The sequence below is a fragment of the Oculina patagonica genome, chromosome 10 (genome assembly GCF_052425735.1).
Source record: "Oculina patagonica isolate OP01 chromosome 10, crgOcupat, whole genome shotgun sequence".
NCBI classification, from domain to species: Eukaryota; Metazoa; Cnidaria; class Anthozoa; order Scleractinia; family Oculinidae; genus Oculina; species Oculina patagonica.
In genome coordinates, this window is record NC_135767.1 from 1,560,593 (window position 1) to 1,704,771 (window position 144,179).

A 144,179-nucleotide genomic window follows, 5' to 3' on the forward strand; every position below is an offset into this window, starting at 1 on the left:
CTGAGCCTGCGGTCTCCTGGTCAGCACCTGAGGATAAAAAATGCAATTTTGCTCAAGCAAATATTGTTGTTCTTGTCAATATTTGAATTTTTCTTGCCTTGACTTGATGTCCACACATTGCTGATGCAACAGTGAAACAAAAAGACCAAAAATCAACATTCGTGGCTAATCCAGGACGGTCTTTTGAATTCTTAGACAAATCAAGTGACATACTAATGACGTCAGGACGGAAATGACGTCATGATATCGATATCGATATCGAGAAAAAAGGCAAATATCGTATCGATATCGTATCGTTTTGAAAAACCTGTATCGGCCCATCCTTACCTCTCACAAGGTATCACACAGTATCTCCACAGTATCACAAATGTCTGATAACAAGTGGTACTAGGTGATGAAAGCGCACAATGCCGTACATGGAGATTTTGCAAAATTGTGATAATGTGACCCTATCACAAATTACATGCGATCGTTCAGTTGTCCCCGGATCGTGCATTGAATTAGAACGAGTGCGAACTCCTGTGGGTCATGGAGTCTGTGGACAGACGTTACGTTATTTGGAAGGTCACGCAACCATTCGACGCATCCCTATTTGGTATGTCACTCTCTCGTTACTAACATAACATCACACCGGAAGTTGATAGTTATGCAACTTGGCACGCGTTTCTGCAAGTGTTTCATAATCTGACATTTAACCAGCAATCACAACGCTATGCTGATGCTTGTACGAATTACAATCAGAAATAATGAAAAGAAATGTTTCTAATGCAGTGAACTGAAGACCTTTCGACCACACAAAGGAAGAGACGTGAAATGGCCCAAGGACACATCGAGGACGTCCTTGTATTAACAGAGGAAGAAGAAAATACGCCATTGTTTGTCAGACCAGGGTCTCGACGCGCTGTTCAGGTGAGATATATTTCGTTTACAAAGAAACGAAGGAGCTAGAGTTTGAAAGGACGACAAAATCAGCTATTAACATTGAGTTTTGTTTAGCTTTAAATGAAAGTCATCGCTTCCACTTCACAATCTAGAATATAAAGTATTCGACATCATTATTCGGACAGACGGACTAAATAATAGGCTAATAATATTTCTGGGGGCGGTTCTGGAGGACGAATTCATCATATAAACATGATCAGGCCCGTACATTTTTTTTCACAGTTTACCTTGCCCTATTGTCTCCCCTTACAAATCTTTAAGGCGAAGTAATGAGCGTTCAGACATCGTCTTTATACCGTCAGACGAAAATTAAAAATAGCGCGTGCCTTAAAATAACACGCTTGATGTTACATGCAATATCATGTGGCTGTTGTGTTATTTTTAGCTAGTTTTGCTTCTAAAGAATGGCTCCCATTCACAAACGCTTTATAAGAGAGTCGATATTTCGCAAACGTATTGTTCTAAATTGTTGTGTAAATAACCTGAGATCATGCATGCTAGGGCCCACGTTATTAGTTAATTAACCGGGCAGAGACTGGGCCGGCCCGGTTCATAAATCGCCCGGAATTTTGTCGTTGTCGTGTCGGTAAATCGTTCCAGACCCGCTCGGCCGCTTCCTTGGCCAGGATTCAAATCACGCACTTTTGATATTTATTCGGCAGGAGCTATTAAACCCGGCTATTAAATCACTCTTCTATTTTAAATTTTATCTAAAACCCTGATTTCTGTTAAGCGTGAAATATATATTTTTGTGTTATTCAAGCGTTTGGATTGCGAAACCGGTTATTGTTTTGACAGATCCAAACCGCAACGTCAGTCACGCAATGTTTTTGCAGCAAGCTTTACGCATAACTGCTTTAAAAAAAACGGCTGGTAGCCAGAGCATTTTTGAGCCGGAATACTTTGAAGATGCTTTCCTTTTAATAGGAAGAATTATGTCCATTTTCATCCGTGCACAGTTGAGCTGGCAAAAGTCGCGTATCAGAGACGATTGAATGTTTGCACAGCAAAATAATCTTATTTTGGTTCTTTGATGTAAAAGCTTTACTTACACACTTCCCAAGTCTTCAGTAAACAAAATGGTAATGTATAGTATTTCTACGAACTATGATGGTATTTGTGAAGGGATCCGTAAAGCCAGCAAGTAAAACAAATGGTCTGCAAAATGAAAATGAAATCTTGGCGCGGGTAATTTAATATTTGTAATTAAATTCTACCACGGCATGCAAAATTTCACGGTTTTGAAATTTTCTAAATCTTTTTGCCTTTTAAAGTGTTTCTTGACCCCATCTTGAATAAAAATTCATCTAAAACTTTTTTCATGTTTCCTTTATTTTTTCACGTTTGTATTAGTTGCCTTTTTAGGCTTTTGAAACGAACGCGGCATCTATTTATAGATTAAGGCACCGTGTGATGTTTTTTTAATACACATATTTGCGTTATTTGTCGTCGTAGTTCACTCGGCCGCTTTCTTGGCCAGGATTCAGATCCCGCACTTTTGATATTTACTCAGCAGGAGCAATTAAAATTTTTTCTAATACCCCGATTTCTGTTAAACGTAAAAGATATATTTTTGTGTTTTTATTCAAGCGTTCGACTCAAGCGAGTACTGGAGTCCGAAACCGGTGATTGTTTCGACAGGTCGAAGCTTCTTTTACATCAGTCACGCAATGTTTTTGCAGCAAGCTCCTGCATTTAAAAACGGCTGGTAGCCAAAGCATTTTTGGTCCAGACTCTACTTTGAAGATGTTTTTCATTTAGCAAGAATTCTGTCCATTTTGTCCATTTCCATCCGTGTACAGTTGGGCCGACAAAGTCGTGTGTCACAGACGAATTGAATGTTTACACAACAAAAGAACCTTATTTTGTTCTTGATGTAAAAACTTTACTTGCACACTTTTCAAGAACTCAGAAAAAAAAAATGGAAATGCAAAGTAATAATATAATAATTTCTTCAAACTAGAATGGAATTTAAATCGGTAAAGCCATCGTGTGAAATAATAGACGGCAAAAATGAAAACTTGCCCTTTGGCGCGGATAATTAATTAAATTTTAATGCAATTCAATGTTTCTTCGCCTCATCTTGAATCTTTTTTTCACATTTAGTTGGGATTTTTAACAGTATCTGTTATCTAATACGTGTGATCTAATGCATGCCCTTTTTAGTCTTTTTATTTTCTTTTGTAATTTTGTTGAGAAGTTTTTCTGTTATTCTTGATATTTGACTCGTTTTATACGGTTTTTTATTATTTATGTGACTCGTTTTATTCGAGCAGGAGCCAATACTGTAATTTTCTGGTTACTCCGCTCTTTTTAGCGAGAAATATAAAATATTTATTTTTTGTTTTTCATTCACGGGTTTTGAGTTTCAGTCGGAATCGAACGGCGATGGAGAAATGACCTGCAATGAATCACGCAATCAAGAACTCGCGTTTGCGTGACTGCTTCCCAAAGTTGACGTGAAGAGCTTGCATGTTTGAAAGCTAAAAAGCTTTCTTATCTTGTTCTTAGTCCCATTTTTTTGGTGTGGTACATTTTTAAAAATGTTTAAAAACGCTTCTTAGTTTTTAACGAAATCTTTCTAATTGTTTGTTTGTTTTGGTCGGAGATCATTTGTACTGCCATTTAACTGGTTTGAGTTCATTTATTCAAGATTGCACACAAAACGTTTTCAATACATGTACCTAGGTTATTCAGTATTCAGAAAAAAATAAAAATTTGAAAGCCTAAGCAGGAATTTGTCCAAGCATGGACAAACAATCCACAGACTTGCGTGTTACTCAGTTAAATGGTATTTTAAAAGTTTTTGCTGTACTTGCCCATTCAAGTAGTTAAACATTAACCGCCCGGTTTTAAGCATTAAGCTTTAGGCGTCTTGTTATCAATGCAAAGTTGATGGAGGTTAATAAACCGCCGTAGTGGATTTGGAAGCTGACGTTTCGAGCGTCGGCCCTTCCTCAGAGCATTTTAATTTTTTTTTTTTCAGAGCTGGCACAAACAAGCCTCATGAACAAAGCAATCAAAATCTTTAACCCCGATCAAGTCTTTGATATTAAAACCGCATTCATCCATCGCCGGGCCGGGGTCGCAGGCAAATATCACTACTGACCTAACACAACTTGGACTGGATAGCTATGTTTTTCTTCTGCTCTTGTCTATTTTTTGAGGGGAAATTACAAAGGAAATCAAATCCTGGGTTAATTTTAAGTGTTCGATGATCAGTTATCTTTCCGAAACGTGACCATGCGAATCTTTCGGCTTGATAAACGTAAAAACAAACCGGTGGCATTTTTCCGGCAATGTGAGGTATATTACCTTTTTTGGATTTTCCCGGCACGTTTCAACCTTGGATAACGGAAATATCCTGGACTGATTGTTTTACATAGGAAGGATCGTTCAACATAACGCACTGAAAATAAAAGACTTTTGAAGTTATAGTCACGTTTGCCGTAATCCGTGTAACACCCATGTATGTTTACGTTTCATTTTCTTGTGACTTCTACATGTTCTACGTGACCTGAAAGAACGCGCCGCAATTTTCTATCAACTTCAATCAACCTCTGCTAATCTTTGAAATATCAAGGGCGTTTCTAAGAGCTGCTATTCCTACTGTAAAAATCGTGGTCTTTTTTATTCAAAAAGCTTTTGCGTGGACCTCTTTGGGCAGGGATAATTGACTGAGGGTACTTTGCGTTTCAAAAATGGTTGTGATAAAATTTGGCAAAAATCTTCTTCTGAAATAAATCTTCTTCTGCATAAGTTGCATATGAAAAGCGTTTTTGGCGCGCGCTGATTGGCTTGTTCTTTGGGAGAAATAAACTAGTCAAAAATCATCCTTTCGGGCTATATTATCTCACTGTTTTAGTATATATTTAAACAGCTATTCGCCTCAGTGTTGGTGGCCGCGAACGCGGAGCGGTAAATATCCACCACTAGCCACCTCCACTTTGGTGACTACCGTAGTTGTTAGGGTTGAAGGTGCTATTTAGGATTGGGGGGTCGATGGGTTTGGGCGTGGTCTTAAAAATTAAGGTTAGCAGAATTGGACAAAGTAAGCAAAGAAAACTAAATTTATTTTTATTCCCTGTTTTTATCAGATATTTCCAGGCCGTGAAGGGACACAATGGAAGATCACCAGAGTGTTATTTTCCTTCCTTTATCCGATATCTCACGTGACCATTGTTATTTCACTGGCGTCGTTCTTTGTCACGGCTTTCAGCTTCGCCATAAACTGTGCGCTGGAAATGACCTTCGAAATGTTTTCACCTTTGGGGGACTCCGAGAACAATCAGAACTTTTACACGTGCTGCATGTTGATTCTCCTCTGCTGCACAATGTTTTTAGTGTGTTTTGTGTTCTCGCTGTTCTGGGAAATCATAAAAGTCGCTGTGGTGAAGAGGTCGCTCAAGTTCAGAGTAGTAAAAGTCATGATTTTTCTCGCTATCTTATTTAGCTCGATCATCCACGCTGGGTGCGCGGATAAGAACTTTGGTCTCATGACATTTGTCCGCAGTTGTCTGATAGTTTGTTGGTTTGCAGCCTTCATAGTAGCAGTAATTGGCTTAGTTGGTTTGCTAGTGTTCTGTTACACGGAACAAAGCCATGAAGCATACGCCATAGTACTTATTCCAATGTGTGTCCCTTTTGTCTTGTTCTCGATTTTCTCGCCCGTGTCCTTCTCACTCGTCGATGCATCAACAGGAGCCGTTTGTTTCGCGTTTTTCTACCCGTTTCTCACAGCCTGCCTTATTTTATACGTCTGCTTTCGAGGCTGCAGGAGACCAAATGGGGAATACTTTGTTATAAAGAAACGCTTTGCCGTCATGTTCTTCGCCGCTTATCTCGCTGTGTTGATCTTGGTTGGTACGTCCCGCGCATATTGTGAAAAACATTGTAGTTTCCCTCCACTAAACCACACGAAAACAAGCGATTTCTCTGTTACAGAAAACAACGCACCCAAGTACCCCATCTGTGGTAAAACGTGGACTCCTTTGCGTTTAAACATCGCAGATGTGGCATATCTCTCATATATCGCCTACGACAAGAACTGGAACAAGCAAGATCTTACCCAGTCAATCAACAGTTATTTTCTTGATCGAGGAGGCAAGTGGAATATAAGTTACATATCAGAGGGAAATCCTAGGTTTTATCACCTGCTTGAGGAAACTAAACAAGTTCATATCATCGGTATACGAGGGACCGCATCAGCAAGTGAATGGTTTGAAAACCTCAAGTTGTGGAGTGAGATCATCAGTTACCAGGTCACCTCCGTGGCTCTCCCTGTGCAAAATTTCCCATTAGACTTTGTGACGTCATACGTCTCCGCGACATCGTTTCTTGAAAGACTGCTGCATCACAATCGCCTCGACTTTGTCTTTTCTTCAATCGAGTCATACGTTCAGAAGATAAATCGGACGAAAGGAAGCAGTGTTCTTCTCACCGGTCATTCCATAGGGGGAGGCCTGGCTAAGATTGTAGGAAGCCGACAGAAGGTAGAAGCTGTGTCGTTTTCGAGCCCAGGGGAGGTGTACATCCGAGACAAATTGAATTTTACGTTACGTGACTTACAGCGTTACACCACCTCAGTCGTGTCACGCGACGATATGGTCACGTGGGTTGATATTCACGGCGGATTAGTCCAGTATATTGATTGTAACGCCAGCGGGTATGTTCAGTGTCACAGTATTGTTAACACGTACTGCGAACTCAAGAGAAGTTGTGGTTTCCAAACTCCCGTCATGTGTTGAACTGACTCGGTTAGTGTTATCCAATTTACTCCCAAGAGTGTTTCAGCTAACAATTTGGAAACTGAAAAATCTTAATGTGTTTTGAGACTGAACACAAAATTGAACCACACAAAACTCAATAGCTTACATTTAAATGGTCAGGCACATCATTCACAGACTTGAACGTGACAGCATGATAAACAGTACTACATGAAAGTACTGCTCAACAGCTTTCATTTGGATGGTCACATTTTCAGGTCCAACTTTTAAATAAAACCACAGTGTTAAAAAAATGACGTTAAGCAATCAACTTCAACTTATTTCAACCGCAGTAACGCCTTGATTTTAACTGTAGGTTCCTATATACCACCAATAAAAGTGCGTTGTAGAAATTAATCGGAGAGTCATATAAAAAATAAACCCCCTTCTGGCTTGCTGGCAGATTGGAGGATAATGCCCTTGGCTGAAAGATTGTCCTCAATATTTCACAGTTGCCCTTGAAGCTTCGCTTCTCGGCCAACTGTTCATTTTTCGGACAATCTTTCAGCCTCGGGCATTATCCTCCAAAATAACAGCCGCCTAAAGGGGTTTATTTACTAATTAGTTCCCATGTGCTAAGATAGTTTACCTTCCTGACGAAGTCTGTAGTTATCAGACTAAACCGTGCCGAGTAATAATAAATAGTTTAAAACAAGATTTGTCGCTGTGTACTGATTACAAATGACGTAAAAGCTCTGTTAAGCACCCCCCCCCCCCCCCCAAGGACACAACGCAGCGCCCTCGGAGTCGAGCGCGCTAGGCTTTAGGCCACCGCGCCTCACGCACACGACCGATGGAAGAACCTGTCCAAATTAATCGCTCTTACATGCTAGCTATGGTCACTTCGCAAGGTTTACAAGCACTGAAAAATGTTTTAAATCTCGCGAAAAAAATAAACAATGAAAAATAAAATAAACTCGACGGACTTATAACGGGCAGAATTATTTTCGACTGTCGACCCGCTGCTACTCGTCGAATCGTCAATTCTCGAAAGTTGGATTTGCTTATCGCTAGCTAGATTTGCAAAGAAAAGAAAAACAATAAGCTTGAAACGCATAATGTCTAGCTGAAAAAAAAAAATTTAACATTTGTCTGGTTAATAATAAGAATCAAGAATCAGCGACAGGTTTAAGAATTTCGCATTGACAAACGCAGAAGTTACTAAAGAAAGTCCAGAAAACAAAATTAATAATGTGAAAGCTATATATTGCCGTTGTCAACGGAGAAAAAGGAAAGGGTTTTCGTACCTGACCCTTCGGCTAAAAGAAGAGCAGAAGTTACCATTTCAATGCAATAAATTACCACATTCGCATAGGCTGTTGATGAGACTTCGACTTAGTACTCGATGAAATTGAAATGATAACTTCTGCTCTTCTTTAGCCGAAGGGTGTACGAAGACCCTTTCCTTTTTTTTCTGTTGACAACGGCGATAGCTTTCACATTATTTCCTGATATTTGTTTTGTTTTCTTCACTTTCATTAGTAACCGCTGCGTTTGTCAATGCAAAATTCTGAACCTGTCGTTGATCCTTGATTCTTAAGTTTGATCCGATGAAATTATCAACCAAGCCAAAGCCTTCTGCTCTCCTTTTTGCCAAAGGCTAAAAGAAGAGCAGAAGTTACCATTTCTATTTCATCGAGTACTAAATCGAAGTCTCATCAACAACCAATACTGAAAAAGAACCACATTTTCAGCAATTGGCTTTCTTATTTTAGTCCAGGCTGTAATAACCAAATGACCGCTGTTAAATTCTTGTAAAGGCAATCGCCGTTTATATCAACGACGAGGAAGAGTTTTTGTACAGTGGTCGCTGATGGCAGTTCAGTTCGAGTTGGTAATTTATTGCATTGAAATGGTAACTTCTGCTCTTCTTTTAGCCGAAGGGTCAGGTACGAAAACCCTTTCCTTTTTCTCCGTTGACAACGGCAATATATAGCTTTCACATTATTAGTTTTGTTTTCTGGACTTTCTTTAGTAACTTCTGCGTTTGTCAATGCGAAATTCTAAACCTGTCGTTGATTCTTGATTCTTAAGTTTGGTCCGATGAGATTATTAACCAAGCCGAAGCCTTCTGCTCTCCTTTTTGCCAAAGGCTAAAAGAAAAGCAGAAGTTATCATTTCAATTTCATCGAGCACTAAGTCGAAGTCTCATCAACAACCAATACTGAGAAAGAACCGCATTTTCAGCAATTGGCTTTCTTATTTTAGTTCAGGCTGTAATAACCAAATGACCGCTGTTAAATTCTTGTAAAGGCAATCGCCGTTTATATCAACGATGAGGAAGAGTTTTTGTGCAGTGGTTGCTGATGACAGTTCTAGTTGGTAATTTATTGCATTGAAATGGTAACTTCTGCTCTTCTTTTAGCCGAAGGGTCGGGTACGAAAACCCTTTTCTTCTTCTCCGTTGACAACGGCAATATATAGCTTTCACATTATTTCCTTATATTAGTTTTGTTTTCTTCACTTTCTTTAGTAACTTCTGCGTTTGTCAATGCGAAATTCTGAACCTGTCGTTGATTCTTGATTCTTAAGTTTGGTCCGATGAGATTATTCTTCTTTTTTCTTCTTTTTGCCAAAGGCTAAAAGAAGAGCAGAAGTTACCATTTTAATGTCATCAATCACCAATTCGAAGTGTCATCATCAACCAATAGAAAGACCACGTTTTCAGCGTATCTACACCTCAATTGGCTTTCTTATTTTAGTTCAGGCTGTATGTTTATCAGAGAAAGTCAGGTAAGATAAGCTTGAGACTTAGTAGTTTTTCAAATTTGTTTCATTGTACTATAAAAAGAAATATTGCAACTAAAATCCGACCGTTTGTTGATTTTCTGCAGGTTTTGATCACTTGAGAACGGACAAAAAATTATTCAAGGAATTATCCACGGTAGGTAAGATCTCAGCAGTCCCGGTAGATATAGACCATCGTTCATGGTTAAAGTTTCTTTAGAAACTCTGAAACCTTGGTGAACTTAGTAGTTTACAGGAAAGCTATGTAGCTTTTTTACTCCATCGTGTCTAAATAAAGGTTTTGATTGATTGATTGAAGAACACGCGTGCTTCTTTTCAGAAAGCACTTGTTCTGTACTGCGTAGTTGACGGTAGAGTGCATTCAATTTGCCGGCGAGGGCGCGCGTTTGTGAAAAAAAATCTCCTCTGTATGTATGGAGTAGCCGCTCGTTGGACTTCGAGGGAATAACAGATTGAAAACAAACAAACGTAATGATTTCTGTGCGCCAGTCGCATAACGATAAAAACAGAAAATCAGTACAAACAATGATTTGGAACACTTTGCTTTGAATTGCCTCGACCGAAGCGCACTTACTTACCACGAAAGCGCGCGTGAACAAAACCAAGGACAGTTACACTGATAAGGCACACTGAATAAAGCGAGCCAAATTCAACAGCAAGGTGTATTTGATGTGATGGTTATGAGTAACAACAAGCGCTGTTAGTTCTTACAAATCTGATTAATAGGAACACATCGTGCAAACTATATATGTTGTTTCATTAAGAAATAAAAACGTTACTCTGGTTAAAGATTGTTGTAAAATGTTCGTAAAATACGGTATACGCAATGTCCCAACGTTTCGGCTTAAACTAAAGCCTTCATCAGGGGAAAGTGATAAGTGAATAACAAAAAGCACGTTCTTATATAATATGCAAATCGAGAGCTAATGTTTGTCCCTAAAGGCTAAATTTAGAAATTCGTGCGGTAAAAGCATGCCGTCATCGCGATTTAGCGGATTCTTGCAAGTGTTAATTTCCCAAGCCTCCAAAATACGTCTTTTGCGCCAATTTGTGCTTGTACGTAGGATCTTTGACGATTCCCACGAGATGGTGTGGCCAGAATGAAAACAATGTTCCGCTAAAGCTGACTTGTGTGAGTGTTTGTTTTCAACTGCTTTTTGATGCTCTTTGAGTCGGGTGGAAAATTTTCGTTTCGTTTCTCCGATGTAGCTTTTGTCACAAACTTGGCAGGGAATCGAATAAATTGCGCCACGAGTCTGATCTTTTGGCACTGGATCTTTTGGTTTGGGAAACAAATTGCCGATGGTTTGGTGTGGTTTTCAAGCAACTTTGATATTATAATTGCTTAAAATTCGCTTGATTGGTTCCGTAGTACCCTTGATGTACGGCAAAATGCAGAAACCTTTTTTGTCATCAGGTGCAGTTGCAGGCGTTTGTTGAGAAGGTCGTTTCGGTTTGCTAACATCAATCACAAAGCGCTTCGGGTAGCCATTCGCCCTGAGTGCCGCGGTCACATGTTGTATTTCCTTTGACTGTTGATCAACAGAAGATGGAATAGTTTTTGCACGATCAGTCAAAGACTTGACCACAGCCCTTTTGTGAGCAGCCGGATGGTGGGAGTCAAACGAGAGATATCTTTCTGTGTGTGTCGGTTTGCGATAGACTTTAGTGGAGAGTTGGCCATTGTCTTGTCGACAGACAGTGACGTCAAGAAAGGATATTTTCCGTTCTGTTTCTCTTTCAACCGTAAATTGGATAGATGGCTCGATATTGTTCAAATGATTCTGTAAGGTTAGCACCAGGTTGGATTTAACAGCGGCACATACATCATCTACATATCGTTTCCAAAAACACGGCTGGGAAAGGGAGGTGGATAGTGCTCGTTTTTCAAGGTCTTCCATGACCAGATTTGCCATAACAGCTGACACTGGAGAGCCCATGGCGGTTCCGAAGATCTGTTGGTAGTGATTGTTGTTGTACTTGAAGTTTGTTGTCGACAAACAAAAATCCAACAGGTCAACAATGTCATTAACAGGTATGGTGGATCTATCCTGCAAGGTGACATCATTGGAAAGCAAATCTTTAGCAACATGAATGGCGAGTTCCACCGGAATAGATGTAAATAAAGAAACAACGTCAAACGACACCAGCTCTTCATCTTCTTTGAGTGAGACATTTTTCATCTGTTCACAAAATTCCACACTGTTCTTGACCGTGAAATCTGTGTTGCCCATCAGAGGACTCAGGATCTGCGCCAAATGTTTCGATAACATGTAAGTTGGAGAGTCTATGAACGAAACAATAGGTCTTAAGGGGAAACCAGGCTTATGAATCTTTGGTAGACCATAAAAGCGAGGAGGCAGTCCGTCAGAACTGCGGAGTTTCTTGTAAAGGCTGTCACTGATCTTGTTCTCTCGTTTAAGGTTGGCCAATTTTTCATTGAGCTTCCTCTCCGTTCGCTGTGTAGGGTCTTTATCTAACACCTTGTAGGTTCTTTGGTCATTGAGCATTTGCTGCACCTTGTCGTCGTAATCCTTGCGATCCATGACAACGGTACAGTTACCCTTATCCGCAGGGATAACGAGTCGGTCTTGGTCTTTACGGAGATCGTGTAAAGCTCTGAGCTCGGCTTGTGGCAAGTTAGGAGGTGGTACAGTGGCTCTTTGTAAAACCTGCGAAACTTGGGACCTTAACGCAAGTTTATCGCCTTCCGGTAATCCAGAAATACCGTCTTCAATAGCAGCTACAATTTCCGCTGTTGGTATTTTCTTTGGAGCCAAGGCGAAGTTCGTGCCCTTCTGAAGTGCAGTCGTTTCGGTGTTGTTCAACGGCTTGCTAGAGATGTTTAGCACCCACTTGTCGCGATTAACTGTTGCATCGGGCAATGAGATATTTGACTTTGAGGTTAGGACTTGAAGTTTCTTCGAATGCACAGATCTAATCCTGCTATACTCCTCCTCCTGTTGTTCATAAACTAAGGTCTCGAGGTGTTCAAGGTCCGGGGTGGTTAAACGTGACCGTAAGAAATCCAAAGCAAGTTCCTTTTCTCGAGTCAGTGTGCGGATCTTCTTGTGTGTATCTTCGATTCGCAATTTCAGAAACTGGAAGCCCACGTTCTTCGACAACTTCCAGCCTTTAGGAGTCCGAACCGGTGGTTTAATTTTCAAGCTCGGTGGAAGAACTTGAAGGTCTTTGCATCGATGGCTAAAATGTAGGTGTCGGCGATGCCTTGCTGTCTTCAGCATAATTTTGTTGAACGTACGCGCTTTCTGTAAAGTGTCCTTATCGTATAGGACACGATAAGGACACTTTACAGGAAGCTCAATGAAAAATTGGCCAACCTTAAACGAGAGAACAAGATCAGTGACAGCCTTTACAAGAAACTCCGCAGTTCTGACGGACTGCCTCCTCGCTTTTATGGTCTACCAAAGATTCATAAGCCTGGTTTCCCCTTAAGACCTATTGTTTCGTTCATAGACTCTCCAACTTACATGTTATCGAAACATTTGGCGCAGATCCTGAGTCCTCTGATGGGCAACACAGATTTCACGGTCAAGAACAGTGTGGAATTTTGTGAACAGATGAAAAATGTCTCACTCAAAGAAGATGAAGAGCTGGTGTCGTTTGACGTTGTTTCTTTATTTACATCTATTCCGGTGGAACTCGCCATTCATGTTGCTAAAGATTTGCTTTCCAATGATGTCACCTTGCAGGATAGATCCACCATACCTGTTAATGACATTGTTGACCTGTTGGATTTTTGTTTGTCGACAACAAACTTCAAGTACAACAACAATCACTACCAACAGATCTTCGGAACCGCCATGGGCTCTCCAGTGTCAGCTGTTATGGCAAATCTGGTCATGGAAGACCTTGAAAAACGAGCACTATCCACCTCCCTTTCCCAGCCGTGTTTTTGGAAACGATATGTAGATGATGTATGTGCCGCTGTTAAATCCAACCTGGTGCTAACCTTACAGAATCATTTGAACAATATCGAGCCATCTATCCAATTTACGGTTGAAAGAGAAACAGAACGGAAAATATCCTTTCTTGACGTCACTGTCTGTCGACAAGACAATGGCCAACTCTCCACTAAAGTCTATCGCAAACCGACACACACAGAAAGATATCTCTCGTTTGACTCCCACCATCCGGCTGCTCACAAAAGGGCTGTGGTCAAGTCTTTGACTGATCGTGCAAAAACTATTCCATCTTCTGTTGATCAACAGTCAAAGGAAATACAACATGTGACCGCGGCACTCAGGGCGAATGGCTACCCGAAGCGCTTTGTGATTGATGTTAGCAAACCGAAACGACCTTCTCAACAAACGCCTGCAACTGCACCTGATGACAAAAAAGGTTTCTGCATTTTGCCGTACATCAAGGGTACTACGGAACCAATCAAGCGAATTTTAAGCAATTATAATATCAAAGTTGCTTGAAAACCACACCAAACCATCGGCAATTTGTTTCCCAAAGCCTCCAAAAATGGAAGCATGTAAACAAGTAAATTGTAACTAAGTATTTTTATATCTTATTTATACATGTACATTTTGTTTTTGTTATTTTGTACTCTTATAGTTGATGTGATGTCTTACGATGTTATCAACTTAATAAATGTAGATGTAGAAAAGATCCAGTGCCAAAAGATCAGACTCGTGGCGCAATTTATTCGATTCCCTGCCAAGTTTGTGACAAAAGCTACATCGGAGAAACGAAACGAAAATTTTCCACCCGACTCAAAGAGCATCAAAAAGCAGTTGAAAACAAACACTCACACAAGTCAGCTTTAGCGGAACATTGTTTTCATTCTGGCCACACCATCTCGTGGGAATCGTCAAAGATCCTACGTACAAGCACAAATTGGCGCAAAAGACGTATTTTGGAGGCTTGGGAAATTAACACTTGCAAGAATCCGCTAAATCGCGATGACGGCATGCTTTTACCGCACGAATTTCTAAATTTAGCCTTTAGGGACAAACATTAGCTCTCGATTTGCATATTATATAAGAACGTGCTTTTTGTTATTCACTTATCACTTTCCCCTGATGAAGGCTTTAGTTTAAGCCGAAACGTTGGGACATTGCGTATACCGTATTTTACGAACATTTTACAACAATCTTTAACCAGAGTAACGTTTTTATTTCTTAATGAATCAACCACCTGGTTACAGGTCTATTTTTATATATGTTGTTGTTCGATATTAATTTTATATGTAAAATTTCCGTTGGATGGCGTTATAAATTCCATTATTCTTAGTTTTTCAGTGGCTATCAGTCTTATTTCGATCTAACCAAAACCGCATGATAAAAAGCAATAAACACCCTTCGAAAGACAAAGGCTGGCCTGGGCTTTAGACGAAAAGTAAAAGGCATAGCTTAAATCACTCAGGCAAAATTTAATCAAAGTAGCGGAATCCCAATACATCTAGACCTAATACAGTAAAATGGTATGACACTTTTCAGTTTTAATCATTATTATCATTAATATTAGCGGCTACAATTTTGGTACTTTTTCTCATCTTACAAGAAAAGTAATGCTTAGTTAAAGACGCTCATTAGAAAACAGGTGGACATAATATGTCATCTTAAATGACGAAAAGATTGCAAAACCAATTCAGTCTTCTAGATCTGAAAGTTTGTTCTCGTTAAAATTCGAGAAATTTTTCATCGTTCGAGAATTTTCCGGTTGAGAACTGTATGTCAGCCCGGAAAGAGTTTTATCGGTCGAAAGCTGGTAGCAAATAAAACAGTTTTCACTGCCTTATCAAAATGCACAAGAAACTCCTGCTTTGTGCATTAGGTTACTCATCTCGTTTTCAATTAGTTGAGAAAGTAAAACAGTTTTTAATGCCTTATTCATGATGAATTCCTAAAAAACTCCTGCCCTGTGTATCTAAGTTACTCACTTCGTTTTCAATTGGTTGAGAACATTAAAAACAGTTTTCACAACCTCATTGAAAATGCACGCAAAACTCCTGCTTTGTGTTCAAGTTGCTCACGGCGTCGTTTTTAACTGGTCGAGGAAAAAAACAGTTTTAACTGCCTTATTTAAATGCACGAGAAAGTCGTATCTTAACATGCTGATCATTATTCAATGATGAAAAAATGGCGATCAGCAAGGTCGTTTTTAAGCGATGGGATGGCGTGACATCGCTTTATGCCATCGCACGATTGGTTCTTTTTGTCTGTTTCAACCGATCGAACAGAAATCAAGTTTAACTTAACAAGAAATCGCCGCGTAAAACACAAAAGCAAAATACTTCCGTGCAGTTAGAATGGAACACTACAATATATAAACGAAAGAGACTAATTATATATGATGGGATCTATTAGATTTAGTAGACAGAATTTTCGTATTCTTACAATATAAAGGGCCGCTGAAAGCAAGAGACTGTTTGACCTTTTTCGTAGCTTAAAAGCTTGCTCCCGCGTATCGTGTGTCGTTTATCCGTGATATCACACTACAGTATAACGCAATCTTTGTTGAGACAACATAGGGAAATCTAAAAAAAATATATAAAAATATAAAATGAAATATTACTGTTGTTTAATTGAGCAAATCTACTAAGAAAATGTATTATTTGCATCCTTGGTCTGTGAATTCATAACAACTGTGTTTATTTGAATTCCATCAGATCCTCAGGCTATGCTATTTACACAATCACAAACAAGCTTCGTATGTTTAAGAAATGTAATCTGCAGTTAGATAACAGTCTTTTTCATCACACACAAGGTGTCAGCTACTTTTATTTACTTTCAGTTTTTTCCTCAAAATTATGTAAGACCCCTTGTTAAAGGTCATCGCTTCTGTATGCATCGCGTGCCATTTATTTAGTTATAAGCACCCAAAGCTAAAATTAAGGATGTTTTTAACAAGTTATACTGTTACTATAGTAATCTGTTATGTCGTGTAAATAATAATTACAACTTGTTCAGCAATGACTATTGTAGCATCAACTGATTAAGAGTTGTGATACTGACCCATCGAAGTATAAGTGCAACCTCGTTCCCAGGGTCTCTCTCTCCCCGCCCCCAAGAGAGAGGGGCGGGGAGAGAGAGACCCTGGGAACGAGGTTGAGTATAAGTGTTGGAAAGTACTGGAAACTGTTGCCAGCCACCTTGAGTGACTCGCGTCTATCTGTCGCTGGACGAAATTCCCACTACTACACCTAGACTGACTTCTAACATATATTTCTTCTTTTTCTTTCTCGTCAGAAACGTTGCGTTGGTCCTATCATCATTGCTGCAAACATGAAGACTGCTATTTGTATATTGATTGTCGCACTGCTCATCATATCTGTGACGTCATGGTCAAAGAAGAAGAGATCGAGACGTCGATGTAAGTGAGTCAAAGATAAAGACCGCTGGTCTAAGTAAACAGACACCACCAGAAAAATTACATTCACAGGTTAAATCCAATGTGTGCTCTGTAGAACCCGGTTACGTAACATTGTGAATCATTAAAAACGAACATGGTACAAAATGTGGTGCCAGAAAAGAAAGGAACATGAAAATTAATAACACTGCCAAGCCAAAAACAAGGCCTCTGCAGAAAGGGCCTATGAGAAACAAGGCATTAATCTTTGAAGAGCTATAGCTAAGTCGTAATAAAATAACGAAAATTTAAAACATAACATCAAACAGACTACGCGATTATCAATTATTGCCTTCAAATCCCAGTTTTAAATCCTTACCTTTCCTTTAATTAGCATCGGGAATTTGAAGCCCTTTTCAAATGTTTAAGCGAACTGAAGCAGTCACTGGGTAGGGTCTGGAAATGTGGTATTGATTTTTGACACAGGCCTGAAAAAAGGGTATAAGGAAGATCGCATATTTTGGTCCTAAACAGAATAAGGATTTCAGAAAATACGCCATACATCTTTACCCAGATTTTCGGCGAGTACCCCCGGGGTGGCAGATTTACAACAGAACACGAGTAGATGAGTGTTTGTGCTAAAAGCGAATTTCTCACTTCTCGTTTAGATCTCACTTCTCGTGCTACTACAAACGTACGTTACCACGAAGATGAACCGGCCAAGACACAGTTCCGCAGAGACGCAGAGGGACTGGTACCGGCACAGCACCGCAGAGATCCGTGTGATGATGCATGTCTTTCCTACTGCGGTGGCATTGAAAATGATGATTGCTACTTTGAATGCTGTGAGGACTTTTGAACCAAGGATAATGTGGTAAGGAATAAGGAAGCCGCGTTGTCCAATACAGAAAATAAGCCAAAAAGGAGGACTTAACCTACGGCGTTCCAAAACCCCGAAATTCAAACTCTAGATCTGCCCTCTATCCACACAAACGAGCATTCACTTTCAACATTCAAACATGCAAACCTTTAATTGAAAATTCATGTCAGGCATCCAAATTCACTAACGACATTTAAAATACACTCCTAACTTGCGAATATTCAATTTAAACGTTCAATCAAGGCAAGCATTCGAAATTCACTGACAACATTTGAACTTTCACTTCAAACAAACATACGTTTAGACAATGTACCGGGAGAAAAGACCTTACTGTATTAAACACACATAACTGTTCAAATTATTGTGTATACAGGTAGTCTGTTAACTATTTTTACTTTTAAACACATTGAGTTCTTTTCATCAATGTAGTTTTTATTTTTTATTTTTACATGATGCGTTATAGGTAATTTTCAACATTTTTTGACATACACAAACTTCCACATTTTTTAATTACAAACTATAACTTTCGGCACAGTATGCACAGTTAGTTTCTTTTTTAGCTAAATAATCAAGCACAAATAAGGTTATTCATTCAAATAACAGTACGCATTATATTTTTAGGAGCTTAAGTCCAAAGTCCAAGGCTGAGAAATCAAGCTAACAGCGTGGGCAAGAGAAAAGTAATAATAATAAGGGTGTGGTGTAATCATTTCAAGGGTTTAAAATAAAAATGTTACAAGACAACTGTCGTGTTTGTGTTTTTTCTGCCGTCGCTAGGATATTCTGTTGACTAGCAATCTCGCTGACCACGAAAGGACAACACGGGCTCAGCTGTTCTGCAGCGACTCCTTTGTTGCACGTTTTGCATCTCATTCAGATGACGTTTTATTAATTATGTATCCAAATAGCATATTATTATCTCCTTTTGCTTAAGGTCGGCACACACGAGGGGACTTGACGCAAGGGCTTGTTACAGAAACTAGTCCCTGCGACTAGTCACACACACACTACACACGAAGGAACTAGTCACGCCTAAGCGTGCGACTAGTTGCAGGAATAAGTTCCCTATAGTGTTTCATCCATAGATAGACTTATACAAAAAAGTTAGAACCGCCTTGACCAGCATAATAACTAGCCTGAATTTCAGACCTCCCTCCCCCCTCTCTGGCCGCAATTGCCTGCAGATTTTCTGCACTAGTTGCAGATTTTCTGCAGTTACCTGCAGATCTTCTGCACTTGCTGCAGATTTTCTGCACTACTTGCAGATTTTCTGCACTACTTGCAGATTTTCTGCACTACCTGCAGATTTTCTGCACTACTTGCAGATTTTCTGCACTAACACTGCAGAAAATGTGCAGTTCAGTCAAGTGCAGTCCATTATATGTATTGCCGTGGTGTTGAATGGTGCTCAGTTTGTTTTTTTTGCCTGGAGTGGGGACATAACGTTGCATCACTGTCGTTATTGTCACAAGCCATTCACTCGCAACGGAAGTAAAACAATCTGAAGCAAGAAGAAAGAAGAGCACCGTGAATCGTAGTAGCAATGAAAATTGTATTTTAAGTCCAAGCAAAACAGTAATTTATCCTCACTGCATATCTATTGTCGCGATCACGAAGAACTAAGTTATGGGAGAAATCCGCGACAGCCGAGGCAAGAGATATGCAGCAAGGCTAGGTAAGAGGTGGTCACCGCCACCAGGGGTGGGGGCGGATTTTGTCGTCTACGTGCGAGAAAAAATAGACCTCGAAAAGTATATCGCCTTACGTGAAAATAAACTCGGTCATTTTAATTTTAAGTGGAAAGATTTTTTGCATAGTTAAAAAACTTATCTCATCATCGGTAGCGTGACAGCATAGTGTGACAGCCTGTAGTTTGTAGTATGTAAGTAAGTAACGTAGCGTGAATAGTGTTTTGTATTGCAAGCTATAAGTATTAATGTAATTAGCATAATTCAGTGTTGTATTGTGAGTAAGAATTGTAGTTTAGAAGTAGTTATAATTAGTTATCCTTTTAAGTAACAATTATTTTTTCCTTTTGAAAGTGTTGTTTTGAAAAGTATGTATTTTTTGTAAATGTAGTAGTACCTATGTAATTAGCATTGTGTGTAATAATAAAGTTGCATTCAATAAAAAAAAAAATAAAATAAAAAAAAACCAGGGGAGGTGGGAGGGGCGCAAAGTGCCTTCCAAGGCAATCTCGTCAAACTGCGAGATCTCGTGCCGCGCAGCCAGATTTTATACCTGAACGGCCACAAAGGATCATAGGAGACGCTACCAACCCGGACCCTTGGGATTAAAGGAATGAGGCGTGCTTACATGACGCGCTAATTATATATGCAGTAAGAATAGTCACTTAAGGTCGCGCGGGACCCTTGCTCATTAATATATTCATTAGCCAAATTTCTTGACGGAGTGCTATCTTGTAAAGCTTTAATTCACTACATTTTGAACATCGATTCCTCTAAAATTTAACAAGGATATTCGGGGATGATGGAATTACATCATGATTGTCCTTTTACTGAGAGATGACCTTTGTCTGTGATGTTACAAGCCCTTAAAAGTTTAACTGCAGATAATGCGATTTTGTGTCCAAGTTTTCAGCTAGAACAGCGCACCAAATGAAATGATTATATAGCCTAGTGATAAATCTTAACCTCTTTTGTGCTATGGCTAGAACGAAATTTTTGATTTCAAAAACTGCTACAAGTTAATGGCTTCTAAGAGAGCAAAAATGTGAAATCTAAACTTTGAAACGTGCTATCTTCATTTTGAGAAGGAAATTTAAAAATTCGCTCTAGTCATAGCACAATAGAGTACACCAAGTTTATGTTCCTCACGAATCAACTCTTGAAATTCTATATCGGCGGAGAAAACTTGGACACAAAATTGCAGGTTTTAAGGCTTCCGAAGACCTTCCGAGGAAATGTTTACAACAACGTGTGATATATTCAAAGCTGTGAATCTAATTATGATAATTCCCTATGTTCCAGCGCACGTGGCACAAAGCTGAGAACAATTACTAGTAATTACTTGTACAAAAGAGTTTGAAAACAAACATTCTCATGAATATATCGTTTGTTGTCGGCTTCAGTCGTCCGGCAGTTCGTGCATACTCTTTAAATAAATACATACTAATGATTGCAAGGGTCCTGCGCGACCTTAAACACGGAGCGAGCCTATAAATAGCCCCCCCTCTAGCACTTAATTGGCTTCTTTTTCTTCAGCAATGGCGGCCGATGGCGGCCAAAGTAACCGTCGCACAACAGAAGCGGGCACCAGGAGAAATAGCGTTGTTTTATAAATTTTAAGTTCCCACTTTTTTATTTTGCTAAACTCTAGGTCAAACATTGCTTCAGATCGCTCCATTTTTTTCCCCAGGCACATGCGTAGGTTGAATAATGGGCAGCGAGGGGAGAGGGGTAGGCAAAATAGGCAAAATTTTTAATTCTCAGGAGTAATAAAAATCTAATTTTTCTCCAGAGTCAATACAGCAACAGGCGAGGAGAAAACAAAAAATCACCTTATAGGGAGTATTGTCTTAATGTGGCACCAAATTCTGGAAACTATCTGAAATTTAAATGATGGCTATATCACATTGTTTATGACTTAATATTGCGTTAAATGACGTCACAAACTCAAATATCCGCCATCTTGGATCTGCCTATAGGTAGCTCAACATTTTTATTCCTAATACTCTGAAATCGTTAAAATTGAATAAAATAAATGGATGCTAACGGAGTGAAAATGCTAAAGAAACGTTTTTAAAGTCTCGCGCAAAGCCAACACCCTTGGGGTAAAATAACTAAAAATTTGGAAATTGTAGGTAGAATACAGTGGGATGTCCAAGTTTTTAAAATTTATAATGAAAATGCAATCAAATAATTTAAGGTTTCCTCGCCTTTTTGAGTTTGATTTATGACATTCTTTGCTGGGGTGGTTGGGGTGGTGGCTGGGGAGTTGTGGAGTGGGAGTGGGGTAGAGGGATGGGGGTGAGTTTGTTTCACATTCACATTATTATTGGAGTACCGAACTTCCTCTTAATATCGTTACCACCGGCACACTCTTGTCCAGTAAAAGAGAAGCAAGATCTTTTCATTGTTGCAGGGCCGTAACCAGCAAGAGGTAAGACGAGGCACTTGCCTCGTCTTGATTTAACCCAAAATTAAAAAAAAAAATACGTTCAGGTAGGAAAATAATCCCCAATTGAACCTGATTGATTTTTCTGAAGAACTATCTCATGAAAAATGCTAAAAGTAGCGTCTCAGAGATTCTAGATTTCAAAATTTTCTTTCCAGACCTTGCTAAGGCCTCGTGCCTTCGACATTTGCAACGTTTGCCTCGTCTTTGTTAAAAGTCTGGCTACGGCACTGTGTTGCCATAGATAATGAGTTATAGGCTTCAGAAATGCTATGTTACGGTTATATACAGTATAAGGCTTTTTAACTTCCCGCTATTTTTTACTGTTCCGTCGCATGAAATTCGTGTTAATATATAATAAGGTAGTCTTTCTCTAACTCCATATGGTTTAATAATTCCAGATATTTGGTATACGTCCTCTGACGTAATGTAACTCTGAAAATTCCATGAGTTCGTTTGTTTTCTACTTTTTGTGCAACTTAAGCACAATGCTAATCTGCATTTCTGTTAGACGTTCTAAATAAAGAACTGATAGATTATTACCTTTTTCCGCTTTCTCGTTTGCATTATCGAATTTTGACCATTTTACCTCCACCCTCCTCCCCCGTCCTTCAATAGGCTATAGAGTTCACCGGGTCTGTGAAAAAGGAAAAAAATGGCTATCCAAAGTTCAGGGCAATTTATGGAAGATTTTGACATTTTTTGGAATTCCTGAGTAAGTAAAACTTAAAAAAAATGAAGAGATTTTAAAGCCAATATATCGATTTCATATCTTGGGCGATGTTACAGATAAGGAAGACTTGTCCTGTATGATGACACAGCCGCTGTTTCATGCATTTGCAAGGATACGTTTAAGATTATCATTCTAGAAAGCCGATTCTAAGTTACAATATATTCTATCCATACGAAACGTTAATAACCAACGAGTACAGGTATCTATTTCTCAAAGTGGAAATTTCGAGATGAAGTGAATCTACAGTTTGAACGTGCGTACCTCATGTATGCACGAAATGTTATTTGGCGCGGAGTGAGGCGATAAAAAGTGCAATTCATATTATCGATCCACATATTTGCACCATTGACTTTGTTCACGATCTTGTTAGGCGAACAATACTTCAAAATTCTGACAGTAGGGTCCCTTTTTCGGAAATTGAAATTGTACATGTGATGGATCCATGTGATGTTGAATTCTTAAATAATGTTCTTCTTATATACTTCTGAAAACCTGTTACAACATTCCCGCTTGATATTTCTACCAGAGTTATTATCTTATTTAAAACCCACTGTAGTGTATATATATAGATTCAGCTTCAAGGTTTTTTTTTAGTGTTTTGAAAGTAGAATCCTTGTATGACACCTTCCTCTCTCTAGAACAAAAAAAATCCTTCATCCCCAGAGTTATAGTCGCCCTCTTCAATGATTGGCATAACTGTTTAAAAAATTAATATTTTTTTGTTAATCGCAGAGAGAAAAATAAATGCGTTAGAAGAATTGACTTACTCAAACTTTTTTATGACGATATCTAAGCACCACCATATAGTGCCCCTAGAGATAGTCAGCTCCCGGCTATAGTTCCCCCACGGGTACCGCAGATAGTGCTCGTGGAATATCCGTAGGACTAATTATACGACAAAGTGCACTCAGGTAATTTGAATTGACTTTTACACTTAAAAGGTACCATACTTGAATAAACCAACCTTTGTGAAATCAATTTAAGTAAGCACTTATGTTACTGACGGATTGTCAAATGTCTTTCATTTTATTGGCTGAATAAACCAATAAAGCATACGGCCGCCGTTGTACCATTCCATTAGTTCGAGCACACCCTGCGGCGATAAAGGTAAGTTGAAAGTATAAGTTTTTTGAGATCAGTTTGGTAGAATTTCATCCCAATGAAGAATTTTATTTTAGCAGTCTTATGGGCTTTAAGGTGGTGAATCATTGGTTTTACTGACTAGTAGCATTAAAAACTGTCCTTCGAAATAGCAAGAGAAATTTTAGTCTTAAAAATCAGTTTCAACAGACGCGAGGCTTTACAATCTGTACAATCAATCCAGGAAAAAAATTATAACCATTATAAAAGTGTTACATACAACTTCGCTAGCTTTCAGTACCACAATAGACGTGGTAAACATATTTGGCACCAAAGCCTTTGAGGAATAAATTTTAAAAAACCTATTTACTTGCTTCGTAAAAGCATTTTTATCATATGGGTGTGTCACTTGTCACAAAATCAGTAGTGCATATATCGCGTACGCGTATTAAACGCAGTCAAACGTCTCGCAGGCAGTGTAATTCTTGTATTTCAGAGAATTTCGTTCATGTTGAAGTGGAAGTATGAGCAAGGGCGTATAAAACAGTTGCTGCGAGTAAATATATGTCCTTTCCCTCAAATAAACGAGAGTTTTTAACTTTTAAATGCTTCCGGCATTGTAGAACCAAATTGCTGACAAATTGATTCGACAAATGGCGTCGACAAGTCCTCATTTTCCTTTTTTTGAACACGTAGAACTGTTTTAGTAAAGCTCCAAAAAATTAGTAAATCATCAGGATAATGGTAAAGTATCGAACTTTGAACAGTGAATATCATAACCCTATCTTTGAAGTACCTTTTTTTTTTCAAATTTTTGTCGTTTGACCGCGATTGACCGATATCACGTATAATCAGCCCTATTCAGTTTCGTGCCCAAAAAACATGCGTTATGATTTTAGCGAATTCTGTGACTTTAATCGGTCTTAAGCTCGCCATTGTTTTAGTTTCTGTTTTTTGTATTCTTTAAAACATTTTCTTTATCCGTCATTGTTTGCGTTTTAGGTTCAATTATTTTTTCTCCGTTTATTTTATAGTTGTTTCTTCCCATTACAAGTCGGATATCAGTTTTATACTGATAAATACAGGTCTCCGATACAATCTTTATACAGTTATCTACAAGATCATTCCGGTTAATTTAAACTGAAACACTTAAAATGCCCAAGAGGTCCAGATGCAGTGAAGTGTTTTTCTAGCTGGCTAATGCAGCAAAATGCACGAAATTTGTAATATACTTTAATTGCACAATGACCCAGATAAACCTCATGCGAGGAGCATGTCGATGTAACATACTCATATCAAATCAATCTCATTATTCGCTGGAATAAATATCAATGATATAACAGTAGTTTACTGAAGTCTTCTTGCGTTTTGTTTTACCACGAAGCGAATATACGTGGAGATTCATGGCGTAGAATGCCTTTTGTTCTCGGGACATTTACTTACAGTTGGAAAAAGTGTATAGGTCTGTCACGACGCTTGTTAATATTCATCGATGCTCCGAACGAGCTGTTTTCATTGGTTGCTATGAATGCGCGACAATACTCATTACTTCATGATGAGGCGGTAAACTAAACAATGAACTCGCCGCCTATTGTTTCTTTCTTTGTTTCAATGAGCTCAACGCGCTTTTGTTATTCAAATATCGAAAAAAACTCACCGCACGCGTGTGTGTTTTTGAACAACAACAATGAACAACTCTTGTGTGGTTAATATTGCTCATTCTAGTGGCGGATCCAGACCTTCAGGTAAGTGGGGGACCCGATCATCCAGATCCTAGAATAAGAGGGGGACAGCTCTCGAAAGTAATTGTTCTTGGCCGTGCAGGCCTCGATTTGGCCTAAAAATAAGGCGGGGCCCCAGGCCCCCCAGGCCCCCCAGGCCCCTCTCCTAGATCCGCCATATTGTATCTCTTTAGTAGTCTTATGCTATTAAAACCAAATTGATTGCAAGGCTGGTACAACGGCAGGAGGGCAAGATTTATTGGCCAATATTTCAACTAGCAGAGCTAGTCTTCTTCAGGGCCAGTACTATAATATAATGAAAATAACGGCTCTAAAATTTGAATTTGGATAATACAGTGTGGGTTAATGTTTAACTAATACAAGCTATATAAAGATATACGGTGACAAGATATATAAACATGTACAACGCGGAAAACAGTAATAATAATAAAATTGAAAAAACAAAAATAATGAAATTGTCAATGTTCATTTCTACGGTTAACACCATTAGGCGCAAGTGTTTGGCCTCTGTGTATCAGGTAGGCCTCTCTAGCCTTTCTGCGGGATGCATTATTTGTCGGTTGGAGTTCCAGAGGAATGAGTGTCATGTCTTGGATAGAGTGATCAGGTAGATTAAAATGCGTAGGTACTGCTGCTGAAGCGGTAGCGTGTCTGGGATTGTTCGTGGCTTGTCTATGTTCAGCGAATCTTTCACGGATACTACGTTTAGTTTAAAACCTCGCTTTCATGTTGCATATATAATGAGGGACGACATCATTATTATGACTGGTATTCATCATAATAGATTGTCATAGCAATCGTGGCCGGAAGTGAAAAAACCGGAAGTGACCTAATTTGCCTAAAGGGGAGCCTCATTTTGGTGTTCATAGGGACTGAGCCTCGTTTTGGTGTTATACTTTTTTACAACTGACCGCGCCCGACTTATATAAAAATAAGTACATTGTGTGGGGGAGGGAGCAAGGGCCCAGAAACCAAAACGACGAACGGGGGATAGAGTGTTCAAAATATTTATTTTTCCTAAAATGTATTCACTGCGGGACGTGAGCCTCTAGTCCTAGTGACCGGCGCCCGACTTACAACACAAGTTTTGGTTACCGTATCTTTTGTGGAGGGATTACAAATCTATCAACAGTTCGCACATATCTTCGTCTTGTTGAGACCGTGTTTCTCATTGTTGCTTTTTCATTGTTATTTCGAGTAATTATAGAAATCGAGCTTGATTGTAGAAGAAAATGTTAACTGGTTTATAAGGAGAGAGCAATTTCGTGCAAAATGCTTTCGGCGATGTCTACAACGCCTTCAAGGGATAATCATAAACTGGCGCTTTACAGTCTACCAAACACAAAAAAAAGAATTTTAAACACTACTGAGAAGTCGTCATTCTTTCTCAAATTTACGCCCACTTGTATTTACGAGCCAAAATTCCTGAGAAAATCACTGAACCCAATCAACCACTCTTAGAATTTTTCCTTCTGGGATTGCCTCATATCTAAAAAATGGTACAGTAAGTTATTCGCGTCGTTTTTAATCGGTCGAAGAATTGAAACAGATTTAACTTCTCTATTAAAATGCCTCAAAAACTTCTGTTCTGTGCACTAACGAAGTTATTCATAATTATAATCGTTAAGCATTTGACGAAATTCGTCATTAGTCTCCACTGCTAGCCTGCGTAGCAGGCGCCTTGTAGAGTTTTATGGGAATTGCGAAGGGCGCGCGTGGCCGTCTCGCACCTTTCGCGTTTCCATGCGCGCGCTCGAAACTACACAGGCTACTCCACTGCAAGCTAGATCCAGTCCAAACTCGAGAACACGTCAAGCAAATACGTCACGAAGTGTCCAACGAATCAGCTTGATGCACACACGTATTCGGTTCGCTGCTTACAAAGAATATGGACTGCTAACTCATAACGGATTTGTGGTTTTTCTTTCTCATCAGAAACGTTGCGTTGGTCCTATCATCATTGCTGCAAACATGAAGACTGCTATTTGTATGTTCATTGTTGCACTGCTCATCATATCTGTGACGTCACGCCCTCATGCCGGACCTGAACGTGAGTGAACAGATTAAGACCGCTGGCCTTTGTAAACAGCCGGTCTTTTTTAAAATTCCATTTTAATGACGTAGCGCTAAAGCGATCCATGAAGTGTCGCTGATTGGTTTGTAATGACGTCACAGGCGCAAGTAACAAGCGATCTGAGACACTACATGGGCCTGTGAAGGGTGGAACATTTCGTTTTTATCTCGAAAATCTCTTGGGGGGGGGGGGGGGTCAAAATTGGGCCAAAATGGGAGTAAATATGGATAAAAAGATATACACCACCATACTATTAGTTTCAATTTAAAAATTCTAAATTTAACATAGGCCAAAATTGAGAAGATGATTTTTTAAGGGCAACATGCATGTGCATGATCGGGGCCTGTCGGTGAATAAAACGAAACGACAGGAGAACCAATTGTTATCGTCTATTTACAATAGATTCTGTCGAGTGTCTGCTAAAAGTCATTGTTTTCTTTCTTCGATTACTTTAGACGAGATTTTGAGAAGTGTTAAAATACCTTACGAGGCAGATAAACCATGGCCAGCCACGATGAAAGGCCAAAGGAAACAGTTCCGCAGAATGTTTTGTGACGATCACTGTGTTGAAGATTGTATTATAGAACTAGATCTAGGGATGCTTGATTGCGAATGGGAATGCGGCTGCGCATGAGGGTGTTTGAACCAAGGCTAATATGGTAAGTATAAAGTCCCCCTGTTGTTGGGGTTGTTTCATGTCATGACACTTATTCATTTCACGATTTTAACAGACGTTTGAACAGCCGAAGCTTAACAATTGCTATATGAGAGCACTGAAACTGTTAAAAAGCGTCTTTGCCTGCGGATGGGTTGGATGGAAATGGATTGCAACTTGAAAAATTAAGGCTAAACTTTTCAAGTTGTTTCTGCGCACCTTGAAAAAATAAATATTTATAGCCGAAGTTGATTTCTGTCCGCAAATCAAGGTTATATCTTCCTTTAGATGTGAAAAGATAATGTTTTTTATGGGATAAGTTGCCTTCCATTATTTTCACAACAGTTTAGACCAATAATCTGCGAAAACACCGCGACGTAGCTCCTTTAACTGATAGTTTTTATTTCAGAATTTGTTTTGAGTTTCTTTTGGCCTTTTTCCCTGTATTCACACAAGACCACACTTTAAAAAATCTTCCTTTTCCTTTTTTACAACTTTAGGTACGGTTTCACATGCAAAGCTTAACATTTAAATAACAACACGCACATATTTGTTTTTTTTTTCAGAAACTTGAGTCCAAAGTCCAAGGCTTAGAAATCAGGCAACAACAAGTGTTTCACAAGTGTGGTGCAAAATAATCTAAGGGTGTGCTGTAATCATTTTGTTAAGGGCTCAAAATAAAACAACTAAAGAAAATTGCAATGCTTGTAATGTGTTTTTCTTGCCGTCTCTCGCTTCAACTGTTGCGCATGTTAAGCAGTCCCACTGACCACAAAAGAACAACACGGGCTCAGTTATTCTAAAACAAAAGGTGACAACTACAGCTGTAGGATCTATATTATCAGGATCAAGTGTAAATACCGTTGGAAGAACTTAACAACGAGCAAGGATACTACAACCAGCAAAAGTCGAGTTACTAAACAGGTTTTACTAGTCGAGGATCATGTGGGCAAGAACAATGGCCAATTCCCTTTACAAGATACGTCTACGGGGAATCATGGTAGTTGTATTGTATTCAGCCTTGCCAGGACTTCGCACATGTTTTGCTGAATACAACTACCATGATTCCCTGCCGACACGTCTCATAGTTTCCCTCCAATTTTGAATTGTTTAATACCCGACGACAGTTTTGCAGCCATACCCTGTCTAGGACGGGTTCATACCATGATAAGAACAAACGAGATTAACATAATATACCCTGTTCAGGGCAGGAGGGGTCAAAAACCATACCCTATCCAGCGGCATGTCCCCGTGAGAGGGTACCCCCCCCCCCTCCCGGAGCAGATAGCAGATCAGCCTTACGTCCATAGCAGAGAAAGGAGACTCCTTGTATTGGCACATCAGCGCTTTTGCCACCCAGAAATTTTGCAGTTTTTGAAAGCTAATATCTACTTCAATAAGTTGTAGCAAAAAGAGAGCTGAAATTCTCGCCGATTTTAAGCTCTTAAAGCATCTGAAGATGTAACAGGGGCTTCTTCGGGGATTTAGTTCTATGGTTGAGCGAGAAGTGCTCTGCTACCTTCTGGGATCTTTTATATCAAGTGGACCAAAACATCATCAAGGAACACTCCTTAAGAGCAGTTGCAAAAGCACCTATACAACTAGCTTTACGATAACAGAAGATTGTGTTATTTCAAAATCTGCCTTTTTACCGAAAAATGCTCCGAAACAGAGTCAGTTCGTATATACCTGATTGAAGAAATGTTGACCCGTGAAAAGCTCAAACCATGAACGATACGACCGAATGGAATTTTGGGTAGATAGCATTGGTAAGCCTAATACTATTCCATTTATTTATAATTATGGCAATATTTTCTTTGAGAGCTTCAAGAGCACGATTTATGCAACCTGTCGTATGATAAATAGAGGATAATACATGGTTGCGCGGAGATATGAAATTTATCTTCGAGTGTTCAAATCGATATCCCACGAGTGAGCGCAGCCAACGAGTGAGATATCGATTTGAACACGACGCAAATATCGCAAATAAATTGCCCAATAACCCATACACTGTATTGAGTTCTTTTTGAACTCACCCGTCCCCCGAATCACACGCCGCCACATCACGTGCTTCGGAAGACAATCACGGTTACAATCCTGCTGTATCGGTTCTAGTCGTGTTGGTGTCTCGCAAAGTCTACTTATCACGCAGTATGATCAGCCTTGCTTGCAGTCTTGTTTGTTATATAATAATGTTCATTCTGTCACAGAAGACGATTACTTTTTCCTATTTCCCAGTAAACATTTGGGTAACATCGTTTATCTTTTTGGCTTTTCACGGGTCAACGTTTCTTCAATCAGGTATTCGTTAAGTCTTCTCTACGCAAAGTCGTATGCTAATGAGGCAAAATGTAAACAATGACGTCAGCAAGGATTCCTCTATTGGAAATGAGAGTAAATGATGTGGGGATTGCCTCATATCTAAAAAATATTTCATTGTAGAAATTATAACGTCTTAAGATCAAAATGTAGCTATAGACATTTGTTTTTACATACAGCAACAACTTTTTGTTTTCTGTACCTGCCGTTTTAAAATAGCTCATTATAGTTTCAAGGGAAACTCGAAGTTGGTGCGTTTCCTTGACAACTTGATGATTTTTGCCTGAAAAGAAACCCCTCTTACATACTCGGGTAAATGTCAGAGCATAATTTCCAATAGTTTTGGCCAGTGTACTCACTCTGCCACAAATCTTCAGTTAAATCAACCAGTCATCGTTTTTGTGTGAGAGCATAATCTCCAACTGAGCTTCAGTCAGAGCTCACTCTTGCTCATGCGTGGTACGATTGATTGACAACTTAATGATTCTGCTTGGAGCAACTGAAATGATCAGTTTCATTATCGTTATACCTCCACAGTAGCGACAGCACACACAAAAAAACTTTAAACGAGACTAATTCTTTACTTGAAACTTCAGTCACAAGTGAGGTAGGTTCCTGTCTTTTGGATCATCTTATGTGTAAAAACACTGATATACTACAAAATCGCAGATATTAGATTCATAAAAATTAATGATTCATCGCACGAAATCACCTTTGCTATGTGACCAACTGAGTTGGGCGTTTGCTGAGCCATAAAGTTAAATTATTGTTTTTTTTTTAATCGAACCGACGATTTCTGCTTGCCATATCTTCACAGCGGATAAATCGTTCACAGTAAAATGTTACGAAACTTCAACTACACATTACGTTTCTCTACTGAATTTGTTGGCGTCTTGACTAAAAAAAATCATAACAAGGTTAAGTGACAATTTCGTATTTTTTGCGTCCTGCATTTGCTCTCTGTTCAGCTAAGTCATTTGCGTCTTTTTCAATCGGCTAAGAAATTAAAACAGACTTTACTGCCTTATTTAAATGCCTGAGAAACTCCTGCTCTGCATACTTACTGTAAAATTCCAAAAAAATCTACGATCGTTACTTTTAGATTTTAAAGCAGCCTTTTCCTGGCGCTACTTAAGGAGGGTTCAACTCTCGGAGGGTTAAGTGGGCCGATCCATAGTAATTGTTTTTTGAACAATTAAAAGTTCGGGAAAGAAATTGGCCTCTGTTTTTTCACATGTATGTATACAGAATAATGGAAAACATCAGAACAGAGTGACATACCTTTGACATGAAGTGTCATTTAACACAAACATCAAATCAATTCAAGGCAGCTTGTTGAATCTGTAAGTTTCATTGTTTTGAATTCTTTTTTACTAAGAAGTCAAGTTTCGTTTGAGGTTGCTATTGGTGTTGTTACTTTCGGAGCTTTTATTGAGGGTAAGTCATTTACGTCGTTTTTAATCGGTTAAAGAATTAAAACAACCTTAACTGACTTATTAAAATGTTTCAAAAACTCCTGGTTTGTGTACTTAAGTTATTCATATCAATCGTTTTGCATTTGACAAGATTCCTCATTTACCTTCGCTGCAAGCTAAATCGAGTCCAATCTCGAGAAGAAGTCAAGAAAATGCGTCACGAAATGTCCAATGAAACAGGCTTATGCGCGAGTTTTCGTCCCGGGATGAATTCATCTCAGTGTGGACGATTTCATCCCTGTCCTAAGCACCGGGATGAAACGTGACGAAAAACGCCATGTAAACAGTCTTTCCGGGATGAAATGTAATGTAATGTAAGCACGGGCGAGATGAATTCAACGCAGGCGGGACGACTTATAGTTCCCGGGCATCCCGGGATGAACACGCTCATATAAAATAAAATAAAAATTTATCCCGGGACGAAACTCATCTCAGCTCTCATGTAAAAAGGCCCTAACAAAGAACAGATTAACCTAACTCAACTTATTTTTGCATATTCTTTCTCATTAGAAACTTCGCGTTGATCCTATCATCATTGCTTTAAACATGAAGACTGCTATTTGTATGTTCGTGGTCGCATTGCTCATCATATCTGTGATGTCACGCCATCATCCCGGACTTGAACGTGAGTGAATAGATAAAATTCCCTGGGCTAAGTAAACAGTCGTCTCCAATCAGAAACACTACATCGTCCTCTAAAGCGGTACGTCATCGGAATATTTCAGGTTTTTTCTCGGACATCTCTTGTGCGAGCGAATGTTTACCGAGGCCTAAAAGATTGGCTTTTTACTAAGCAATGTCACGGGAAGTGACATTAAATTATTAAATTAGGGCCTCGAGAGAAGAAAGAAATAAAAAAAGAAGCAAATACACCAAATTATTATTTTTCAACTTCATGTTCATATTTGAAATCTATTTATCACACATTGGCCAAAAACCAAGCTCTTTTAAGGGCAACGCGTTGCACGATCGGGGTCTATAGACGAATAGGCAGCAACGCCAGAACCTTTTGCAAGAGAACACGATGAGTGTCTGTTTAAGGGCATAGTTTTCTTTCTTTGATTTTTTAGACAAGGTAATGAGAAGTGCAAAAATGCCTTACAGCGCGGATAAATCAGCATCAATAATGTCTTAAAGCTTGTAGTGAAGATCCAGTGATATTCGATTGCGAATATGAATGCTGTTAGGGTGTTGGAATCAAGGCTGATATGGTGAGGAAGCTACATGACACACTGGATAACTTTAGAAGGGATCAAGAGAAAAGCCCTGACTGCTGTACTACTGCTCGTATTCTAACACAAAATTCCTTCTTATTATTAGCCCGTCAGATAAAAGGCCCGCCAAACCATCTTGTAGTTTCATTGTAGTTTCATTTGGATATATTTTATCTGAACAGGGCGTTTTATTGGTAATTTTTAACCTCTTTTACATAATGTTATATAAACTTATTCTTTTGTTAATTGTAAACTGTGACTTAAATTACATTAAAAAACTCATTAATAATTCATAAAGAAAATACAAAAGAAATTAATGTTTAATCACAGGGAACCCAAACGCTGTATTAGTTATTTATAATCTTAAAATAAAAATGTTCTTATTTACCTCCTGTGTTTTTGTTATAACCGGTTTGGGAGCGATTTGAATCAGAGCGAAGGCGGTTTACGTTGCGAGTTTTAAACGGTAATCGATCTGTCGCAATGTCAATGCAACGCGCCTCAAGTTTCAATTGCTAAAACCATTAACTATTAACTCTCCTCGCGGGGGGTTTCGTGTTTCAATTTAATGGTCACGAGAAGAGAAGAGAGACAAGAGAAACAAGAGAATTACGCCTGGAATTCAAGCTACCCTGATTTTTAGTTTCATCCCTTGTCTCCTTCTCTCTTCTCTCCCGCGAGGGGAGTTAATAGTTAATAATAACAGTTAAAGTAAAACTTGAGACATAATTGAGGCGCGTTGTATTGACATTGCGACAGACCGATTACCGTTTAAAACTCGCAACGTAAACTGCCTTCGATTAAATTAAAATCGCCCCCAAACCCGTGAAAAAAGGCACAGGAACGCAGGTAAATAAGAACATTTTTATTTTAAGATTATGAATAACTAATACAGCGTTTGGGTCCCCTGTGGTTTAATGAGTGTCTTTATATCTGATAAAGGCACGGCTAAACTTTACGTCCAATTTTCTAGGCCAAAATAACCCCAAATCTAAATATTAGTGCAAGAATGAGTTGATCTACATCAGAAGATTTTTAAGCCGTTCAATAAATTCGCAGTTCGTGTTTTATCAAGTCTAAAACACTCGGCTGCGCCTCGTGTTTTAAACTTGATAAAACACTGCTGCTCATTTATTAAACATAACGTATTCACAATCTTTTATAGCTAAATAGTCAGACCAAAGTAAATGTTGTTCATTCAAATAACAACATGCTTTTGTTTCTTTTTTTTTTTCAGGAACTTTGTTAAAAACGGATCTTAGTTCAAAAGTCCAGGGCTGGAAATCAGGCAACAACAAGTGTTTTCCTAAGTGAAGTGCAAGAAGCAAATAAGGGAGTTGTATAATCAATTTGTTAAGGCTTCAGAATAACACAGTTCCAAAACAGTATTGTCGTGCTTGTGTTTCCCTCTGTCCAACGTCGCTAGCTCGAACGTGGTGCGTTTGATTGACAACTTTATAATTTCTGCCTGCAACAAAAACCCCTCTCACTTGCCCGTGTAAATTGATTAATTAAACAGCAAGTCGTTGTTATTGTGCCAGAGCATAATTTCCAATAGTTTCCGTCAGATTTTTACTCACTCTGTCACGAATCCTCAATTCAAATAACCAGTCATTGTTTATGTGTGAGAGCATAATCTCACAAAAAACAAAAAAAAACTCTCTTACATGCCCGTGTAAATGTCAGAGCACAATTTTCAATAGTTTCGGCCAGTGTACTCACTCTGTCACGAATCCTCAATTTAAATAACCAGTCATTGTTTTTGTGTGAGAGCATAATCTCCAATAGCTTCAGTCAGAGCTCACTCTTGCTCATGCGTCGTACGATTTATTGACAACTTAATGATTCTGCTTGGAGCAACTGAAATGATCAGTTTCATTATCGTTATACCTCCACAGCAGAAACAGCACACATAAAAACCTTAAAGGGGACTTATTCTTTTCCGAACAGTTCAGTCATAAGCGAGGTGAGTTCTAGTCCTTTAGATCATACAAATGTTGAACTTAAGCTCAAAAAAGTATTTTAACTAACTTTACAGAAAAACTGATATACAATAATATCTAAGGTACTTGATTCATAAATACATTTATCACGCGCATTCAACGATATCATCTTTGCAAAATAATCACTTTAGAAGGATGTTTTCTGCTCTGCATAAAGTAAAATTTTCTTTTCTTTTAATGAACTTTATTTGTTTTGTCATATCTTCCACAGTGAATAATTCGTCTACACCTAAATGTAACAGAAAATTATAATAAAAACTGATAATCAAAAGAGACATTCTTCAAGTTTCTCTGATGATTTTTGCATGGCCGAAATATTTTTTATCATTCAAGAGTATTTTGTCAGTTGAGAATTTTGTCATTAAAGAAATTTTCACCGGTATTTGATATATATAAAACATTTTTCACTGCCTTGTTAAAATGCATGAAAAACATCTGCTCTGTGTACTTACATCGTTTTCCGATCGGTAAAATATAAAAACAGTTTAAGTGACCTTCTGTCCTTAACATTTCAGTCGTTTTGCATTTGACAAGATTCTCCATTAGCTTCCATTGAAGGCTACAACCCCAGTCAAAAGTGTTGGGAAGGTGGCTTAGTTTGCGCTCCACACCATACACACCATATTGTCTATCATGATGTTCAGTAATACCTCAACATTGTTATGGGGGAGAGGGGGCCCATCCACGCTTTGTGCGTACCTTTAGATTAGATGTATTTAAAAGTTGTTGAAATCAAAGCGTTCATGTACAACCTTCCCAAGGACTATTGTCTTGGGTTGAAGCTCCAGTCCAGTGTTGAGAACACCCCGAGAAATTACGTCACAAAGAGTCCAACGGAACAGGCCTCGGTGCGCTGTAAAAACAGAGAACATAGACTTCATTTAAGAGATTTTACTTTCTTTCTCGTTAGAAACGTTGCGTTGGTCCATTGCTGCAAACATGAAGACTGCTATTTGTATGTTCATTGTCGCACTGCTGATTATATCTGTGACGTCACGACCCTATGCCGGACCTGATCGTGAGTTATTAGATAAAGACCGCTGGCCTTTGTAAACAGACCAAAAATATTTCATTTTAATGACGTAGCGCTAAAGCGATCCATAAAGTGTCGCTGATTGGTTTGTAATGACGTCACAGGCGCAAGTAAGAACCAACCTGACACACTATTTGACTTGTGGAAGGTGGGATGTTTCGTTTTTATCTCGGACATCTTTTGGGCGGGGATCAAATTTGGGCCAAAAGGGGAGTAAATATGGAAAAAAAAGTTGCACGCCACCAAACTATTAATTTCAATTTAAAAATTCTAAATTTAACAAAGGCCAAAATTAAGAAGAAGCCTTTTTAAGGGCAACATGCATGTGCATGATCGGGGCCTATCGGTGAATAAAACGAAACGACAAGAGAACCAATTGATAGCGTCTATATACAATAGATTTTGACGAGTGTCTGCTAAAAGCCATTGTCTTCTTTCTTTGATTACTTTAGATGAGATTATGAGAAGTGTTGAAATTCCTTACGAGGCGGATAAACCAGCCACGATGAAAGGTCAAGGGGCACAGCTCCGCAGAATGACGTGTGACGAACAATGTGTTGAAGATTGTCAAAAAGATCCAGGGATGCTTGATTGCGAATGGGAATGCGGCTGCGCATGAGGGTGTTTGAACCAAGGCTAATATGGTAAGTATAAAGTCCCCAGTTGTTGGTTTGTTTCATGTCATGACACTTAAAGGGGCTTTGTCACGATTTTAACAGACTTTTGAACAGCCAAAGCTTATATTTGTGTCGTAGGAAACCTAAAAATAATGCATGGTCCATTTCAGTGGCGGATCCAGAACTTCAGATTAGTGGGGGCCCGATCATCCAGACCCTGGAATAAGAGGGGGGCCGCTCTCGAAAATAATTTTTCTTGGCCCTACGGCCTCTATTTTGCCTAAAATTAAGGTGGGGGCCTAGGACCCCCGGGACCCTCTTCTAGATTTGCCACTGCATATTTTTTAACAAAAATCACTGAAACTGTTAAAAAGCGTCTTTGCCTGCGGATGAATAGAATGGAAATGGATTGTAACTTGAAAAATTAAGGCTAAACTTTTCAAGTTGATTCTGCGCATCTTCAAAAAATAAATATCTAGCCGAAGTTGATTTCTATCCAAAAATAAAGATTATATCTTCCTTTAGATGTTCAAAGATAATGTTTGTTATGTGTTTAGTTGCCTACCACTAATTTCAGAGAACAGTTGAGACCAAAAATCCGCGAAATCCCCGTGACATAGCTCCTTTAACTGATGATTTCATTTCAGAATTTGTTTTGTGTTTCTTCCCTGTTTTCTCACAAGCCCACATTTTCAACATCTTTCAACATACTAACCTATACGTTTTCAATTATAAGTTAGCTTTAGGTATGGTGTTCACATGTAAAGCTTAACATTTAAATAACAGCACGGCTTTGTATCTTTTCAGAAAATTGAGTCAAAAAGCCAAGGCTGAGAAATCAGGCAACAACAAGTATTTCATAACTGTAAGGCAAAATAATCTAAGGGTGTGCTGTAATCATTTTGTTAAAGGCTCAAAATAAAGCAATTAAAGAAAATTGCAATGCTTGTAATGTATTTTTCTCGCCGTCTCTCGCTTCAACTGTTGCGCATACTAAGCAATCCCACTGACCACGAAAGAACAACACGGGCTCAGTTATTCTAAAATAAAAGGTGAAAGCGTCACCAGTTGGATTAAAACAACAAGAACAACAACAACAGCAACTTTATTTTTCGAAAGGTCAATTAAAAGGCAGCCCAGGGCTAATGTGGATCAAGTGTTTATACCGTTGGGAGAACAAGGAGCGAAGATACCACAACCAGAAAAATTCGAGTCACTAAATAGGTTCTGCGAGTCGAGGATCATGTGGGCAAGAACAATGGCCAATTCCCTTTACAAGATACGTACGTCTATACAGGGAATCATGGTAGTTGCATTGTATTCATCCTTGTTAGGTCTTCGCGCATGTTTTGCTGAATACAACTACCATGATTCCCTGCCGACACGTCTCACAGTTTCCCTCCAATTTTGAATTGTTAAATACTCGAGGACAGTTTTGGAGCCATATCCTGTCTAGGACGGGTTCATACCATGATTAGAACATATTCATATTCCAAGCTTTAGTTCGCGTCTTCGCAACAAAAAAAAAGCGGGATTTCGCATTCAAAGCTTTAGTTCGCGTCTTCACAACAAATAAAAAGCGGGATTTTATGTTCAATGCTTTATTTCGCTTCTTCGTAACAAATAAAAAGTTAAGCGGGATTTCATGTTCAAAGGCTTTAGTTCGCGTCTTCATAACAAATAAAAAGCGGGATTTGACGTTCAAAGCTTTAGTTCGCGTCTTCACAACAAATAAAAAGCAGGATTTGATGTTCAAAGCTTTAGTTCGCGTCTTCACAACAAATAAAAAGCGGATTTCATGTTCCAATTCTTTTATAACAAAGCTACTCCGAAGTTGGCTGAAAAGAGCGAATTTGGCGAACTTTATAAGCAAGAAGTACAGTAATCGGCAGTGCCTTCCCTAAAACCACAAAACTGCAAAAAGGCCGCCCATAGTTAACTCAACAACGCAAAACAAAAGGATTGATGCGAAAATGTTATTTCAAAATACTTGTAAAGGTACAACAAGAGCTACTTAATGAAGAAGAAAAGCAGTAAATATTTACGGGAAGACACGAAAACTAACACGATTAATGCATTAATTGTACAACATAAAATTAGGCTCAACACTTAAGTAAATTTTGTACCTTTCAGTCTTGGTCTTGTCCTTTCATATATCATTTAACTTGTTAGACTCTCAGCTCACTTTCGTTTCGGTTTCAGCAATGAATAAAATACTTAGTAGTCTTGATGACAGCCCTGGGGCCGTAAACATGTATGCTTAACCCGCGACACACTAGGCGATTTTATTCGCCGATCGCGGCGAATTTGATCGCCAGCCAATGCCGCCAAATTTAATCGCCAATCAGTTCATGCCAGATATCGGCGATTTTATACGCCGGTCGCGGCGATCAGCGAAAATCGAAATCACTCCACCGGGCGGGCACATTTGGCGAATAAAATCGCCAAGTGTGTCGCCGGCTTAACAAAATTCTGTAAACCATTGCTTCGTCCGGCTTGCACAAGGCGAATAATTTCCCCAATAACTATTGCTTCGGGTCTTTCCTTAAACCTTAATTGTTTTCACAATTTTCCAGGATGCGTAGACGACTTTGGAGGTGATTGTTCGAGGAAAATCTTCGGAAGAAAACTCTCACACTCGCTTTCCTCGCGTTTTTCATTCAATTCAAGAAGTGAACACCGTGCCACAAATTTTCCCGCCTCCTCACACTAACACCTCGTTTACATCAAAATGAAATGTCCAGTCGATTTATAGTTAATAAAACAATTATTCCATTCGCCCTTGTTGGCTACGAGTGGTTATAGCCAACTCGGAGTAAACGACGGGAACTTGCACTTAGCTAACTGCAAATGCACACGTCATCTTATATACGCACGGCCGTGCGTAGATAACGAAACACACCATGATCGCTCAATAGGAATTAGATAGGGCTTGCACGCGCTATGTTATAAAACGTTCCATCGCGCACTGATGTTTCGCTTTCCGTGCATGAAAACTCTTTTTTTCCCAGGATAGCTGCTGGCCAACGTCCTTTTGCTGGTGAGAAATTCGGACGAGAGTGAGCGGCATAAATTCTTCTTGGCCACGTTTATTTGCCAGCCCAGTTTCTGCTGTTAGAAAAGGATTTGTTTGAAGCGGTTGCAAAGGCGGGGTTCTGTTGAGCCAACCGAGGAACAAAATTTGAAACCACCGAAAATTTAGCAAACACAAAAACATTATCGGCTCAATAAACCATTTCACAACAGACATTTACATCACTCTGTTTCTTTATTTCACGAGTCCAATGTAGAGTTGACAAAATGGGTTGAGAATTATTTCAATTATTTTTGCCTTGGTCATGCTTTGTTTGCTTTTTCGCGTACTTAGCGTGTTGTGTCCCAACGCAGTTTTGCACGTTTCTTTGTTCTGCTGCGCACGCTTTATTGTGTTAGCGTGTCCTGTGTAATGAGGCAAGTTTCTGAACACGCTTAAAGCGTGCTAAAATCGAAATATTTTGTTTTAAAGTGGAAGCGTGTTGCGAGCGTGCTTTCACCTTTGTCCCTGTTTTCCCGTGGAGGGTCACATTTATAACAAACTCATTGTTAGTTAGGACTCGGTTTGCAGTATAAACCGTTTGTCGTATTTACTAAGTGTGGCCATGTTATGTATCATTGAAATTCAAATGTCAACAAAAGCTTTCTGAACTTAAAAAAATATCTTTGAAAGTAGCCATGAACATATCTGCTTCAGTCATCTCTACTTGAAACCCAAAAGAGCTCAAAAGTAAACAAAGCACTTGATCACTAGAAGCCTTTTTACTCTTCTTAATGGAAACATTTACCAAAATAATGCATCGACTTAAAACCAATATCGCCACCCTCCAAAAATTGTGATTTGCAATCCCTCCAAGTTTCCCTCCAATTTTGAATTGTTAAATACCCGACAACAGTTTTTTTTTAATCGAACCGACGATTTCTGCTTGCCATATCTTCACAGCGGATAAATCGTTCACAGTAAAATGTTACGAAACTTCAACTACACATTACGTTTCTCTACTGAATTTATTGGCGTCTTGACTAAAAAAAATCATAACAAGGTTAAGTGACAATTTCGTATTTTTTGCGTCCTGCATTTGCTCTCTGTTCAGCTAAGTCATTTGCGTCTTTTTCAATCGGCTAAGAAATTAAAACAGACTTTACTGCCTTATTTAAATGCCTGAGAAACTCCTGCTCTGCATACTTACTGCAAAATTCCAAAAAAATCTACGATCGTTACTTTTAGATTTTAAAGCAGCCTTTTCCTGGAGCTACTTAAGGAGGGTTCAACTCTCGGAGGGTTAAGTGGGCCGATCCATAGTAATAAAATAATTGTTTTTTAAACAATTAAAAGTTCGGGAAAGAAATTGGCCTCTGTTTTTTCACATGTATGTATACAGAATAATGGAAAACATCAGAACAGAGTGACATACCTTTGACATGAAGTGTCATTTAACACAAACATCAAATCAATTCAAGACAGCTTGTTGAATCTGTAAGTTTCATTGTTTTGAATTCTTTTTTACTAAGAAGTCAAGTTTCGTTTGAGGTTGCTATTGGTGTTGTTACTTTCGGAGCTTTTATTGAGGGTAAGTCATTTACGTCGTTTTTAATCGGTTAAAGAATTAAAACAACCTTAACTGACTTATTAAAATGTTTCAAAAACTCCTGGTTTGTGTACTTAAGTTATTCATATCAATCGTTTTGCATTTGACAAGATTCCTCATTTACCTTCGCTGCAAGCTAAATCGAGTCCAATCTCGAGAAGAAGTCAAGAAAATGCGTCACGAAATGTCCAATGAAACAGGCTTATGCGCGAGTTTTCGTCCCGGGATGACTTTCGTCCCGGGATGAATTCATCTCAGTGTGGACGATTTCATCCCTGTCCTAAGCACCGGGATGAAACGTGACGAAAAACGCCATGTAAACAGTCTTTCCGGGATGAAATGTAATGTAATGTAAGCACGGGCGAGATGAATTCAACGCAGGCGGGACGACTTATAGTTCCCGGGCATCCCGGGATGAACACGCTCATATAAAATAAAATAAAAATTTATCCCGGGACGAAACTCATCTCAGCTCTCATGTAAAAAGGCCCTAACAAAGAACAGATTAACCTAACTCAACTTATTTTTGCATATTCTTTCTCATTAGAAACTTCGCGTTGATCCTATCATCATTGCTTTAAACATGAAGACTGCTATTTGTATGTTCGTGGTCGCATTGCTCATCATATCTGTGATGTCACGCCATCATCCCGGACTTGAACGTGAGTGAATAGATAAAATTCCCTGGGCTAAGTAAACAGTCGTCTCCAATCAGAAACACTACATCGTCCTCTAAAGCGGTACGTCATCGGAATATTTCAGGTTTTTTCTCGGACATCTCTTGTGCGAGCGAATGTTTACCGAGGCCTAAAAGATTGGCTTTTTACTAAGCAATGTCACGGGAAGTGACATTAAATTATTAAATTAGGGCCTCGAGAGAAGAAAGAAATAAAAAAAGAAGCAAATACACCAAATTATTATTTTTCAACTTCATGTTCATATTTGAAATCTATTTATCACACATTGGCCAAAAACCAAGCTCTTTTAAGGGCAACGCGTTGCACGATCGGGGTCTATAGACGAATAGGCAGCAACGCCAGAACCTTTTGCAAGAGAACACGATGAGTGTCTGTTTAAGGGCATAGTTTTCTTTCTTTGATTTTTTAGACAAGGTAATGAGAAGTGCAAAAATGCCTTACAGCGCGGATAAATCAGCATCAATAATGTCTTAAAGCTTGTAGTGAAGATCCAGTGATATTCGATTGCGAATATGAATGCTGTTAGGGTGTTGGAATCAAGGCTGATATGGTGAGGAAGCTACATGACACACTGGATAACTTTAGAAGGGATCAAGAGAAAAGCCCTGACTGCTGTACTACTGCTCGTATTCTAACACAAAATTCCTTCTTATTATTAGCCCGTCAGATAAAAGGCCCGCCAAACCATCTTGTAGTTTCATTGTAGTTTCATTTGGATATATTTTATCTGAACAGGGCGTTTTATTGGTAATTTTTAACCTCTTTTACATAATGTTATATAAACTTATTCTTTTGTTAATTGTAAACTGTGACTTAAATTACATTAAAAAACTCATTAATAATTCATAAAGAAAATACAAAAGAAATTAATGTTTAATCACAGGGAACCCAAACGCTGTATTAGTTATTTATAATCTTAAAATAAAAATGTTCTTATTTACCTCCTGTGTTTTTGTTATAACCGGTTTGGGAGCGATTTGAATCAGAGCGAAGGCGGTTTACGTTGCGAGTTTTAAACGGTAATCGATCTGTCGCAATGTCAATGCAACGCGCCTCAAGTTTCAATTGCTAAAACCATTAACTATTAACTCTCCTCGCGGGGGGTTTCGTGTTTCAATTTAATGGTCACGAGAAGAGAAGAGAGACAAGGGGTGAAACTTACTACGGGCGGTCGTACAATCTGTGACTACAGTTGATGTGACCAGTCTCGCGCGTGGATATGCGCGAGGAAACACGAGCCGACAGCCGGCAGCCTTTGGCGGCGATTAACGCGACACGCGAAAATCATGGTTCAAATCCATTTAATTTCAACGTTGTTTACTGGTGAGGATTTGAATTTTCATTCTGTTTCGTTCGGCTCTTTTCAAGAAAAAAAAATTGAAAAAATTGAAAACTACAGCAGTGTCAGTGGAAAAACTACATCTGTTAGCGATCTTATTGAGTGTTACCAAACAGCAACCCCAGACAAAGAAAATTGCCTGGCACATTTCGAAATTTGCCGAGTTTCTATGCGACGATGTTACATTTCCTCCTACTTCCGACATTCGCCGGTCCATCCACGCAGATAACAAAGAAAAGAAAGATTTCGGAGACCTACGAAAATACTCTTATTAAGCAATCCACACTGACTCCGCACTGACAAACAAACGTGAAATTTGTCTCGCGCAAAGACCAGGTAATCCGCGTGGAGAGATATGTTTTATATTTCTGACACACGCGACTGTCAACGAAAAACAAAAGAGTCTGTCATGAGAACAAAAGAACCGCTTTGATGATGAACATACACTCTGCAATAAAATCACTTCCGGTCAAGTCAAGTGTAGTCACAGATCGGACGAAAAGCCGCATCATAAAACAACCCAAAACTAATCGGGAAATAGGGAGTCAAAACAAACAAAACAGACTTGACATGATTATTTAACTTTATTTATCCGATCTGTAAAGTTTTGGCAGATTTTGTTGAGAAACAAGAGAATTACGCCTGGAATTCAAGCTACCCTGATTTTTAGTTTCATCCCTTGTCTCCTTCTCTCTTCTCTCCCGCGAGGGGAGTTAATAGTTAATAATAACAGTTAAAGTAAAACTTGAGACATAATTGAGGCGCGTTGTATTGACATTGCGACAGACCGATTACCGTTTAAAACTCGCAACGTAAACTGCCTTCGATTAAATTAAAATCGCCCCCAAACCCGTGAAAAAAGGCACAGGAACGCAGGTAAATAAGAACATTTTTATTTTAAGATTATGAATAACTAATACAGCGTTTGGGTCCCCTGTGGTTTAATGAGTGTCTTTATATCTGATAAAGGCACGGCTAAACTTTACGTCCAATTTTCTAGGCCAAAATAACCCCAAATCTAAATATTAGTGCAAGAATGAGTTGATCTACATCAGAAGATTTTTAAGCCGTTCAATAAATTCGCAGTTCGTGTTTTATCAAGTCTAAAACACTCGGCTGCGCCTCGTGTTTTAAACTTGATAAAACACTGCTGCTCATTTATTAAACATAACGTATTCACAATCTTTTATAGCTAAATAGTCAGACCAAAGTAAATGTTGTTCATTCAAATAACAACATGCTTTTGTTTCTTTTTTTTTTTCAGGAACTTTGTTAAAAACGGATCTTAGTTCAAAAGTCCAGGGCTGGAAATCAGGCAACAACAAGTGTTTTCCTAAGTGAAGTGCAAGAAGCAAATAAGGGAGTTGTATAATCAATTTGTTAAGGCTTCAGAATAACACAGTTCCAAAACAGTATTGTCGTGCTTGTGTTTCCCTCTGTCCAACGTCGCTAGCTCGAACGTGGTGCGTTTGATTGACAACTTTATAATTTCTGCCTGCAACAAAAACCCCTCTCACTTGCCCGTGTAAATTGATTAATTAAACAGCAAGTCGTTGTTATTGTGCCAGAGCATAATTTCCAATAGTTTCCGTCAGATTTTTACTCACTCTGTCACGAATCCTCAATTCAAATAACCAGTCATTGTTTATGTGTGAGAGCATAATCTCACAAAAAACAAAAAAAAACTCTCTTACATGCCCGTGTAAATGTCAGAGCACAATTTTCAATAGTTTCGGCCAGTGTACTCACTCTGTCACGAATCCTCAATTTAAATAACCAGTCATTGTTTTTGTGTGAGAGCATAATCTCCAATAGCTTCAGTCAGAGCTCACTCTTGCTCATGCGTCGTACGATTTATTGACAACTTAATGATTCTGCTTGGAGCAACTGAAATGATCAGTTTCATTATCGTTATACCTCCACAGCAGAAACAGCACACATAAAAACCTTAAAGGGGACTTATTCTTTTCCGAACAGTTCAGTCATAAGCGAGGTGAGTTCTAGTCCTTTAGATCATACAAATGTTGAACTTAAGCTCAAAAAAGTATTTTAACTAACTTTACAGAAAAACTGATATACAATAATATCTAAGGTACTTGATTCATAAATACATTTATCACGCGCATTCAACGATATCATCTTTGCAAAATAATCACTTTAGAAGGATGTTTTCTGCTCTGCATAAAGTAAAATTTTCTTTTCTTTTAATGAACTTTATTTGTTTTGTCATATCTTCCACAGTGAATAATTCGTCTACACCTAAATGTAACAGAAAATTATAATAAAAACTGATAATCAAAAGAGACATTCTTCAAGTTTCTCTGATGATTTTTGCATGGCCGAAATATTTTTTATCATTCAAGAGTATTTTGTCAGTTGAGAATTTTGTCATTAAAGAAATTTTCACCGGTATTTGATATATATAAAACATTTTTCACTGCCTTGTTAAAATGCATGAAAAACATCTGCTCTGTGTACTTACATCGTTTTCCGATCGGTAAAATATAAAAACAGTTTAAGTGACCTTCTGTCCTTAACATTTCAGTCGTTTTGCATTTGACAAGATTCTCCATTAGCTTCCATTGAAGGCTACAACCCCAGTCAAAAGTGTTGGGAAGGTGGCTTAGTTTGCGCTCCACACCATACACACCATATTGTCTATCATGATGTTCAGTAATACCTCAACATTGTTATGGGGGAGAGGGGGCCCATCCACGCTTTGTGCGTACCTTTAGATTAGATGTATTTAAAAGTTGTTGAAATCAAAGCGTTCATGTACAACCTTCCCAAGGACTATTGTCTTGGGTTGAAGCTCCAGTCCAGTGTTGAGAACACCCCGAGAAATTACGTCACAAAGAGTCCAACGGAACAGGCTTCGGTGCGCTGTAAAAACAGAGAACATAGACTTCATTTAAGAGATTTTACTTTCTTTCTCGTTAGAAACGTTGCGTTGGTCCATTGCTGCAAACATGAAGACTGCTATTTGTATGTTCATTGTCGCACTGCTGATTATATCTGTGACGTCACGACCCTATGCCGGACCTGATCGTGAGTTATTAGATAAAGACCGCTGGCCTTTGTAAACAGACCAAAAATATTTCATTTTAATGACGTAGCGCTAAAGCGATCCATAAAGTGTCGCTGATTGGTTTGTAATGACGTCACAGGCGCAAGTAAGAACCAACCTGACACACTATTTGACTTGTGGAAGGTGGGATGTTTCGTTTTTATCTCGGACATCTTTTGGGCGGGGATCAAATTTGGGCCAAAAGGGGAGTAAATATGGAAAAAAAAGTTGCACGCCACCAAACTATTAATTTCAATTTAAAAATTCTAAATTTAACATAGGCCAAAATTAAGAAGAAGCCTTTTTAAGGGCAACATGCATGTGCATGATCGGGGCCTATCGGTGAATAAAACGAAACGACAAGAGAACCAATTGATAGCGTCTATATACAATAGATTTTGACGAGTGTCTGCTAAAAGCCATTGCCTTCTTTCTTTGATTACTTTAGATGAGATTATGAGAAGTGTTGAAATTCCTTACGAGGCGGATAAACCAGCCACGATGAAAGGTCAAGGGACACAGTTCCGCAGAACGACGTGTGACGTTCAATGTGTTGAAGATTGTCAAAAAGATCCAGGGATGCTTGATTGCGAATGGGAATGCGGCTGCGCATGAGGGTGTTTGAACCAAGGCTAATATGGTAAGTATAAAGTCCCCAGTTGTTGGGGTTGTTTCATGTCATGACACTTAAAGGGGCTTTGTCACGATTTTAACAGACTTTTGAACAGCCAAAGCTTATATTTGTGTCGTAGGAAACCTAAAAATAATGCATGGTCCATTTCAGTGACGGATCCAGAACTTCAGATTAGTGGGGGCCCGATCATCCAGACCCTGGAATAAGAGGGGGGCCGCTCTCGAAAATAATTTTTCTTGGCCCTACGGCCTCTATTTTGCCTAAAATTAAGGTGGGGGCCTAGGACCCCCGGGACCCTCTTCTAGATTTGCCACTGCATATTTTTTAACAAAAATCACTGAAACTGTTAAAAAGCGTCTTTGCCTGCGGATGAATAGAATGGAAATGGATTGTAACTTGAAAAATTAAGGCTAAACTTTTCAAGTTAATTCTGCGCATCTTCAAAAAATAAATATCTAGCCGAAGTTGATTTCTATCCAAAAATAAAGATTATATCTTCCTTTAGATGTTCAAAGATAATGTTTTTTATGGGTTTAGTTGCCTACCACTAATTTCAGAACAGTTTAGACCAAAAATCCGCGAAATCCCCGTGACATAGCTCCTTTAACTGATGATTTCATTTCAGAATTTGTTTTGTGTTTCTTCCCTGTTTTCTCACAAGCCCACATTTTCAACATCTTTCAACATACTAACCTATACGTTTTCAATTATAAGTTAGCTTTAGGTATGGTGTTCACATGTAAAGCTTAACATTTAAATAACAGCACGGCTTTGTATCTTTTCAGAAAATTGAGTCAAAAAGCCAAGGCTGAGAAATCAGGCAACAACAAGTATTTCATAACTGTAAGGCAAAATAATCTAAGGGTGTGCTGTAATCATTTTGTTGTTAAGGGCTCAAAATAAAACAGTTATAAAGAGAATTGCCGTGCTTGTGTTGTATTTTTCTCGCTGTCTCTCACTACAACTGTTGCTTAGCAAGCCCACTGACCACAAAAGAACAACATGGGCCAGGAGGTCGTCACCTTTTATTTTATTTTAATGTAAAAGGTGACGACCACACCAGTAGGATCTATATCATCAGGATCAAGTATTAATACCGTTGGGATCGGAGAACAAAGAGCAAGGATACCACAACCAGCAAAAGTCGAGTCACTAAACAGGTTTTACTAGTCGAGGATCATCTGGGCAAGAACAATGGCCACTTCTTTTTATAGGAGACGTGTGCAGGGAATCACGGTAGTTGCATTGTATTCAGCCTTGCCAGGTCTTCGCGCATGTTTTGCTGAATACAACTACCATGATTCCCTGCCGACACGTCTCACAGTTTCCCTCCAATTTTGAATTGTTAAATACTCGAGGACAGTTTTGCAGCCATACCCTGTCTAGGACGGGTTTATACCATGATTAGAACAAACGAGCTTGTCAAAAACCATACAATATACCCTATCCAGCGGCAAGTCCCCGTATAGGCCATATGAGAGAGAGTCACCCCCCCCCCCCCCGAGCAGATCAGTTTTACGTGCATAGCAGAGAAAAGGAGACTCCTTGTATTAGCTCATTAGCGCTTTTGCCACCCAGAAACTTTGCAGTTTTTGAAAGCTAATATCTACTTCAATAAGTTATAACAAGAACAGAGCTGAAATTTCCCGCCGATTAATTTATGTATAGGTGTTAGTTAGATTAATTAATGTATAGTTGTGTAGCTGTATGGGTGCAAAAGCACCTATACAACTAGCTTTACGATAACACAAGATTGTGTTATTTCAAAATCTGCCTTTTTTCTGAAAGATACTCCGAAACAGAGTCAGTTCGTATATACCTGATTGAAGGAACGTGACCCGTGAAAAGCTCAAACCATGAATTGAACGATAAGACCGAATGGGACCAGTTATGGATAGATAGCATTGGTAAGCTTGGCACATTCGCTATCTCCAATCCTCTCTATTTATCTCTGCTAACAAGTATTTGACAGTATCTACAGTCCAGCGTTTAGCCACAAATATTGAATTAATCCAAGTCTCCAACCATCAAATAAAGGGGTTTCTGCTTTTTAATTGTCATTTCGATTCGTCGTGGAAATCGAGCTTGATTGTGGGAGAAAGATTTGACTCGTTTATTTTGGAGAGCTAGAGTAAATTCGTGCATGATCGCCCTCGCTGTCTAGCTACAACCCCTCGAGGTATAATTATATATTGGCGCTTTACAGTCTACCAAACACAAAAGAGAGAATTCAAATACCCCCTCTGAGAGGTCGGCTTTCTTTCCCAACGATACGCCATCTTTTGTAATTTACGACCCGAAATTGCTTTACAGTCTACCAAACACGAGAGAGAATTCTAAACACCCTAGAAGTCGGCTTTCTTTCACATCTCTACGCCAGCTTTTGTGATTTATGACCTATACCCAATCAACCACTGAGAGTTAAGTACCAACTCTGAGAATTAACATTCAAAGTTGTTTTGGTCTGTAAGTGTTATCGGAACATCTCAATCTTCGACCAATAGGAAGAGACCAATTATTAGCAGAATGCTTTATTGATTAATGAAGATATATATCATTAGTTGGAGCAACCTTCCAACATCCACTCCAACAGTTTGTTTCGGAACTTTACACAGTTAAGGTGAGTTTTCGTTTCACTAAGTTCTGCTGGTGTTGTTGCATCGGATTCTTAGCCTTTTTCCTTTATTTTAATGTTCTTATCGATACAATGTTTATCAATGGTAAAAAAGAAAAGGTAATTTATTTACCCAAGCAAGAGCTCTCAGGAGCTCGTTAGGACGTGTACGTGCATCAACGATGCAATTGGAATTTTGATTGTCGGTTTTTATGGAGGGAGGAAAACTGTAGAACCCTTAAAAAAAAAAAACCTCAAAAGAGCAAGAACGAAAACAACAGCAAACTCAACCAACTTATAAAGCCGAGGAGGCCAGGATCCAACCCTGAACCACGTTGGTAGGAGGCAAGCGCTCTCGTCACAACGCCCTTGCTTCCCGGTTTTGCATGTAGCTGTTAACGAATTAACGAACTACCGATACTCAGGGTTTACCAGGGCTCTGGGGTGAACGAAGAGTTAAATTAGTCATGATTCGTGAACCTTGCGTCTTTGTTTCAGTTCTGTTGTTGGTTTGGAACAGAAGAAACTTATGTCAGCTATTTTGTCGCGTATATGATCGTAACAGAATGATGTGCAACGCTGAAAACACATTTCTGCGGTTTTACTCCTTCCGAACGTAACAGTCTAAACAGGATCACCTTGATTTTTGCGTGAACGTAAAAAAGGTTATTATTAGTAACGAGTGAAAAGGCCAAATTATTTTACGTGATTCAATTTTGCAAAGCGGTGAAGGGAACCCTCGACAGTTTTTTCAATTTCTATGGATTCCTCTCGCGAAATCATTTTTAATGGACTATTTCAGTTTGTTTCAAGAATCAACTTAAAAAGTTTCTCTTTTTTACTTTTTATTGCTATTTCGAGTCACGATGGAAATCGAGCTTGGTTATAGTGGAAAATGTTGACTGGTTTATTTAGGAAAGAGCAAACTCGTGCAGAATGTTTTCGGCGATGTTTAAAACCCCTCAAGGGATCATCATAAACTGGCGCTTTACAGTCTACCATACACAAAAGAGAGAATTCTAAATACCTCACTGCATGCATATGAGAAGATGGCTTTCTTTCTCAACTTTACGCCATCGTTTGTGATTTACGACCCGAAATTTCTTTTACAGTCCATCAGTCACAAGAGAGAATTCTAAACATCGTTGAAGTCGGCTTTCTTTCACAACTCTACGCCATCTTTGTGATTTATGACTTAAACCCAACCAACCACTGAGAGTTAAGTACCGACTAAATAACTTTCAAAGTGTTTTGGTCTAAATAAGCAGACCAGTGTTACGGGCAAATTAAAGCAGAGAATAACATATCTTTCGACATGTGGTCTTTCTTCTTACGATGAGAATGTGCCTTTACATAATTAGAAAAAATTGAATGGTTTATTGTGGAGACGGCAAATTCGCGTAGAATGCTTTTTAATGTTAAAAACCCGTCGAGGAATGATCATATATTGGCGCTTTACAGATGGTTTACCAAGCACAAAAAGAGAATTCTGAATACCCTAGAAGTCGGCTTTCTTTTGTAACACTACGCCAACTTTGTGATTAATGACCTAAACTCAATCAACCGTGAGAGTTAAGTACCATTTCTGAGATATTAATAACTATTAAAGTTGTTTTGATCAGTTAGTGTTATCGGAACATCTCAATCCTCGAACAATAGAACCAGAACAATTATTAAAAAATGCTTTATTGTTAAATGAAGATATGTCAGATGTAGATCATTAGTAATTATAGAAATCGAGCTTCATTATGGAAGAAAATGTTAACTGGTTTATTTAGGAGAGAGCAAATTCGTGTAGAATAGGAGATGTCAACAACCCCCAAGGAATCATCATAGATTGGCGCTTTGTAGTCTACCAAACAAAAAAGAGAGAATTCTAAATACCCTACTGCATGAGAAGATGGCTTTCTTACTCAACGTTACGCTCTCTTTTTTTAAGAGGCAAAACTCCTGAGAAAATCACTGAGCCTAAACAAACACTTTAAGAATTTTGCCTTCGGGGATTGCCTCATACATATCTAAAAAATGGCACGGTAAGTTATTAACGTCATTGCCAATCGGTCAAAGAATTGAAACATATTTTACTTCCGTATTAAATGTCTGTGTACTGACGAAATCATTCAGAATAATCGTTAAGCATTTTATGAGATTCGTCATTAGTCTCCACTACTAGCCCCGCTGCGAAGCAGGTGCCTTGTAGAGTTTTATGGGAATTGCGAAGGGCGCGCGTGGCCGTCTCGCACCTTTCGCATTTCCATGCGCGCGCTCGAAGCTACGCAGGCTACTCCACTGCGAACTAGATCCAGTCCAAACTCGAGAACATGTCAAGCAAATACGTCACAAAGTGTCCAACGAAACAGCTTGATGCACACACGTATTCGGTTCGCTGCTTACAAAAAATATAGACTGCTATCTCGTAACGGATTTGTGGTTTTTCTTTCTCGTCAGAAACGTTGCGTTGGTCCTATCATCATTGCTGCAAACATGAAGACTGCTATTTGTATGTTCGTTGTCGCACTGCTGATCATATCTGTGACGTCACGCCCTCATGCCGGACCTGAAGGTGAGTTAATAGATAAAGACCGCTGGCCTTTGTAAACAGACGAAAAATATTTCATGTTAATGACGTAGCGCTAAAGCGATCCATAAAGTGTCGCTAATTGGTTTGTAATGACGTCACAGGCGCAAGTAAAAACCAGCCTGAGACACTATTTGACCTGTGAAGGGTGAAATGTTTCGTTTTTATCTCGGACATCACTTGGGCGGGGGGTCAAAATTAGGCCTAAAGGGGAGTAAATATGGAAAAACAAAGTTACACACCACCAAACCATTAATTTCAATTTAAAAATTCTAAATTTAACATAGGCCAAAATTAAGAAGAAGCCTTTTTAAGGCCAACGTTTGCATGATGGGGGGCCTATCAGCGAGATCGTCTATATGCAAATAGATTTTGACGAGTGTCTGCTAAAAGCCATTGTCTTCTTTCTTCGATTACTTTAGATGAGATTATGAGAAGTGTTAAAATACCTTACGAGGCGGACAAACCAGCCACCATGAAAGGACAAGGAGCACAGTTCCGCAGAACGACGTGTGACGAAGGATGTATTAAAGACTGTATCGAGTCGCGCATTGATCCGGATTGTGAATGGGAATGCGGCTGTGCATGAAGGAGTTTGAACCAAGGCTAATATGGTAAGTATTAAGTCCCCAGTTGTTTGGGTTGTTTCGTGTCATTACACTTAAAATGGCTTTGTCAGCCAAAGCTTAACAATTGCTATATGAGAGCACTGAAACGGTTGAAAAGCGTCTTTGCCTGCAGATAGGTAGAATGGAAATAGATTGCAACTTGAAAAATTAAGGCTAACCTTTTCAAAAAGTTTCTGCGCATCGTCAAAAAAGGAATATTTAAAGCCGAAGTAGATTTCTATCCGCAAATTAAGGTTATATCTTCCTTTAGATGTTCAAAGATAATGTTTTTCATGGGTTAAGTTACCTAGCACTAATTTCAAAACAGTTTAGGCCAAAAATCCGCGAAATCCCCGTGACGTAGCTCCTCTTACTTTTGATTTTATTTCAGAATTTGTTTGTTTCTTTTTCCCCGTATTCTCACAAGCCCACATTTTCAATATCTTTCAACATATACCAACTTATGCTTTTTTTAATTGCGAGCTACAAATTTAGGTACTGTGTTCACATATAATTCTTTCCATTAAAATAACAAGGCACGCATTTGTTTCTTTTTTTTTTTCAGAAACTTGAGTCCAAAATCCAAGGGTGAGAAATCAGGCAACAACAAGTGTTTCATAAGTGTGGTGCAAAATAATTTAAGGGTGTGCTGTAATCATTTTGTTAAAGGCTCAAAATAAAGCAATTAAAGAAAATTGCAATGCTTGTAATGTATTTTTCTCGCCGTCTCTCGCTTCAACTGTTGCGCATACTAAGCAATCCCACTGACCACGAAAGAACAACACGGGCTCAGTTATTCTAAAATAAAAGGTGAAAGCGTCACCAGTTGGATTAAAACAACAAGAACAACAACAACAGCAACTTTTTTTTTCGAAAGGTCAATTAAAAGGCAGCCCAGGGCTAATGTGGATCAAGTGGATCATGTGGGCAAGAACAATGGCCAATTCCCTTTACAAGATACGTACGTCTATACAGGGAATCATGGTAGTTGCATTGTATTCATCCTTGTTATAGGTCTTCGCGCATGTTTTGCTGAATACAACTACCATGATTCCCTGCCGACACGTCTCACAGTTTCCCTCCAATTTTGAATTGTTAAATACTCGAGGACAGTTTTGCAGCCATATCCTGTCTAGGACGGGTTCATACCATGATTAGAACATATTCATATTCCAAGCTTTAGTTCGCGTCTTCGCAACAAATAAAAAGCGGGATTTCACATTCAAAGCTTTAGTTCGCGTCTTCACAACAAATAAAAAGCGGGATTTTATGTTCAATGCTTTATTCCGCTTCTTCATAACAAATAAAAAGTTAAGCGGGATTTCATGTTCAAAGGCTTTAGTTCGCGTCTTCATTACAAATAAAAAGTTAAGCGGGATTTCATGTTCAAAGCTTTTAGTTCGCGTCTTCACAACAAATAAAAAGCAGGATTTGATGTTCAAAGCTTTAGTTCGCGTCTTCACAACAAATAAAAAGCGGATTTCATGTTCCAATTCTTTTATAACAAAGCTACTCCGAAGTTGGCTGAAAAGAGCGAATTTGGCGAACTTTATAAGCAAGAAGTACAGTAATCGGCAGTGCCTTCCCTAAAACCACAAAACTGCAAAAAGGCCGCCCATAGTTAACTCAACAACGCAAAACAAAAGGATTGATGCGAAAATGTTATTTCAAAATACTTGTAAAGGTACAACAAGAGCTACTTAATGAAGAAGAAAAGCAGCAAATATTTACGGGAAGACACGAAAACTAACACGATTAATGCATTAATTGTACAACATAAAATTAGGCTCAACACTTAAGTAAATTTTGTACCTTTCAGTCTTGGTCTTGTCCTTTCATATATCATTTAACTTGTTAGCCTCTCAGCTCACTTTCGTTTCGGTTTCAGCAATGAATAAAATACTTAGTAGTCTTGATGACAGCCCTGGGGCCGTAAACATGTATGCTTAACCCGCGACACACTAGGCGATTTTATTCGCCGATCGCAGCGAATTTGATCGCCAGCCAATGCCGCCAAATTTAATCGCCAATCAGTTCATGCCAGATATCGGTGATTTTATACGCCGGTCGCGGCGATCAGCGAAAATCGAAATCGCTCCACCGGGCGGGCACATTTGACGAATAAAATCGCCAAGTGTGTCGCCGGCTTAACAAAATTCTGTAAACCATAGCTTCGTCCGGCTTGCACAAGGCGAATAATTTCCCCAATAACTATTGCTTCGGGTCTTTCCTTAAACCTTAATTGTTTTCACAATTTTCCAGGATGCGTAGACGACTTTGGAGGTGATTGTTCGAGGAAAATCTTCGGAAGAAAACTCTCACACTCGCTTTCCTCGCGTTTTTCATTCAATTCAAGAAGTGAACACCGTGCCACAAATTTTCCCGACTCCTCACACTAACACCTCGTTTACATCAAAATGAAATGTCCAGTCGATTTATAGTTAATAAAACAACTATTCCATTCGCCCTTGTTGGCTACGAGTGGTTATAGCCAACTCGGAGTAAACGACGGGAACTTGCACTTAGCTAACTGCAAATGCACACGTCATCTTATATACGCACGGCCGTGCGTAGATAACGAAACACACCATGATCGCTCAATAGGAATTAGATAGGGCTTGCTATGTTATAAAACGTTCCATCGCGCACTGATGTTTCGCTTTCCGTGCATGAAAACTCTCTTTTTTCCCAGGATAGCTGCTGGCCAACGTCCTTTTGCTGGTGAGAAATTCGGACGAGAGTGAGCGGCATAAATTCTTCTTGGCCACGTTTATTTGCCAGCCCAGTTTCTGCTGTTAGAAAAGGATTTGTTTGAAGCGGTTGCAAAGACGGGGTTAACCAACCGAGGAACAAAATTCGAAACCACCGAAAATTTAGCAAACACAAAAACATTATCGGCTCAATAAAACATTTCACAACAGACATTTACATCACTCTGTTTCTTTATTTCACGAGTCCAATGTAGAGTTGACAAAATGGGTTGAGAATTATTTCAATTATTTTTGCCTTGGCCATGCTTTGTTTGCTTTTTCGCGTACTTAGCGTGTTGTGTCCCAACGCAGTTTTGCACGTTTCTTTGTTCTGCTGCGCACGCTTTATTGTGTTAGCGTGTCCTGTGTAATGAGGCAAGTTTCTGAACACGCTTAAAGCGTGCTAAAATCGAAATATTTTGTTTTAAAGTGGAAGCGTGTTGTGAGCCTGCTTTCACCTTTGTCCCTGTTTTCCCGTGGAGGGTCACATTTATAACAAACTCATTGTTAGTTAGGACTCGGTTTGCAGTATAAACCGTTTGTCGTATTTACTAAGTGTGGTCATGTTATGTATCATTGAAATTCAAATGTCAACAAAAGCTTTCTGAACTTAAAAAAATATCTTTGAAAGTAGCCATGAACATATCTGCTTCAGTCATCTCTACTTGGAACCCAAAAGAGCTCAAAAGTAAACAAAGCACTTGATCACTAGAAGCCTTTTTACTCTTCTTAATGGAAACATTTACCAAAATAATGCATCGACTTAAAACCAATATCGCCACCCTCCAAAAATTGTGATTTGCAATCGTGAAACAGTTTCCTAGTTTCCAAATAGTAGGTTTCATTTCATTTTTGAAAAGTCACGTTAGGTTGTCATTAACTGTCCTTCTCATTTACTAAGTGCTTTTAAACAGTCACGTTATGTTTCCTTGAAACTCAAATGTCAACAAAAGCTTTCCCTGAACTTAACCAATTATCTTTAAATGTAACCATTAACAAACCTCCTTCGTCATCCCTACTTGGAACCCAAAAGCAAACAAAGCACTGGATCAATTACAGACTTTTTAAATTTTGTAAAATGGGAATATGTTGCTATGGGAAAAAATCAGCTTATCAGAAATTTACCAAAATAATGCATCGACTTAAAACCAATATCGCCACCCTCCAAAAATTGTGATTTGCAATCGTGGAACAGTTTCCTAGTTTCCAAATAGTAGGTTTCATTTCAAATAATTTATTACTCGCTAAACCCGGTTTCGTTAGAAAAACAACATTGATCGCCTTCTCATTTCGTGATCTGTAATGGTGAACAATTAGCGCCATGTCATGTGAGACCATTCAGATAAACGTTTCGTCTGCTTAGGAGAAAGTATTTTCCTTAAAAGTCAGTTTAGTTGACATTTACTGTCCTCTTCATTTACTCTTTGCTTTTAAACAGTCTCGTTATGTATCCTTGAATTTAAGATGTCAACAAAAGCCTTCTGAACTTAACTAATGATGTTCGTAGGTAACAACTGGCACCCCTGCTTCGTCATCATTACTTCGTAGTGTTTGCTAATTTATTTTTTAAAAAATGAAATTTTTGAGCGTTATTTTCGCCTTGTTTTAGCCTGTAATTTGAGTTTCAAAATACAAAAATAACTGCTAGTATTAACACTCTCTATGGCTGCTTATACTTTTGTTAAAGATTACCTTATTATAGGAAATTAACGCTTGTATAAATTAAAGTATTTGAAATTAACGCGAATCGAAGTAAAAATTACTTCTCAATAAAGGAACTAACGCGAAAGAGAGAATAACATTTTAAAATGAAGGAAATTAACGCGACGTACACAAAGAAAAACACTTGTTGAGATAACAGGAAGAAGTTTATTTCAACACTAGGCGTATAATCCGAGATGGAAACGATGTTCGTAATACTAAACCCAAATCTATGGTTTAAGCGAAGGAATCTCACCGCTTTGAGCGGTCCACCCTAATGAAATAATGCTTTTTCCTAGGAGTTAAGAACGTCTGGACTGTATCGAAAAATTGGGGCCAAAATAATGGAAATTAAGGTGGCGGAAATTAACGCTCCACTAAATTAACGGTGCTGAAATTAACGTTAACGAAAATTAACGCGACTTAAATTAACGCGAATTTTTGAAATTCGCGTTAATTTCATGAAGCGTTAATTTCCTATAATAAGGTATATGATAAGTGAGAATTTGCAGTTTTTTGAACTCGGCGAAAATTCTATATTTATGGGAAGGTGAATGCAACTAAGCATGCGCTGTTTGCAGGCCCAACTGGCGCCAGTAAGTCTAGATAGCTGAAACCAGCAATTAAACACAATTTTCTTTCTTGACAGATGCCAATTTTATATTTGATCGATACTATCGAGGGCCACGTAAAGCACAGAAAGCCACCGATTGCATTCAGTTCTTCACAGAGAGCTAACCAGTAACGAAGGCTTATAAGAGAAGAAGATAACACCTGAACGAGAAAATCCCACTGTGGTGAGTCATGTTTGTGGCAAATTTTGCAATATTAACACTGAGCTAGTTAATATGGTTGCTCGCGTTTTCGTGCTCTAAAGCCATGCCAAACGAGTTCATGACGATAGTTCTCACTCAAAACCGTTCCTGTTCATTTTGCAAATTACAAGGCTCCAAAACATATTTTACTTTTGCAAAGCCGACCGCAAATAAAAAAAAATTATAGCAAAATCGTACATCTACAAAGTCAAAGAAAACAGTTCATGCTAGAATTTCTTCTTCTTGGATTCTGTTAGTGAGGAAACCTATGGATGTTTTTAGCCTAATGATTTATTAGGCAAGATATGTCCTGACCGATCCTGAGAAGATCGATCGTTTTTAGCCCTTTTAAGCTTTACATGTAATTGTTAAAAATATATTCGAAGAATTCCATTAAAAAAATTAAAATTCATATGCGATATTTTTATATTTTTGTGTTTATTTGAATGGCTGCGGATATTTTACTTGTTAATATAGTAGTCAAGGATGCGAAATTGTATGCACCGTTTTAGCGCACTGTGCCTTTACGCCGTCACTCGGATTAATTAGCTCTTTTAGTAAAAAAGTTAAGCAAGGTTTCGTGTTAAAAGCGTTGGTTCGCGTCTTCATAAGTATCAATAAAATGTTAAGCAAGGTTTCGTGTTCAAAGCGATGATTCGCGTCTTCATAAAGTATCAATAAAACGTAAAGCAAGGTTTCGTGTTCAAAGCGTTGGTTCGCGTCTTCATAAAGTATCAATAAAACGTTAAGCAAGGTTTCGTGTTCAAAGCGTTGGTTCGCGTCTTCATAAAGTATCAATAAAACGTTAAGCGAGGTTTCATGTTCAAAGCGCTGGTTCGCGTCTTTACAAGTATCAATAGAAGGTTAAACTTTGGTGTTCAAAGCGTTGGTTTGGGTCTTCGCAAGTATCAGTAAAAAGTTAAGCAAGGTTTCGTGTTCAAAGCGTTGGTTAGGGTCTTCACAAGTGTCAATAAAAAGTCAACCAAACATAGTTTAGTGTTGAAGGCGTTGATTCGCGTCTTCACAAGTATCAATAAAAAGTTAAGCAAGGTTTCGTGTTCAAAGCGTTCAACTTTGTTTGCATCTTCAGTTAAGGTTTCATGTTCAAAGCGTTGGTTCGCGTCTTTACAAGTATCAATAAAAAGTTAAAATTTGGTGTTCAAGGCGTTGGTTTGGATCTTCACAAATGCAAGTATCAATAAACAGTAGATCAAAGTTTCGTGTTCAAAGCGTGGGTTCGGGTCCTCACAAGAATCAATAAAAAGTTGAGCGTGGTTTCATGTTCAAAGCGTTGTTTCGCGCCTTCACAAGTATAAATAAAAAGTTTGGCGTGGTTGTTTTCGTACTTCGAGTAATACCAGGCGTTTTTTATTCAGACCTAGGTGGTCTGAATGAGACACAGGGATAATTTTTTTTGGACTCTCGCCTTCTTAATCAGTCCGACGGGCACACCGACGGTCAAATTTTCCCTAGGGTACACCTGTGAAAATTGACCTGACTAGTGCAAATTTACGGTACCCACTCCCCCAATAAAGCAAAATTGTCATACCGGAAATTTTCCGATTAGTCACGAGCTTTTCCGCTTAGCTTCGGCCAAAGTCCCTCAGCGCTACCAAGAACAAAAGGACTATTGTTTAATGCTTAATGTGAGAAGTTGAGCCGGAACAATAAACCATTTCTTGAAACGACCAAAATATTCGTGGGTGTCTTAAACCGAAACGCCTCTCCCGTTTCTATTCATCCTTGGTTTCCATTTGACGTTTCGGCAGGCAACATACTCTTGGAGAAATCTTCCGGAGAGTCTAGGCCATGCTCAAACCGCTTCCAACAAGTATACCTCTCGTGATGCCTTTTACTTCCGTTGCGCGTGAATGGCTTGTGACAATAACGACAGTGATGCAACATAGAGGGGGACTTTGGGGTTTTCGGTTTTTCGGTTTTGCCCATTTTTTAGATCGGTTTTTCGGTTTTCGCAACGAAAAACCGCGGTTTTTCGGTTTTGGTGTCTTCTTCGGTTTTCGGGTTTTCCTTCAAGATAGCATGTGGTTTTCGGTTTCTGGCAAAAATACTAGCGGTTTTTCGGATTGGGTATTTGCTTTGGTTTTCAGTTTTTCAATTTGGTTTATGCCAGTTCTCTGAGATCATGCAAGTTAGAGCAGTCTAATTTAGCACGTTAATGAACAAAAATTTCACGACTCTTTAAAAAAACTCCTTTCTTTCTTCTTTCAAAGTCTCGAGGTGCCAATTATGGTTAGAGCTTCGGAATTTAGAATTTTATGTTCGGTTTTCGGTTTTGATCTAAATTCACTTCGGTTTTTCGGTTTTGCATGATTTTTTGTGCGGTTTTTCGGTTTCTTACAGGCCCCAAGGCCCCCCTCAACATAATGTCCTCACTCTAGGGGTAGCATGGAAAACAAAATGAGCACCATTCAACACCACGGCAATACATATAATGGACTGCACTCGACTGAACTGCACATTTTCTGCAGTGGTAGTGCAGAAAATCTGCAAGTAGTGCAGAAAATGTGCAGGTAGTGCAGAAATTATGCACCACTAACTCTTAACGGATTTTTGATTTTTTTTTCTCGTCAGGAACTTTGCGTTTGTCCTATTATCATTGCTGCAAACATGAAGACTGCTATTTGTATGTTCATTGTCGCACTGCTCATCATATCTGTGACGTCACGACCCCATGTCGGACCTGAACGCGAGTCAAAAGATAAAAGACCGCTGGCCTTTGTAAACAGACGGTTTTTTTAAAATTCCATTTTAATGACGTAGCGCTAAAGCGATCCATGAAGTGTCGCTGATTGGTTTGATATGACGTCACAGGTGCAAGTAACAAGCGATCTGAGACACATCATGGACCTGTGAAGGGTGGAATATTTCGCTTTTTTCGCGGACATAATTTGGGCGCGGAAAAATTGGGCTAAAGGATTGGAGAAGTCAGTTTAAATTGAGATTAGTAAGACAAAAGTGGTGTAAAAATGGGGAAAAAGATACACACCACCAAACTATTTATTTTAATTTAAAAATTCTAAATTTAACATAGGTCACAATTAAGATGAAGCTTTTTTAAGGGCAACGTGTGCATGATCGGGGCCTATCAGCGAATAGAGATCGACAAGAGAACCAATTAATATCGTCTATTAACCATACAGCCTCCTTCAAGGACGTAAACAAAAGGAATGCAACTGAACTAAGTAAATACATTTGGTCCCTGAAGGACAAAAGCACGCAATTTACACTGAGCTGGAAAGTGATGGCCCGTGCCAGCACCTATTCCAACAGAACAAAACGATGCAATCTGTGTACGACGGAAAAGTACTTCATTCTATGCAAGCCAGGCGCAGGAACGCTCAATAAGAGAAATGAACTCGCAAGTGCATGCAGGCATGCGGGAAAATACCTTTTGGCTAAAGCATAAATGACAGCATTTAGGTCGTCAAACTGTTGGTTGAACCAAGCACCTGCTGACGAGAGAGGACCAATTGGTCCTCTCGAAACAAATTTGTCGTGCCGCATGTAGTCGTATTTTTTCCACCATTATTATTATTAGTCTATATACAATAGATTTGTAGAGTGTCTGCTTAAAGCCATTGTCTTCTTTCTTCGATTACTTTAGTTGAGATTTTGATAAGTGTTAAAATACCTTACGAGGCGGATAAACCAGCCACAATGAAAGGCCAAGGAGCACAGTTCCGCAGAATGACGTGTGACGTTCAATGTGTTGAAGCTTGTAGTACAGAACTAGGGATGATTATAGATTGCTATTGGCTATGCGGCTGCTATTGTAAGTATAAAGTCCAGAGTTGTTGGGGTTGTTTCGTGTCATTACACTTGAGGGGCTTTGTCACGATTTTAACAGACGTTTGAGGGTAGGATGGAAATGGATTTCAACTTGAAAAATCAATAAAAAAAATCTTCAAAAAAATAAATATTAAATGCCTAAGTTACTTTCTGTCCGCAAATTAAAATCATATCTTCCTTTAGATGTTCAAAGATAATGTTTTTCATGGGTTTAGTTACCTACCACTAATTTCAAAACAGTTTAGACCAAAAATCTGCGAAATCCCCGTGACGTAGCTCCTTTAACTGATGATTTCATTTCAGGATTTGTTTTGTGTTTCTTACTGCCTTTTCAATATATACTAAGCAGGCTTTTAGCCAGGATTTAGTATCAGTAATACTTTTTTCCAATTGCAGGCTACAATTTTAGGGACGGTGTTCACATGTAAAGCTTAACATTTAAATAACAACACGTATTTGTTTCTTTTTCAGAAACTTGAGTCCAAAATCCAAGGCTGAGAAATCAGGCAACAACAAGTGTTTCACAAGTGTGGTTCAAAATAATCTAAGGGTGTGCTGTAATCATTTTGTTAAGGGCTCAAAATAAAACAATTAAAGAAAATTTTCATGATTGTGTTGTATTTTTCTCGCCGTCTTTGACTTCAACTGTTGTTTAGCAAACCCACTGACCACAAAAGAACAACATGGGCCAGGAGGTCGTCACCTTTTATTTTAGAATAACGACCACACCAGTAGGATCTATTAATATCAGGACCAAGGTTTATGCCGCTGGGAGAACAAGAAGCAAGGATTCCACAACCAGCAAAAGTCGAGTTACTAAACAGGTTTTACTAGTCGAGGATCATGTGGGCAAGAACAATGGCCACTTCTCCTAATAAGAGTTGTCTACAGGGAATCATGGTAGTTGTATTCATTGTCGCCAGGTCTCGCGCATATTTTGCTGAATACAACTACCATGATTTCCTACTACATGATTTCTGCATCAGTATTCATACGTGCAAAGTCTCGCGAAAATAAGTAACAATAAGGTAGACTCATCTTCATAGCAAAATAAATACCATGCACATGAACCGAGCACTGCTCAAAAGTTCTGCATCTTTGAATGTCGATTGGGAGTAAGCAGGTCACGCTGACGGAGAAACGTTCATGAGCATCCGTGAAAAATGCATTCTAGATGATGTTAAAGCGTTCCTATGGCAGTTTTACGCCGCATATTTTTGTTTACTGTTTAGTCAGGAAATCCCTTTTTCACGTATTCTAATGAGCATAACAAAAATACTAAGAATCAAAGAGACGAAATCGGGGAAAGGAGAGTACATTAGAGGACGAGCAGACACGTTTCTGACCTTTACTGGACCGAATATCCTTCTTGGATCGTGTGCACATTTTCAATACAATTTTAGCAAATTACAGGGCTCGAGACTAACGGTGGCCAACTAGCCACAGGCTAGTAAAAAAAAAACAGTTTTGGCTAGTAGGTCCTGGGCTTTTCCTAGCTAAAAATGGCTAGTTATAATTTCAGGAATTTTATTGGAAGAAAACCATACATGGAAATCGACTCCAAGAGAACAGAACTCACAAGTACACTGTTGTCATGCATGAAATTATCAAAGACTGTGGACAAGCTGAAATTACCAAAAAGTAACCTAAAATTAACCCTCAAGAAAATGATAACAGAGCCAGTGAAGACGGCAAACTGCTCCTGCCCAAACCTAAGTTAGCTTGAGAATACTGGCTAGTAGAAAATTGGTTTTGGCTTAGTAGTGAAATCAAAGTTGTCACTAGCCAATAGGCTTGCTAGCAAAAAAGGTTAGTATTGAGCCCTGCAAAAACTTCATTGGATAATAAATATATGTGTATATTTGCATGAATAAAATTTAATAATTTAAAAACAGCTAAGGATATGGAACACTGTGTCGCGTGAGTGACCATGTTGATATCGCTCATATTGCACGATGACTGTTTGACAAGCGATGACAGAAGAATAAATTGGTAAAATAACTCGCCGGTAAAAGAGGACTTAATGAAAAAAAGTATGTTTCGGTAAGAAAATGTTTCACACTCTCTTTCTCTTTAAGTAGAAAAAAACTACAGATAAAGAAACGGACTTTTGATATTAGAAAAACCCCTGTCGTCTTGCTTCCCCCTTTCCAGTCAATGTCTGCCAAAAAGTGTGTGATGAGCTTATCGTGGGTAGACGTCTGAAGTCAGCTGTATTGTCTTCTCGGCTTACTAACAGGTGTAGAGGTTAACTGATCCAACGCACACAAGGCAGCTTTTTAGATTTACAGTATTCCAGATGTGTTAGGTGAAATCAATGATACCCTGAAATGCACATTCAGAAAAACTAGTTTTTTAAGTCTAAATTTAGGTTGTTTTTTTTTTAATTTGGCCGGTTTCAATTCGTTCTCGATCGAGACTCCATTGTTCGCAAGGTGCTTACATGAAACTCCGCTAGGAAAGCTGAACTGTGTATGTATACCTGCCCAAACTGAAACAATAAACTGAAGGAAAACAATAGCTTCTTGTGGACAATATATAGTAGAGAGATTGAAGAAGACCATTCGAAATTCACACCAGATGAGCATGAATTGCTGAAGAGGGCCACGGAAATATATACAGCCAGTAGGTAGCTTACATTGCGAGTCGACTGGACCGAAGCAGAAAACGTTCGTTGCCTCGTAGTTTCTCTTTGTGTGACAGAAAATAAAACGAAAAGCTGAAAGACACTTTCAACGCCTTGATTTATGAAGATGAAAACCTTGGTACCGCCATGACAGTGAGAAGAAAACCATTTACGATTTTGATATCTCTTGTAGAGCTTTGTGGAGTTTACATGCGTTGGTTTAGGTTAAGTTGTACACAGATTGTACACTGAAGTGAAAAGAGAATAAATAAACCTACAGAGGATGTCCCGATAACACTGTGCGCAAGTACTTTAGATCATCTACTGAGCGTTTGAGGCCGGGATAGTGCACGGAATCGCATTCTTTCATTGTCGTTTCAGTCTGAACTTTCTTTGATTCAAAGCCTGGGTAGCTTGGGCTGTCCAGACGGCAGTCCCAGTTTAACTAACATGCAGTCCACTAAAGATATCACCTTCAGTTCTCTAAACTGATGAAGTGAAAGGCTTTCGCTGGGGCATTCAACAATAAGGCAAAGTAATTTAATTCATTGTCGCGATGTATTGTGGTTCAATAATATCTCCTAGTAAGATATAACCCTCTTCGCACGTGTCACTTATAAAACGATTTAAAATCTATCAATCTCATAATGAAAAGGCCAATACTACTAAATTCAATCAGGCACTTCAAGTAATTTAATATTTAGATGCAGATGTGACATCTACCCATCTACAACCTATGTCAAACGACAATATAAGCGCACACCAGCGTTGGTTAACAGAGCTCATGAGCAGTTTTGCAAATGACTAAACTGGTATCAGTTCCTGACAAACCAGAACCGTCAAGATATGACTTATCTTATGGCCAAAAGGGATCAACTCTTCCTCGGCGCTAGTTTAGTCCATATATGGTTTAAAATTCAAGTTCAACTTCAACAAGCAGTTTCTCCTAAAAAAGAAATCTGCCTCAGTCAAATAAGAGTATTGTTAAATAATAGTGTTTATGCAAGATGTTGTAGCATCTTCTTTTTCTCGTTTAGAAGTAAACTACGAGTTTTCAACCCACCTTAGCGTGCGTTATATAATTCATAATTCAGACCATGTATCAGCATCCCTCTAGCGTATAGCCAACTGATACATACAGTACATATCGTCAATTTTTAGGAGAAAAGTGTAATATTTCATCAGTGTTTCATGTGTATGTGGAATCCTACTTGCTCGTGCCTTCAATTTTCGAGATATGCGATAACTCGCACCAAATGTCGTTTTCCTTGAATTTGCTTCACACAGTCAAACCCTGTAATTTTACCCCTGATTTCCCAAACAGCAATTTTCGCGAGCCTCGTTAAATTTCCCTAGGCGGCTCGACAAATCGAGATTCCACTGAGATCGCTCCTGACACGACTATTCTCGACTATTCATATTTTCAGGAAGACATGAAGCGAAATCGTCAAAACATTCATTTCATATTTGGACCAGAATTTTTTTTTTGCAGGTAGTCAAGCTAACACTGTACTGCAGCGGATGCCAGACTCTCAATCTACAATAGTTTTCAGGGTCGGCCAGTGGGGTAAGTGGTATACCAATATAAGTGAAATATATACCCAGTATACCCAAAATTCCCCTTCAAAATCATGCAAAATACTCAAAAGGCCCAATTTAAGCGTAAAAATACTTTATACCCAATTTAAAATCCCCCTGTATACCGTATACCTAAAAACCCTGGCCGACCCTGAGTTTTAATTTACCGCAAGGCAGTAATTTTAAACGAAGGAATTTTTTTATCGGCTCTTTGTGATTCCGCTTTATTCAATTCTCAAGAACTAATCTCTAAACAAATTTGTTATTTCTATAAATATTTAAACTCACTATTAATGAAATTTCTTGTGGAGTCCCAGTAGGTGTTGTACTAAGAAAAGAACTTGCTCTTTAGCTTTAACCACCCCGGCTCACGTACGCGTATATCAGGAATATGCCAACTTGTTACAACTTATAAATAAGTGATCAGGAGTTTAATTTTAGGCATAATCATACAATACCAAAAGCTGTAAATCAAAGGGTCTCGTGTAAGAAGTCTAAAAAATTTTTACCAAGGATTTGGAGAGTGTTCGGGGGCAAAGACGAGCTATGACTGCCAGACATCAAGATGATTATGTAAACAAATCTGCTAAGGACAAGGACGTGCTGATGTTTGAGAAAGCATTATTAAGGTCATAAGATACTGCCATTGTATGAGTAGGGTATAGAATCCACCCCTTATAATTGAATGAATATAACACAGTTATATCATTTACCTTTAGCTCAATAGATTTTCCATCAACATGTTGATTATAATTTGTAAATCAGTGGACAAAGCAAATAAAAATCAGTGTTTCTGAAACGGCATTATTTGGAGAGTGTTCGGGGGCAAAGACGAGCTATGACTGCCAGACATCATGATGATTATGTAAACAAATCTGCTAAGGACAAGGACGTGCTGATTTTTGAAACGGCATTATTAAGGTCATAAGATACTGCCATTGTATGAGTAGGGTATAGAATCCACCCCTTATAATTGAATGAATATAACACAGTTATATCATTTACCTTTAGCTCAATAGATTTTCCATCAACATGTTGATTATAATTTGTAAATCAGTGGACAAAGCAAATAAAAATCAGTGTTTCTGAAACGGCATTATTAAGGTCATAAGATACTATCAATGTACGAGACAAGGGTGTCTCGTACAAGGGTAGAATCCACCCGTTATAATTGAATAATCTACACACAGTTATATCATTTACCTTCAGCTCAATAGATTTTCCATCAACATGTTGATTATAATTTGAGTGTTGTGTTGAAAATGTATGGAGGTCTGAAAATGAACTTCCTTTTCACCACACCAATTGATATTATTATATTACTGAAAGGGGGGGGGGGGGGGTCCCTTGCTTTTATAACCTATATAGGTGTGTGCGGTGCCAAACGGCATGGCTTTTGAGTCGTTTTGCTCTGAAACAGGGTGTTGATTTTGACCATTACATTGGAGAATTACAATTAAAACGTCGGAAATTTGAAGCCCCTATCACGCGAACCAAAACAGTTTCTGCGAGTGGGTACATTCTCATCTAAAATAGGGTATCGGTTTTTATAATAGGGTCAGGTCTGAAATACTGCATGAAAACCTCGCCGTACACCTCTACCAAAACTTTTAAAGAGTACTCCTCCTGTATGATATTCTTGGCATTTATTAATATAATTTCCTTCAAGTCGCGAATCTTCTATCTGCAGGACTCAGCGGTAGAGAAGTCCCTAGCAAAAATCCTTGTGAGGGTAATACAATACAATAAGGCTTGATTTTGTTCCAATTAAGCAATTTAAGCTAATTTTTGCCGTTATTTTGCACACTCAAGTGTTAACTTGATATTAAAGAGTTTTGCGTGGCGGCTTTCTTAGAATACTCCGTCGCGTGTTTCTCCAAAACTCAAAATCATGTCGTAGAGTTAAAAGTTAGGAATTTCGCTTGTGCCTGGTTCCCAATGGTAGTTCGTGGTAAAGGAACGTTTTTTTGTGACAATTTGCGAGGAGTGAATCTCATGAGTTGAAATATTTCATTCAGTGTCATTTAAATCTTTTGTTGCGAATCTGTTGTCTGATTGGTTAAGCTTTCCTCTCGTGAACCCAGTTTAAGCTGCTGCTCACTTTACTTATACCCCGTCGAGATAATACGTGGTTTTAAGTATATGGGGAAATTTTTTTGGAATCTTATAAACAACACATTATTAGTAAATTAAAAAGAAAAGATTCACAATTTCTAGTTTTCTTTCGTTCTAGATTTAACGGGAGTTTGTCATTCTTTCCAGTCATTCATTAACTCTAAGGACCCCATCCTCTTTGAGGTGTCGACAGGGCGCTGTGCCAGACACGCTCTCTCATTACTCAAACTGCATTGAATACAAAGCGCGCTTGGGAACAACAGTTCATTATAGAAACAGCAGGTAGACTATAAGGAGATTCATTAGCAAGCATTGAAGAGGAATAAAGAATTCAGGTAAAGATGAAAACTTGATCCTTCATTTTGATAAGTTTACTTAAATATAACCAGCATTTAACAATTGAAAGCTAATTGAAGATAGATATATGTTCTTTTGCTTTTTCTGCGGAGAGAGCAAAAAGAAGGATTAAGACCAGTTTCAGGTTTCTGAGGCCGAAAAGGAGTCGATCGTTTTATAATAGAATGTTCTTTCTATTTAATAACTCGTGGTTTGGTATTCTGTGAAAAATATTAACTTACGTTCAGTTTCAACTCCATTTGAGGAACTTTCAGTTAATTTCCACAACGAGAACATGTAAGTGAGAGATCTGATCATTCTGATCATTTATTTCCGAGTTTTCTCTCGTTCCTTCGGCGTCGGGTTTTCTTCGCTGGATGGTGTTGCCCCAACAATTTAGCTTGATTTTTGCAATAGTCTCATTACACATTCTGGTCATTTAAAAACAAAAAAAGAAATCTTTATACAGCGCAGTGCAGCACGCCAGTCAAGAATGCTGATAAATGTCATGTTCTGGAATCATCGTTTGTTTAAATTGCGTGCATTTACTGACCAGTTTTAATTTGTAATCCGGAAATCCAGTTTACAATCGAAAAACGGTTTGTTTTGTAAATCTACCAGGGAACTCCACTGTTCGTGTTTTAATACAAAGGAAAATAGAAAATACCATACTGTACTGACCGGTCTCTTTAACTCACCAGTCCACCATATTTATAGTTTTTAAATAGAAACAGGTGTGGTGTCTTAAAATAAAAGCAATATTTTCACGCTATTGAAAAAGGACTTGATTAACTAATACGTTATCAGATGTATCTTATAGTAATATAAAGTTAACTGATCAAAGCATGTAAGCTATTATACATGAGCAATCGGCGTTGCCTGTCCTGCCTCATGTCCTTGAAGGTCAACACAATGTCGCCTTCTTGAGATATTTCATGTTTTTTAAGGCTGACATCTTAAAATATCGGACTATACAACCATTGCACGAGTTCCATGTTTGTAAACAAGAAAAAATAGTTTAAGATCAAATAGGTCACAATTTTTTTAAACTTTTTTTTCATTAACACACCGGTTTCGTGACATTCAAATTTTCGTGTTGAAATTTCTCAATTATACGAATCACGCCTGCATATTGTGGCCCCCTGACGAGTAAAGGCTTCAGTCCACACAAATTTCACGCATAATTTGTGCATTTGACAGATCCCTTGAGCACAATAATCAGCGTTTATATTAGTGTTGATAATCCTCTTACGGAGTAAGCTTTCCGGCTTAAAGCAAACGAGGCCAGACTAGGGCAACTCTTGAGGAATGTGACTGTGTACAGCTGGTAAACAACATTTCGAGAGTACAAAATTCAGCGTGTTGTAAAAAGAGCACACTGACCCTCCTGTTTTGCTAAATACATCCATAAATTTTATGTAACGATTGCAAGATCTTTATAACACAACGCTAGAAACATGGCTTAACCTGTGACGACTGAGACCCTGACACAAAAATAGCCCTCCTCAATAAATCAATAAATTCCCAAGCTTGTTGGCATCCTCAGGGCCAAAATACATGAAGTTAAATTATACACCATCAAATTAGACAATTTGCAACGTACTACTTTATTTACACCGTACTGTGAGTGAGTCCCAGTATGTGCATCTTACTTTTAAGTAATTAAAAGTTTACGAGTGATGTGCAAAAGAAGCAGCGCCATAGTTTTTCTGGTGCCATTTACAACATTTGTAAAGTTTAGTGAAACATCATGAAAATTTTGCCAACTAGTACCACTGTAGTAATGTAAGAAACGTATGGAGATCCGAGTAAGTAAATTTATCATGTTCAACATGACATCGGATTTAAAGACCACATAATACAACTGGAAATGAACTTTTCGTGTGTAAATGTTAAGGAAAGACACAAGTGTATTTTAAGAAGAGAGGGTTGGTCAGCTGACTTTCAGTATCAACAAGGCAATGTTCATTCTCGATTAGTCAATAGACAAGCACAGCTTTAAAACTGATCAACTTACAAACTCAACAGACTGATGTGGGGTCGACCTTGTCCCATTCACTGATGTTGGCAGCACGTGCCAGACGGCTCGGACAGGCCAGATTCCCTTTAAATCCAGGGTCTTACGGACACGATCAAAACTTCAAGCATAAAAACCTCTCTTTTAATGGAATTAAAACGCGTGTTGTGATTTGCATTCAATTGCATCTTAAAGGTCTTTTCGGGGAGCTACATGTAAAGCAAATGGAGGCAAACCATGGACTACAGTTAACAACTTTTTAATGTCAAAAGAATATCATTCAACAGTATTTATTACAATTACTCAGTACTTATAAAGGGTAGAATTCCACAAGCATGGATTATATACACTCCGCTGACTTTTGTCAGTCGAGTAGGGGCTTACATGTATTTCCAATAAAGTCATCGCAGATCGCAATTTTAAAACAAAACTTGAAGGTAAAGTGCCTAAAACCTGAAACTCAGCTACTACCGTTGCCTCCACGGCATGGCTGTCGATATACCTTAGAACCTTTTTTCTGAGAGAGGAAAAAGAAAGTCAATTCAACACCAATTCAGCAGCATTTCTTTCTAAAAGGAAGAGCCGCAAGCTATAGTGTTAACGACGTTCGTTCGCAACCAGCGCGGCGATCCTTAGCTTTCAGTATTATGAAAACGCCACGAGCGAGTTTAATCTGGTTTAATCTTTTCTTAGAAACTCCGTTGAGTTGAAAGTGCAAGAAACAGTCATTGTCTGGCTCCCTGAGGACGTTGCTTGATCCAATTCAAAGTGTTTGGACAAATTCCAGTCTCAACAGAAATTTATTGGCTGTAGTAATAATTCACACAGTCCTTAGCATGTCTCAGACTATACGAAAACTTCTGCTTTGGGAACACGCTGGGAAAATATACACAATGATATTGTCACGCTGTAGTATTAACAATTTATAGTTTATTGACTAAATAATGTGGGTTTCCTGTCCGTTGAGTCGGAAATCCCTGCTTGTAACCAAGTCTATTGACTTTTTTACTTATCATAATTCGACTAAAATGTGCCGGGCTCATAACGTTGGCGGATACAATACATTTTAAAGAGTAGAAGCAGATGTGGTATACTCAACGCTTCCAGAGCTCATAAACTCTTGGACTTGATGCCTTTTGATTTACTAAAACCATCAACGCGAAAATATAACAGTAGTCTAATATTTGTAAAACCGAAGCAGAACCCGTAGCTTGGGTGGTAGGAATGACATCAACTGTTTTGTCTCCAGAAGCAAAAGGTCAGCAAAAGGCATGCTGAATTTTTTTGTGTGTGTTATTTCACGATTAATTAGGCTGACCCCTAAAATATCAGACTATCATGCCGGGCCAATGCACGGTGTATGTAACTCAGTATAACAGATTCAGATCAGACGTTCATGCTGTTTTTATTTTTTAAAGCGCTCTTTTCGTGATATTTACAGTTTCGTGTTGAAAATGTCTCACTTTCACAAATCACGCATGCACGCACACGTTGGCATTGTGCCCCCACCCTCCCCCCTGTGAACAAAGGTTCCAGACAAAACCACGGGTTTATCCAATAGACACATGTTTAGGGTACATAATTATATGTGTTTATAAAGTGCTAGTAATTTTATTAGAGGCATAAGTTTAGCACATATGGACGGAAACGGAAACAAGGTAGAACAGACGAGGAATGCGACGGTTAGGTCAGTAACCAAATGCAATTAAAACTCAATTGAGACGGTCGAGCAATTGTATGCAGAATAAAGACAATAGCTGCTATTTATGCGATCAACTTGCAACTGACTGCTAGAGTTACGGATGAGCTATTCACTTTAGAAGATTTTTTGCATAGAAAATGTCTAAAAATGTTGATTTAAAACAGTAGCATCAGAAGGAAGATGGTAAACCGCAGGACCCTCAAAGACTAAGGTTTGTAGTCAATCGCATGCTAAGCACTCTTTTCAGGGGACTAAATATTAATGTATCCCGGCTTGGAGACAAACCACAAACTGTTAATTGACAACTTCCTACGCTTAAAGGTGATCAGTCATCAGTTAATTAATTTAAAGAACTGCACAAGATACGATTCCATGCTGATGAAGCAATGTGATACGACATGCAGCAACTTTTCTCCACTTTGGTTTTTCCCACTGAGCTTTAAGGGGGTTGTTTAATGGGTCAACGCACCGCCCCATTTAAGGCTATTCTTCTGTTGGCATTAAAGTAGACTGAAGCACAAAAAAAAACTGTTTACATAAAAAAAATGCCACCAAAAGGTAGTACAGATGATATATATAAAAAACGGACAATGGTATAAAAAGGATTGCAGCTTGTCAAATTTATTTTAGATCAGCAGCCGGCATTAAAGCATGTTGTCTTACTTGATACATATTGCCCAGATTGAGAAACGATATTTTGCGTTTTGCACCTTGAGAATCCTTTATTGTTATGTTTAGTTAGCAGCTCATAACTGATGGGACAAGCAAACTTATCATCTGCTTAAATTGCATGTCTTGCCCTTTGAATAAGCATAAAAAATGTAGATACGTGTTACTATTTCTTTGTCGTGACTTCGTTTCACTTTGATCATGCTTTCAGAGTTAACACAGTCTTTACTGCCAAAATCGTTGTGGTTAAAAGAAATTCAGGTTCCTCTCAACGACTTTCAGTTGTAACAATATCTTATTGATCACACATTGCTTCTTCGTGATATAAAATTCTCCTGGATTTAGTGACGAATGAATATAGCCAGCAGGCACAGTTACTGCGTCAGAAAAAAAAGATCCTTGTCTCCGGTCCCTTGTTACAAACCCCACTGTCACTGAACTGAAGTCGATTCCATGGTAACAATAACCATATATGGCAAGAAAAAGGTCCTATTCACGTGACAGTCTCGCTAAATAAATTACTGGTTTTCTGAAGTTCTAATCAGAGCACTTAAATCTTGGCATGCTTGGAAGTGTTCCCCTTTTTTTTAAAAAAAGAAAGAAATGTATTACGTCAGAGAACTTCATATTTCGTCTTTTTTCCGGATATGGAATGGTGGACTTTGAAAATGTACAATGTCGAGGAAGCACATGATGTGGCAGGATAGGGAACATATGCTAGGTTAGTAGGTAGTTTAGTGAAACATTGTCCCCGCACAAATGGAGGGTTAAACGTGTACCTTTTAAACTCTTGGTCTGCTGTCATTTTCCTATTTTTTCCCTTGGCTAGTAGCGAGTCCTTTGCAGTAAAGAGTTACTAACCTCAAGAAACGTACAATTACGGATAGATTCTTAATACCAAAAGAAGATTAGGGGAGTTATCTTCACCTATAGCTGGCAAAATATTGTTTCGAACCCTGCATCATGTTTTTCTTAGAGGAATTGGAAAGCCTTGAACGGTGGAATTATTACCATTCAGATGGTGGTCTAAAAGTTTAATAGTCAACAATTTCTTAATCATTAGAAACTTTGAAATGAAGATTTTCGCAACTTACGTTAAAACAATGACCTACATATTTGCTTTGCATCGAGGTCCTTTTTTATGTTGTGGCTTCGAAATCTCTTTTTGTGTTCTGGATGTGGTCACAGTGAATTGAAGAAACAAGGGCATTTCGGAATTCGAGTTTTCCTTTATTTTTTTGGAAGCAAAATGGCTCTACCTCTCGAAAAAGCAAATAGTGTGTATGGGTCGCCTGAAATTCTATGTGTAGAAATTAGTTGTTATTTTTACTTGTCTCTCTATTTGTACGAACATTTTCTTAGTTGCAGTTGTGTAGGCTAACAAAATAGGATCTTTTATTTTGTGCTATTCATGCCTTCTGCAAATATGCTGTCTTTGATATCCAACTAAACTAGTAAAACAGGTTACCAACTACAGTTCCTAAAACTGACTTCACCGCTGACCACCTTCGTTATAAACTAGGAAAGGACGTGGACCGCACAGAAATTTACTTAGAAGCTTTGAACCTATTTTAAAAATAGGTGAAGGCTGAACGGCGAGGATTTTGTCTTAAAGTTACCGGACTTATAATTTGGAATTTTCGACTCTTACAGCTTGTAGGATATACGGTATCAGCTGATAGGTAAGAAATGTTTTCAGTTCACCTTCGTGTGTTACATAAGAGTACCCAGCGTACTATCATGTAATGTCACTTAAACCATATAAAGACGGCTCAGTTCCAGTTTGCAATACGCTGGGTTGTTGGTAGAATTGGTTTGATTCGGTGGCCACTTTATCAGTGTGGAGTGTCATGCCCGTTAGATTTTTCTAGTATGAGTAAACTGAAACCACGCGTATAGTGCAAAATATTATCCCAGCCGTATAAAAGAAAAAACCAAATGGGCCTAGAGTCCTGGGGTTGTGAAAAACACAAATCACGTACTGTGTAACGCTGGAGGACAAAAATTAAAAAAAATATTTAAAGCGCGACATTCTCGGACGTTCGAGACTTCTGTCTCTTCATCAGCGTAAAATGCCGCTGAAGCACGCGCCGTAGATAAAATTAAAGTGCCTCTAAGCGCGGTGTAATGTCACAGAAAAGCAAAGACAAATTAAAAAGTTTGCTTTTAAGGAACTCGCGAAACTCACTGTTAATTGAAACGATTCACGGGACAACAGCATTTATCTGGCTATGTTTTCAAGTCTTTCAGTGTTTTTTCCCGTCTGTTGAAATATTATTTTTTTACACCCAGTCTCTGTCAGCGACTAGAAAAGCTCAGAGGATTAAATAGTTGTTTTAAGGACGTCTGATGTGACCTGAAAACTGAAATTCAAGAATGTGACCTGTGCTGGGAAATAAACATCACCGTTTTCAAGTGATCATTCATCGCTGAGTAAAAAAATTAAACTTAATTGAAAAATTAGACTAAGCCTAAGTTCTGACTATTTCCTTTTCAGTGCCTTTTTGATGATGTATTTTACAGCCAGATTTACCATACTGGCAACATTCCATTATTAAAGCATTTGTCTGCATGGAAAGCCGGTTAATACAAAACTTATTAGACTTTGTCTTTTTGGATATGTAAGTCCAGCACGCGGTATGTATATGTCTTGAGTGCTGTGCCAGCACTTTGGTTTTTACGAGACGAGCTTGTTATTGGCGGCTATGCGCTTGTCTAAGTCACGGAACAATAATACGAGCTAGCATTACTACACTCGAAAAAAGGAAATATCCTTATACTTTCATTCCAAGCCGGTGAATATCGTTAATAGCTTATTTCCTGTCACTAAGCTAGGCTGTCCGAGTCATTTTGGCTCAGACGTATTAGTTTACTAGAAATGTGACATGAACAGGTCAAAAATTCGATCGCAGTTTTGGCCCAAATTCTGCTGTTGTTTTAAACAGCTTTGTTTGTGACAAATTTTGACTGAATTAGTAACTGAACCCCAGAGCAATGTTGTCTAGTAGTGGCTGTATGAAAAAGTTTTTGAGCTTCAACTGAGTCTGAAATCTCACGTGCGTTATTTTAACAGTAAAACTTTTTTTTATCAATTGGTATTATGTTAGAATAAAGTGATAGCACTTACAGCGTATTTTAAAACGTTACTACCTAAACCGCGTTCTTAAAACGGCAGACTGAAACAGGTAGGATCAATCGAATGGTCATTCAGTTTCGCTTCTGCCTTAAATTCCGAGCATACCTGTGACATCCGGGAACATCTGGATTGTATAGACTGACAATAGTTCAAAGCTGTTCCTTGCATGTGGTGATTAAAGAAAGTAGACATAAGAAATCCTGATGGAGATCAGACAAAGAATATTGAGTGATCTTTACAGAAGGAGAAGGAGATTTCCTAAACACCATTTGGAAATATGGGGGATTGTTTGGGACCAACACACATAACTACAAAAGGGGGAATTGTAAGAAACTCAGCCCCATAGTGGGACTGAAAGATTGAAATGCACTCACGTACAAAGAACCAAATTAGTCTAACAAGATGGGTCATAAAACAGTCGGATGCGGCATTCAAACTCGATCACAAGCACCGCAAGCTAACACCGGGTGAAATGTTATTTTAACCGGGCAGCTGCATGGTGCCCAGCTAGACAGCTCACGTCCCGGCCTACACTGAAGCCAACTTTTAAATGCATTAGTGTTTTAAGTTTACCTCGTACAATAACCAAACTTAATCCTTTTTCCATCCAGTATGTTTGATTCTAAATACTCTTACTGACAGGAAACAATTTCTCGTTGTACAAAGGCTTTCAGTGTCCGGAAACAACACAATAATAAGTCTTTACCATGGAATTTCAGTTGAGTTTAAGCTATTGTAATATTAACAACGCATCAGTTGTGTCTTGTATTAGTTTTATCCATTTGCACCTGAAGAGAAAGGCTGCTCTGTCTCCAGACAATAAATTGATTGTCATTTTTTCTGGTCTTTCTTTACACCACATACGTAAATGCTAAAGAAAAGGCAGTAAGGGGAGCCCCAGTTCCCCCTCCGTTTCTAAACTGATCACTTATAGGATAGGAGGCAAAGGTCTTTTAAACAAAAGAAAAAATCTTAACAAGAAACGAGCACGCGATCACTCCTTCAGCGTCCACAATACAATGTAGTTAATGTGATCTTGTTAGTCACAAGTGCGCATTACCTCCTTAAAATTGCGTGCCAGCTAATTAATTGCAGAAATAAGAGAAGAAATAAAATACCTCATAAATCGGTTCTTGAAAGTACGCATTCAGCATTTTAAGTTCGGCGTTTTTCTAACGACAGTGCCTGGGAAGAGGTTGGAAAAGGCAACGCAAATAAAATTCTGTTTTTAATCTGGATTTCAGGGAGCTTAGTCATGCTATGGGTATCTAAGGTCATTTTCTGTTTGGAATGTACGGAATTTTCTTAAAAACGAATGGACTGTCAGAATCAGTTAACTTGTGCATAAAGTGTCAAGTAGAAAAACACCAGAGAAGTATAAATAAACCAAAATGGAACAAAAACTTGGAAAGATTGTGATGGACTCAAATTAACTGCAGAAGGCATTGCATTTCTCAAGATTCACAATTAATAGAAGCTTCTGTAGGTCGTATGTAGTTTGTCATTCTTCAATGGTAGTCATCAGCTTGTTCTTAACACTCTCATTTATTCTTGAGGTGCCGACAAGACTCTGATATCATTTCCAAAACTGTACTGATTCAAATTTAAGAACAATAGTTAATAGAGCATAGATGAGCTAGCGTGCACGGCTGACAAGGCAAGAAAGGGCGGGAGATAGGTGCATGGTAAAGCACGAAAAAGCAAGGATTGAAGAGGACTAAAATAATTCAGGTATTGTCTAACACTGTTCTAACAGCTTTATTCTGTTCGTATTATAGTAACTTAAGGCAGCAGGCTCAAAGAAAAAAGATGATTTTGCTTTCTGTAAATGCAAACTGATCGAAAAAGAAGGGGGCAAACACATATTTAAACACTTGGTTTCTAGGAAGGAAACGAGTCAATGGCTAGTTGATACATCTTATCAGTGATTTTTTTTAATCGTTGCTTATTTTATGCATCCATTCTAATAACTAATCACTTCTCTAGGAGATAAGAACTTTTCATGTCACGAATAGGCAATACCTCGTTTCCATAAAGGTTTCGAGAAGAAATTCCTGACTTTGAATCAAACGTACCTTTAAAATGGTCATTTTTGGGCGCATTCGATCCTAGCCATGCGGCCTACAGACTACATGTACATTGTTGACAATATGTAGACAACTTCTATGACAACACGCCGGGTAAGGATTTTCATAAGATTTTCTCCAAATACCTTTCCTTTTAAAAATAGAGATTTCCTGCGCCATGTTTAAAACCGGAAATCCTTTCTTATACGATGGAAAAACACTTTTGTGTAAATCTAGCTAAGGTCTCTTTGGTTCTTAGCGTAGTGCAGAGTTAAATACGAGATTGGAGCCTAGCGACTTAACTCGTTCAGACTTTTTTTTTAGTTCAACTCCACGGGTGCTTTTACGATTAAGAAGCTACAGGGTGTCAGGCACGCAACGCCAAAAAATGATGAATCACGCAGATAAAAATCATGCTTGATAACTCTCTAACAGACCATAAACTACTCAAAACACAAAGATATATAGTGATAATAAACAGAAGCTGACACTGAACAGGCCAAAAGCGATAGCTTTTTGCAATTGTATTTGTAGCTACCACGCTATTGTAAAGTCACGCAAGTATCGCTTTGCTACTGAGCAGCCACAACGATCAAGCTATTCGTGATAATGTTACACCAAACGTCCAAAGTCCATGCATAGTTTCCGCTCTTAAACAAAGGTGCATTAACCTCGATAGTACGTGATTAACTAAACTTTTGACAGGACCGTCACATGTGTCACATATAACCTTCCATTCCACCAGTGAAAGACAATTTCTTATACCGGTATTGCTGCGAATTCAATTTCCAAGTCATTCCTTCCATTAGACATCCATTCTTGGGGCTGGAATTGCGACGGGCCAGTGTCTCGTCGTGTTGAGTTCTTATGCATGTCACATTATGCATGTCACGGTGCCTCTTTACGTGAACTGCTTCCGGGGTAACCTGCCAAAATGCTGGAGACTAATTGATCTATACGATGGACTAGCATCCTCTTAAGGGCAAGTTACTATACGTCATTTTCTATAGACACCAGAGTGAACGCTCGCATTGACTAGCTGTCAGGCTCTTTGATCCCTAGTTAAGATTGTCCCTATCTCAGTAACCCTGACTACAACCTGACTGCAAGCCCCACTGAAATCCTTCTCTTTAACACTTCATAATAATAATGGATTGATGTGTGGAGAGAATGAACCAGAAAAAATCTGAGTTCACAGATGGGACTCGAACCCACGACCTCCGACCTGGGACGCTCTAACCACGAGCATGTTGATTTTTTGAAATTGTTCCGCGTAGCGACTCATTGGCAATCATGAATATACGACGGGAGAAAAGTGTGTATTTTCATTGCTGCACTCTACACCAAACTTCCCACCCCCAGCCCTGCATCTAGCCAGCCTGTCCCCTCCATCTTAGCGGTCCTACGCCCAGTTTCAACTTTCCTGTGATTTTATGTGGTATAGCTTTCTGATCAGAACTAAAACAGTATTCCACTGCCTTGGTGAAATTTTTTAAAAAAGCAAACAAATCTGTGCTTTACAAAGGAAACTTAGATGATCTAAATACTTGTGAAAACTCGGTATTGTCAACTCATGTCGTCACTACAAAAGCGGAGTCGTCATACACGACATTGCCATATATGGCGGGCTAAAAGACCACGTGATGAACGTACACATAAATGACAGGTTTTCCAAAATTCTTATCATAGAAGCAAAAACTGGGGATATTGTGCTATCTCCTTTAAGAAACTTCCTTACTGCAGAGAACTTTACAGTTCGCCATTCTGTACCTTGGAAACATGGGCGTTAATACTTTGCCAAGGAAGTACTTTTTGTCAGGTTAGGGAACTTTTGGTAGATTAGCTTAGTTCTGTTAGCCATGGGCCCCTGCTTTAATTGAGGGTTTTTTAGCACCTCTGTTGTTTTGCGTAATTTTTTTTGACAAGAGGGTCATCTGCAATCAAAACGCACCTCGCGGTTGAAGACCGATCATCTTAAGGCCAATAGGAAATCATTGCAACTACGTAGGACTAAAACGGCATTCTGTTACTGTAAAGTGTAAGCATTGAGGACGTTGCAACTGGCATTTTTTCTGTCGATAGAAAGGTCCCTTCATACTTAAATATAAATCCATTAAAAACTAAAACATCGTTAGAATTATAGCCAAACGAAAAGCGTATTTAGTTTCCGAACATCCAACTTTTTTACTTCAAAACTGATGAAAACCTTTTTTAACAACTTCTGCGGCTCTTTTCGTTCAAATTGGGCGCGGCAAACGTCGAGCATGTATAAGGCTATTCTCTTAGTTAAGCATGACATTGACCAAAATGCATTCACATTTAGAAAGATTGTCGCGTAGAACGCACTGCAAATTCAAATGTTTAATTAACCTTCTTGCCATTGCTTTTCGAAAGTAACAAGTTGTAAAGGTTCGGCCATTTTCCAAGTCCATAGGACAGCTACTAGCACCGTACGTAGTTTAATTTCCGTTTTTGTTGCGGATAAGAATGCTGATTGGAAGATAAGCTAGACTACATTAGAAGACCGGGGGACGACTTGGCTAATGTTCAAGTGTTATAGCTGATATGGTGAAAATGCCTAAATTAGGGCAACACCTGCATAGCTAACATGATAACGAAAAGAAGCGATCTCTCATAACTGATGAAAAGAATTTATCAACACGTCTAGCTTCTCGTTTTGTATCAGGATGCCAAAAGTCCACTGCTCAAGTCTTGAAATTTGAAATGTTTAGCGACTGAGTTTTGGAATTTCGTAAAAATACAAGTAAAAATGCTGAATGGCATGTCATGGTGATCCTAGTCACTGATTTGGTTTGAATACTCGTACTGTGATTTGCACTCGTGAGTTTAGAAGTTAAATACATTCAAGCAGAAGGGAATTCATCATCACTGCCAGTTAAAATTGAGCCGCCTTTAATTTGACGATTTCCATTACGTTTTAGCACTGTTGACCCCAATGGCTACTCTGCTGAAATAATTATTTAAGCTGCTATTTGGCTCCCGTCTGGCTAGTGAATATGAAACTTATTAGACTTTGGCTCACAGGTAAAAAAATCTTCTCGTTTGGAATTAAAAAAAATTAAAGAACCTGAGGTGTTTTGTCTTTTATTTGAGAAGTATCCAAGTTTGTTTACGCTAACTTTGAGCCAGCATTCCACCAAATTAACTACAATTCGATGATCTGGCAAATTGACTGACTGTGTAGAACAAAATAACATTATAATTTTCATATTCCCAGCCAGTTAATAGTCTATTTCCTGTCAGTAAGAATGTCTGAGCATGCTTCAGACAAATTATTGAACTAAAAACGGTTAAACAGGTTCTAAAATAGGCACTTGCTTTAATTTCTGTTATTTTTCTAAACATTATTGTCTGTTGAGCATAATTTGCAATAGACTGCATACCTTTTGAACGCGCCATTCAACTAACTATGTACTCCTTTAAATCAAGTTTTATTTTTGCACTTGGCAACGCCATACAACTGAGGGACAGCGCGAAACCAAAGCATAGATCAGCCTTAACACGTGACACTAGAAGGTTTTCAGGATTAAGGCAGCGAGACTCGAGAGCAATCTCTTTTTTACGAATGCGTCGCTGGTAGTGAAACTAAGCTGATTAGTACTGTCCTGATCGGAAACGAAGTGTTTATATTAAACATTAAACACACAAGCGCACACAAGAAGACCATGGTTTGTTTTCTGGATTTATCGCAGACCTGAATTTAGTTTGTGGCACGTTAAATTTCACACGAAATAAACAAAATGCTTAGTGGGCACATAGTTCTAGCAATTCGCAATTGTCATTCATTTAAGGTTCGTTTGTCAAATATCCACCATTAGCGCCGGATAAGGTCAGATTACGGTCAACCTATTGGTCAATATTGTTTTAGCAGCACTCTCATAAAACCACACCGATGAACAAGTATGAAAGATACCCATTTCTGATCAGAAGCACATCGCACCCTTAAGCCTCCGAATACATTACAAGTTCCTCGGCCTATGCTAACGGAGAACTGTTTTTTTGTCCAAACTAACTTATAAAATAGTTGGTGTTTATTCGTTTACATTTCGAATTTAACAAAGATAATCCTGTTCCGGTGCTTAACAATAAATGATCTTAGAGGAAGGAAGCGATTTTGCCTGCTCATGGCTGTACAAAGGTTTTTGGGGTCTTTTAGAGCTACAAAACAACCCAGTAGGTCTGGGTAACCAGCCAGTATTGTATTTATAGCAACAGGACCTGAATTGTGTTTGTCAGAAGTACTTCTAGAATCTTAACTTCACTGATCCTGTAGACAAAGTCTGCTAAGTTGTCTCTAGACGAAAAGCTTGATTTTTTAAAGAAAGTGCTGATAATCAGTTTTGGTTGAGTTTTCCGGCTCTAGCCCTGAGTATTGTTCTTTTACTTACAAGCTATGCTCACAGGTGTATAGAGGAAAAATATAAGAAAAGTAGAAAAGTAGGTAGGTAGTTGACTGAGAAGAAAAGTCAGGTCTAGCTAGGACTGAGAAGCCAGAGAGAGATTTGAACTAAACGCCTGGTTTTAAAGAAAGTAAGAAACCGTTCACATGTTAGAAAAGGGGATTGATAAAGGATTAACACAAACACGAGGCAAGCACGTGAGAGAGCTACCAAGTACATTTCTTCTTTTTTTCTATTCTATTAAGTTACGTTTAAAACTCTATCATTTAGTACAGTAAATTAAAGGTAAAATATAATGAGAAAATGGAAATGTTTTTTAACAGTGCATATAACAGTGAAATGTTTTTGCAGTGGCATAGATCATGTGACTGGAGTTCGCGTGCGTTAAATAATTTACTTTGTACAAAAAATGAAATAAAAACATGCCTTTCGTGCGTGGTCGTCTTGGAGTCTTATTAACGCATGTTTAGTCAACAATAGCCGATTAACACCCACGCGGGTTATACGGAGACATATTTAACCAGACATAAGCTTGCGGAGATCCTCTCTACACCCCTCACTCAGCCCATTTGTCCGGAGCGAAAATAATTTGCACAAAACATAGGCAAGTCGGCTACTACGGTGACTGAGAAAACAGCGTTATCGCAGGTAAGAACATTTTATTTAACTAGAAGCATTCATTTCAATTTGACTACATCGATTCACGTTGCTAGTGGTAACCAGAGTTGACGAATGAGCCAACCGGGAAACACAATATTTTTCCCCGGGGCATAACAACTATTAATGTGAAATCAACATTGAAAACTTGACCGGCTTCGCCCACGCCGATTAACTATTCCATGCTTGAATTTTCTATGCTCGCCGTTTCAAAAACTTTAAATGTATTTTCGTTAACTTAGAGACGACAAGCTCTGATTCGTTGACGCGTACGCGCGAACTGGCAAGCGATATATAAGCTTATAGAAACACAAGAGGCGCACCCAGGCCGGGTCATTGCTCGTGTTTTCGTTGTTTCGCTAGTCGACTTTAAGGCTCACTACAGTCAGAGATCCTAGACCTCAATATGCCATTGTACATTGAATTACTGAAGTTTAGATTTAACGTTGATTCATTTTACCTTTTTATCAAAGATAGTTCAGATTTTTTATGTCTTTATCAGCTGCACGTTTTCCTAGCTGTAGAAAGCTAGGACTGTCCGGGGGTAGCCCGAATTTTACTGTTCCTATTCCGTCTGAATCATCCTCAGTCTTAACCATTCTTGTTTAATTTGTACCTCTTTGGCTTTTTTCTACCCTAAAAACTATTATTTTGCACAGTTTACTTCCATCTGAAATATTGTATTTGTGCATCCCCACCCCAACTGAAACTTGCAGCAAAACTTGCAACAAAATGCTTTCTTCTAAGACATAGCTGAATAAAAGCCTTTCCAATATTGAATATTTGACATGTCCCGTTTGAAATCATGATTATTCTTATAAATATCACGCCGTTTACAAATCATAGGAGTGTATGTATACTGTAGTAGGCGAAAAACATGCGGGCTAAAGCTTCGTGGGAGAATTTTCGTGGCATGACTCGCAGATATTTTTTTCCCTTCCTGAACATAATTTTCACTATCGCGAAATAGTAACGAACGATTAACACCCCCCGCGAACAAATAAAGTGCATTAGACAGAATTAGTCTGTTAACCAACTGTTCACTAAAGCCTTAACTCAAAAGAACTCTTCAAAAAACAGTTTTCTTGCCAAATGTTCACAGGATTAGCTTTGATGCAAAGTTTGTTTGCACGCTACACTGGTAAAGATTAGAGACAGAGCTAAATTACAAGGTGACCTTTTGGGTGGGGATTATTCTAATTCAGTACTTTCGTGAAACTAAGCGTACTTAACAACCTATACCTACGTACTTATACTTTGTAACTTGGCAAGCTTGCTGACTTTGAAGTGCTTTTACAATACGTAGCTTACTCCTTAGTCACTGAAACCCACGCGTAGTTGTGTATATTACAAAATCATTGTATAATGCATCATATGATAAAACTGTTGTTTGGTTATTGCTAACCTTCAAGTTGTTCTTTTGTTGTCATTTTGTCGTTATAATAGCAAATGTATTGTGCCTATTGAAGTGTACTGTACAAATAAAACAAAATAACTGTGTACATCATGATCGTTTCATGTTTTATCTTTAGTCAGAAAATAATTGAAATGTTTCTTTTTTGATTCGGTGCTTTACTTAACGTTTGCCTTTTCTTGCCATTTATTAAGTTGCCCTTTATCATAAATACAAAACAACAGCATAGCTGCAGCTCCTAAAGCTTACTAGCAATCATCAATGTGACGTTTCTTTACAAATACTGAATTTTACCTAAGGTGCTATCTACGGGTTGTGTGACCAAAAGCCTTTGTCACTGAAGTTGCATGAGTCAGCAAAAATAACGCAATGCTGTCTCAAGAGCGGATTAACACTCACGCGATTTTCGGCGGAAATCTCACGTCAAACCGGACGAATTAAATTGATAACAGTGCTATAATAATCGGAGTATTTATTTATTTGGGTGGGCAAAAAAGGCTGCATATTACTCGGAAATCATTTTTAATCCAGCTTGCTTAGCTGTCTTCCTGTTTTCTTAACCATGCCAATGCTCTTCATTTTATTTCATTGCCAAAAATCAATGAATAAATCAGTTCCTTGGGCCTGAATTAATTGTCCTACTTAAGCATTCTTGTCTGCATTGAACTGGAGAACAGAGCAAGCTTAGACATCATAAGTTCCAACGTAAGTCTTTAGTGTTGTTCAAGGTTTTTGTCCGGAACGCGTGGCTTGGCAGGGGATATGAGGGCAAAAACCTAGCTTGGCCAATTTTTAAAAATGCATGGGTTTTTAGGGGAAAACGATTGATCTGTTATCATCAAATTTGTGGACCGCACGAAAACCGCTCAGTGGGTATATAACGCAATTTGACCAATTTGAATTTAGCTTTTCCGGTTTTCTATTTATTTTTGGTTTTCTAATTATATTTGTAAAACTTCCAGGGGTTTCGAAGAGATTTTATATTGCAGACAAGGCTATCTATGTGGTCACAGACAAAAAAAAAGATTAAAATTAGATTGGGCAAAATACTTTATCTATAGTTTATAACCCGTGTTTATTTTAAAAATTGTGATATGTTTGGAAAATATTTGACATTCGATTCCAATACAAACACTGTTTTTTTTCTCGCCCGTGATGTTTGCCCCATTTTTAAAATGGCGCAATTCGCGTGACCTCTATACTAACTCAGAGGGGTAGTTCTTCCTGACTAGCTAACGGTTAGCTGCCTTTTTAGCAATTTTCCTTACATGTTTCCTTTTAGCCTAGATGTCGGTAGAGTATTATTCCTGACTAGCTAACGGTTAGCTGCCTTTTTAGCAATTTTCCTTACATGTTTCCTTTTAGCCTAGATGTCGTTAGAGTATTATTGTTTAATTGCAGTGGCAGATCTGGAAGTGGGTCACGCCCAAGGATCAAATGGGGGCCTTTTATTTCCAGTCTCAAAATGGGCTTTTTATTTCTCTTTAATTGAGCTGTGCTAAGTTGAATTCAGTTTTGCAAACCGTTTTCATATTCCATTTTATATTACATATTTTATGAAAAAGATTTGGCACTATTAAAATGGCTGCTTATCTGCACATGGTAGTGAATAACTTTTTTAACGTTTATCGAGTGTCATTAAAGATTACGGCTTACGTTGTATAAGTGAAAGGATATGATATATAGGTTCAAATGTGGCATCTCCACTGACACTCATCACCAAAACAAGTATTTATTCAACTAACCGTTCGTTGCTCTTCCTTCCTGTTTGCCAAGCGCAGTGCAATCTGAGTGATTTCTAAAGACAGAGTTCTTCTATGTTTTTTTTCTTTACAAAGAACCTGCCACTGAAAAATGTGGAACGTGGCTGTATCAGTTTGGATTTGGACCACGCTTACAGTTCTAGTCCCAGGTAAATGGTTTTCGCATTTTGTGCAATATCTGTATTAATTTATTTTGTATAAGAGTGGACCCTAGAAGCCCCACCTTACTCATTACTTAGGACCGTGGCTTCATTTCCAGTCCTTGGTAGAATTTAGAATCTAGAGAAAGAGCCTTTAGCCTTGAAAAAGTAAACACAAATTATAAGCACGGAACATCGATCTTGCGTTAGTTCAAGTTTGCGTGGCGACTTTTAAATGGGAGACAAGTCCCAGTGCGAGTTACTCTTCTTTGCTGCCTTTAATAGGGTTGTCACGCAGTTCTACTATCCAAAATAGTAGTAGGAGTGGTGCGTGACACAAATATGGCCGCGAAGTTAACTTCAATAGCTGTCTAGTAGTTGACTATAACGTTGACTTACTAGTCCTTTCCTTTAAAAACTGCATGCAAGTTAAAAGTGCTTGTAAGATCTTGACAAGTTACCCCATTCATTTCACCTCTCTTAGCTCTAAGCAGCCCACCAGTGATAACAGATTTCCTACAAAAGGATTTGGTTAACCCAGAAGATGTAAAGTTCAGGGCTGAAGTGGGCTTCAGACTCCCCTGCAAGGCCACAGGGTCAAACTTGAAGTGGACGTGGGAGCATAACGGTACAGCTATCGCCGCATATGATGGTAGGCCCGTTACGCTTAGTGACGATGGCACCTTGACTGGTAGTTACCTGTTAGCTACCGACAGTGGGACCTATCAGTGCTTTGTGAGGGACGAGGCAACTGGCAATGTAGCTTTTAGCAGAAAGCTAAAAGTTGCAGTCACAGGTATACTTATTTAGATTACTTACTAGATCAAGTAACAGCAAGTAGCAAGCACGTTGAATATTTTGTTAAAAAAGGTAACAACCCTTCTTCTTTCTTTTTAGTTGTTGGCGCCTTTATTAACCCAACAAATGTGGTCGTGAAAGTCAACCTCGGTGAGCCTTTCTCCTACGACTGCCCGCCTCGTAAACACAGCTATGGTGTGGTCTACAGTTGGGGGAATGCTGATGGCAGTGCTCAACACACATTTGCGAGAAATGAACGGCGATCTATCTCAAGCATTGGCACCTTGTTTATAATGTATTTAAAACAAGAGGACATTGATGAGATTGATTCCTACAAGGGCATAAGGTGCATTATCTCGGGTGCTAATTCCTTCCAACGTTCTGGGACATTACGACTAGAGAAGATTGATGAAGATCAGAAAGGTAATAGCAGCAAATTACAAACTGGATAATCTAGGAAGAGAAAAGTATCTAAGGATATAAACCTTTCGCAATCTATGACCGCGTTTGAGACACAAATGTATGAAGAATTTGAAACGCTGAATTACACCTCTAAAGCCTGGTTTTCACTAGCGACGCAAGCACAAGCGCAATCATGCAAAAAGGGCAAATTTTGACCCTTATGCTTGCCGCAAGCACAAGCACAAGTATCAAAAAGCAATGCGCTTGTGCTCTTGCTTGCGTCGAAGCCGTTTTCAGGGTGAAATAAGAACTGCTATCCTTGCGCTTGTCCTTGCGTTGCTAGTGAAAACCAGGCTTAACATGTTGTTATAACGGAAGGTTAAGTTAACGTTGTGGAATGCATAGTTTGTAAGTGATTACATTCGACAATGCTTAGTCATCATAGATTGACGGTGATTAAACATTATTTTATTTAATAGATTCTGAGAACTTTACTCTTCCTGCCTGGTCCGTGACACCAAACAGAGAAGAAACCGCTGTTCAAGGAAGGAATAAAACTTTGTACTGCTTTGCTTCCGGAAGGTGAGTAACTAAGCTCTAATCAAGTTACTTACAATGTAAGTAAAAGGTTTAGCACAAAGAAATTGAACATCAAGTAGAAATTGTCTCAATGCGACATCAAATAGTTTGGGCAAATATTACGAAACTGTGCATACTAATCAGTATGAAGAATTAAGCTGTACTAGTGTGAGTGATCAAGTTAGCTTAGGCCAGGTTCACACTAGCGACATAAGGGAAAGCTCAGCTTTTTCCTTGTGTCGCTTTGCCTGTTTTAAAATTTCTGTTATGTTGTTATGTCGTGTTGTTCAAACTGGAGACATATTTTGCGTTTGCGAGGCTTTGCCATCATGTCGTTATGCCACCAACGTGAGCCAAGCCTTGCGAGTTTCTTCCCCTTTCTGATGCACTTTAGACCATCACAATAATCAGTATGGATAATCTAGCTGCAACTGTTTGACTGATAGAGATAGCTTAAGGGTTTCTTCCTCTTTCTGACTCACTTTAGACCATCACCAACAATCACTTGGAAAAAGGATGGGCAGGAAATATTTGACGATCAGAACTCTTTCAAGATTTCCCGCTCCTTCTACGGGAGACGTCTTTTTATTCACAATGTGAACAAGGAGCAACACGAGGGCACGTACACTTGTGAAGCTGAAAACGATTTGAACACAGGCAACCCACTCACTTTCAACATTAAACTAAACGTGGAAGGTAAGAGGTCACTTACCGTAAGACCACCCAGCCTCCTAAAAGTAAGCCGAGGGAATATTCACTGCGGCGCAGGCATAAATTCAGGTTGTAATGAACGGTATGGTCTCTTCGGATTATTGGAATGTCACGTTTGAACTTGTTCTATATTTCACACCGTTCCAACATGCCCAGAGACGTTAGAGTTTATATTTTGATGTTTGGCGTTTCATATTGTTTAGAGTGTTTTCGATAACTTTCCATACACTACTCTCATATGCAACTAAAATACTTCAGAGCTCGACCTTTTCTGGGCGGCAACACTCAATTCCTGCTGATAATCCCTTCGAGCTTATAAGATCTCCCAACAAATAAGCTAAAATTGAACACTTTCCCGTCTAGTTCCACCGAAATGGGCCGCAGATCCACCACCTAAAAACATTACCATTGTCATTGAAAAGAATGGAACATTAGAATGCAAAGTGACAGCAAATCCTGCAGCAACAGTGTCGTGGTACAAAGATGGACAACTACTACAGTCTTCACAGTAAGTCCACGTTGATTTCGTATGTAACCCTTAGTTTACGTGAAAACAAGTGAAAAAGAAAATGACCTGCTTGTGTAAACGGACCCCTCTCTCGCAAACTAATTTCTTCCTCCGCTCAAGACGGAAACATCTCAGATTTAGTCCATAAATTCCATTCTAATGACGAAGCACGACAGAAATTCGCGTAGTCTCTCGGATTGGCTGTTGCTTGCGCGGCAAAATTCTAACTCACGAAACAACCAATCAGACCAAACGCAGATCTCTGTTGAGTACGTCATCTCATCAGTATCAGTGAAATCTTTGTCAATTCATGTCAGTAGTGTAGCAGCTCTAAAATTCCCTATATTCTTTGAAATTCTCTATAATTTCATTAAGCTCTCGTAAACTTTTAATTCTAACGGTCCTCTAGTGTAGCAGTTGGTACTGGTTTTGGGGTAGGTGTTGTTTCTTCTACTGCGCTCTCGAAGGGTAGTGGGCCCACCACTGCGAAACCTTGCTAGAGTTGCTACCAGACCTATTTATGGCATGTGTACACCTCTCTTGCAATATTGGTGTCATAACACTGTGTTGTTGTGATGATGATGATGATGATGATGATGATGATGATGATGATGATGATGCATACTAAATACGTACAGTAAAATAAAGAATTTTTTTTATAAATATTAATGGTACTTTTTCTTATCTTAGGCGTCATATCATGGCTAACAGCGAGCTACATCTCATAGATGTAAATCTTGACGATGCTGGTGTCTATCAGTGCGAGGCAGTGAATGAACATGGAATGGTAATATCGTCAACCTGGATTCGTGTCTCAGGTATTCAAAAATGAAAAAAATGTTATATTTCTTAATCGTATCGTATTCAAGTTAACCAAAATGACATGATCTTTTTTGCTTCCATGTAAAGCATCTGCAAACTTTAGGGTTATAGACCTGGTGGAAATTAATTAACTGCCTACATGTTCTGTTTAACCGGGCTATTGGGAAATCAACAATTGAAAAGTGGCAGAAATTTGTATGTGTCACCCAAATGAACTTACAAGTTTGGTACACAAATATGGTTAGCCGACAGATCCGCAAGAAAAAGACGATGTTTTGCTTCCATTTCAGTTTTTAAATCATTTTTAACTTACTGGAACTGCTCAAAAAACGCGTGCATACGTGCTCGTCGTCACGATTAGTGAAAGGTGTGCTGGTAACTGCGACGGCACCTACTTAGCCTGACTTGACTTACTTGACTTAAACCCTTAAGTTCCTGTGGAACATAGGTCGTCCACCAGAGATCTCCATCTTCCCCTGTCCTTGGCCACTTTTTCCAGTTGGTTCCAACTCATCCCAGTCTGTTGTACTTCAGCCTCAGTTGATCTTCTCCATGTTGTTTTAGGCCTTCCTCGGTTCCTTTTACCCTGAGGTGTCCATCGAAGGGCATGCCTGGTGACATTGGCAGATGGCTTTCTCAGCGTATGGCCTAGCCAGCGCCATTTCCTTTTTCTGACTTGCAGGTGGAGAGTTTGTTGTTCTGCTCTCTTCCATAGATCTTCATTTCTGACTTTGTCTTGCCATCGAACTCGGAGGATATGTCGGAGACAACGGTTGACGAAGGTCTGTATCCTGTTGTTGGAGGCTTTGGTGACACGCCATGTTTCACAGGCATACAGAAGAACACTCTTCACATTGGTATTGAAGATTCGGAGCTTGGTCTTCACTGAGATTGCACGTGATCTCCATATTGGTCTTAGGATATGAAATGCAGTTGTGGCCTTCCCGATCCTTGCTACGATGTCCTGGTCTGTTCCACCCTCACTAGAGACAATGCTGCCAAGATAGGTGAACTTTTCGATATTTTGGATTTCGTCTCCTCCGATGTCAAAGTTGGTATTGTTTCTCTGGTTTACTCTCAAGCTCTTCGTCTTTTGGATGTTAATCTTTAAGCCAATCATTGCAGCTGCTTCTCTCATGCTTTCGAGCTTCTGTGTCATGTTGTTGTGCCGTTGGGACAATAGTGCCACGTCATCTGCAAAATCGATGTCTTCAAGGTGTTTCGACAGTGACCATTGGATTCCTCTTGCTTGATCTTTTGTTGTTTCCTTCATGATCCAGTCCATGACTAACAGAAATAAAAAGGGAGATAGTAGACATCCTTGTCGTACACCAGACAGTACTGTGAACGGTTCTGTTAGTGTGTTTCCATGGATAACTTGGCATGTTGATGGTTCATAGGCCAGTCTGATCATCCGGATGATCTTCTCCGGGATTCCATAGTGCTGGAGCAATTTCCAGAGGGTCGTCCTATCTACACTATCGAATGCCTTTTCGTAGTCAATAAAAACTACATACAGTGACGTGTTCCACTCGAGGGATTGCTCAAGTATCATCCGGAGCGTAGCAATCTGATCTGTGCACGAGCGCTCCTGACGGAAGCCGGCTTGTTCATCGCGGAGTATTGCCTCCACCTCGTCCTTCATCCTCTCTAAGAGCACTCTACTAAAAACTTTCCCAGGAATTGATAATAACGTGATGCCTCTCCAGTTTGCACACTCTTTCAGGTTCCCTTTCTTAGGTATTTTCACCAGATGACCACATTTCCAATCTTCAGGCATTTGCTCTGTATTCCAGATCTTCTCAAACAGCTTGTGTAGGGAGTCCACAGATGACTTCATATCCATTTTTAGTGCTTCTGGGGGTATGCCGTCCGGGCCCGGGGCTTTGTCATTTTTCAACTTTTGTAGTGCTTTCCTGATTTCGCTTTTTGAAGGTGGCTCTGTCTTGATGTTCAAGAGTGAACTGGCGGGTGGGATATTAGGTGCGATAGGTGGTAGTGGCCTATTTAGTAGTTCTTCAAAGTACTCTCTCCATCTGTTTAGTTGGTCATTCTCAGATGTCAAAAGCTTTCCATCCTTGCTGTGCACCTGGTGGTGGGAGATGCTTCGCTTCCCGGAGAGTTTCCTGGTGATACTATAAACCTCCTTCATGTCCCCTTTACCTGCAGCATCTTCTGCTGCTTGTGCTAGCCCTTCTATGAAGTCTCGCTTGTCCCTTCTTGCACTTTTCTTAACTGCTTTGTTGACCTCTGTATACTCGACTTGCCTCTGCGCCTTTGCAGCTCTGGTTTTAGCGGTGTTTAGTGCTGCTTTCTTTTCCCTTCTTTCTGCAATCTTCGCCAGAGTTCCAACGGAGAGCCATTCTCTTTGTTGGGAAGATCGTTTTCCCAAGACAACGTCACAAGCCTTCTTCCAAGCCGCCTTTGATTCCTCCCAGATCTCCTCAGCTGACTCAGCTTCCTCGCTTAGGGTGCTCAGTGCCTGAAATCTATTTGAGAGTTCAAGTTTGAACTTATCTCTGGTAGCTGCATCCTTCAAGAGTGTGGTGTTATATCGATGGCTTGGTTTAGGTGTTAACTTAAAAAACCTCTTGAGTTTTAGTTTCAGGCGAGCGACCACCAGGTGGTGGTCTGATGCAGCATCAGCACCCCTTCTCACACGCGTGTCTTGCAGTGATCTTCTGAACCTTTTACAGATAGTAATGTGGTCAATTTGGTTCTCTGTGTGGTGGTCTGGGGAAATCCAAGTGGCTTTATGAATCCGCTTGTGACGGAAAAGGCTACCTCCAATCACGATGTTGTTAAATGAGCAGAAATCCGCAAAAAGTTCACCGTTTTCGTTTATCTGGCCCAGCCCTTCTCTTCCCATTACATGCTCTCTACCGACGTTGTCACTTCCAATCTTTGCATTGAAATCTCCCATGACAATGAGAATGTCCTTAGCCTATTCAGTCTTTAAAACTCAATTTCCTTGAATCGTTATTTTATTCTGAAATTATACGGAATCTGGAGATTTAAAAAAATCAATACACCATGAACTTGGTCTTTTTACTTACAACAGCATGGAAGCCATCATTTGCCGATGTGCAGTTCGGTCCTTTTCACCTGCTAAATGAGAAGGAAGCCATGTTGCCCTGCAAGCCCAGCACAGCTGCACCGCGTCCAACATACGAATGGTTTAAAAATGGAGATCTTATCACTTATGATGAGAACAGTCGCTACAGGCTCGAGATGGATGGTACTTTAGTTATAAAACAAGTACACAAGGATCAAGATGGCGTCAACTACACTTGTAAGGCAAAGAACTTAATGGGCGAAGACTCTGTAACCACAGTTCCTGTTATTCTTGGTAAGAAATAAATAACGGTAAAAGCTGTATTAACTTATACAAACACCACACCTCCTCTTTATATTAGGCAACGTTTCGTATAAAGGACTACTTAAGGGCATTACAAATCTCCAACATCTTTCTTCACGTCCGCAAGCTAATTTACGATTTCAAATTTCTTAAGTTTAGATATGGGAGCGGTGGTAATGTTTTAACTAGCCTGATGGCTGCTCAAGGCTATTTCTACCTAAGCACAAATCCATTTTATGCACAAGATTGCAAAATACCTAAAACTCAATTAAAAAACTTCTATCCGCAGTTCCGCCGAGGCTTACAACTGAGCCAGTGGACCAAACCATTGTTGAAGGTGCCATGGCAACATTCTACTGCACTGCCTCTGGGTATCCAAACCCGAAGATAGCCTGGATAAAAGATGGGAAGGTTGAGGCAACAGGAGATACATTAAGCTTTGAAAGCAACCGAAATCATTCTGGGAAATACTGGTGTTCAGCAGAGAATGGACTTAATGTTACTGTCAATGCAAGTGCTTTTCTCAATGTTCTCTGTAAGTACTGTACTGGAAGTATTTTTCTCTGTGATGGCTGAGAAAAATAATCACATACGTTCCTTTTTGTTGGCTATAATTGCTTGCTCAGACGTACCCAAATTGTCTTCGTTTCAAAAAAGATAACAACCTTGCATTTTTAACAGCTATTATCGCCCCACCCATGACAGCAATGAAGCAAAAAAAGGCAGCGTTTAATTTCCGCTAAAAGTTACATAATAAAAACAGGGGTAAAAATTATTCACCCTTGCAGAAGGGTCTGGATGTGGTTGCTAGAATTTCACTTATCAGTAGAATTTCCGGCGATTTCTCAGCTCTAGGCTAAAATTTTAACCCGTTCTCAGCTATCAGAAACTTTGCATTTTACACTGACAGTTAAAATTCTGACCAATCCTCAAAGCCTCATCCAGACCCTTCGAAATTCATCCTGGCTTCTACCCTCTCACGATTTCTTTTATATCCATGACTACGAGATTTGGTGAGGAAATAGCTGTTCACAAACTAAGTGACTATAGTCGTTCCGCCTCGTCTTCCTTCATACATACAATTTGACTGCCCTTAAGAGGAGGGGGAGATAATTCCAGTAAGGGCATTTAAACAAGGGCAGGCGTAGAAATACCATATTGCACATGAACCTATAATTAAAATAGCTTGTTACTGAAGACTGATCGCTGCAAACGTACGTGTTTTAAATAATTTACTTTTATCATGTGTCACATTTCAGATAAACCAAGTTTAACTACTGTTCCAATTGACAAGACTATCATCGAGGATACCATGGCAACATTCCACTGTTTGGCCACTGGAAATCCAACACCAAAGATAACATGGATAAAAGATGGCAAGACTGTGGGTCTTGGAGACACACTGAGCTTCAAAGCCAACAGAAATCAGTCTGGAAAGTACTGGTGTTCTGCAGAGAATGGACTAAATTCAACTGTCAATGCAAGTGCTCATCTTGATGTGCAATGTAAGTAAATTTGTCTAAATACTTGTGCAAACAGTTTGGAAACCATAGTAGGATTTAATAATAGTTCTACCGTAACGTGTAAAAGGAATCTTTGTAATAGCAGAGTTACTTGAATATAGTCTTCACCTCTACAATTTTCTTCTATAATTCGTTAATATGATTAATTTTTATAGTTCCACCAAGCTTAATTACCAAACCAACTGGTCAGATAATCATGGAAAATGACGAACTGACACTCCACTGCTCTGCCACTGGTAACCCAACCCCGAAGATAACATGGATTAAAGATGGCAAGAATGTGGGTGCGGGAGATGAACTGAGTTTTAAAGCCTTTAGGAGTCGATCTGGAACATACTGGTGTTCAGCAGAGAATGGATTGGAAGTCACTGTTAATGCAAGTGCATATATAGATGTGCAATGTAAGTAATGGAAGAATTGCAGTCATAGAATGAGAGAGGTCATTTGTTTTTGCTTTTATGCTAAGACACCAGACACCAAATTTGGATTAAGAAAAAGAAACAAAACAAAAAAGAGAAAGTTTTAACTACATCAACTGCGGATACAGCGTGGCCGTGTGGGTTTCGGTCCAAAGCCAATGAGACCACTTATCTGTGTTGCCCCAGTACTCCGAAGTTAAACTTCTTGGCAACGCTTGCAAAGTAGCCAGTTGATCAGCAGTCCACCAAATTGGGTTCAAATTATCCCTGAAAAGCGACAAGGGGAGTGTTTTAGATTTTTCAAAGTATTTTTGGCAGTATTCCCAGTTACGTAGCGATTTTAATTTTTTTTTCGGCTGATTAGTTCTCCTGTAGCCCCTACGTTAGCACCATCATCGTTGGTGGTCTTTTGCTTTTTTAAGTTTTATAATTATTAGATTGTTTATATCAGACATGGAAAGTAGCCAATTGGCAAATTCAAAGTCCTATCCTTTGGTTTTGAATGATAAAATCCTTAGTACAGATTTACGAGACACCGTAATCCCAGCATTAAAAAATATATAAAACATTTTAATGATGAGTAAAGAAGTAAACGGTCAAGTGAGGCCTCAAGCTACTGTATTTTGTTATTTTATCGCGAGCTTTCGCCGATCCACGGCATTATCAGCAGGGACTAATCCACTTGACCGTTTACTCATTTTCGAGATGCTACTAAAGGCAATCTCAAACGTTTAAAACATTCTTTGTTTCAGTTGCGCCAAGTTTAGTCACAACACCAGCTGACCAGACAGTTGTTGAGTCTGACACTGCAACATTCTACTGCAATGCCACTGGGAACCCAACCCCAAAGATAACATGGATTAAAGATGGGAGGACTGTGGGTGAAGGAAATACACTGAGCATTGAAACCAACAGAAATCACTCTGGAAAATACTGGTGTTCAGCAGAGAATGGATTGAATTCGACTGTCAATGCTAGTGCCAAACTTGATGTTCAGTGTAAGTATAATTAATAATTTAAAATCAAAACAAAAAACACCAAAATTAAGCGAAAAAACGTACAGCTGAGTTGACTTATGCTCATAGAAAATACACTATGTCATTTTTTTGTCTCAACGATGTTTATGAATAGTCAACAATGTTCCGCCTCATATAACAGTCATGATATTGTAACAGCCAATCAAGCTTACAGATTAGTATAAGATCATGGCTAGTCTCTACTCTCAACTACTTAATTTTTTTTACTGGTTATTAAGAGCATACCTGTAAACGTTCAACGACTTTTGAAAAGACAGTTAAGTAAAAATGTTAGAAGGTTAATGATCATTGCTTTATATTATAGTCCCTCCAAGTTTAGAAAGCAAACCATCAGATCAGACAGTTATTGAAAATCAAGAAGTGACATTCCATTGCACTGCGACTGGCAACCCAACCCCAAAGATAACGTGGACTAAAGACGGGAACACTATTGGTCTAGGTGACACTCTGAGCTTCAAAGCCAGCAGGGATAATCCTGGAAAATACTGGTGTTCGGCTGAGAATGGATTGGACGTCACTGCCAACGCTAGTGCTTATCTTGACGTGCAATGTAAGTACAGTTTTGTTTTGCAGACAGTTGTGAAGTTGTCAGCAGTAATCTCAAACCGACGGTCTATTGGTAAAAGATACCTTTTTATTTCTCACTTTCGTGGGACTTAAACGTGTTCTTTTGTATTTTTTATGTTTATTACGTATTTTTGAGCAAATCGTAAAAATTAAATTCCGCGAAATATGCCCGTTCCGTTTTCGCGAAATTAAGTTCCCGCGAAAATAAGTAGCAATAAGGTATGTTATTTGGAAAGTGTTACCAAAAAAACAATCGACAAAGAAAAATCTCAATTTCAAAATAATGGTCTTAACCATTAACCTAATTGGTGTATTCGAAATGATTAGGATAACAATGGTATACATTACTGTCTTCTATAACACAGGGAACAAAGCTCGTGATGCAAAAGACAGTTCTTTGGTTTGTGTGTTACTATTAGTGTTGATGTATAAGAAACCTTGTCATTTTAGTAAGTTTACTCAAAATATTATTTGTTTCAGTTGTACCAAGTTTAATCACAACTCCAGTTGACCAGACAGTTATTGAGTCAGACACTGCAACATTCTACTGCAATGCCACTGGAAACCCAACTCCAAAGATAACATGGATTAAAGATGGGAAGACTGTGGGCAAAGGAGATACACTGAGCATTGAAACCAACAGGAATCATTCTGGAAAATACTGGTGCTTAGCAGAGAATGAGCTTAATTCAACAAATGCTAGCGCCAATCTTGATGTTCAATGTAAGTTCATTTAAACCCATTTAATGGCTAAAACAATACCAAACGATGTCCAAAATGTATTGGTTTTTGCTGACTTACAGTTTAATCTTATATTCAAGACAAAAAATTGGCGAAATCATTTTAAACTTCACGCTCTTATAATTTCTGACGCAGTTCCACCAAGTTTAACCGCCAAACCATCCGATATGACAATCGTTGAAAATAAAGAAGTGATATTACGTTGTGCTACCACTGGTAACCCAACCCCAAAGATAACATGGATTAAAGATGGGAAAGCTGTGGCTCAGGGAGACACGCTGAGGATGGAAGCTAAGAGGGATCATTCTGGAGAATATTGGTGTTCAGCAGAGAACGGATTGGATATAACTGTGAATGCAAGTGCTCGTCTAAATGTGCAGTGTAAGTTTGTATTCAGCAGTAGGTTGGTGTGTTTCTCCAAACCGTTAAGAATTAAAGTGTTTTGTTTAAATTTTAGATTCCCATATCTATAAGTGAAGGGGGGAGGGGGGGGGGTACTAAAACAAAATTTTGGTAGCTCTAAGCGGATGATTATGAAAACTGGATACTTATTCCCGACAGGGCACAGGGAGCTCACTTCAGTTCTTTCGTTATCATTTCTGAAGGATTTACTGACTTAAACTGAAAGCTATGATCTTGGTTTCAGTAGCTCTATTAAATGGATTTTAAGAAGTATGAAACTAACAATACAAATTACTCTCCACTCAATAAGCTCGACTAAATGTCATTCACTGAAAACTAATACTGGTCAATACTCGAAAACAAGCATCTGTTGTCTTTTCAATCTTTGGTCATCATGAATAGTGGCATGCAACAGTTATCACAAGAAACATGTTCAAATAGAGGGAGTTTATTCAAGGTCGATCTTTATTTTTAGGAGGAAAAACAACAAACTAATAAAATAGTTATGGTATAGATTACTGCCCGGTTTATTTTGGATGGGATCTCAGTCATATAGCAGGGAATGTAGTTGTTGGTTTGTACCTTATAGATATTAATAAGTCAAAGACTGATTATTCTGCACAAAACATGTACTGAACGTTAAAAACTATTTATTTCAGTTGCACCAAGTTTCATCACAACACCAGCTGACCAGACAGTTATTGAGTCTGACACTGCAACATTCTACTGCAATGCCACTGGGAACCCAACTCCAAAGATAACATGGATTAAAGATGGGAAGACTGTGGGTCTAGAAAACACATTGAGCATTGAAACCAACAGAAATGACTCTGGAAAATACTGGTGTTTAGCAGAGAATGGATTAAATGTAACTCTCAATGCAAGTGCCTCCCTTGATGTCCAATGTAAGTATTAACTATTTATCAAAATCATTATGTTCAACAACTTAAAGAATTTTAAAATCCAAACAAGGAATTGACCTTGCTGAATCGAGTACCAACTTATAAAATTTCCAGCTTTTCTTTAAAAATATATATTATTACCTCCATTTTCTTAAAATATTTTTGATCCTATATAGTTCCACCAAGTTTAATCACCAAACCGTCTGATCAAACAATTATTGAAAATCAAGAGGTGACTTTCCATTGCACTGCCACTGGGAACCCAACCCCAGAGATAACATGGACTAAGAATGGAAACATTGTGGGACTCGGAGAGACGCTGAGCTTCAAAGTCAACAGGGATCATACCGGAAAATATTGGTGCTCGGCAGACAATGGATTGGATATTGCTGTCAATGCTAGTGCTTTCCTTGATGTGCAATGTAAGTGATTGATAATATTGTAAAACCTGCGGGTAACTGACCAACAAAAAGCTTGTTCTTCGGCCGTATTTTCTTTAACAATTGATTGCATATCCGTTTCCCTCTCAGTCTTTTTGCTGCAGACACATTAAAGTTGTCACAAGTAGTCTGTGTGCCAAGCATAAGATTGTTTTTCCAAAGAATGTTATTAATACGTTACGTGGAATAAGTGGCTAGTGAATACAATAATTATGGGAGCTTGAATAGTCAAGGGGGTTAGTTTTACCATATAACGTCTCAAAATAAGTACCTAAACTAGAAGCCGTTTCATCTCCTCTTGTGGATTTAAATTAACCCGTAAGACTAACAAACCTAAATGACCTTCCATTGTCGGTACTACCATTGTAAAACCCACAAGCGCAATGGAAACTAATCATTCTAAACTTATGACAAAACTAAACCCAGTGTTCTGAGATTTAAATCTTGTTGGAATTTTAGCCCTTTGGTTTAGTATGCTATAAGTATAATGATATGAAAAAACTGACAACATTATTAAATTTTGTTTCAGTTGCACCAAGTTTAATCGCAACGCCCACTGACCAGACAGTCATTGAGTCTGACACTGCAACATTCTACTGCAATGCCACTGGAAACCCAACTCCAAAGATAACATGGATTAAAGATTGGATGACTGTGGGTGAAGGAGATACACTGAGCTTTGAAACCAACAGAAATTACTCTGGAAAATACTGGTGTACAGCTAACAATGGGCTTAACTCGACTGTTAATGCTAGTGCCAATCTTGATGTTCAGTGTAAGTATAATGATAAGATATGCGTAAACTCATGAATAGTTTATTAAGTCAAAACAAAGAAAATCATAACCCTGAAGGAGGTTTGGATCTCGGTTAATTAGCATAGATTTTTATAATTTTATTTCTCCATTCACTCCATAGTTTTTTTCGATTTAGAAGATAATATTTATCAAACACTCGGGACAGTGTTTCATCACCTATCCAAACACCTTGAATTTCATCAAAAATACTCTTTGTAAGTCGCTTTTTCAACACTCTTCTCAGTGTTTAGATATCCTGATGAAACACTGATATATTAGTTCTAAAACGTTTTGCTTTCTGTAAAGACTTAAGAACAGGGAATTCACAGGTTATATCTATGATTTTGATCTTAATTATGAGTTTTCTAAATTATTAGTTCCACCAAGCTTAAAAACTAAACCATCTGATCAAATAATAATGGAAAATGAAGAAGTGAGATTCCATTGCACTGCCATTGGCAACCCAGCCCCAAAGATAACATGGATTAAAGATGGGAAGACTATGGCTCAAGGAGACAATATTCTAAGCTTCAAGGCCAGTAGAAGTCATTCTGGAAATTACTGGTGTTTGGCACAGAATGGCCTGGATATAACTGTCAATGCAAGTGCTTCTCTTGATGTGCAATGTAAGTAATTCATATCACTAATAACTAAAAAATGAAAGCTTTTTTCCAGTTGTGTTAACATTTGTTTGTGTTTCCAATCTTTTCTGCAGAAACACAACATTTAGGCAGTTTTCGGCAGTAGTTCAATTTCAAACATTAATTATATTTCTACAAAAGTGTATTAACACAAGTGGCAAAAAAGGAAGCTGTCAGTAATGTAGAATTAGTGCGCTGAGTTCTAATTTAAAATTTAGGAGTAAAAGCGGTCATTGGAGATTGTGTACTTATTGTATGTTTACCTTTACTATTTACGCCTCGTACTTTGTTTGTTTATTTTAACATTATCCTTGAAACTAACAAGGCTTTATCAACTAAACCCAGTATTGTGAGCACAGATCTTACAGAGCGTGCAAACTGTGCATATTTTAATTATTGGTTTCTTATTGTTAATAATGGTGCTGAAACAAGTAGAATATGGGTGCCTGTTACAGATGACACCTTGAATTGGAGGGTGTTTACGTTTGCTTCTCATTGGAGTAGTAAATGGAAGGGGAGTACTAAGCCTTGAATTAATGAGCAATTGAATTACTGAGACTGGTCAGAATCAACAAACGGGTAAAAAGTAAAATGTTAAAAACTGTCTAGCTTGTAGCATTAACAGTTATGTAACTTAAAACGACATTTCATTTTGGTTCAGTTGCACCAAGTTTTATCACAACACCAGCTGACCAGACAGTCATCGAGTCTGACACTGCAACATTCTACTGCAATGCCACTGGAAACCCAACTCCAAAAATAACATGGATTAAAGATGGGAAGACTGTGGGGGAAGGAGATATACTGGGCTTTGAAACAAACAGAAATCATTCTGGTAAATACTGGTGTATAGCTAAAAATGGGCTGAACTCGACTGTTAATGCAAGTGCCAGTCTTTATGTTCAGTGTAAGTATTAAAAGTTACTTAACAATCTGCAGAGTTTAAGTAATGTATGGTTCCAAAAGCTGGCATAAATTTGGAATTTAATCAGCTTTACGGTAACTTTTTTAAAGCTGACCTTTATGCCAGCTTTACACTCAAGAATAAAGGCAGATAAAGAGACTCCTTTACACCAACTTTAAATCACATTTAAAGGTCGGTTTAACCACCTTAAACAACATTTAATTGATGGTGTAATGTTGGTTAACCAACTTTACTCCAGATTTAATAATAATGAAAGTATTAAGCTAAACTAGAATTTACAGAGGGGAGGGGGGCCGGGGATTCAAATCAAGCCTTCCAGTAATTTTATGTGCTATTACATCATGTGGTATGCTACTCTCCCTGGGAGCAGATGGAATGCTAGTCCATCAGAGTTATCCTCCCAGCACTTCTGTCACGTTTCCTTTACAATTTGCTGTTACCCATTTAGTACTAGCACTCCCGGGTGGATAGAGACTGTGAGACAGAAGTACATGCATCTTGTTAAACCACCGTCTAAAGCTTGAACTTAGAGTGTACTTATGTATAAGAAGACCATTACATGTTCTAAAGCTAAGTCCACTTATCCTAAAGTATTAGCAAATTTGAACCTAAATTTGTCTATGTGTATTGCAGATCCACCAAGTTTAACCACAAAACCATCTGACAAGACAATCATTGAAAACAAAGAAGTGATCTTCCACTGCACTGCCACTGGGAACCCAACCCCAAAGATAACATGGATTAAAGATGGGATGACTGTGGCTACAGGCAATACACTGAGCTTTGTAAGCAAAAGGAATCATTCTGGAAAATACTGGTGTTTGGTGGAAAATGGTTTAAATGTCACTGCAAATACTAGTGCTAATCTTGATGTACAATGTAAGTATTACAGGAACCCTGTGCTCTTAACATTTTTTTAGAAATTGTTAGCCATCCCAATAAAATGTTTCGTTTCCCACCGCCCGACCGACCCATTTTTTTCGAAAAGCAAAAAAAAAAAAAATTCCAGATTGACTAGTCAAAGAAGCAAGTAGTTCGATTACAAGCACACGATCTTGTTTTATTAACAACAATTGGTATGATGTGATGTCTTTGTCTTAAATAAACATCGATACTATGTTATTTAAAGGAATAACGAACGAAAAGACCACGTTTTCGAGTTGACTTTGTAATCAGGCTTTCTTACTTAGCAGCCCGGCCTTTTCTGGAACCCAGAACCCTTCAAGTGTTTTTTCTTTTTTTTTTTTTTTTGCCCGACCGACCGACCCACCATCACAAGAGACGGGGCGATGGGAAACGAAACATTTTATTGGGATGGCCTTACTGGATTTATAGTCAAGTATTTACTCTTCAGCTCATTTCAAACAGAAAACATATATAAGTTTGGCTCATCAAGTAATGATGGTATATATTAAAAAAAATCGCCTTGAAAATTTTATGTGCTAGTTGCCAAGATGAACATAAGAATCACATATTTTGATTGGTTACTGAAATTTAAATGTGAAAACTAAACAATAGCCTACTTTAGGCGTGAAAACATGCACTGATACTTGTCCTTGTATACCAGCTGAATGAGTGGTGAATGGTTGGGGAAACATTATTGCATAATCCTCAAGTCAAAATTATGTACGTCAAAATCTTTTTAATATCTTTTTGGCGGGAGAAATTTGCACAATTTTATTTGATCGAATCAAGTTCTGGTTTCTTCTTTCACTATAAAACTAGGTTTAAAAAAATTTTGTTTGGTAAGTTACAAATACAGAATTCAGGTTACATCTACGGGAAATTTATATGAAAAAATCACGAGTTAAAGAAACACTAAATTACATGTAAGGACGTACACAGTAACCTTACTGGCTTAGATAGTGAAAGTCTAGAGACTGACTTACCTTCGTAAACTAACAAGGGAAAGGCTGAAATATCTCTTTGAAGAAAATATGGCTTCCAAACTCATTTTCTGAAATCCTCTGAAGATACCACATGATATTTATGCTCTAACATTTAATTTAAAGGCTTTTCAAGTGGTTGAAGCCACACAAAATGGCGGTCATTTCCAGTACGGGTTTTATCAGAGGCTTGGCTGCTAAGCCAGATCGCGTGTCAAAGATGGCGGCCGATTTGAATGTAATGTTGTCATTGTAGAATATGTTTTGTTTTGAACGTTTTTAACAAAGAAAGGCTACAATCAGTCGTTATAAAATTATGGAAAACGTTCAGATCGAGTGTTGGAATTCACCGTACGTATGCTCTGAGCCACTCACTTCAAGACGTCGTTCAAGACGATTACGGTACACTACAATTTTCGATTTCAATTTCGAGCGATCAAGTTTTTCACAATCGACAGGTTCAGCAACGATGTGATCAAAAGAACCTGAAAAGGTGATTTTATTAGGGTCCTTTCTGTGCAGGGCTGGAAGATTAACTTGTTTATAACGGCTTTGTGTTATGCGCAAGCTGCGCAAGTAAGCTCACTTTGTATTTTTTTACTTGGCATTATGGGAAAAAGAAACCTTTTGGCTTAATTAGCAGGTTTTGAACAGTTTGATGTATTGCAATTGAACTTGTAATTTTTTATTTTATTTGAAACATTCTTTTCTACAGTTGGAGCAACTTTCATCACAACACCAGCTGACCAGACAGTTATTGAGTCTGACACTGCAACATTCTACTGCAATGCTACTGGAAACCCAATCCCAAAGATAACATGGATAAAAGATGGGAAGACTGTGGGACAAGGCACTACACTGAGCTTTGAAACCAACAGGAATCATTCTGGGAAATACTGGTGCTTTTCAGAAAATGGATTGAATTCAACTGTCAATGCTAGTGCCAATCTTGATGTCCAGTGTAAGCATATTTCAATTTTTTTGTAATGGATAAACTGATGGCAAGGTCATAATGAAGTACAGTCGAAGCTCTCGTAAGCGGACACCCTCGGGACGCGAAACAAGTGTCCGTTACTGGAGCTGGCCGCTTACGAGAATGGTACTCGTAAGCAGCCACTAGAGGTGAAGGGGATAGATGGCCGCTTACGCTGGAGCTTGCCCAGCTAACATTAACTGGACGGTTGCAGATGATGACAAAACAAACACTGAAATATGGTACTGTAATTACTGTAAAATCATTTTGACGAACGGTGATGTGAAGTCGATTGATAAAAACAAGACAGTCAAGATACAAAGGTTGTTAAAAGGATTTTCTTTGGGATGTCCGCTTACGGGAGCTTAAAAACAAAGAAAAAGTCTAAGTTGTAATCTCCGAAAGTGTCCGCCGCCACTTATGGGAATGTCTGCTTACGAGAATGTAAAAATACAGAGTTTGTATGGGAGCGTAAAACAGGGTTTCAAACAAGGCAGCCATAAGTAGAGCTGTCGGCTTACGAGAGTGTCCGTTAAGAGAGCTTCGACTGTATTTGGATCAAGAATCAATGGGTGGAATCACAAATTCTAGATAGAGTCCCCAGATCAGGGGACCCAGCAAAGGGATCATTGTTTTTATGCAGGAATCCGTGATTGAAATGGTATAATTTTTCTTTAAAGAAAATCATTGCAGTTTTTTGGAGCCTAGGCATCACAAGCTTCCAAAATTTTGCATGATCAGGGATTGAATAGCCTACAACCTGTATGTCACTGACATTCTTAACCACGAAATTGTCAGTCTGTGCAACGGCTCCCAAAAACTTGTTCTGATATCCCGCAGGTTTTCAGGCAGCCATTGCATGACATGTTCAGCTGCAATGTAGGGTAGGATTGTAACCGGTACTTTATTGCAATCCTGTGATGGGTGGGTGAACAATAAGGAATTGTAATATGGCAGAACAGTTATCACAAGCTTATGAATTCTCTTTTCATGGCAGATGTCTGTATAAGTGCAATGCAGAACCATATAAATTTAGCTGCAGGTTGTTATGAAGTATTAAAGATTAAAATGGGGTATTCTTTTAAATCTTAATCATTACATGATACCATTTTACTTACAGTTACGCCAAGTTTAATTACCAAACCATCTGATCAGACAATCATGGAAAATGACGAAGTGACATTCCATTGCACTGCCACTGGGAACCCAGCCCCAAAGATAACATGGATTAAGGATGGTGAGGCCATCCATATGGGAGATACACTGAGCTTCAAAGCCAAAAGGAATGACTCTGGGAAATACTGGTGTTTAGCAGAGAATGGAGTGGCCTCAACTGTCAATGCTAGTGCTAATCTTGATGTACAGTGTAAGTACATATATTCATAGACACATGAAGATACAAAATTTTAATGGTTCAAACATATCTGAATGACATAAGCATTCCTGGCATAGCATTACATATAGTAATTTATATTGATTTGTCGGCAAAATGCTACATACTAGTCAAACTCATTGATCACTAGTTTTGACTTCAACTATTTTAATTTCCAAATAATGTAGTTCTGGCATAAATTATGCCAAAACTACAATACTTTACTTAAAGTTCTCAACCTTAGTACAACTGTATGTTTTGTTGTCTGAATGAGGACTAATCTCAAACTAACAGCAAAAAAGGATTATTATCCATTTAAGTGTTAAATGATATTAGGAACACAAGTCATGTAATTGTTTCAAAGTCAAAAAATAATAACACACGAAACTCTCATTTTATCTTGTTTTAGTATATTAACTCAAAATATTATCTGTTTTAGTTGCACCAAGTTTAATCACAGCACCTACTGACCAGACAGTTATCGAGTCTGACACTGCAACATTCTACTGCAATGCCACTGGGAACCCAACTCCAAAGATAACATGGATAAAAGATGGGAATACTGTGGGCAAAGGAAGTACACTGAGCTTTGAAACCAACAGAAATCATTCTGGAAAATACTGGTGCTTAGCAGAGAATGGGCTGAATTCAGTTGTCAATATTAGTGCCTATCTTGATGTTCAATGTAAGTTCATTGTTAAATTGCAGTAAGTTACAGAGAGGTTGAGCGTAGAGACAAATTTATAACTGTACCTTTACATTGGTCAAAAATTTATCTTGACAATTTAGATATTTTAATTAGGTTAATTTCGTTTCTAAGTAGTTCTGGTTATCACTTTATATTATAGTTCCACCAAGTTTAATCAGCAAGCCATCTAATGTGACAATTGTTGAGAACGAAATACTGAGACTCCACTGCACTGCTATTGGTAACCCTGTTCCAAAAATTAAATGGATTAAAGATGGAAAGACTGTGGGACAAGGAGACACTCTTGATTTTGGAGCACTCAGAAGTCACTCTGGAATATACTGGTGTTCAGCAGAGAATGGTTTGGACTTTACTGCCAATGCTAGTGCTTATGTTAATGTGCAGTGTAAGTATGTGCAGTATAATGATTAGTAGTTTTTTGTGAACACATTTCAGAACACATTTCAAAACTTTCTCCCCAAGATTTATCCTCCTATGCAGACAATCTTTTGGTTTGTCATGCAATCTTTCCTTCCCAAGCAGCAGATGTTCGTTGGGGAGGAAAGATTTCATGATGAGCCAAAGGAACATTTGCGTAGGAGGCTATCCAAGATTAAGCCTTGCTTAGTTCCTGTACATCTTTTTCAAGGCCGTGACTGAAAATTTCTTTCAGTGACACAACCTAAAACAGATTGACTGTTCACAGTAAAATATAAGGTATTATATAGGACCTAGCTCCCTTTCAATACTGCAAGTAAGTTTTAAACAAGAGTTTATGATTATGGCAATTCCTACAGATCCCAAGAATGAACACTATATAACAAGCAGAGGTACACAGGGCAAAACATTTTATTGTGCTTTTAGCACCTTCATAAAGTGTATTTGGTAGAAACCTTTGCATTCCAGTAGAAAGGTGCATTTTCCACTACCATGTAATAAATCTCAATATTTTTTCAGTTGCACCAAGTTTAACCAGAAGACCCACTGATCAGACTATCTTGGAAGCTTCCAGTGCAACATTCCATTGTTCTGCCACTGGGAACCCGACTCCAAAGATTGTGTGGATTAAAGATGGGAAGACTGTGGGAGAAGGAGATACACTGAGCTTTGAAACCAACGGAAATCATTCTGGAAAATACTGGTGTTTGGCAGACAATGGATTGAGTTCAGCTGTCAATGCTAGTGCCAACCTTGATGTACAATGTAAGTGTGAACATACCAGCATCATTACCTTTTCTTGCATGGTTTCAGTCCTTAGCAAAGTCTCTTCAAATATCCCATTAAGGTCATTCCATCGAAATAGAACTCAGGACAATAGATTTTTGCTCAAACTTTGCCTACTGGTTGTTTATCCTAAGAGAACTTTATTTTTGAAATAAAAAAAGAGGGGTCCTGGTATTCATTTAGGAGCAGGAGAACCTTGAATATACCATTTAATTCCTTACAATATCAGCAATTATATTATCATGAGTAACTGGCTAAGTTCACATTTCTGTTCATTTTTTCTACAATAAAAACTTGTTGGTATTCATTTGGAGATAGAAGGTGATTGCTAGACACAGAAAAACGACAAAAAAAAAAGACAGCTCCCGGTACTTGTTTACGAGAAAAGGACGATTTATCTTTCTTGCGAGCCAAGCCGCCATTTTCTTAATGTGCGCGTGCTAATAAAATTATGAGCAGTATGGGATGCACAATGCAATACTGAGAAATTACCTTAATGGGGGTAATCAAGGTGCTTAATTCAAGCATGCAACTTATATTGTGAAATCCTGGTACATTTTATGAGCTTGTTAATGAAATCTAGCTCAATCATTGTTTTGTTTCAGTTCCACCAAGATTAACCACCAAACCTTCTGATCAGACAATCATTGAAAATCTAGAAGTGACATTCCACTGTACTGCCACTGGGAACCCAACCCCAAAGATAACATGGATTAAAGATGGGAAGACTGTGGGTACAGGAGATACACTGAAATTTATAACCAAGAGGAATCAGTCTGGGAAATACTGGTGTTTAGCTGAGAATGGTTTGAACATCACTGTTAATGCCAGTGCTAACCTGGATGTGCAGTGTAAGTATTAAAATATTGAGTTTCTAGTTGAATTGACAGGAGCCTGCATAGAACTTTAAAATCTCATACTGTGTCAAATCTTGTCCTCAGATGTCCTTTTTGAGGAAGGAGGGGTAGGGGCGATGAATACTGCTAACATTGCTGTCATCAAGCATTTTTGTCAAATACCAAAATGTGCCAATTAATTTGTAAAATACTGAAATGTCAGAGTTAGCCTCTATATCTAGCTAGTGATTTCTTGGGTGCGATGGCAAAAAGTGAGGCAAAAACAAGTTTTTATACTGACTATCCTTGACTAAAAACCTTGCTAAGAAAATGCACCCTGCAGTTAGAAGATACTGCAATTCAGGATTATAATTATTAAAATGATGCATGAAAAGTTGCCCAACACCTCAAACCCCAATTTTAAAACTTAATATTAATAATGTTAAGAGGAAATCCGCCAGGACTTCGAGTAGTTATTGGACAAAATTATGTACAAAAACTATTTACACCTGATTGCAAGCTTTTGTGTTACTGCTTCAAATATCTTATCGAAAGAAATCTTTTCTAACAACACCAAACATCAAAAACAAATTTCGAAGTTCCACTGAATTCCCATGAATCGCTTAAAAGATGTGAGCTTTTGCCCATAGCTTGTGAACTTTGAATATCATTTTCTCAGACTCTGATAAGAAATTGTTGTACCAGAATTATTTCCACCTTATTGCAAACTTTTTTGTTACTGCTTCAAATATCTTATCAAAAGAAATCTGTTCTAACAACACCACACATCGAAAACAAATTTCGAAGTTCCGCTGAATTCCACTGAATCGCTTAAGACGAATTTACAAAATGGCTACACGTGAGATTTTGCCTATACCTTGTGAACTTTGAAATTCATTTTCTCAGACTCTGATGAGAAATTGTTGTTGGTGTTATCACGGATAATTACTTACATCTTTACCTGTTATTAAGGGTAGGAAATAACGCAATAGGATTTAAATTATTCTGGTACTTGATTTTTGTCCAACTTTAATAAATATTACTCGACTTCCTAGTGGATTCCGTCTTAAACTATTTATCTGTTACAGTTTTACCGAGTTTGACCATGAGACCAAGTAATCAGACTGTCCTTGAAGCTGCTAATGTAACCTTCCGTTGCACGGCCATTGGAAATCCTGTGCCAAAGGTAACCTGGATTAAGGATGGCAAGATTCTGGCAAAAGGAGAAACTTTGAACTTTAAAACTTACAGGAATCAATCTGGAGTTTACTGGTGTACAGCTGACAATGGGTTAAATTCTACTGTCAATGCTAGTGCCCTTCTTGATGTTCAATGTAAGTACAATGTCTTTAGTTCGAATATCAAATGTGACAAACTTAGTGATTTTGAGTTTTTTGAGTTGTTGTCTGTTTTGTATATACAACAGATTTACCAAGGTTTTCAAGTGTACCAGCTAATCAAACAGTCAAGGAGGAAGGCGTAGCAACATTTTATTGTGCTGCCACTGGCAACCCAACCCCCCAAATAACATGGATTAAAGATGGGAAGACTGTGCCTAAGCCAGCAGGAGATGCACTGAGCTTTAAAGCTCTTAGGAACCGTTCTGGAAAATACTGGTGTATAGCAGAGAATGGATTAGAGACAGTAATCAATGCCAGTGCATATCTTGATGTACAGTGTAAGTACTTAGAAACTATCGTTCTTGTGATTGTGTTTTTACCACGTCATTGTAACAATGTTGACATTTCTTTGACATAAAATGACTTTTATGAATCTTCAATGTGGCAATGTATGTGAAATGCAAGATTGTCATCAATTCAATTGTTTATTTGGTTAATATATTTTGGTTTCCAAGCAAAGCAAAGAGTCCCCTCATTTCAAACTGGTGGTTATCAGTGGCAGATCTAGGGAAGGGGCAGGGGGCCTGGGCCCCCACCTTATTTTCAGGGCAAACCAAGGCATGTAGGGCAGAGAAAAAATATTTTCGAGAGCAGGCCCCCCGGTTATTCTTGGAGTCTGGATGATCGGGCCCACTTACCTGAAGGTCTGGATCTGCCACTGGTTGTAATGTTATTTCCACTTGATAGTTCAACTTCTTACACCATTGGGTCTGACAGTTTTTGTGTACTAAAACACAACCAAAATATATCCCTTAAAACTTGTGTTACAACTATGAGAAGCTTTATTTGACTGTAAACTGAAGCAAGAGTTTCATTTGTTTTAGTTGCACCAAGTTTAACCACTCAGCCAAGTAACCTTACAATTGATGAGGCTGATGAAGCAACATTCCAATGCGTTGCCACTGGGAACCCAACCCCAAAGATAACGTGGATTAAATATGGGAAGACTGTGGCTACGGGAGAGATACTTAGATTTGAAGCCAACAGGACCAATTCTGGAAAATACTGGTGCTTAGCAGAGAATGGATTTGACACAACTGTAAATGCTAGTGCCTACCTTAATGTGTTGTGTAAGTACTTAAATATTAGAGAGCAAATTTTTTAAGACGTTCCACATCTTTGCCTCAACTTAAGGGTTTGGCTCTCTTACTATCTTCTTGTACTTACAGAGAACGTAATGAGGTATTGGTGAATTTATTCTGAATACGTTTAGTTTACTTGTACCTATACAATACTATCAACTATAAAATTACAATCAAGTGCTTTACTTGTGATGGGAGTATTTACAGACATCCATAGGCATAATAAACAAAATGGACTGGAAAGCCAAGAAAATGGTTGACGTGAGTTCATCAACTAATGGTTATCTCATATTTTTTAGTTCCACCAAGCTTCACAGTGAAAGCAGTTAACAAGACCGTCAATGAATCTGATGAAGTGACATTCCACTGCACTGCCACTGGGAACCCTGTGCCAAGGATAACCTGGATTAAAGATGGGAAGACTGTGGGTAGTGGAGAGATGCTGAGATTTACTGCTCTGAGGAATCATTCTGGAGTATACTCGTGTTCAGTTGACAACGGATTGAATGTCACAGTCAATGCGAGAACTTTCCTAAATGTACAGTGTAAGTATGGATGCACGTTATCTCTTTTTTATCATAACAAATTAATAGTTAATACCCTGGTTGGGAAGGGAGGGAAAACTGCTTACGTAACGTAGCAAACTGAGAGTGCTAGTGCTAGCTAGTGACATTGCAACTGTTGAGTAGACTAGACACCCTATGCTATATTTATATGGAGCATGATGTATATTTTTTACAATCCACGTGATAGTTAATTTACTAATACAGAATGTTGCAAGCTAACATGATCCTGAGTTATGAAAAAGTTTAAGGTTTTCTGGTTGCCAGTACCTACAGTTTGTGGTTTAGAAACACATCACCACAAGGCTGATACTATCCTGAAATCGCATCGCACAACGAGAGGCCATGCATGGGGGAATTTAGCACACAGTCGCACACTTCTTCACTCCACTGGCCCTAAGAATGAGTGACTAGCTACTCATAGTGTACTAAAACACAACGGAAATTTATGTGTGTTAATTAAGTGCGAGAATCTTAATTTGACTGTGAACTGTAGCAAGAGTTTCATTTGTTGTAGTTGCACCAAGTTTAACCACTCAGCCAAGTAACCTAACAATTGATGAAGCTGATGAAGCAACATTCCAATGCGTTGCCACTGGGAACCCAACACCAAAGATAACATGGATTAAAGATGGGAAGACTGTGGCTATGGGAGAGATACTTAGATTTGAAGCCAACAGGACCAATTCTGGAAAATACTGGTGCTTAGCAGAGAATGGATTAGACACAACTGTTAATGCTAGCGCCTACCTTAATGTGTTGTGTAAGTACTTAAACATTAGAGAGCAATTTTTTTAAGACGTTCCACATCTTTGCCTCAACTTTAGTGTTTGGCTTTTTTACTAATCTTGTACTTACGGAGAATGTAATGAGGTATTGCTGAATTTTTCGATTACATTTGGTTTACTTATACTATACAATACTATCAACTATAAAAGTACAATCAAGTACTTTATTTACAATGGGAGTATTTACTTATGTCAATAATAAACAAGTTGGGCAGAAAGCCAAGAAAATGGCTTACAATAAAGTGATTCAAAGGCTATAGTTTGTCAATTTGTGTTTCTTTTATTGTTTTTAGTTCCACCGAGCTTCACAGTTAAAGCAGTTAACAAGACCGTCAATGAGTCTGATGAAGTGACATTCCACTGCACTGCCACTGGGAACCCTGTGCCAAGGATAACATGGATAAAAGATGGGAAGACTGTGGGTAGAGGAGAGACACTAAGATTTAAAGCTCTGAGGAATCATTCTGGAGTATACTCGTGTTCAGTTGACAATGGATTGAATGTCACAGTCAATGCGAGAACTTTCCTAAATGTACAGTGTAAGTATGGATGCATGTTATCTCTTTTTTTTTTTATCATCTTTAAAGCACCAGTAGTCCGTCATTTTTCTCAAGGTCAGGCGCGTGGGCAAGCACACTCAAGCATTGCACAAATAATAATAATAAAAAGGCGGTCTGATGAGAAGTATGTGACAAGAAAACTAAAATATCAGATTAATAATTTATACCCTGGGTGGGAAGGGGGAAAACTGCCAATGTAGCTAACTGAGCTGTGCTAGTGCTAGCTAGCGATATTGCAACTGTTGAGTTGACTAGACACCCTATGCTATATATAGAGAGCATGATGTGTTTTTACAATTCATGTGATAGTTAATTTACTAATTAATACAGAGTGTTGCAAGCTAACATGATCCTGAATTATGAAAACGTTTAAAGGTTATCTGGTTGCCAGTACCTACAGTTTGTCGTTTAGAAACACATCACCACTTAGATGATGCTATCCTGAAATCGCATCACACAATGAGAGGCCATGCATGGGGAAATTTAGCACACAGTCGCACGCTTCTTCACACCACTGGCCCTAAAAATGAGTGACTAGCTACTCATAGTGTACTAAAACACAACAGAAATTTATCCCTTAAGATGTGTGTTAATTAAGTGCGAGAATCTTAAAGTGTATATGACACGAAATCTTTTACTGGCTTTTTTCTTTCGTTGATATGCTTAGATAAAGGATTCATAGTTAAAATTTGTCCAAAAAATTTTTTTCCGTCATTTTTGTCTCCGAAATGTAGCACTATCAGCCATCTTGAAAATTCATCAAACAAGTAGACGTCACAAAGGTGACGTGACGTACCTTTTGTCATAGCGGCGCGCGGCCAAAAGGTACGTCACGTCACCTTTGTGACGTCTACTTGTTTGATGAAATTTCAAGATGGCTGAGAGTGCGACATTACGGAGGCAAAAAATGACGGAAAAAATTTTTTGGACAAATATTAACTATGAATCATTTATCTAAGCATATCAACGAAAGAAAAAAGCCAATAAAAGATTTCGTGTCATATACACTTTAATTTGACTGTAAACTGTAGCAATACTTTCATTTGTTGTAGTTGCACCAAGTTTAACCACTCAGCCAAGTAACCTAACAATTGATGAAGCTGATGAAGCAGCATTCCAATGCACTGCCACTGGTAACCCAACCCCAAAGATAACATGGATTAAAGAGGGCGAGACTGTGGGTGCAGGAGAGATACTTAGATTTGAAGCCAACAGGACCAATTCTGGAAAATACTGGTGTTTAGCAGAGAATGGATTCGACACAACTGTTAACGCTAGTGCCTACCTTAATGTGTTGTGTAAGTACTTAAACATTACAGAGTAATTTTTTAAGACGTTCCACACCTTTGCCTCAACTTAAGGGTATGGCTCTTATATTATCTTCTTGTACTTACAGAGAATGCAATGAGGTATGGCTTAATTTATTTGATTACATTTGGTTTTCTAATACTATACAATACTATCAACTATAAGAGTACATGTACTTTATTTGCAACAGATCTATGGATCTATGGATCTTTACAAAGATCCATAATAAACAAGATGTACGGGAAGGCCACGAAAATGGCTGACAGTGAAGTGATTCAAAGGCTCTGCATGTAGTTTTTCAACTTACGGATCTCTCATTTTTTTAGTTCCACCAAGCTTCACAGTGAAAGCAGTTAACAAGACCGTCAATGAGTCTGATGAAGTGACATTCCACTGCACTGCCACTGGGAACCCTGTGCCAAGGATAACATGGATAAAAGATGGGAAGACTGTGGGCAATGGAGAGACACTGAGATTAACAGCTCTGAGGAATCATTCTGGAGTATACTCATGTTCAGTTGACAATGGATTGAATGTCACGGTCAATGCGAGAACTATCCTGAATGTAAAGTGTAAGTATGGATGCATGTTATCTCTTTTTTTTTTATTTTATCATCTTTAGAGCACCAGTAGTCCCTCATTTTTCTCAGGGTCAGGCGAGTGGGCAAGCACACTCAAGCATTGCACAAGTAATGAAAAGGTTGTCCGGTGAGAAGTACGTGACAAGGAGACTAAAATAACAAATTAATAATTAATACCCTGGGTGGGAAGGGAGGGAAAACTGCCAACGTAGCAAACTGATATGTGCTAGTGCTAGCTAGCGATATTGCAACTGTTGAGTTGACTAGACACCGAAGAACTAGAAACAGAAGTGTAATAACTGTATGGAAGCGATGAGTACATTTTTTTCTCAAAAAGGTGTGAAATCAATTAAGAAAGTTGCAAACACTGTTAGGATATTGTTCTCAGATCTAGTATGGCGGTAGGAAACATTCTTGGATATGTTTACATGGTACATGCAGTGATTGCACTATACATCCTAACACAACAAACAAACAGTTCACATTAAGAATAATACAGTCAAGCAGCATTTCATAATTTGAAAATTTATCATGGATTTATTAACCTAATAGAACTAAATGAATTGTCATGTATATTTAATGCTGCAATGTCATGGAAATTTGTTATTTACACCTGAATTATAGATCCACCAAGTTTTATAATGAAACCATCTGACCAGACTGTTAAGGAGTCTGATGAGATCATTTTCAACTGTAATGCCACTGGAAACCCAACTCCAAAGATAACGTGGATAAAAGATGGGATGAGTGTGGCTACAGGAGAGACACTGAAATTCACAGCAGACAGGAATCATTCTGGAAAATACTGGTGTTCAGCAGAGAATGGACTGGGTCTACCTATCAACGCTAGTGCCAATCTCGATGTCCACTGTAAGCAGAAAATCAACTTAATTTAATTTGCTTTTGTATATGTGAAATTCTTTCTTTGTTTGTTTGCTGACTGAAATTTATACTGTGTTGTATATAAAATAAGTATAAATTGTTCATCATCTATTATAGTTCCACCAAGCTTAACAACTAAACCAGTTAATCAAACTGTAAGCGAGGACTCTGTGGCAACATTCCGTTGTACTGCCATTGGGAATCCTGTGCCAGAAATAACCTGGATTAAAGATGGGATGACTGTGGATACAGGAGATACACTGAGCTTTGTTACAAACAGAAATCATTCTGGACAATACTGGTGTGCGGCAAACAATGGATTCAATACTGTTGCCAATGCTAGTGCTTATCTTGATGTGTTGTGTAAGTATCTTAATTATGACGATGAGCTCACAATAAAAATAATTCCACAATGAAGTTTCTGAATATTTAAATTGGCGCTTCCAAGATTAGTTGGCTAAATTGAATAATATAAGATCCCATAATTAATCACGAACTTAACATCGTCGCTCTGCCGAATAGTGGAATTTTGGTTTTTTTCTTAAATTGTAGATCCACCAACTTTCATAATAAAACCAGCTGACCAGACAGTTATTGAGTCCGACACTGCAACATTCTACTGCAATGCCACTGGGAATCCAACCCCAAAGATAACATGGATTAAAGATGGGATGACTGTGGGTGAAGGAGATACACTAAGCTTTGAAACCAACAGGAACCAATCTGGAAAATACTGGTGTTCAGCAGAGAATGGACTGGGTTTACCTATCAACGCTAGTGCCAAACTTGATGTTCAGTGTATGTACAAAACTTAAATGTTATTTGGAAGCATTTAAAAAATATGTACAATTTGGTCTTTGAATACAGTAAAACCTCGATGTAACGAAGTGCCAAGGGACTGACGAAATTTATTCTTTATATCGAAAACCTATAGGCTAGCTACGCCCCTGGCTGTTATGTTGCACTACGTACCCAGAATTTCTGGATATTATCGATTTCTGAAAATAACATTTATAATGTATAATATATGGACTTAGATTTGGACATATGTATTTAAACTTGCTCTCTTGTTACAGGATTAAAGGATTTTTATCCTTGCTGGTCTGTTCCGCATTATAATCTTTTGTCGAGTACGAGTGTTGACATTTTTTCGTTATATCGAGGTACATTTTACGTTTGGGCTTCTGGATTGTGTTTGTAATAAGGAGGATTTGTTATATCGAGGTTCTGCTCCATACATTATACTGTAACTCTGACCGGGCTGAAGAATATCCTTTGTTAAACCGAGGACTTCGTTATGTAGAGGTTCGTTAACTCGAGGTTCCACTGTATTGGTTTTTTGGGAATTTACATTAATAAAATATAAATTGTTTATTGTCCATTACAGTTCCACCAAGCTTATCAACTAAACCAGTTAATCAAACTATAAGGGAGGCTTCTGTGGCAACATTCCGTTGTACTGCTATTGGGAACCCTGTGCCAGAAATAACCTGGATCAAAGATGGGATGACTGTGGATACAGGAGACACACTGAGCTTTGAAACAAACAGAAATCATTCTGGAAAATACTGGTGTGCGGCAAACAATGGATTCAATACTGTTGCCAATGCTAGTGCTTATCTTGATGTGTTGTGTAAGTATGCAATGTTAAATTTCGTTTACCACGTGGTGAGGTAACTACGATTGTATAGAGAAGGTGTTTAGCACGAGGGAAGATTGCGTGACTAGCCCAAAGAGGGTTTGCGTAGGAGGCTTAGGTTATATTGCGTGACGCGAGGCTGCATTGATTGTGTTTTGCTCATTTCACATTTTGCGGTGTTGAGTGAATTTATTTGGTGAATTTTGTGAATTTTTGGGAGGAGATAGTTCTTCTCAAAGGATTAGTAAAATTTGAAAAAATAAGAAATATTAAAGATTTAGTGTGTTTTTAAAATTAGAATTTAAAGTTAAAAATAAGTAGATCAACAACGAAACAGTCCCCTGATAACCTGGAGTGCTTTTGCGTGGGTGTCAACTGTCTGGTGGTGTTTAAAAACAATTTTCTTTCTCCTTTCCTTTCTTCAAACCTTCTAAAATCTCACTCAAATTCACATGTACTCCCGCCTTAATTAATTATTTATTGTACTAATGTGTTATTGTTATCCAGTTCCGCCAAGCTTAACAGTCCAACCAACAGACCAGACCGTCATTGAGGGTACCACAGCAACACTGCATTGTGAAGCCACTGGGAACCCAACCCCAAAGATAACATGGGTTAAAGATGGGAAGACTGTGGATACAGGAAAAACACTGAGCTTTGTAACGAACAGGAACCAATCTGGGAAATACTGGTGTCTAGCAGAGAACGGATTGAATTCAACTGTCAATGCTAGTGCTAACCTTGATGTTCAGTGTAAGTAAAGAAAATGTCTTGACTACCTTATCGTAAGAAATTAACGCTTCCCTAAATCAAGGTGTTTGAAATTAGCGGGACTTAAATTAACGCAAATTGGAGCGGAAATTTCTTTTAAATAACGGAAATTTACGCGAGGGATGGGGCAATGTTTGAAAATGAAAAAAAATTAACGCGATTTTTGATGTCTCTAAAGATATTTTGGCTGCTGTACCGCCCTTCTGAAAGCCAAATAAACTGAAAATCGAGATGACATATCTTTAAGACTAAACAAGTGGTGTACAGAGAAGAGAGGGATATTGTTTCCTAGTTTCTATTTGCGTTCGGACAGTATCCAGTATTTGGAATGATATTAAGATCTTGGAAATTGACGCTTTACTTAAATAATGTTGCGGAAATTAACGCTCACAAAAAATAACTCGACTTAAATTAACGCGAATTTCATGGAGCATTAATTTCCTACAATGAGGTAAAAGCGACTGAAGATGTCTGCCATTTCATAATGTTTAGTTTTAAGTTTAGAAAAAAAAAACGATTCTCTTAACTATTTATTTCATTTTCTTTAATCAACCTGTTGTAGTTTCACCAAGTATCACTGTGAAACCAACTGACAAGACGGTTGCTGAGGGAGACATCGTAACCTTTCACTGTACTGCCACTGGGAACCCAACCCCAAAGATAACATGGCTTAAAGATGGGAAGACTGTGGATACAGGGAACACACTGAGCTTCACAGCGGACAAGAATCATTCTGGAAAATACTGGTGTATAGCAGAGAATGGATTCAATAAAACTGACAATGCAAGTGTTCATCTAAATGTTGAGTGTAAGTATCAGACTCAGTTGTAACAAAATAAGGAACTTATTTACTCATAATTTATGATGTGGAAGGGAAGACTCATAAGTAAACTAGGTAAATTCGGATACGCAACCAAGCAATAGTGATGTGAGTTCATCTAGAGTGGGTATCAGACTCTGTTGTAACAAAATAAGGAACTTATTTACCCAGAATTTAAAGGGACTACATTGTGTATGTCATGGGGATTTCGCAGATTTTTGGCCTAAACTGTTCCGAAATTAGTGGTAGGCAACTTAGGGACGGACCATTAGAAAAGTGATAGGGGGGGTGGGGAATTTTCGGCTTGCACGAATTTTTTTTTCTGTGCATTTCTTGTGCAGGAATTTTTTTTTTCGGGTGAAACCGTCTGCTCGAATTTTTTTTTTAGATAAATGTTTTTTTCTTCAGACAAATGCCATGTTTTGTTACTTTATACCATGTTTTTTGTCAAAAGTTGCTTTGTTGATTATTTTTAAAATATTTTAAAAATGCTGTTGTTCATTGACTTCATCCTTTAGGGACTGTCAATAAGTACCGAGGGGGGGGGGGGGTCAAAGGGCGGTGCAATTGGAAAAAGTGGAGACCCACCCCTTCCTTCTAGCTCAAAACACCCACCCCTGGGCGAGGGTTGGAAATTACATGATCCACCCCTTTCTACAAAAAATAGTTAATAAGGAAAAAGTCTGTTCGATTGTCTGTAATGGATTAGAGGTTTTTGAATTGATATCAGCTTTTAAAGTGCGATCCCAATCATACGCCACCATAATTGTCCCTAATGGACACTTTATTTCTATACATAGTTTCTTACACATCTTCTTTCGCTTCTTAACACACCAAAGCAGGATGAATTTCTCGATCACTTCGTATAATAGATTTGTGTTTTTCGTATATTTCTGTGTAAAGTCCGTGGGAAAACTTAGACATAAACATATGCAAAAACTAAAACAATACGTAATAGAAATTCATAATTACTGCGGAAATCCTATTTGACCGGAATTGACAACATAAACTAAGACCACTGTATATCGTACCATTCATGTTTGCAATCTGTTTGAGAAATGAGTTAACTAGTAAGCAATCTATGCAGGCTAGAGAGAGACGAGCTAAAGGAATGTTATGATCATAATCCATCTAGGGGGGTGTGGGGGCATGCTCCCCCAGAAAATTTTGAAATTTGTAGGCTCGGAAATGCTATTTTCAGCGTTCTGCACCATATATTTCGTCGAAAAAGAGATCTCATCAAGTGTTAAATGATGGCAGGTATTTTCAGGTATTAATAGGACCTTTCCTTCTGCACGAATTTTTTTTTCTTTGCCTTCCCCTTTGCACGATTTTTTTTTCTTCCCATTTTGGCTTGCATGAATTTTTTTTTGGTTTTTCCCCCACCCCCCCCCCCCATCACTTTTCTAATGGTCCGTCCCTTAACCCTAAATAAACGTTATCTTTGAACATCTAAAGGAATATGTAACCTTAATTTGCAGATAGAAATTAAGCCACGGCTATAAATATCGATATTTAGAAAACGCGCGGAAACAACTTGAATACGTTTGCCTAACTTTTTCAAATTGCAATCCGTTTCCATCTGAGCCATCCGCAGCCAAAGGTGCTCGTTAACAGTTTCAGTGCTCTAATATTGCAATTTTTAATAAAAAATGGACAAGTACCTTTTTAGGTTTCCTGTGACACAAATATAAATTTTGGCGGTTAAAAAATCAGTTAAAATCCGTGACATAGGCCCTTTAATGTGGAAGACTCATAAGTAGGTTAGGCAAACTAGGAATTCAGATAAGCAACCAAGCAAGGATATTTTCCCGTATCTTTTAAGAGTGAAACTTAAATTGAAGAGTTGAAGACATACCCATGTGAACGTGTTTCTAAACACGAAGTTGACATAAGAATGTCGTGAGATAATGCTCCTCAATTATGCATCTTTTATTTCAGTTCCACCGAGTTTTACAACGATACCAATTAACCAGACTGTTAACGACGATGACCTAACCATATTCCATTGTGCTGCCACTGGAAACCCAGCCCCAAAGATAACATGGATAAAAGATGGGAAGCCTGTGGGAGAAGGAGATACACTGAGCTTTGAAACCAACAGGAACCAATCTGGAAAATACTGGTGTTCAGCAGAGAATGGACTGGGTCTAGCCATTAACACGAGTGCTTTCCTTGATGTGCAGTGTAAGTATACAAAAAAAATGATTAACAAATGTGCATCATGTGATGGAGAACTTTATTAGCACCTAGAGAAGGGCTCTACTTTCACTGACCTAATAAACTAAGTTTTCTATCGTTAAGCAGCTAATAGACACCTTGGATTTTATTGAGTAAATAATAAAGATGGTAAATTTTAAGTGTAAAGATAAGAAGATATGGAAAAAAATGTTGTAATCTTTGAGCTTCCTGGCATTCTGCGTCAGCAGCAAATTCTTGAGTACACTAACTGTGGTTAGCCTGTTAGAGCGATTTTCACTTCAGTGTCACAACTAATTCGCATTTGCTTTGGTCTTGCATTACTTTCAGAAACCCGCGACACTTTCTCATCCAATCAGAAGTGAAACCAAATCAATATCGTGACTCGCTCGCTCACGTTTTCCCGCGCTTCGCGCGGACTACATGTATTTACTTTGAGTTTTGATTGTTACAGTGGATTGTCTGTGTCCATTGTGATTGGCCAGAATGATTACTTTAATTGAAAACTGCTTTAATCTCGTTCTCCACCCGCGAGATCTGGGAACGAAAATAAAAACTGCTCTAAAGGAGTTATGTTATAATATAACAAGTCATTTTACACAATGAACAAAATTACATTCAAATTAAAGGAAACTGCAAAATAATAATTTAATGAGGTGGAAAAACATCTGGGAGGAAAAAATAATCTAAAAAGGAACACGAATGGTTAAGATTGGAGAAGAATGAAGCGGATTGCGAACGACGATTTTTTTGTTTCAAAATACGCCATCCGTGCCATAACTCCTTTAATCCGTTAACGCAGTTTCGTTTGTTATTTGTTGCAGTTGCTCCAGTCGTGACCACATATCCAACTAACCAGACCGTAACAGAGGGTAACATGGCAACATTCCATTGTTCTGCGTCCGGTAATCCAGTCCCGAGAATAACATGGATTAAAGATGGACGGACTGTGGAGATGGGAGAGATATTGTCTTTTGACGCCCGCAAGGAGCATTCTGGAGAGTACTATTGTATTGCAGAGAATGGTTTTAGTGAGACTGCCAATACCAGTGCTTACCTCAATGTACAGTGTAAGTAAACAAACTTTTGTTAAAAAGTTTGTAGTTTAAAAGGTTTCAGTTGAGTAAGAGAAGAAAGTGTGAGCAAGCATAGAGCTGTATGCGTTAATTAAAGTAGCTATATCGCGATCTGTTTAGTAATTTTCTAACGGTGTTCAAAGTTTCTTAATATTTGCAGGAGACAAATTACGGTTTATCACCTAAATTACCCACGATCTGTTCCCGTCTGGCATTGTAGATCAGTTGGTAGAGCAACAGTGATCTACTCCAGAGGTCGTGGGCTCGTATACCACGCAGGTCAAAGACGTTTTTTTTTGTCTTGTGTGGTCCCGGATTTCCTTTGTAACGCTCAGACTGAAGAAAACGCCTGGTTATTTTCTAGGCCCCAGTTGTTCAAAGGGTGGATAACACTATCCACCTGATGAATCACTATCCACGGATAAGTGTTGACAAAACATACTGCGCTATCCACTGGATAGTGATTTATCCAGCGGATAGCGCTATCCATCCTTCGAACAACTGGGGCTCGTACTTTAATTACCCTTTAGCTAATTCTTTCCTTTCCTTTCCTACTTTTCTTTGGTTACCATGATAGAAAAACGTCAAACAATTAATATTAATTATATACCAAAATGAAACAAGAAAGGTTTACGTTGAAGAAGCTAGCTAGAACTTGACAAATCTTGAACAACTTATTTGAAAAATTAAGGCTTTATTTCTCAAGATTGGTCATCCAAATCATCGTTAGCAGCCGTTTAATGTTCATACAGTTCGTACCATCTGAAAACACAAGTCATCCATGTTTTTTTATTACCCATACCAAGTGAATATTATGATACCCGAGACAGTGACTGACCTGGGAAAGACATTTTGGTCCATAGGCACCCAATGGTCAACAAAGTAAACTCACCAAATTGTGAACTTGAATCAATACGATGTTTCCATTTCGCCTTGACTCCTTCTTTAAATATACTGAATGTAAAGTTTGTTAGCACAGAGAGAGAAATTAACTGATTAAAGTAATCACTATTGTAGTTTTTTAAAATTGCCTTTTATTACATTTGTAGTTCCACCAAGTTTTATAGACGTACCATCTGACCAGACTGTCAAGGAGAACGAGGAAACGACATTCTACTGCAGTGCCACTGGTAACCCACCCCCGAAAATAACGTGGCTAAAAGATGGGAAGACTGTGGCTTCAGGAGATACGTTAAAGTTTGCGGCTAACAGGAATGATTCTGGACAGTACTGGTGTTCGGCCGAGAATGGACTGAATGTGCATTTGAATGTTAGCGCTCACCTTGATGTTCAGTGTAAGTCTAAAAATCTTGTATTTGCCGAGATAGAGCACTAATATCCCAAGCTCTTGGTGAAAGCATCATTGCTGCGTTTTAGTCGAAATTTTGGAAATTTAATGAGTATATTATAAAAGCTTTACAGATTTGATTAAAGCAGCTATGTAACGGGGATTTCGCAGATTTTTGGATTAACTTTTCTAAATTAGTGGTAGGCCGGATAGAAATCATAGCTACGTACGGCTATAAATATCGATTTTTTGAAGTCGTACGGAAACACTTGAAAAGTTAAGCCCTATTTTTTCAAGTTGCCATCCATTTCCATCTTAGCCATCCCCAGCCAAAGACGCTTGTTAACAGTATTAGCGCTCTAATATAGCAGTTTCTAATAAAAAAAACCTTTTATTTCTAGGTTTCTTGCGACACAAATATAAACTTTGGCTGTTCAAAAATCTGGTAAAATCCGTGACAAAGCACCTTTAACTCAATACGTTCTACTTTCCCGCCGAAGCAATCCGGCAATTTTTTCTTAGAAACTTACAGACTTGGACTTTCGTGTTAACCCGTATTATAAATATTACTGTAACTTGATTATGTTCATTGGTTGCAGTCTCACCAAGTTTTACTCTCAAACCAACTGACCAAACTGTTACTGAGGGTGACTTAGCTATGATCTCTTGTGCTGCCACTGGTAACCCAACACCAAAGATAACCTGGATTAAGGATGGGATGACTGTGGCTACCGGAGACACGCTGAGCTTTGAAGCCTTTAGGAATCAATCTGGAAAATACTGGTGTTCTGCTGAAAATGGCTTGAATGTAACTGTCAATGCAAGTGCTTATCTTGATGTGCAGTGTGAGTATGACATGAGGATAGGATAAAAGTTTTTATGGAAGATACAATAAATGGACGTACAGTTAATTATCTTTTTGTGGTCTGCAATTCAGTGAGTCGTGTAGCTGGCTAGTTACAGCAATTTCTTTATCCAGAACATTGGTGTTTGGTAAATTATTTCTTGAAAAGTTATTATCACCGTGTCTTAAAATAACTTTGTTTCATCGGGTTCTCAAAGGCGGTGCTAAGAATTACGTTTCATTCATCGTTTTAGAGCCAGAGATAAAGAATTCGAATGAAAATTGTCAAAATAGGTAACTTACCTTTAGACTCAAGTGTGGACAGGACAACGAGATCAGACTGCAAATTTTCAGCTAAATACTAGCAGAACATATCTCAAAAAGCTTTGTTAAACAATTTTTGAGTAACAAAGATGACATAATTGAGTTGCCCTTAAAAAGTAAAAGCATTTCTTGATTGCAAACGTTAGAGCTTACCTTTCTATTTGGAAATGTGTTTTCCTGCTTTCACGAATACGCCACATTCTCGTAAACACGAGGTACAATGGGGCGGCTGCCGCGTATTTTCCCGCCAAAGTGACTCTGGTTCACGCGCGTGCACGGTTATTGGTCAAACTTGTACACGTACTAGAATCGAAAGGTCTCTAATAACAAAAGTGATTGGAAACGTCAGGAGTGAAATGTGGTAAGCGCTTACTCATTTTATCATGCACAATTTCGTTTCCACCCATTTGGATCGTTCAAATTTCATATTGTCCATCCGAAGTTATCATCTATCGTATTACCAGTAACTCGAACCTGAGCCGAATGTTGGGCTCTTTTAATAAGATGAATTAATTTTTAACATCTTTTGCAGTTCCACCAAGTTTTACAACAACACCAATTGATCACACTGTTCGGGAAGATGGCAAAGCAACATTCCACTGCAACGCTACAGGAAACCCAAGCCCAACGATAACATGGATTAAAGATGGGAAGACTGTGGGTGAAGGAGACACTTTGAGCTTAAAAGCCAACAGGAATCATTCTGGGAAGTACTGGTGTTTGGCTGAGAATGGATTGGATGTGAATATTACCGCAAGCGCTTTGCTTGATGTACAGTGTAAGTTAAAAAATATTTCCATTTTCCATTTGCTTACTGCTAGTGTGTAGATTTGAATGTACACAAGCACGGCCGGCCGATGTAGCTTTTAAAAGAATACAGATCACGGATGGATTCGCAAAGAGTAGGGCACGAGGTTCCCTGTGTTGTGGTCTGGCCTTTGTGTGTAGTAAAATTACAGTATGTGTGCAGTGTATTTGAACATATACATATGGGAAATGCGCTATATAAATGTATTATCATTATCATTATCATGGCGCATCATAAAAATGTAGCCTAGAATAGCTGTTTCTTTTTGGAAAACAAGAATTGTGAGTTTTGGAATTTATGTTTTTATCCGTGATGGATGTTACCATCCAACGTTAATAATAAATGCTGGCACTTTGCTAAGTTATTTTTATTTTTTTATGGTCTGTTGTAGTTTCACCAAGTTTAATCACAAGACCAACTAATGACACCGTTATTGAGGGTGCCCAAGCGTCGTTCCACTGTGCGGCCTCTGGGAACCCAGCCCCAACGATAAAGTGGATTAAACATGGGAAGCCTCTGGCTACAGGAGAGACACTGAGCTTTAAAACCAACAGGAATCATTCTGGAAAATACTGGTGCTTAGCAGAGAATGGGCTGAATTCAACTGTTAATGCTAGTGCCTATCTTGATGTTCAATGTGAGTGTGAATTACAGTTTCCTTCTTGTACGTTTTTTTGTGCTCCAAAGTTCAATACGTATACTACTTTACTGTTGGTTTTAATGAAATTTCTTAAATTAGATTTCGAAAAGTTCGAACTCTTAAAGTACGTTTATCGTCCGTTGCAGTTTTGGTGAGTTTCACGTCAACTCCAATGGATCAAACTATCAGAGAAGGCGATGAAGCTTCATTCCACTGTACTGCCACTGGGAACCCAACTCCAAAGATAACATGGCAGAAAGATGGGAAGACTGTGGCTTTAGGAGATACGTTAACGTTTGCAGCCAACAGAAATGATTCTGGGCAATACTGGTGTTTGGCAGAGAATGGCTTGGATAGGAATATCAGTGCTTCAGCTCTCCTGGGCGTGCAATGTAAGATTAGTTGCATACTGATTGTAAAGCTATACCCTGTGCACACCGTGTGGAACGTAATTTTTGCGGGAGTTCAATTTTGAGTATTGGCCATTTTGGTATTTTGTGGGAGGTACTCTTTTTCTGTTTGTAAAGAATGGCTTTTCGTGCAGGGGATTAATTTTTGCAATTTTTTAGAAAGTCTATTTCAATAATTGAAATTACAGTATTTTCATTTTTTTTTGAGTGCGGGCCTGTTTATATGGAGTAGAGTTGTCCTTGGTAGGAGGGTTACCCTCTCCCCCGCGCTATCTTTTACCGAGCGTTTACATGAGAAAGTTGTCCCTGTTGACCGAGCCAAAACTTGGCCCTCTCGGTTCAAAAGACTGGCGAGAGTTATTTTGAAATATCTATTATGGCGGCCTTTTCTTAAATCAGGAACGCTGAAACATCGACGAAGACCACTTCGGACAAATTTACCGCCGACTTCGATGTTGCTTTGGCCGATTGCAACATTTGCGCATGCTCCGTATGTGTCAACTTGTCCCTGGTAGGCGAGGCAAAAATAACCAAACTGTTTATATGGAAAAAAGTTGGCTCGCTCCCAAGGGTCACCCTATTTTCAAAGCGAGTGACCCTCCACCCAGGGTCACCCTGCCCCCCGAGCCAACTTTGCAATTTCTCATATAAACAGTTCGCAGCTATTTATAAAGAAACGTATGAAAAGCTCTCTCGCCCGGGGTGGCTCGGTATGGTGGGTAACCCTCCTACCAGGGACAACTCTCCTCCATATAAACAGGCCCTAAGAGTCAAAATACCGTGCGGGTGTAATACGTTTCGAAATACTTGTCAACGAAATACAACAACGATTTGTTCTAGATTGCTGGCTGTTCTGTCAGTGCATTATGATCAACTTCTGTTCCACTTGATAGATTATCTCCCGAGTTATTGCAAGCAGTTTCGTTTTCAGCACAGAGCTATTTTAAAACAAACATCTAAAGGAGACGTTTTAAAAAGGCCCCAACATAGTTTTTTTTATGCACATGTAAAGATGATACTAAAGTGTACTGATATTTCCACTATGAAATAAATTTTTGCGGGAAATTTTATTTAAGAGAAAACCGCAAAAAACGCAAAAATTAGAACACGCATAAATAAAGTGCCACACGGTAGTACAAAAAGAAATTATTTATGTTTCTGATGTGGTGAAATGCAGAATCCTAACGATACATTTAATTTGATTTGTTGTAGTTTCAGCAAGTTTAATTACAACACCATCTAATATCACTGTTGTTGAGGGTGCCACAGCAAAATTCCATTGCAATGCCACTGGGAACCCAACTCCAAGGATAACATGGATTAAAGATGGGAAGACTGTGGGTGAAGGAGATACACTGAGCTTTACAGCAGACAGGGATGACTCTGGAAAATACCTGTGCTTAGCTGGCAATAGATTGAATTCAACTGTCAATACTAGTGCTTATCTTGACGTTCAGTGTAAGTATGAACTGAAACAATTTGTTTGGAACATCAAAATGATATATAGGACATATAGGATCTCTAACGAATGAAAGGATGCATTTTTTCTTGTACAGTATCTGTATAGTTCCAGCATGTCTCAATCTCTGTTACTTATTTTAAATAGTTTAAATAGACTTTGCATCTGTATAAAATAGATTTCAAATGGCATTAGTAGAAACTCAGCCGTGTTCTTTGTGAATCCGCAAATCTAATGGTTCTCCCATCGTTTTCTCTCGCTCTCGGTTTCTATCGGCTGATAGTTGGCGAGAGGCGAATGTTTTAGCATAATCCACTGACAGATCTATTAAACACAGAATGTCGCTAGAATTGATTTATTGAAGGTTTTGATTGATAAAATTAAGCGAAAACTAAGCGCGCACTACGAGAGCCGTCTACCGATCAATAAACGGCACCTGTGTAGCCAATCAGATTGCGTGATTACCATTACACGGTCAGTGTGGTTATGCTAACACGATCGCGTGCACGTTGCTCTTTACATGGACAACTATTCTCGACATTTGGCTTAAAAGTACAGTAAAATTGTAGTTTTGGACTGCAATCCTTTAGAGTTTCTGCTAAAACAATTAGACTACTAGCGCTCGTTTTCTGTAAGCGATAGTCAATTCGGCTGCGCCTCGATGACTAATCGTTCATAGCAAACTCGGGCTCGTAGTCTAATTGATAAGATTTCAATGTTTTTTTAAGAGCATTATCATTTGTTACAGTTTATGTTAGTTTCACAACGATACCAAGTGACCTGACCGTTAGAGAAGGAGATAAAGCCACGTTCCACTGTTCTGCCTCTGGGAACCCAATCCCAAAGATAAAATGGCTGAAAGATGGGAGGACTGTGGCTACAGGGGAAACACTGAGCTTTGACGCCAACAGGAATCATTCAGGAAAATACTGGTGTTTAGCAGAGAATGGATTGGATTTGAATATCAACGCTAGCGCTTTACTTGATGTACAGTGTAAGTAATATAACTGTACTCTGCATTACTTAATAAAAGGAAAAACAAAACAGTTCAGGTGTAGGGGACCACGCAACGAAGGATAAAACTACTTGGCTTGTCTGTTGCCGGATGTCTTGTTTAAGAAATGCTCTTATCAAACGTCACTGTTAGTGTTAATAAAACCAGATTGATCGTATCAGGCTTGCAATCAATCTGGTTTTAATAAAAGGGTTATGGATAAAGGCGATATATTAAGGTGACCAATCCTAAGGAGTCAGTCTAAATGGTGATATGCAAGTGTCAATAAATTCTTAAAACCTAAAAACAAGTACGGTCAACAATATATACTTAACGTTAGTAATGCCTGTTTTTTTTTTTTTTCAGTTTCACCAACTTTTATTACAAGACCCATTAACAAGACTGTCACTGAGGGTGCCACAGCAACACTGCATTGTGAAGCCAGTGGGAACCCAACCCCAAAGATAACATGGGTTAAAGATGGCAAGACTGTGGGTACAGGCGATGAACTGAGTATCGAAATAAACAGGAATCATTCTGGGAAATACTGGTGTATAGCAGACAATGGATTGAATTCAACTGTTAATGCTAGCGCTAGTTTGGACGTACAGTGTAAGTACTGTATGCATTGTATGTTTATACATTTTGACTGATCAGCACCCCCCCCCCCTCCCCTGGGCGAATTTCCTAGTCGCGATAATATCGTCAAAACATGCAGTTTAGTTACCTAAGATGACCTAAAGTAAACATGTGGATGTACAACTTATTCTGAAGAGTGTGAGAAAAATACCATTTTGTACAAACACTAAGAGTCTTTAGTAGAAACTCAGCTGTGTTCTATTGGAAATCCGCGAATCTGATTGGTTCTCCCACTGATTTCTATTCGCCGATAGAAAACAGTCGCGCGCTCGCGTAGCTCTTTAAGCGGTAAATTTTCTTCATTTTTGTCTTCAAAGTGCACAATATTGTAGGTTTTGGACTGCAATCGTTTAGAGTTTCTACTAAAACAATAAGACTACTCGCCCTCGTTTTCTATGGGCGATAGTCAACTTGGCTGCGCCTCGTTGACTATTTGCTCATAGAAAACTTGGGCTCGTAGTCTAATTGCCCCCGCAGGGTGGGTTCCGGCCCAGAGGCCGGAACCCGAGGAGGCACCTTAGAAGTCCCCGCGTAGGTAGGTAAAATGTGTGCATTCAGTGAATGGTACCGGAAAAAATCTCGATTTTGGTCAAAGCGGCTCGCAAAGGATTGCCTAAATGCTCGCAAAGGATTGCCGGGACGCTCGTTAAGGAGCAACGGAAGTCAGTGCCGCAAAAGGATAAAAACAGCCGTCGCACTGTGATCACAACAAACATCTGTTGCTTGAAGAAATAGCTAAAACATGTACCTGAAATTGAAATGATACTGCAAATGACATGGAAAGCATAACAGGCGTATCATCCAGGGACGAAGAGTTTCTTATCTTAATCAGCGACTGAACGTCGTGAAAACAAGTGGAAATCGCATACATTTTACATGATTTTACGACGAGTAATAAACAAAAGCGTGAATTTTGTCATGCATTACACGGTAATTCATTTCGCTAAAAAACTGTCAGTTTATTTGATCTAAAGAGTGGATGAATAGGGATCAAAAATTGTTTTCTCGAATCTTTGAATTTGCCATATTTTGTTACTCGTGGAATTGTTAGGCTTTTTGGCCTGGAAATTATTGTAAGTTCATTTTGAATGTTATAAGCCGAGAATAAGCTTGCGTGTTGTCACCACGAACAATGTGTTATGTGTTATTTCCGCTATTGAACTTGTGAATTTTTTTAGGATGCAACGGTGTCACACAACAAGAAATTCCGCAGCAAACAATGTAGTGACGTACATTGCACAATAAAAAAAGAAGCCTAATTGTGTAGTCCATCGGCATCAATAATTTAAGGCGGAAAAAAGACATTACTAATCTTAGACTATTGCTGTATAGCAAATTATAAAAAAGCGGGGGCAGCTTTATAGTGAGAACTATTACTAGTTGTTAAATAGAACTGACCTATCTTACTATACGAAATGTGGGAGAATTCTCAAAGCCACTGAAAACGTTTCATCAATATATTCTTTGTCAACCTTAATTTAGTATCGTAGTTTTCGACTTTCGAATTCGATAAGATAAGTGGATTGCTCATAAATTGAACTAACTGGATAAAATATTAATTTATTGTGTTTTTCAGTTAACAGTCGTCATAAGATTAGCCATATAAGAATGAAAATTTGCAAAACTGTTTGATGTGTTGGTGTTATGTACGTGATATTGAAGATCAGTTATAATTCTTTACAGTTCCGCCCGAATTTGCAACCAAACCTATTGACCAAACAGTGAATGAAGATGATGAAACTACTTTTCATTGCACGGCAACTGGTAACCCTGTGCCGAGTATAAAGTGGGTCAAAGATGGGATGACTGTGGCTACAGTGGATACGTTGACCTTTAAACCCAACAGGAATGATTCTGGACAATACGAGTGTTTAGCAGAGAATGGCTTGAATGTCCAAATCAAAGCTAGTGCTCAACTAAATGTACAGTGTAAGTATAAAGCTATAGAAGTTGTATCAAGATGTTTTAAATCACTTTTGTGATGACGAAGAGAGTAATAGTAAAGAAATAAAAAACGCGCCCGAGTGCATTATTGAGTTATAATGAGTTCGAATTGACCAATCACGGCGCGCGCATTTCCTCGACCATTTTATAATGTGTTATAGACTTTTTGTCAGCAAGATCAAGTTAAAAATGTTAAAACAGAGGTCTGGATAATAGCTTTGATGATATGAATTTCAAGGAAAACACGACACTTTTAATTTTAACAAACATGTTTCTGCAGTTCAATCTGCCATCTTCAGTGTGTATCACACTGAAGGTGGCGAAACATGTGTAAAAAGTTAAACATACGAGTGTCGTGTTTTACCTTAAACAGGGGCTTTCCATCTCATTCGAGGAAGTGATAACGCACCAAAAACGATAACAGTTGCCTTCCGGTTGCCGTCCGTGGCTCAAAACGTCTCTGCTTAGGCTCAATATATCATTTTGTGCTTTTTATTCCTGTTGTTCTCACATAGATCCACCAAGTTTGGTCACAAGACCGACTAATAAGACTGTTATCGAGGGTTCTGCGGTAACATTCCACTGCAATGCCATTGGTATCCCTGTGCCAAATATCGCGTGGATAAAAGATGGGAAGACTGTGGAATCAGGAAACACACTAAGCTTTAAAACGTCGAGGAATCAGTCTGGGGAGTATTGGTGTTCAGCTAAGAATGGTCTTAAAACTGTGAATACAAGTGCCAATCTTGATGTACAGTGTAAGTATGAATTATTTTACAACCAAATTGCACATTGATAAAGAACGTTGGCTGCCGGAGAACGGACGAGACATATAAGGACAACGTACAGAGTCGCTTGTGTACCTTATCTATGTTCCTATAACTAAACAGATGCTCGGCAAAATTTATATAATCAAACTAATTTTATTTGAAGAATAACAGCAAATTTTTAAGAGTGATGTTTTAAAGAGTGTTAAGGACGTCGTCATTGGGTTAGGTGTGCAGCTAATACAATGAATGAGAAATTGCTTTGAATTTTGGCCGGAAATTTCGTCCCCGATTTGACAAAATGGGCGTTAAATACATTTTGTCCTTCCTTATTGCACTCTTCGCCATTTGATAACCCAAAAAAATGAACCTGGCGAGCGCCATGCGACAGCCGTGATAATACATGTACCATCGTTTATTCGTCCGTCCGTTCGTCCGTCTATTCATTCGTTCGTTCGTTCTTTCGTTCGTGCGTGCGTTCGTTCGAAAATTCGTTAGATCGTTCGTGCGTTCGTTCGTTCGTTCGTTCGTTCGTTCGTGCGTGCGTTCGTTTGTTCGTTCGTTCTTTCGTACGTGCGTGCGTTCGTTCGAAAATTCGTTAGATCGTTCGTACGTGCGTGCTTGCATGCGTGCGTTCGTTTGTTCGTTCGTTCGTGGGTCAGTCAGTGGATCCTCTAAACATGTCATATGAACTGGTTGTTTTGTCGTTTTCACAGTTCCTCCAAGTTTTACGAGCAAACCAGTTGACCAGACTGTTAAAGAAGGCGACGAAGCTACATTCCGCTGCATTGCCACTGGTAACCCAACCCCGAAGATAACGTGGCTGAAAGATGGGAAGACTGTGGCTTCGGGAGATACATTAAAGTTTGCAGCTTACAGGAATCAATCTGGACAGTACTGGTGTTCAGCAGAGAATGAGTTGGACGTCAAAATCAACACGAGCGCCTACCTTGATGTGCAGTGTAAGTTTGAAATTTTTTTTTTATTATCCAACTCCCGGCCGCTTAGTTGAAAACAAATAATGCGCGAAAGAAGCTGTACAAATATCTTACGATATTTGTACTCCACAAGGCCGGTTTGACATGTTTATCATCATCATCATCATCATATCACCTCTATTGAGCTTTACTTTTGATTTTGATTTGTCGGAAAGTTGTGAAAATGTCCTGGTGAAAGTTCTGAATTGCGCGCGCTAAGTGAACTGCTGATGTATGCGGGGCCCGACAAAGGGCTAGACGGCTTTTCTTGACCGAAACACGACAACTTGAATTGATAATAAATCAATGTTAATGATACCGTTTAATACTAATTTTTTGTTATCATCCTTAAATATCAAATACTAGCCTGCGTAGCTGGCGGCGGGATCCGCAACCGAATGCGAGTGCTTGTGCTTTGTTATGGCGAACGGGAGAGACGGCACCGCGAGGGAATTAGAGCGGAGCCGCGAGGGAATTGGGCAGGACTCGAGTTCACTCGCGGCTTCGCAGCTAACGCACGCGGGTTTCGCCGCGATTTTTCATCTCTCTCCGCGCTAATCCCACCAGCTATAATCAAATACATACTTTATCAATTTTAGTTCCGCCAAGTTGCACCGTAAGCTCGCCTTACCAGACGGTCATTGAGGGAAACATCGCAACAATCCACTGCAATGCCACTGGGAACCCAACCCCGGAAATATCATGGATTAAAGATGGCTTGACTGTGGCTTCAGGAGACACACTGAAATTGGAAGCGAACAGGAATCATTCCGGAGAATACTGGTGTTCTGCACAAAACACGTTTGACACGATTGTAAAAGCTAGAAGCTACCTTGATGTACACTGTAAGAGTATATCCTTGCTTCACGTTGAATGTTACAAACATTGGCCATGTAGTGTTTTTTGAAGATTGTATGGATGCAATTTCCGTACAAAGTTAGCGACCAAAATAAAACAAACGAAAAAAATCCAATTTTTCACCTTTCTGTGGTTATAAATTTACCAAAACTAAACGGCAGTGCAATTCAAATTCAAATTCGAACTGTAAACTGTGGAAAATAGCCACTAAGCTAATCCCTAATCCCTCGAAGCAAATAAACAAAAAACGGGGAGATTATATGAGAACATTACACAGACGATCGCTAACGTCTGCGGCGATTGGGGCGATCACGATCGCTTGGATCACCCGTGTTCTATCCTTCTAGTTTCTCTTTCCCTTCTTCACCGTAAAACTGCAACAACTGAGAAGATAGGAGGCCACAAGTTTTGCTGTTTCATTGAAGGCTGTCATTGTGTTGGATCTAGGGCTAAAATGTTTGTATTTTTTAGGTCTTCGCTCATACCAGGCGATCGGGGCGATCATATGGGAACCCGCCTTTACTTATACCTAAGTTGACAATTTCCTTTTTGTTTTAGTTAAACCCGAAAGAACACGTCTGTCAGTGAATGCAGATATCTCCAGAGCTGTTAAATTTAACAGTCCCGTCAAATTTAACTGTACAGCAGAGTCACACCCAGCTGTGGACGAGTACAGATTTTTCCGCGATCAGGAACTGCTTGGTAGTAACACTAGTGGTATTTATCATCTTCAACTTCAAAGAAGTGGTTTTTATTCCTGTGTTGCTGTCAACAGTGCTGGGAGTGGAGAGAAAGCCACATTGTACATTGCTGTTAAGGGTAAGACGCTTGAACTGAACATTCATTAAATACAAATTTAAAGCAAATGTATTTCAATTTTTGAAGTCTGAAACTAGAAATAATTATTCCCCTCCATACCAGGAGTCATTCAGAGTCTCATTCTGTATAAGCACTATGACAAAGCGTAGACATGCCTTCAAATGCTTTCAGATGCTTAAGTTTGGGCTAAACACCAAGCGTGAAGTCAAGATGGACACTTTGTGCTAATTTCCACTATTTTAGCTACATCAGCTCGATTTTTCAAGTCCATCCTTCCCTATTTCAATGTTGTCAATGTTGTCGTGTTATGAAAACAAAGCCTGGTGAATTGCAAATCCCCATAAAACAACATTAAGTAGGGGGAGAGGAGGATAACATATTTTTCACCAGCTTGCAAGTCAAATGCGTTTGTCTCAACTGGTTTCGTCCGAGATTGTAGCTTGGCTTGGCCAAGTCCTTCTTCGTGTGCATATGGACCGAAACACAGTCCAGGCCCATAATTTTAAACGATTCATGGCTCATTCCATTGCTGTTTTTTGGGGGGTGGGGGGTATCTTGAAATGTTTCGGATGTGGCTCTTACCTTTACATTCATACATCATGGTAAAAAAAAAACAGCAGGAATATGTTACATATTTTGTTCAGTCGTTATGGTAACGTCACGATCAGAATACGATAAGTTAACTTGGTAACATGAAAACACTTCTCTTCACAGCCTGGAAGCCATCTTTCCACGGTGTCACATTTGGTCCTTTTTACCTGTTCAAGAACAGCCAGGCTCGGTTACCTTGCAAGCCTCTGGGAGAGCCCCAGCCGGCGGTGAAATGGTTCAAAGATGGTATCGCTATTACTTATGGACAGAATACAAGCTACAATCTAGAGGCAGATGGTACTCTGATAATAAACAAAATCAAAGATGGTGACGCGGGTAGATACACGTGTATGGCTCAGAACTACTTGGGAAAAGCAAATGTAACAGCTCCTGGGGTTTTGCTTGGTAAGAAAAACTGTTTTACTTTTAATAAATCCATTATTAAAAGCCAAAAACTGAGCAATCGATCTGGGCAAACACGAAATACGCAAATAACACAGTGAAAACATCAAAGATTGTAGGGTTAGGGTCACAATTGGCTTAGGGTATTTTTTAAAACACATTTTTAAGTGATAGAGTCACTAAAAACCGCTTTAACTGCTAAGGCCGTATCACGTAGGAAAGAAGACTAAGTAGGCAACGTAGACAAAAATAAAATGCAGCTAGCGTCTTCTTTGAGGCTATTTTGAAACGTTCTTTTCTGTAGCGCGTTAGACTCCGGATCGAGAGGTTCAGGTTCGAGCCCTGACTAGGGTCACTGTGGATTATGTTCTACAGCAAGACACTTTACACTCATAGTGCCCCTCTCCACCCAGGGGCCATTTATCTTGTGAATAAATGTTAACAAAACGTACTAAATGCTATCCACTGGATAGTGGTTTATCCACTGGATAGTGTTATCCGTCCTTTGAACAACAGGGGCCAGGACCCAGTTGTTCAAAGTCCTGATGGATACCGCTATCCAGCGGATAATTCCCTATCAGTGGATAACTGTCATACAAAACCTACTGGATATCTTTATCGACCCTTTGAACAACTAGAGCCAGGTGTATAAATTGGTACCGGCAAAATAATGCGATGGACAAGCATCCCATCCAGGCGAGAGTAGAAATACTGCTAATCGCTTAATGCTACAGAAACCGGGTTAAGCTTCGGCGGTATGGGCCGCATGGCTCGACGCAAGCTTTACCTTTTTGTTTTTTGTAATACAACAGAGAGGACACAAAATTATTGTCAAGCCACAAAACTGAACATTCACTGAGGGTACAAATGTAGTTTTCCAGTACAGAGCCAAAATAAACAAAATTAAATGTAGTTACAATCTTCTTTGAGACAATTTGGTAACGTTTTTTGTTTTTTTTGTATTACAACAGAGAGGACAAAAATTATTGTCAAGCCACAAAACAGAACAGTCAGCGAGGGTACAAGTGTAGTTATTCAGTGCAGAGCCACTGCGGATTCCACGCTAGAACTGAGATATATCTGGAAAAAGGACGGCGCTGATATCACCTTTAGCCCAAAGATTCAGTTGTTAGAGGGAGAAAGTGTGTTAAAAATACCAAATATCACTGTTGATGAGGCCGGCGTTTACAAGTGTGTTGCGTACACTCCTGAACCTAAAGGATCCGAGGACAGTGCGCTCGCTATTGTCTCAATTATGGGTACGTGAATAAAGTGGTTGGCGTTATCGAGAAAATGTGCATTATTTTTTTTTTTTTTTTTAAATTCGCGTTGATCTTCTGCTGGGTATTTAGGCCGGGTTTTATTAAGATCAACCGTTTTAGGTGGGCTAGTTTTCTTTTAATTTGCTGGAAAAAAGGACCTGTTCCCGATTGGTTTAATTGGCTAACTTTATCAACTAGCATCAAAACTCGTTTTACGTTTCTCAGTCAATAGAACGGTATTTCAACTATTTTTGGTTGAAGCAGTGGTTCAATATTGAACAATCTTTCAAAGAAATCAACCCGTTTTACGAAACAGGGCTAAGCTAGTTCAAGCAACGAAATCAAGCATTAGAGGTTAGAACCCATAAGTACACGGCAGGGACTGCGGAGCATTCAATTGGAGGGGGGTGGGGGGCTGACAGTGACTGAAGCGGGGGGCAGAGACTCTCTCCAAAGTCACAGAAATATGGGGGAGCAAGCCCCCAGCCCCCCCCCCCCCGGTTCCGCGGTCCCTCACGGCCTAACAATTATAAAACGTTTCAACTGGAAATAGCTGGTAAAATTTTCTGATAGGACACTGCAACGAAATTAATCAAAACGTGTTACTTACGAAATATTTGGTGCTAATTAAACTTCACGATAACGACAATTTTGTCATCAAATGAAACAATTTTACGGGATCTATTAAAACAATCAGTTTGCTTTTCCCTTCCAGGTGTGCCATCCCCTCCACGCAATCTTCAACTAACAGACTGCTACAACAGGAAGACCAGACTTTCTTGGGCCCCTGTGGCGTCTAATGACACTAGCGTTACTCATTTTCTGATTGACCAGGAAACAAATCACGAACCGTCTGTCTTCAAATTCGTGTACAACGTCACTAACCCCAATGTCACATCAGCTACGTTGAACCTGCCTGGCTGGGCCACTTTACGCTTCCGTGTGAGGGCTGTGAACAGCTTTGGACCAAGTCGTCCCAGTCTACCAACTGCGGAAGGGATCTGCACAACTTCAGTCGGAAGTAAGTTACTTGTAGACACAGACAATGGCACGCACACATGTAATACTAAAACTTATTAAGAACATGAAGACGTTTTACGAATTTTTTTGAAGGTTGTTCGAAAGTCGCGTGAATCTTAAAAAATTGAATTTTTTCGACGAAATTTTTTCAAGGTAAAATTTTTTAAAAAAAATAATAATAAAAAAAAAATTTTTTTAGGTTTTTTCCTTTTTTTAGGTCGTGCGAATGTTTCCGGACGTTTGTTGGACATTTTGAAAGATTGTCCAAGATGTCTGGCAATCAATCAACGTATTATTGGGACTGGCAAACGCATTAGCAAACGTGGGGTCATTAGTATTTTCACGTGACAATATCGTATCTTTTAGGGTGTACAAATAAAATTAGTAGTAGTAGTAGTAGTAGTAGGAGAAATCGTCGCAATTCACTATAGTTTATATAGCAAAGTACGGCAAAACTGACCAATCACTTTCCAAACAAAGGACCATACTTACTACCTAATCGACGCAACAAACAACTTTTCCTTGACTCTAAAGAAAACTTATGATTCGCGTTTTCAAAGAGAGGGGCCTGTCTTCAGCTGCCATTTTAGCTCGTCAGGGAATCTTATTCATGGTTGTATGTACTTTCCTTGATTGGTTTAATGTGCTATTTTAATATTAATTTAATTATTTATTTCATTGACAGCTCCAGACAAATATCCTGCCAATTTAAGAGGCGTGCCTATGAAGGCAAATGAGCTCTCCATCACCTGGACTGTGAGTATAGTAATTCCTGTATAAGGGAGAGGTGAATAGATAAATGCATTCTTATGACATGTGAGCATTTTGTTTATGACATGGAATAAAGTTAATAATGTTCATTTTGTTGGTCTTTTTCGTTGACTTTCCTGGTTTTTGACTCATCAGCTGATGTTGAGTTGAATTGGGCGAGATCTTTTTATGCTGTACACACTAATGCTTGAAAAAGGAAGTAAAATACAGCAAAGTAGAACCTTTATTTTAGTGTCAATTGATTTAGCTTTGTTGAACTTACTGGGTACAATTAATGGGATGTTGAACCAAAGACTTACGAAGATTTTTTTAGTTGACTCGAGCATTTCCGAAGATAACCCGAAGAATTATAAAGACAAACCGAGGGTTTCCAAGAAAAGGTGAAGGTTAAGTTGCTTTGTTATTTAATATTAATACAATTAAAAGAGGGTGGGGGGGGGGGGGAGTTACATGACTGGAGAAGCAATTGGTGGGGGAAAATTTATTCCCTTACTAAGATTACTCTCCGTGACAATAATGTTAAAAACCTTAAAGTGATACTTGTACCAAAGATTTAAAATATTAGCACTGCAATTAAAGATTTTTAAATTAAAATAAATAAAGATCAATTAAAGAAATTGAAATACAAAACGTATAAGAGGGAGAGTTAGGTGGACCCGACCCTTTAATGGGAGGGGACGAAAACTGTTCGGCACTAGCTTCGGGCCTTTTATGTTTCAGCAATAAAGCGGGGAGGGAATCACAGGGAACCCAGGCCCTTCCCTTAAGTCCACCACTAAGCTACCGTTTGTTCCTACTAGCCTATGCCAAAAGAGGACTGGAGTGCTCCAGGATGCTATTACATACTGATGTACAGAAAAGTCAATGGACATATTACTGAATGGAGTGAGGAAAAAATCGGTGATCCGAGAGTGGGAGCTTTTGCACTATCCAATCCCGGCTACTACCAGCTGTGGGAGTTTATGATAAACGCGGGTAATCACGAGGGGCCTGGACCGGACAGTCCTGTTGTCAGATCGTATTCTGGCCAGAATTCACCCGCTGCAAAACCAGAACGTACACAAGTGGGAACAGTTTCAGACAGCAGTGTAACACTGGGCTGGAAACCTGTTACAGTTAAACGAGGAAGTGTCGATGGATACAAGGTTTACTGTTTAGTCTTAGAAGTTTCAAACCTTTATCCTTGAATTGTTTGTTTGGAGAATATTGAAGAATTATCGGCGCCACCTAAACGCTCTGCTCAATAGCTTTTATTTAAATGGTCACACACTAGGGCTTCATCCACAGACTTAAAAGTTAGAACCACCTTGTACAACACAATGAAGCATTGTACAGCATAACAAACAGTGCCACATGAAAGAACTGCTCAGTAGCTTTCATTGAATGGTTGAATGGTCACACACAAGGTTTTCATCCACAGACTTAAAAGTTAGAACCACCTTGTACTGCATAATAAACAGTATCTCATGAAAGTACTGCTCAGTAGCTACCATTTGAATTGTCACACACTAGGTATTGGATTTCATTCACAGACGCAAGAGAAGAACCACTTGGAAAAAAAATAAGCACACAAGAGCAGGCGTCCTGCACTGGGGTGCCGACAATTCTACATCGTAGAGTACAGCTAGGCAGGCTAGCTTTCATTTGAATTTTCACAGACCAGGGTCCCTCCTCAAGGCTTTAGTTCGAATGCGTTCTCTGCGGAAATGCACTCAGAAATCTTAAAACAAGTGACGTTGAAAATGGCTGTAACAATGTTGGGTTTGTTTTCACCTTTGTAGATTTATTACTGGGGTGAAAGTCGCTCAATCAGTTCCAGAAGAAAAAGAAGCGCTATACCTAGTTCAGCTGAGTCTCTGGAAGTTCTAGGAGGCAATACTCGACAAGCTACCCTCACTGGACTGAAGCCGTACACAAACTACAATGTGGTCGTGAAAGCTTTTAACTCTGGTGGCGAAGGACCTGCTAGTGCAACGATTTTCTTTGAAACCTTGGAGGGTGGTAAGACAATGCTTAATGCTTTAAATTCAAAAAAGTCACCGAACCAATCAAAACGGCAGCAAAATGTGCAATAAGCCAATCAGATGTTTAAGGAAAATCACGTGTAGCTAGTAGCTAGCGCGGGAAAACATGTAACGTATGGCAAGGGCGGGAAAATACGTTACTAGTAGTTAGCGCGCAAAAAAGCTGGAACTTATGACAAGGGCGGGAAAAAAGCGCGGAAAACGTATGTTGCTTAGCTGAAACACGATTGGATTAGATTTTTCACGGGATATGCTCTAAAGACAACTTTTCAGTCTGATAGGCGAGTTGCTTTAGAGGTCACCGGGCAAGAAAAAAAAACTAAAGCAAACACATAGATGATAGTTGCAATTGAAAATCATTGGGAAGGTGCTCTAGAAAACTTTAATGTCTTCCAAACATAATTTGGTATAAGAAAAGTCACACTCAAATGGTTCAATATGGTAGCAGATGAGCTTTTTTTAAAGATAGTTCCAACAGTTTCTTGGATGAAATGCTGACAACCTAACCACAAAATATTAATTAATATACCTTGGCTTATCAGTACTAGATATCAAAATACACTAGGTGATAACTTTAACCTATGTTAATGTCTGTTAATTTTGGTGATGTGTGTTAATTTTCCTTCTTAGAACCAGGCCCTCCATCTGACGTGCAAATTTATCCGTTCGGAGAGTTCCTCCTGGTCAAGTGGACACCGCCCAAGGAGCCTAATGGGATCATTACAAACTACCAAGTGGGGTCCGCTGAGTACAATGGGTCATCACCCGAGAATGTGGTTGTTGCTATGGAGACAGTAGAGGCAAAGACACGTCAGCAACTATTGGGTAGTGAAAAGTTTGAGACAAGCTATGTTGTGGAATTACGAGCAAGGACAAGTAAGGGATGGGGTGCCAGCTTTAGGACGACTACAAGAACTATTAAGAGATCAGGTGAGAGGTTTTAACACTTAAACTACAGAGTTTCCTTTAAAATCGTAATAAGACTCTTTTCCCCCTTTCATAAGCGGTCGGGAAACAAGGCTCTAACTCTCGCTCTCGTTTGGCTTGCCAACTCTTCCCGGGACGAGGAAGGGGACTTGGAAATATTTGGGTGGGGTGCTCCTTTGGGGTCTAGGAACCCCTACCCCTTCAAAATTACTACCCCATCTCAGGCTAAAGATTAGAGTTAAATTGAATAACCCATCTCAGACTGGAAGTGGAGAGGATGTTTTTATTTTTTTATTTTTTCCACAATGTTACGACAAAATCCGCTATTTATTTTTGACATAACTTTCCCAATATTGCAAAAACTGATACCCCATCTCAGACCCCAAAAAAGTTCAAATTTGCTACCCCATCTCAGACTAAAGAGTAAATTGCATACCGCATGTCAGGCCGAAAGTGGAGAGGATGTTTTCATATTTAATTTCTTCCACAATATTACAACATGCGCTATTTATTTTTGCACATTTCAAAACGACCTGATTTTGGTAAGCAGAAAGATGTAAATTTGATATAGCTTTCCCCCATCATAAGCGACCCCATCTCATTGACGGGCCCAGATTGGAATGGGTTCTCATATTTTACAGGAATAAAATAGTCTTAACATGCATGCTAGCTAGTACTTTCGAAAGATTATTTTACTGTATGGTTAACACATGTAGTAGTTATCTGTGCTGTTCACTAGTGCCCCTGGATCATAGAATTAAGAATTATTCAAAACTAAGTAGCCTAAAATCCCACTAAAAACTCATCTTCGTTTAAGACCTATTTGGGCTAAGTTGGAAAAATCTAGGTTCTCTATACATGGGTTTTTACTTATTCTAAGACAACAATTGTGTTTTTCAGCTCCTGCTAAACCAGAAAAACCCACCGTGGTCGGAACAGGGAAGGGCGCTTTCAGTGTGATGTACAACTTTGGTGTCGGAGGAGGATGGACTCATGAGTTTAAAGTTTTATACAGAAAGAGAGGTAGGAAGATTTGAGAAAAGGTATAATTTTTTCCAATAATGCGTTTGTCCGTAATGTTTATCACCACAGTTTGCTTTTTATTTCTAGTTGAGTCTTTATTTAGGTGTTGTGCCCCTCCCGCCCCATTTTGTGTAAGAAACATATTGAACCCACATAAAATTACGTAAAGATCTTTTACTTCGGAAGGGTTTAAATTCACGAGGACCCAAAATGATTTCTGTTAAGATTGGAACTCTTGTGGGTTTGTTAGGTTATTGTTTTTGATGTTGGTTTTATTTTGTTTTATTGTTTTTTTTTCGTTTTCTAAGGAAAAAAACATTTTTCGATGAGGTTCATCTGTATTTGATTTTCAAAGGACGAGCTAGAGTCTTCTAACTGCATTGCCTTAGTAAACGCTGTTGAATAACAGCAGACAGCTTTCTGCAGAAAGGTTCCTTTGTTCTTTGGCCGGGTTTCGTTACACGAGCAATTTTTATGTGACAAATATATTTAATCGTGTAGATGGCACAACAATTATCTGTCAACAGTTCAAAGTTTAGTGCGCCAGTTATGACTTT

The 144,179-nt window shown here is 38.7% G+C and overlaps 2 protein-coding genes and 3 long non-coding RNA genes across 5 annotated transcripts in view; all 5 read left to right on the forward strand.

The window, feature by feature from the left end:
- The first annotated feature begins 507 nt into the window (after window positions 1-507).
- LOC144627952 (uncharacterized) lies at window positions 508-7,362 on the forward strand. Its single transcript, XM_078485975.1, has 2 exons — window positions 508-909; window positions 5,040-7,362. Exons 1-2 carry the CDS (start codon window positions 814-816, stop codon window positions 6,687-6,689), a joined length of 1,746 nt encoding a protein of 581 aa, XP_078342101.1. The 5' UTR covers window positions 508-813; the 3' UTR covers window positions 6,690-7,362.
- Window positions 7,363-10,494: 3,132 nt separating this feature from the next.
- On the forward strand, window positions 10,495-36,739 carry LOC144628659 (uncharacterized). Its single transcript, XR_013566282.1, has 3 exons — window positions 10,495-10,587; window positions 27,283-27,397; window positions 36,573-36,739. It is a non-coding gene; the product is annotated as an uncharacterized LOC144628659 (long non-coding RNA).
- On the forward strand, window positions 17,461-18,399 carry LOC144628263 (uncharacterized). The gene is made up of 2 exons (XR_013566228.1): window positions 17,461-17,649; window positions 18,277-18,399. It is a non-coding gene; the product is annotated as an uncharacterized LOC144628263 (long non-coding RNA).
- Window positions 36,740-49,648: 12,909 nt separating the features above from the next.
- Window positions 49,649-53,587, forward strand: LOC144667159 (uncharacterized). The gene is made up of 4 exons (XR_013573286.1): window positions 49,649-49,717; window positions 52,160-52,274; window positions 52,712-52,907; window positions 53,463-53,587. It is a non-coding gene; the product is annotated as an uncharacterized LOC144667159 (long non-coding RNA).
- Window positions 53,588-86,501: 32,914 nt separating this feature from the next.
- Window positions 86,502-144,179, forward strand: part of LOC144628579 (hemicentin-2-like) — a 62,523-nt gene continuing 4,845 nt past the window's right edge. The window contains 64 exon segments of the mRNA XM_078486693.1: window positions 86,502-86,622; window positions 87,098-87,409; window positions 87,511-87,834; window positions 88,293-88,395; window positions 88,880-89,088; window positions 89,467-89,611; window positions 90,302-90,429; window positions 93,495-93,782; window positions 94,081-94,326; window positions 95,051-95,296; window positions 95,470-95,715; window positions 96,486-96,731; window positions 97,075-97,320; window positions 97,818-98,060; window positions 98,214-98,459; window positions 99,140-99,385; window positions 99,559-99,804; window positions 100,352-100,597; window positions 100,995-101,243; window positions 101,920-102,165; window positions 102,817-103,062; window positions 104,785-105,030; window positions 106,163-106,408; window positions 106,854-107,099; window positions 107,263-107,508; window positions 108,060-108,305; window positions 108,932-109,177; window positions 110,251-110,496; window positions 110,589-110,840; window positions 111,387-111,632; window positions 111,944-112,189; window positions 112,725-112,970; window positions 113,289-113,534; window positions 114,608-114,853; window positions 115,190-115,435; window positions 116,069-116,314; window positions 116,444-116,689; window positions 116,879-117,124; window positions 117,714-117,959; window positions 118,473-118,718; window positions 119,299-119,544; window positions 121,498-121,743; window positions 122,580-122,825; window positions 123,881-124,126; window positions 124,719-124,964; window positions 125,820-126,065; window positions 126,487-126,732; window positions 126,882-127,127; window positions 128,358-128,603; window positions 129,353-129,598; window positions 129,965-130,210; window positions 131,921-132,166; window positions 132,697-132,939; window positions 133,665-133,910; window positions 134,525-134,770; window positions 135,342-135,602; window positions 136,317-136,598; window positions 137,567-137,854; window positions 138,573-138,878; window positions 139,563-139,633; window positions 140,449-140,793; window positions 141,430-141,649; window positions 142,303-142,602; window positions 143,500-143,622. Coding sequence (XP_078342819.1) covers window positions 86,565-86,622; window positions 87,098-87,409; window positions 87,511-87,834; window positions 88,293-88,395; window positions 88,880-89,088; window positions 89,467-89,611; window positions 90,302-90,429; window positions 93,495-93,782; window positions 94,081-94,326; window positions 95,051-95,296; window positions 95,470-95,715; window positions 96,486-96,731; window positions 97,075-97,320; window positions 97,818-98,060; window positions 98,214-98,459; window positions 99,140-99,385; window positions 99,559-99,804; window positions 100,352-100,597; window positions 100,995-101,243; window positions 101,920-102,165; window positions 102,817-103,062; window positions 104,785-105,030; window positions 106,163-106,408; window positions 106,854-107,099; window positions 107,263-107,508; window positions 108,060-108,305; window positions 108,932-109,177; window positions 110,251-110,496; window positions 110,589-110,840; window positions 111,387-111,632; window positions 111,944-112,189; window positions 112,725-112,970; window positions 113,289-113,534; window positions 114,608-114,853; window positions 115,190-115,435; window positions 116,069-116,314; window positions 116,444-116,689; window positions 116,879-117,124; window positions 117,714-117,959; window positions 118,473-118,718; window positions 119,299-119,544; window positions 121,498-121,743; window positions 122,580-122,825; window positions 123,881-124,126; window positions 124,719-124,964; window positions 125,820-126,065; window positions 126,487-126,732; window positions 126,882-127,127; window positions 128,358-128,603; window positions 129,353-129,598; window positions 129,965-130,210; window positions 131,921-132,166; window positions 132,697-132,939; window positions 133,665-133,910; window positions 134,525-134,770; window positions 135,342-135,602; window positions 136,317-136,598; window positions 137,567-137,854; window positions 138,573-138,878; window positions 139,563-139,633; window positions 140,449-140,793; window positions 141,430-141,649; window positions 142,303-142,602; window positions 143,500-143,622 — 15,328 coding nt within the window. The 5' untranslated portion in view covers window positions 86,502-86,564.

Coding starts and splice junctions, on each gene's coding strand:
- LOC144627952 (XM_078485975.1), top strand. CDS start 814: ATGGCCCAAGGACACATCGAGGACGTCCTTGTATTAACAGAGGAAGAA. Junction 910..5,039: donor GGTCTCGACGCGCTGTTCAG/GTGAGATATATT, acceptor TGTTTTTATCAG/ATATTTCCAGGCCGTGAAGG.